At 35.7% G+C, this 144,179-nt stretch overlaps 1 protein-coding gene and 1 long non-coding RNA gene across 2 annotated transcripts; one reads left to right on the top strand and one right to left on the bottom strand.

The window, feature by feature from the left end:
- Positions 1-14,122: 14,122 nt before the first annotated feature.
- LOC147917292 (uncharacterized) lies at positions 14,123-112,824 on the top strand. Its single transcript, XR_015552082.1, has 4 exons — positions 14,123-14,210; positions 17,798-17,856; positions 108,209-108,260; positions 111,931-112,824. It is a non-coding gene; the product is annotated as an uncharacterized LOC147917292 (long non-coding RNA).
- Positions 112,825-124,993: 12,169 nt separating this feature from the next.
- Positions 124,994-125,744, bottom strand: PRR16 (proline rich 16). The gene has a single exon (XM_004420277.3). It carries the CDS (start codon positions 125,696-125,698, stop codon positions 124,994-124,996), a length of 705 nt encoding a protein of 234 aa, XP_004420334.2. The 5' UTR covers positions 125,699-125,744.
- Between the last annotated feature and the right edge of the window lie 18,435 nt (positions 125,745-144,179).

Below are 144,179 nucleotides of genomic sequence, written 5' to 3' on the forward strand. Positions count from 1 at the left end.
GGGAAGAGGGGAAAAGATCTTGACTATATCCCAGCTGGCTGTATTTTAAAGAAACTATAGTTTCTTTAAGAGTTAAATATACACCTATTTTAAGAGCCATAAATTCCAATCCTAGAACTTTATCCAAGAGAAATGAAAATGGGGGCCATCCCCGTGGCGTAGAGGTTAAGTGCATGCACTCTGCTCCTGGTGGCCCAGGTTCGGATCCCAGGCGCGCACCAACGCACTGCTTGTCAGGCCATACTGTGGTGTGGTGTCCCACATAAAGTGGAGGAAGATTGGCATGGATGTTAGCTCAGGGCCAGTCTTCCTCAGCAAAAAAAAACAAAAAAAAGAGGAGGATTGGCATGGATGTTAGCTCAGGGATGATCTTCCTCACCAAAAAAAAAAACAAACAAAAAAAACAAGAGAAATGAAAATGTATGTTCACAAAAAGACTTGAACAAAATATGCATAGATATACAGCTAAAATCTCAAAACAACCCAAATGACCATCAACAGAAAAATGGATAAGCTAATTGATTGCGGTATAGTTGTGTTATGGAATATTACTCAGCAACAAAAAGGAACAAATTACTTATGCATAAAACAACATGGTTGAATCTCACAGACATGCTGAGGAAAAGAAGTTGGACATAGAAGAGTATGTACTTGGTGATTCTATTTATATGAACTTGTAGAAGAGTCAAAACTAATCTATTGTGAAAAAAGTCAGAAAAGTGATCCTTCTTGGGTGAGTGGAGATTGAGTGTTAAGGACACATGGGAATTTCTGGAGTGATGGAAATGTTATATATCTTGACAAGGTTGTACATTTATCACACTCATCAAGTTAAACACTTATGATTTGTGCATTTGTTGCAATCGATGACCTACATTGACACATCACAACCACACAAAGTCCATTAGGTTTCACTCCTGTTGTACATCCTATGGGTTTGGACAAATGTATAATGACATGTATCCATCATCACAGTATCACATAGTGTATTCACTGCCTTAAAATTCCTCTGTGCTCCACCTATTCATTATCGCCCCCCAAACCCTTAACAACTACTGATATTTTTACTGTCTCCATAGTTTTGCCTTTTTCTTTTCTTTTCTTTTTTTTGTGAGGAGGACCAGCCCTGAGCTAACATCTGATGCCAATCCTCCCCTTTTTTCTTGGGGAAGACTGGCCCTGGGCTAGCATCCATTCCCATCTTCCTCTACTTTATATGGGACGCTGCCACAGCATGGCATAATAAGCAGTGCATCGGTGCGCGCCTGGGATCTGAACCTGCGAACTCGGGGCTGCCACAGCGGAGCGTGCACACTTAACTACTGTGCCACCAGGCAGCCCCCTTTTTTTGTTTTTTTGCATGAGACATAAAAGCCCGTTTTTTGCTTGTGGGAATGATTCAAGATAAGAAAAACAAAATAATGATATTGGACAGAGAGGAGATAGTTGCTGGGCTGATATCCTTTAAGTAGATGAGGCAGAATGTACTTAAATGCATAAGTAGAGGAATTAGCTTTAGACATAAGCACAGATGGATCATCTATGATAACAGATGGGAAGGCAGAGTACGTAGGTATAGATACTTATAGTTGTGTAAAACTAGGGGTGGGAGTCTGTGAAAGTTTTCTTCTGGTAGCTTCGATGTTCATAGTGAAGTAGAACTCAAAGTCATCAGCTGAAAATGAGGATGAGAGGAGACATATTAATGATTTGAGGAGAAAGGAGAAGATATAACCTTAGTGGAAGAGTGAAGTAGAGTATGATTTCCAGAAAGCACTAATAACTCATTTGCTCTTGTTCAGGAATTTATAGTGGGATGGAAGAGTACAGTTCTGAGTTCTTTCCAGTCCTATCCAACTTCATGGATATATATGTGAAGTATTTGAAGAGTTAGATTTAACAATAACTGTAGTCGAGCCCAGCTATCTAATGAAGCAAAAGAAGGTCAAGGGAGTTGAGAGTTTATCAAAAGTGGTGCCTGTAATGATTAAAGAAGAAATTTAAGCTATGTAAGATGGGTAAAGAGGTTAAGAGTGTGAATGACTATGATCTCAATTGATTGAAGTAAGTGAATGGGTTGTTGGAATGAGGAAAGGGATACTAAAGGAAGATCCAGAGAAATAGAAGAGATATTCAAAGTGAAATGCAGGAAATGAAGATAATGAATAATGCAGTTTTTGGTAATAATAAGGTCTAGAGTATGGCTAGTGTGGGTGATTAGAATTGGCCACCCCAAAATTTGTCTCTTTGGCTTGATTATTCTTAAGAACAGAAGACCCTGAAAGACTTGGACCTTCCCCCTAACTGCCTAAAAGAATTTAAGATAGAAAGGCCTGTCCCAGAAAGGAGCTATTGCCATAGATAATTCTAGGTGTGATAAACAGAAGGGCACCAGTAAATTCATTTTTATCAAAGTTCTGTCTCTCTGGTCACATTTTCTATAGACAGCCCAGCAAACACTTGTTTAACAAACATTTGCATTTCCATTTCCCTGTAAATTGTCTTCTTCCCCTTTGAAGTCTCAAACCACTACCCCCAACATCCTCCTTTGTCTTTAGCTAAAGATGGTATTTAAGGTGGTAGCTTCAGCCATTCTGGTGAGTTACTCAGTTTTCCTGGGTTTCTCTCATATATACATATTATTAAACTTTGATTTTCTCCTGTTATTCTGTTTCATGTCAATTTAATTCTTAGACCAGCCAAAAGGACCTAGAGCGTAAAGGAATTGTATTCCTTCTCTATACTAGGGAATAGCTAGGAAAGATGGAGGTCAAGAGGAGAGGTGCTCAAAAAATTGAGGGGGCCAGGTACTGGAAGATTCGTCTATGTGAATACTTACATTGCCACAAAGTAAGACAGGGAAGGTGTTGAAGATAATGACAAAGAGCTGGGAGCTAAAATCCCTGAAAAATGAAGAGAGAATGACCAAGACATAGGCAAATGGCAGAAACAATGAGAGGTAGTGGGTAATTAATCATGAGATTCAAATCTAGGTGGTGGGGGTACTTAGGGGCACAAGAGAATGGTGTGAAATGGTCTGAAAACAACCACGAAGAGTTTAGATGACAACAACTTTACCTTAAAGCCTAGTGATAAGACAGTTAGGGATGAAAAAGCAGGGGAAGGAAAGCTGCAGGGGAAGGAAAATCTTTAAGGAAGAGCCTAGATTTTTTAAGAGCTAGAAAGTGAAGTCATGTTCAGATAAGAGTTTGGGGATGCGTTGTATTGTGCTGATAATGGATTGTGAGTTCCAGAGAACACTGCAGAAGGGTTTTGGAAGTTAAGAAAAAGTTTGAGAAAGGGATAGAATAGCAGGTGGAAAGGATGATTAGAGTGAGTGGGGTGACAATGACCGGGAAGCCTGAGGTTCCTGGTGGTAACTATATAAAGGGGACTAGAGGGTTTAATGAAATGACTTGTTCTGGATTTAAGCCAAATAGAGACAGCCAGGCTGTGAATGTAGGGAAGTAAGGAGGGGTGGGTGTCTGGTTCACCATCTTGACCTCTGTTGATTGAGGAAAGGAGGCCTGGAAATGCAGGACTTACTGTGTGAAGACTTCTTTATGGCTGGAATGATAGGCATAGAAGGCCTGAAGAGGTGTGGTCTTAGACCAGTGTATGGGTTTACCCTTGACTTCTATTAACAAAAGGATATTTTACACCAAGTTTAGTCCAACTTAAATTTTTCTATATTTTGTAAAAAATATTTACACATTTTTAGCTAATATGTATTAAGCACTTAGAACATGCCAGACAATGTAGTCTAAGTGTGTACATGTCTTAACTGAATTAATTCAAATAACATAAACTACATGTAATTATCATGCCTATTTTACAGATGATAAAACTGAAGGTTAAATATCTTGCCCAAGATCACAAAACTAGCAAGTGATTAAAGCCAGGATTTCATCCCAGGCAATCCAGCTCTATAAACCACGTATTAAGCTAAATGCGAATAAATAAGAATACAGTGGGTTTTTTGTGGTCTGTCGTAGTAGAGGTTCATTTTCATATGTTAAAAGCTCACCCAGAGAACTTCCAAAATGAGAAAATTACGTTGATCTGTTTTCATTCTTAGCCTTTAACAGACCTCCTGTATATATCACCTTTATATTTGACAGTAAAAATGATGCGTTTAATGGATTCAATTATTTCCTCTTTGCAGATTTTAAGTGTTGAACTACTAAAAACATTCATTTTTACCTGTTAATTACAACTGTTAGGCAAAATAGAAACACTTTCCACCTCAGAAATAGAAATTTAAGAAGTATTTTTGACAACAACGTTCCCAAGACCATTCCTTGTATTTGGTTAGTGCACGATCATCAAAGATACACACGTGGGCTGTGAAAGCAGCACAGAAGTGGAAGCATCACTAGAAAAACCTGAGAATAGCTCCTCAAGGAACAAGGCGATGGAAAGGTCAATTATTTGGAAAACCATTAGACAAGAGCCTATTATTTTCATGCCCAAAACTCTGCATTTGGGATTCCAGGGTGATGAGTTTGGTCAAATATTATTTTAAGAGGCAGCCAGAGGGATGCTCAAATTGTGTGCTTTGGCTCCAACTAGTTTTCATGATAGATTTTGTGATATTTTCTACACTTAGCAGGTACCTCACTGTCTATAAAATTCAAATTGATGACTAGCCAGCGGTCATCAAACCAGCCATAACATTGTCTTGGATTAAAATTTTCTACAAATTGAATATTATTTTGAAAATTTACTTAATTATAAAATCAATACCCAATTTTGAAAATTTAAAATTTGTTCTGTTAATTTTTGGAGTTTTTTGGGAGTCACACACATGAACATTCTTTCTATTTTATCAGATTTTATTTTTCCTTGCTATGCTTATTATTAATGTAATCACTCTGAACAGGAACAGAACATAAATGTCCACAACTGATCCTCCTATTTCTAGATGGGAGAAACCACACGGAAAAAGAATCCATGCAAGACTGAAGAAAAATCAATAGACCAATGTTTAGTACAGTACATACCACTGGGAAGATTTTTCCTTTTTTCAAAAATCTATTTAATAAAGCTTAATTATGCCAATTTCTTTTTACTTTGTCCCTCATGGAAACTAACTCTTCAATAGTCTTTTTTGTAAGGATTATTCACACATCTGAAAATTATTTGTCGATTTGTCTCTAACCTGTTCCTTCTCTAAATTAAATCGTGTGCAATTCTTTTTGTATTGGTTTTGCTATCTAACCCTTTAATCATCTCCATATGTCTTTGCTATATGATTAACAATATCTGTAATGTTCTTCTGTGAGATTTTAACGTAAGAAGAAACTTGAACTACGAGTTCAAAAAACTAAATAGAAAGATGGGAAATACATTAACCTCTTCCATTATCTATCATCCTGACGATGGTCCCACGATTATCTCCCAATTCTTGAAATGTAATTAATACCAGATGCATTTCCCATATGAATATAGTGTTCTCAGTACTCAAGACTCAGAATATTTCCTTATTGCTTACCAGTAGTGACGGTAAAGTTAAACCAAACAAACTTATTTCCTTGCAGTCTCCCTTGAGATCAGTAGTAAGCATTGCTGAGAGAGCTGGAGGGAATCCTGGAACCACGGACACTTACATTTGGAAGTGTATTCTTCTTTCTCAGTAACTTCATGGCTTTCTGCTGCTCATATCCTAGATAATTCCCTATGCAGTACTCAGAACAGCAGTCTTACTCAATACTTCCAATCTCACCAATTGTAGGGAAGCAGGAGGAAGATTTGACCATGCCTGAACCAGCTGAGCACTGCCCTAACCAGCCTGACACCTAGAAGTTTTGTATAGGAAAAAAGGGGACTAACTGGGATAGAAAGATGGGCTCAGGAAAGGCAGCACTATATATAGGGCCTGGAAGGAGAATGAGCACCAAAGCAGCGTGGTTGAGTTCCTCAAGGTTGTTCCAACAAAGAAGCTTGATTGATCCTTATCAATCCCACCCTGGTAAAGGATCCTTACAACCCACTCCATTCACATACTGTCCTCAAGTTTTTACCCAAATCAATCAGACAACTCTTCATTTGAGGCCCTAAGCTCTGAACCTGACACTCCACTTTTACTAATTTTATCAATTACTCCTAAGCTTTCCCGCTGTGCAGATGAGTACCACAAACATCAACCCAGCAAAGAGGACTTTGGTCTCTGGGCAGCATCACCCCAACCATCAATTACTGGGTGCTTTTTTTTTGTTCCTTCCTACTTTGCCTTTTATAATAAATCATGTTTGGTTGCTTCTTTTAAGTTGAATGATAGAGTCTCTGCTTCAGATTTAACAGCAATATGGGCAAACTGGATGTCTGCCTTTTACTCTTCCAACATAAGTATAATGTGACTCAGAATCGAGTATCTCATAAATATCACTTGAATTGAATTGGTTGGGGTTTGGTGAAGCTGAGGAATTTTAAAATGATTACTTACTAGATCATAGTCCCAGTCCAGCATCACTATTCCACAGGCATATGGAATAAGGGCCATCATGATTACCACATGTAGTCTATTCTTGTGGTCTTACCTATGAGAAGCTAACTTCCTCCTAACACACAAGTGAGCATACAGGATATAAGTAGATAGCCTTTTTTTTTTTTTTTTTGTGAGGAAGACCAGCCCTGAGCTAACATCTGATGCCAATCCTCCTCTTTTTTGCTGAGGAAGACTGGCCCTGGGCTAACATCCGTGCTCTACTTTATATGGGATGTCACCACAGCATGGCTTAACAAGTGGTGCGTTGGTGCGTGCCCGGGATCCGAACCAGCGAACCCCAGGCCGCCACAGCAGAGAGCGCGCACTTAACCATTTGTGCCACTGGGCCTGCCCCAGTAGATAGCCTTTTGATTGGCCACTATGCTTTTTTTCTGGAATGAGTAGAGTCATCTTCATGTCATTTGGGATTTGACCTCTTAAAATATACTTCTTTGTCATTTTTCACTTCTCTTAATATTCTTCTATTTTACTAGCCCAACCTTTACATATTTCTTTGTTGTTTCTTCCTCATTTTCTTGACTTCTAGATACTGGAGTGCCCAGTGCTCCATCTTTGAACTGCTCTATTTATACTCCCTCCCTAGATGATCTCATCCTCTGTATTACGATGACTCACAAATGTATATCCCCATCCTAGATCTTGGAACTCTAGCTGCCTCTCTTGACATATCCACTAGGATATCTATTATGCATCTCAGTCTTAACATATCCTAAACCAAATCCTGATTCCCCCTTTCAAACCTGCTGTTCCTTCTACTTCAGTCTTACCTACCTGAATAAATAGCAATTTCATTATTCCGTTTGCTCAGAACCCCAAAAAACAAATACTTGGAGTTAATCTTGACACCTCTATTTTTCTCATAACCCATATCTATCAATCTGCAAGCAAATGCTATTGGCTAAACTTTCAAAATATATCCCAACACTGAGTACTTCTCACCACCTCTGCTGCGATCAACCTTGGCACAAGACAATGTCTTCTCTCTTCAGGATTACTCCAGTAGTCTACCAAACTGTCTCTTGGCTTCGAACTGTGTCCCAAGAGTCATCTGCATATCCATATGTCAGAGTGATCTTTTAAAAAGATAAATCATCTTGCTCCTTAGATTTTGCCACTTCTCAGATATAATCCCTACATTTTTTAATTTTTTGTTTATTGCAGTAACATTGGCTTATAACATTGTATAAATTTCAGTTGTACATCATTATACTTCTATTTCTACATGGATGACATCATGTTCTCATGTTCACCATCCAAAGACTAATTACAATCCATCACCACCCACATGTGCCTAATTATCCCTTTTGCCCTCCTCCCTCCCCGCTTCCCCTCTGGTAACCACCAATCCAATCTCTGTCTCTACGTGTTTGTTTGTTGTTGTTATTGTCTACTACTTAATGAGTGAGATGATACGGTATTTGATTTTCTCCTTCTGACTTATTTCACTTTGCATAATACCCTCAATGTCCATCCGTGTTGTCACAAGTGGCTGGATTTCATCTTTTCTTATGGCTGAGTAGTAGTCCATTGTGTATATATACCACATCTTCTTTATCCATTCGTCCCTTGATGGACACCTAGGTTGCTTCCAAGTCTTGGCTATTGTGAATAACGCTGCAATGAACACAGGGGTGCATGTATCTTTACACATTGGTGTTTTCATATTCTTTGGATAAATACCCAGCAGTGGAATAGCTGGATCGTATGGTAGTTCTATCCTTAATTTTTTGAGGAATCTCCATACTGTTTTCCATATTGGCTGCACCAGTTTGCACTCCCGCCAGCAGTGCATGACAGTTCTCTTCTCTCCACATCCTCTCCAACACTTGTTGTTTCCTGTCTTGTTAATTATAGCCATTCTCACGGGCATGAGGTGATATCTCATTGTAGTTTTGATTTGCATTTCTCTGCTAGTTAATGATGTTGAACATCTTTTCATGTGCCTGTTGGCCACCTGTATATCTTCTTTGGAGAAAAGTCTGTTCAGGTCTTTTGCCCATTTTGTAATTGGCTTGTTAGTTTTTTTGTTGTTGAGATGCATGAGTTCTTTATATATTTTGGAGATTAACCCCTTATCAGATGTATGGTTTGCAAATATCTTCTCCCAATTGTTAGGTTGTCTTTTCGTTTTGTTGATGGTTTCCTTTGCTGTGCAGAAGCTTTTTAGTTTGATGTAGTCCCATTTGTTTATTTTTTCTATTGTTTCTCTTGCCTGGTCAAACATGGTGCTTGAAAATATGTTGCTAAGACTGATGTTGAAGAGCTTACTGCCTATGTTTCTTCTAGAAGTTTCATAGTTTCAGGTCTTACATTCAAGTCTTTAATCCATTTGGAGTTCATTTTTGTGTATGGTGTAAGGTAATGTTCTACTTTCATTTTTTTGCATGTAGCTGTCCAGTTCTCCCATCACCGTTTGTTGAAGACACTTTCCTTTCTCCACTGTATGCTCTTGGTCCTTTGTCGAAGATTAGCTGTCTATAGATGTGTGGGTTTATTTCTGGGCTTTCGATTCTATTCCATTGATCTGTGTGTCTGTTTTTGTGCCAGTACCATGCTGTTTTGGTTACTATAGCTTTGTAGTATATTTTGAAATCAGGGAGTGTGATACCTCCAGCTTTGTTCTTTTTTCTCAGGATTCCTTTAGCTATTTGGGGTCTTTTGTTGTTCCATATAAATTTTAGGATTCTTTGTTCTATTTCTATGAAAAAATGTTGTTGGAAATTTGATAGGGATTGCATTGAATCTATAGATTGCTTTAGGAAGTATGGACATCTTAACTATGTTAATTCTTCTAATCCAAGACCACGGAATATCTTTCCATTTGTTTGTGTCTTCTTCAATTTCTTTCAGCAATAGTTTTATAGTTTTCAGTGTACAGATCTTTCACCTCTTTGGTTAAGTTTATTCCTAGGTATTTTATTCTTTTTGTTGCAATTGTAAATGGGATTGTATTCTTAATTTCTCTTTCTGCTACTTCCTTGTTAGTGTATGGAAATGCAACTTATTTTTGTATGTTGATTTTGTATCCTGCAACTTTATTGTATTCGTTTATTGCTTGTAAAAGTTTTTTGGTGGATTCTTTAGAGTTTTCTACATATAAAATCATGTCATCTGCAAAGAGTGACAGTTTCACTTCTTCCTTTCCAATTTGGATCCCTTTTATTTCTTTTTCTTGCCTGATTGCTCTGACTAGGACTTCCAATACTATGTTAAATGGAGTGGTGAGAGTGGGCATCCTTGTCTGGTTCCTGTTCTTAGAGGTATAGCTTTCAGTTTTTCACCATTGAGGATGATATTAGCTGTGGGTTTTTCATATATGGCCTTTATTATGTTGAGGTACTTTTCTTCTATACCCATTTTATTCAGAGTTTTTATCCAATGGATGCTGTGTCTCGTCAAATGTTTTCTCTGCATCTATTGAGATGATTATATGATTTTTATTCTTCATTTTATTAATGTGGTGTATCACGTTGATTGATTTGCAGCTGTTGAACCATCCCTGCATGCCTGGAATAAATCCCGCCTGATCATGGTGTATAATCTTTTTAATGTATTGTTGTATGTGATTTGCTAGTATTTTCTTGAGGATTTTTGCATTGATGTTCATCAGTGATATTAGCTTATAATTTTCTTTTTTTGTGCTGTCCTTGTCCGGTTTTGGTATCACGGTAATGTCGGCTTTGTAGAATGAGTTAGGGAGCTTCCCCCAGTCCTCAATTTTTTGGAAGAGTTTGAGAAGGATAGGTATTAAGTCTTCTTTGAATGTTTGGTAGAATTCACCAGGGCAGCTGTCTGGTCCTGGACTGTTACTTTTGGGCAGGTTTTTGATTACTGTTTCGATCTCCTTACTGGTGATTGGTCTATTCAAATTCTCTATTTCTTCTTATCCAGTTTTGGAAGGTTGTATGATTCTAAGAATTTATCCATTTCTTCCAGATTGTCGAATTTGTTGGCATATAGCTTTTCATAGTATTCTTTTAAAATCTTTTGCTTTTCTGAGGTGTCCATTGTAATTTCTCCTCTTTCATTTCTGATTTTACTTATTTAAGACTTCTCTCTTTTTTTCTTGGTGAGTCTAGCTAAAGGTTTGTCAATTTTGTTTATCTTTTCAAAGAACGAGCTCTTGGTTTTATTAATTTTTTCTATTGTGTTTTTAGTCTCTATTTCATTTATTTCTGCTCTGATTTTTATTATTTCCCTTCTTCTACTGATTTTGGGCTTTGTTTGTTCTTCTTTTTCCTGTTAGTTTAGGTGCACTGTTGGATTGTTTATTTGAGATTTTTCTTGTTTTTTGAGATAGGCCTGTATTGCTATAAACTTCCCTCTTAGAACCCCTTTTGCTGTATCCCATAAATTCTTGCCTGTTGTATTTTCATTTTCATTTGTCTCCAGGTATTTTTTGATTTCTTTTTTGATTTCTTCATTGACCCAGTCATTGTTCAGTAGCATTTTGTTTAATCTCCACGTATTTGTGGCTTTTCTGATTTTCTTTCTATAGTTGATTTCTAGTTTCATACCATTGTGGTCAGAAAAGATGCTTGGTATTATTTCAATCTTCTTAAATTTATGGAGACTTGTTTTGTGGCCTAATATGTGATCAATCCTGGAGAATGTTCCATGTGGCATGTTGTATTTTTGTTTTCATTTGTCTCTAGGTATTTTTTTATTTCTCCTTTGATTTCTTCTTTGACCCAATTGTTGTTCAGTAGCATTTTGTTTAATGTCTGCTATATTTGTGGCTTTTCTGATTTTCTTCCTATAGTTGATTTCTAGTTTCACACTGCTGTGGTCAGAAAAGATGCTTGGAATTATTTCAGTCTTCTTACATTTATGGAGACTTGTTTTGTGGCCTAATATGTGATCAGTCCTGCAGAATGTTCCATGTGCATTTGAAAAGAACGTGTATTCTTTGGTTTTTGGGTGGAATGTTCTGTATATATCTACTAGGTCCATCTGTTCTAGTGTGTCATTTAAGGTCACTGTTTCCTTATTGATCTTCTGTTTGGATGATCTATCCACTGGTGTAACTGGGGTGTTAAAGTCCCCTAGTATTATTGTGTTACTGACTATTTCTCTTTTTATGTCTGTTAATAATTGCTTTATATATTTAGGTGCTCCTACGTTGGATGCATAGATATTTACAAGTGTTATTATCCTCTTGTTGGATTACCCCTTGATCGTTATGTAATGCCCTTCTTTGTCTGTTTTTACAGTTTTTGTTTTAAAGTCTATTTTGTCTCCTATGAGTATTGCTACCCCTGCTTTCTTTTCATTGCCATTTGCATGGAGTATCTTTTTCAGTCCCTTCACTTTCAGTGTGTGAGTGTCATTAGATCTGAAGTGTGTCTCTTGTATGCAGCATGTATGTGGGTCTTGTTTTTTTATCCAGTCAACCACCCTATGCCTTTTAATTGGAGCATTTAGTCCATTGAGGTTTAAAGCAGCTATCGATAAGTATGTACTTACTGCCATTTTTTAACTTTTTTCCCCCGATGTTTTAGTAGTCCTTCTCTGTACCTCCCTTCTTCTCTTGCTCTCTTCCCTTGTGATTTGATGGCTTTCTTTAGTATTATGTTTGGGTTCCTTTCTCTTAATGTTTTGTGTATTTAGTATAGGTTTCTGGTTTGTGATTACCATGGGGTCCATATACAGTAACTTACGTATATAGGAATCTATATTGTTGATGGTCTCTTTAGTTTGTCCTCTGTCTGAAAGCTCTACTCTTTAACTCCCCTCCTCAGACATTTTATGTTTTCAATATCATCTCTAACCTTTTTTGTGTGCATTTGTATCCATTACCTTCTTATCATGGAAATAGATAATTTTTCCTATTTGTGGTCTTGTCTTTTCCCCTTAAATAAGTCCCTTTAGGATTTCTTGTAATACTGGTTTCTTGGTGACAAATGTCTTTAATTTTTGCTTGTCAGGGAAACTTTTTATCTCTCCTTCCATTTTGAATGATAACCTTGCTGGGTAGAGTATTCTTGGCTGTAGGTTTTTTTCCTTTTAGCACTTTAAATATATCATGCCACTCTCTTCTAGCCTCTAAGGTTTCTGCTGAGAAATCAGCCGATAGCCTTATGGTGTTTCCTTTGTATGTAACTTCTCTTTCTCTTGCAGCTTTTAGGATTCTCTCTTTATCTTTAATTCTGGACATTTAATCATGATGTGTCTTGGTGTGGGCCTCTTTGGGTTTATCTTGTTAGGTGCTTTCTGTGCTTCCTGTACCTGGATGTCTGTTTCCTCCTTTAGGTTAGGGAAGTTTTCATCTATTATTTCTTCAAATAGAAATAAGCAGAGAATTATGCTTCGTCTTGCTCTCCTCCTTCTTAGACACCTATAACACAGATGTTAGTGCACTTGATGTTGTCCCAGAGGTCCCTTAGACTGTCCTGACTCTTTTTAATTCTTTTTTCTTTTACCTGTTCAGCTTGGGTGATTTCTTCTAGTCTTTTCTCCAGCTCACAGATCTGTTCTGTATCCTCTACTCTGCTTTTGAGTCACTCTAGTGAATTTTTCATTTCCAGTATTGTATTCTTCATTTCTGATTGGTTCTTTTTTATATCTTCCATTTCTTTGTTGACAGTCTCACTGAGTTCATGCATTCTTCTCCCAAGATCAGTTAGCATCCTTAACACTCTTTGTTTGAACTCTCTGTTGGTTAGGTTGCTCATTTCTGTTTCACTTAATTCCTTTTCTGGGTTTTGTCCTGTTCCCTTACTTGGAATGTATTCCTTTGCCTCCTCATTTTGCCTCTTAACCTATGTCTATGTATTACGTAGGTCAGCTATGTCTCCTGGTCTCGGAGAGGTGACCTCATATAAGTGATGCCTTATGAAGCACACAGTGTGCTTCCCTCAGTTCTGAATGTTCCAGGAGCGACCCCTATGTGGGTTACGTGTGTCCTTCTGTTGTGGCATGGTTGCTCTCCCTGCAGGTGCCCAGGGAGGCTGAGCTATGCTCCTGGCCAGCTGTTGCAATGCTCAGTTGCTTGTAGTTGTTATGGGCCCTTCAGTCTCTTTATTCGGTGTGGGGAGCCCCAGCACAGTTGACTGCAAGTTCTAATAGCACATTTGTGTTTCAGTATTTCTTTTAAGTGAGTAGGCCCCCAGTGTGGCTGGTTGTTAGGCTCAAGGGCTTAAAATTGCTATAAGCCTCCAGCCTTTAAGTCTCTTGTCAGTTCTCTGAGGATTGCAGCTGTGTGGTGCTGGCCTCAGGCATTGGAGCACCCAATTGTTTCAGGCTTTGGAAGGTGGGGCAAACCCCCTATGTGGGTCTTTGAGAAGCACAAGTCTTCTGCAGCTGACAAGCCCTGCCGCCCAGAGGTCCACACATACAGTCAACACAGTCCTGCCCCATGTGTGCACCCCAACCTCCTGAAGTGGACCCCATCTCTCCAAGGTGGGAGCCCCACACACTGAACCACTGCCCCACACTCTCCACCTGGCAGCTGACTTAGCAGGCCCACAAGTTGCCTGAGGGCTTGTTGTTGGGTGGGGCCAGTCCCTGGCTGAGCTGGATTAAATCGGAGCTCTAGTGGGTGGGGCAAACCCTGGGCTAGCAGGCCCCAGGGAGAACTCCAATGGCGTCTGCCAGCGTCTGTGTCAGCACACCCACACCAGGCCACAACAATGGCCACTGCCAATGTCGCAGTCCCTGGAGAGGTCTCACCTCTCACCAAGATGCACCCAGAACCTATCAGGTGAGTCTCTTTTCACCAAAGCACTGTGCACCTTTCTTTCTGGTGATTTTAGGTTGCTTTCTAAAATGGGTGAATTTGTGTGTGTGCCCTTTAAGAGCCAGTTTTAATTTCTTTGTGAACCAGCTTTTCTGGGGGTACGCCCCAATGTTTTAATAGCAGGCAAAGTCAGATATTATGGCACTTGTCTCAATTGTGCTGGATCCAAAAAATGCCTACAGTGGGGATGCTCCCCAGCTCAGGGCCCTGCTCCACTGGGAGGGCTGTGGACCTTCGGGCTGCTCCCCGGTGGCAGTGAAGCACTGCGGCTTGTGAAGGTGGCATTTTTTTCTCTCTAGAAGGGAATTTCTGCCTCTTCCACCTCAATTAGGATTGTTGTTTGTTGCAGGAGTTCCTCTTATCCAGTTTTCAGTTCTGTCTCAGGGGTAATTTTTCCATGAGTAGTTGTAAATTTGCTGTGTCCGTGAGAGGAGGTAAGTTCATTCAGAGTCTGCCTACGCCGCCATCTTGACTTCTCCTCCCAATATAATCCCTATAATAATGTCTCATTTTACTCAGAGTAAAATCCAAAGTCCTAAAATCACAATAAGAGTCTACCAAACCTGACAAACCCCTACTACATCTTTACCTCATCTCTCATCACTCATCCCTCACTCACTCCCTAAGCTAAATGACTTTTCCTCAGACACTTGACGCATCTTCCTGATCCAGGGCCTTCATTCATTCTCTTCCCCTTCCTGAAATGCTCTTCTCACAGATTACACAAGGGTGGCTCCCAAAGTCCCTTTGGGTCTCTGTTCAAATGTCACCTTATCAAAGAAGCCTTGTCCAACTGCTGTATATAAAAGAGCATTTTCACAACCTGGACTTTCCCAACCTCCATCATTTCCTATTCCCCTTACATTGCTATATTTTTCTCTAAATTTCTTATTGACATTAGACATATTCTATATTTATTGTTAAATTTGTGTTTACTTATCATCTGCCTACTCACATTAGAATGCAAGGACTGTTGCTTTCTATGCATTATGGTATCCCAGTTCTTAGAATGGTGCCTTGGCCTAGTAGACACTGATTAAATATTTGTTGAATCCGTTAGTTAATTTTATAGGAATCATAGCATAGATTCTTAGAATTCTAACAGATTTGTTTCTTGTGTAATTAATATACTTCTAATGTAATTGAACATACTGTATTCTCTCAAATGATTTCTGTCCCACCTCATTAACAGAATTGTATAAACATTAGGTTATTGTGTCTTTGTCACTCCCAGTAAACATCATAATTTAAGCTATTAATATGACCAGAATAGACCACAGATCTTCAATACATTTTTTTCATCAAATAAAACACAGGAATAAAAAGCAAAAAACAAAAACAAGGTTAATCATCTCACCACAAGAGGGCATAAATTCATTCATAAAAATTTATTTAGAAGAGTGCTGATGTAATAGGAGGAAAACAAAACACACAAACAAAACCTCGACAACAAAATCATCACTTCTCTTCCCACCACTTCTGAGTAGTTTTTTTGAACAAGTGAAAATAAATATTTCTACTGCCATCCTACCAGGTGCCTAAGAATTTCATTGGGTTAACAAGCACAGTCTTAATTTCTAGCCTTTAGTGGGAAGCTTAGTATAGATGGGTATTTATTGAAGAAAATATCTCAAATAGTTTTCTTGGCTTTGCAAAAGGAAGTCTTAACGGTAAACTGCTCTGCATAAGAAAATGACAGTAATTGTTGATTGAAGGCAGCTAGAAAGGGAGCCTAATGGTCCTGAAGCGGGATCTGCTGAGGAGATGGCTGTAATTTGAAAAGGGGGGTAAAGAGGAGAAGAGAACTGGGATGTAACCAAAGAGAAATCCCCATTGTATAATACAAAACGTGAAATTTGAGGTTAATTTTATCTAATATACAAATTAAAATGAGTGCTGGCACTTGAGCTAGACTATAATCCTCCACTGCTACTCCTTAGTTGCAGTAAAATGTGCTAGACTTGGAAAAGCCTTATGTTGTTTGTGCTTTGGCAAGAAGAGAATGGGGGTGGTGCTCATCCTGAGGAGAAACGGTACAGAGGAGGACATCAGGTTCAGTGGGCAAGATGCAGAATGAAGAGATCAGTGGAAACAGGCAAGTGGAGCAGCTGGGAGCCCAGAGAAAGAGACACTCCGCAGAGACTGTGGGAAGGAGCTGGTTTATCCCACAATGCGTAGGTGTAAAGAGTGAGGTTATTTAGGGTGAGAAAAAAAATCTAGAGGATTTGGGAACTCCCAAGCAACACAAATTTGGCTTATACAGAAGATTGGCTTTCACATCCAGTCTTCTAGTTATTCCAAATTTTGGTCTTGGAAAAATAAGAAACAAACAGACTTTACTAGCTTACTAACTCACAAAACGTCTTTCACTGAAATGCACAGTATTTCACTGTTAAGCTCCTGGATTTTATTTAATTTCTCAACAATTTGTCCTCTTTCTAACGAGGTATACAACTCGATATTTTTCAGTTTTGCCCTGACTTCCAGAAAGCTCCAAGTTAAATTTTATGCTTAAGCAGTGCAAATTTGGAATATAATATCCACTCAATATTTGTTGAATGAGTAATGAAGAATAGTCCATAGCAAGACATTAATTGGATCTATCCTAAATTCAAGGGTTATGAGTTTGCATTAAAAATTACCGGCAGCCTGAAAGTTTTGAATTATATGGAGACTTGTAGGGAAGTTGAAGTTTCCATCAGGCTGGGGTAACCCGCCTCCAGAAAAGACTAAGAGGGAATACTTTAGGGTGTCCTTTGGTAATTTAATACAGTATCTAGGTTATCTCGGCCAGTATTCCCAGCAGGTAATGTCGATAGATCTTTTCTGCTTTGAAAGATTTAAATCTAAAAGAGCTTCCTCACAAAAAGGGAGACTGCTTCTTAAATCTCGACTGAAAACAACCTTTTTACTCCTTCTCTCTTTTGCTTTTTACTTTGCTAATTTTCTCATTAAAATGACATTATTTTACTCAGGAAAGCATTTGAGTGTCCAGTTTATATCACACATGCTGAAGAAAATACATATGCAAAAGAAAATCTGTGGGCAGAAGCCATTTCTACTTCAGCATGCTTCTTAGTCTCCCCTCAAATGCTTTGAAGTAGCAGTTTAGAGGTTTACTTTTCCTTTTTTTTTCGTGGGGGGGAGAGATTAGTGTGAATTTTTGTCTGAGAAAATTAGATGGTTTTAATTTCTCAACCATTTGTTAATTATTCATGATAATATAATGATAGCATGATAATATAATAAAATATGTAGTCATTATTTGGGAGAACATTAGTATTTTAAATGTACAAATAGAATCTTCTGGCATTTTAAATTCAAATAGATATATATTTTCATTTAAAAGAAGTGTTAGGCTACCTAAGTGGATAGGTTTGTTTGTTTTTCATTAATTACTATGTACATTCTCCTGTTGAAAACGATGATTTCTAAGGGAGGCAATTTTGTGACTACAACAGAGTGATCATAAATTGTCTCACAGAACACATCTCACATTTTAGACTATAATCGAACAACTGTTGTATCTCAAAAGCATGATTTCATTCCAGAAAAGAGAATCTTGATGGCATATTTAAAAGGAAGCCCCAACGTTAACTGCAACCCCACAGTAAGTACTATTTAACAAATATAGCAGTTTCCAATGTTTTGTAAGCATAATTAAGGAGCATTTTTTGCTTTTTGAAATATATTTATCTTCTATCCTCATGTTTCCTAAACTAATGCCTATGCCTGTACTTTTGGAAAATAATAATTACCTTCCCAAATGGCACTTCTCCAGTGAAATCTCCTATTACTTCCCAAATCTAGGTTCTACTTTGTTCTTAGTTTCATTTCCTCTTAACTGAGTAGAATTTCCTGATATGAAAAAGAGATTTTTCACACGCCGCTACTACTAGTACCAAATAATAATAAAATTTAAAAATCTGTAGCTTTTCTAAATGCTATAACGTTGGCCTTGTGTATTATAAAAAAAGAATTGATCTCCATTTCCACCTTAGAGGGTACACATGTACACAGGAAATCACCCATACTGGTGCTGCACACAGTATTGATTGTATGAGCAAAAAAGAAATAACCTAAACATCCAATAACTAAGAAATGAGTCGTTAAAGTCTATAGAGAATTACCATGAGATACAATAACAATGTGGAAAGATCTCCAAGATTTATTCTTGAGTAGAACAAATTCAGATGGTAGAACATTGTATATATTATGATGCCACTAAATATAAAGCACATATATACTCATATACATAGACACACCAATAATATATTTTTCTATTGGTATTTATATCTATATCAAAAGTTATGGTATGGTATACACCCTCTTTGGAGAAGGGTTGGGGTGACAAATAGTGATAAATGAGGACTTTGTCTTATGTGTATTATTTTTATTTTTATAATTTATAATTTTTATTTTTATAAAAATAAATTTATAATAATGAATTAAACATATACTTTAAAATAAAGTGAAAACTTGAATTTAAGGTAATGTAATATGCTGTATACCTTCCTCATTGCATGCTCCAAGTTCCTTTCCCTAGATTTCTAAGTATTCTAAGTCAAAATATTAAGAATACTTCTTTGGATTATGGTAAAATATTGCATATTTCCTTCTTGCTAATCTTTCAAAGGAATTGTTGTCAATGCACTAAATGTTATTCACTTATGCAGCCTCATTTTCATGTTTCATAAAAAAAATTTACTCCATATTTTATTTGCATCCATTATAGAAACATAGAAAATATTCAGAGAATATATCCAGTTAGCAAAGTGCAGATTCAATCTGCACGTTGGATAATAAAGAATAAACACTTTTGAAATATTTAGATACTTCCCTAGAGAAATTAAAAGAGAGCTTATGGAGCATATGTTCCCATGCTATAGGAAGCTCATCTGGTTAAATTAGTCCTTCATGGATTAACTGTATTTTATGATTAAAAAGACTGAACTGTCTTGAAAAGTGTGGACTACTCTCGCCCTGATGGACCACACTGCATGCCATAATGTATGCTATTTTTCACTTCTAAATCTCAAATATGTTTAGCTGTTATTGGCACAGGACCAAAGAAACCACTGAGTGTGGTTAGGTAAGTGCAAGTAATTGTGAGGAACTGCATTTTCTATGGGAGACCATAAATCTACTTGCTTACATATTTATTTTTTAATTTTATGTATTTTGTGTATGGTTTCCTCTATCAAAGCCTCTGGAATACCTGGATCTTGTCACCACTCCCAGTGAACAATCCTCTCTTAGCTATGCCCAAACCAAAAAAATGTAAAGGATGCTTTCACAGAATCAGCATAAGATATTCCCCCAAACTTGGGTTGAGTAAAAAGACGTTAGACAATTCCAATACTCCTTTTTTCCCCAAAAACAATTGATAAAACACCCTACTAAAATGTGCCCAAGTGAGTCATTGATAAATTGTATTTACCAATACATTAGAATATCGTAATGATGAGGTATGAAAGCCCATAGAGTCAAACCGTCCTGTGAAAATTCCCTATATCATCTATAAAATGTAGTAGAATCCATAAAACGTTAAATGTTCACATGATATGACTTCACTGTATTATTTTGCTCTTGAAATTACAAGTTGGAAATTTTATTCCCTCAGGTTTCCGTATAATTTAGTGTCTAAAATCCTCAATAATCAATCCAGGTCATGACGAATTGGTACTACATTTTTAAAGTCTTGTGGCAGAATGATACAGGTATGTATGCCATCATTCATTCTTCTCATCCTCTTTCGTGTCAGAATACCAAGTTTATTCAGTGAGGCAATGTGCCCAGGCAAAGGACTACATTCGTGAATCCTCCTTATGCTGATGTGGCCAGTTTGAACAATGAAAAATATACCAAAATGTTGTGTGAACATTTTTCAGTAAGTTCCCTTAAAAAAGGAGGAGGAGAGCTCTCTCCTCATCCTGCTGCCTGGAACGTGCCTGTGATGTCTGGAGTTCTATTTGCACCACGATGACAAAGGTCATATTCTAAGGATGTCAGAGCAGATCCCTGAGGATTTCAGGGAGTTGCCATGCCGTATTTAAACAGCCTCTTATTTGTTACTTTGTTTTCTGAAACATATAGGCAAACCTGGCTTTACAGAAATTGGTTTCAACATATTTCTAAATGTTTGTTTTTAGCCTACTTGTAATTGCTCAAGTCTTTATGAATTCACAGATGCCTACTGAATGCATTTTTTGTATCTTCATTGAGAAATATACCTTATATCAATAAAAAAATGCTCCCAATGCAATTTTTTATTTGTAATTCCGCTCTCTTTGATATTCATTTTGACCCCTTTTTCCTTATAGTTTGAATTCAGTCAGGTATGCTTTAACCCACTGTTTTGTTGCATAACTGTCTGCATTACTTTGGGAGTGGAAGTAAATCCTTTGTGGGATGGGGGAAGAGTGAGGGGAGGCTGATCTTAGTCTTTTCAGGAATTAAGCCTACTTACATTTGTTACACCAAATAGGCTTGCTATTACATCTGTTATTTCTGTATACTTACTGTTTTTACTCCTCATAGCTGTTTGTTTTGTTTTCTGCTTTACCTAAGATATAGATTAGGTAAGATCCGGCTTCCATCTCACCAGTTTTCTCTGTGCTACCCTCTTTACTCTGCTCCAATCTAATTAGCCCTGTTTTCAGGTCTTCTGATATCCTATTCTCTTTCCCCTTTACACTGCTTTGCACATGGTTTTGCCCCATTTACCTACTAGTGACCCTTTAGATCTCAGCTCAAAGTTTACTTCCTCCACTGAGTTAGATCCACTGGATATATGGTCTCAGCACACCATATACCTTTCTTCATAGAAATAGCACCGTTGTAATTTTTTCTTACTAGTGAAATTACATGTTTAATGTATTTCTCTCCAACTAGATTTTAAATTCCATCAAAATAGGACCTGTGTCTTTTTTTCTCACCCATTTCTTCCCAGTGCCCAGCACAGTTCATGTTCCAGAGTGGGCACTCAGTAAATAAAGAGAATCATCTTACCCATGTAGATAAACCTGATAATTATGTGAACAGGGGCCAGCAAGGAGAGAGTTGGAGTTGCATATAAAGGTAATATACCTGCTCTCTAAAAGCAAATGTCAGGAAGCAGAGATTACCTACATTGGCATTCTCAATTCCAAAACTCTGTAAGTAGTACTTCCCAATGGGAACTGAAGATTGTTTAACAGATTTTGTAAAAGTATCTTGAATCATGAAGATAGCAAAGGGTAAGTTTAAAATCTGAGGAGGACAAAAGAAGATAAAGTGATGGGCAAGTGAAATAATTTAGAAAGTAAATGTAATTAAAGTTGAAGAGAGTAAACTAAATTCAAGGAAAATTTTAGATTTTTTTTTCTGGTTTGCACCCCTCTCCACCAGCCTCACTCTAGTTCACTTTACAAATTACTACCAGAGTTATCCTGCTGAAGAGCAGGCCTGATAATGTCACATCCTTGCAAAATCTTATAGGGGCTCTCCATAGACAACAGCAGATATAGTACTGCTTATTGATGAGTACATTCAAAAAAATGAAAAACTATAATTTTTTATCATTTATTCTTGATGGATTTTATTGTTAGATGTTTGGGGAAAAGTTGACTTTCCTATTTATGATTTCAAATAATTCACAGCTTGAGGCAATCAGCAAGGATTTTAAAAGAATTTGACTAAGTCCAGGCAAGCATACTTCAATGCCTAACATCTCACAGGACCTGGCAATTTGATTCCTAGCTGGATTATTTTCATGTATAATGTCTTAGTTTTCAGGAGTTCAAATTATGCGTGACAAACTAATTTTCTACATTATGTTATAGGATACTCTAAGTACTACCAAGAGAGATTGCAGAAAGTAAATCAATTTAAGTGTGCAGAACAGTATAACGGGAATTTGGTTTCAAATCATAGTCTGGGAATAAACCTAACCACCTACCCTTTTAATTGTTAAAAATAATTTGTTTGAGGTTGTTGGGGGTTTCTGTTCAAGATAGTGAGGTAGGAGAATCCTGGGTTCACCTCCTCCCATGGACACACTGAATCTGCAGCTACATATAGAACAACTTTCTCCGATAAAAACTAAAAACTGAGCAACTCCTAGGCAGCAGGCTAACAAGAGAAGGCTTACATCCTAAGGGTAGGAGAGACTGGGACACAATCTCACCGTAAACCGCTCTCCCTGTGTGGTGAACAACAGTGGGGAGGGAACTCAACTCTGAGCTTCTCCTTGAGCAGTGAAAGGCTTGAACCCCACATTGGGCACTCCAACTTTTAAGACCTGCACCTGAGAAACAACCCCTCAAAACATCTAGCTTTGAAAACCAATGTCCACAAGACCTTCAAGACTATAATGAACTGAGGAACAGTTCTTCAAGGGCTGACCCACAGGCCCACCTGGTCCAGGGCTGAGCGCCAAGAGAGTCGATCCAGAAACACCCAGACTTTATGTGACTGAGGCTCATTTGCCAATCTTAAAGCGTCAGCCTGAGAGGCAGGCATCTAATTTAGAAGGCATCTAGGGGCCTGCTGGCTGGTGGGCACCATCTTTGGCCCTCCCTCTGCCTCCTTCTAGCCAACAGGCGCCATCTGTTTTTTTAAACACTAGGCCTTTTTTTTCCTTTTTCTTCCCGGAGGGTGCCATCTGTATGCTCTCCCTCTGCCACACTCTAGAGTGCTGGTATCTCCCAGTGGGGAGCTTTTACATGTGCCTGGTGCCCTGGTTTTTGTGGCTGCCACCCAGGGGATGTCCCTTGATCACCTAGCTCTGGAGGTCAGGGGGACTTGAGATCCTGGGTCCCAGAGGACTGTGACAATCTGAGAGACAGTTCTTGGCAGACTACCACCCCCAGAGTGGTGCAGAGACAGCAGACTGAAACACACATCCAGTCTTTCTGAGAAAGAGGCCTATTTTCTTGTTGGGGCAGGTTTCTGGTCTGGCACACAACTAGGGGCTATGGAGGGGAATGGAGGCCGGTGGTCTCAATCTTTGCACTTGCCCTCTGCCTTGCTGCAGTTTGTCCGTATGTCCTAGGAGAGAGCTTATACCCTTGTTTGGCACCCCAATTTTTGCGGCTGCCACCCAGGGATGCCTCTACATGGCCTGGCTCTGGTGGCCAGTGGAGCTTACTCCCATGGGTCCCATAGGCCTGTAACCAAGGGAGAAACAGTTCTGAAACAGCTACCACCCTTGGGGCACAGCAAGAGGCAACAGACCCAGAGCTCAGTCTTTCTGTAAAAGAGGCCTATTAGCCTAGCATCATAGCTGCACCTGAAGGGCAGGCTTCTAATTAAACACACATCCAAGGGCTGATTGTTATCCTTTCCAGAGACCTCGGAGAGCTAACACCATCTTTGTGCTCTCCCCGGTGGCACTCCAGAGGGTCACGGGCCCTACAACTATAGTTAATAATATTGTATTGTATGTTTGAAAGTAGCTAGGAGAGTGGGTCTTGAAACTTCTCATCACAAGAAAAAAAATTTATAGCTATGTCTGGTGACAGATGTTAACTGGATTTATTGTGGTGATCATTTTGCAATATCTACAAATATCAAATCATTCCGTTGTACACCTGAAACTAACATAATGTTATGTCAATTATACCTTAATAAAAAAGGAAAAAAATAACTTGTTTAAGCTTCAAACTACTTATTGGTGGTAGCAACAATCATAAATACTGACTCCAGCTGATGAGCCTCGAGTAAGGATCAACTTTGTAGGCACTCACTAAGCCCTTGTTGACTGAGAGTTCCATTTTTGCTGCAGTATGATCGCCTAGTCATTTTTATATACATTGATGGTTGTTCTCAGCAGACCTCTGGGTGGGGCTAATAAGGACTCATTAGGTATGATTAATGGCCTAAGAACATCTATTTAATTTTCATCTCCTTCTGGAGCAGATTTCTAGGAAGAGAACTCAGGGAAAATCCTTACTGATACAATATATAAACTTTCTGTTTTCCAGCAATGTCCCCCCATATTAAAACTAACTTCATATAGTTAGTATAACTACAATATTAAAATAACCCTTGACAAGAAAATCATGGTGAAAAATATATCATTTCTCCTTCAGAGTTTAGGAAATAGAAAGCACAATTTTATACCACAAAAATATTTGAAATTTCAGTCTTCCATTAGTTCTGAATTAATATGACAACAGCTTGCCTATGAACCATAGGAAACCTATCTTCCAGGAAATGAGAACAAAATAAGCGACTACAAATAATACAAACAACACATTTATTTAGAAAAATAAACTGAAAATGCTGTTTGTTTGTCTGGTACATTTTCCCATGAAGCATAGATAAATGGCTATAAAAAAGGTTATATGTCAAATACAAATTACAAATGATTTTTTTAATTAAGAGAACAAATAAATGTTCAACACAAATGTTTAGTGTACAGTTCACTCTGACTTCTTGACTGTTAATGATATAAAATGATCTTCATTAAAAAACTATTGATCCCTTTTTCATTGATTTGACCACACTGATGCTTTTTCATTATTATTCCATAGTTGTTTTTTAAATCTGAGACAGGTCCATTTTTTATTAGATAACTGATTTTTATAGAAGAATGAGAAACCGATGTTAGAGAATTCTTAAATGTTTCCTTTTTGGATTCCTGTAAGAAACTGCTTGTTGTGGTCTCAAAACTCGTGGGACCATCTGTGCAAATAACAGCACACATCGTTACCCTGAATGGAAGTGACAGTGCAAATATTAGAAGTGCATTGAGAAGTAATCAGTAAGAACTGACCTCCCCCCTTGCTCAACCAATATGGGGTGAAGGATTGAATGCAGAAACTTTTCAAGCGACTGATGACAATGCTGTTACTCCATTATGGCTTTGAGGGTGTACACAAGATGGCAAACGTCCTCTCTTTCTGCAAACAGCAACATTCTGTCCTGATACTGTTCGTTGCTGCAATGCTCCTCTGGTTGTTCAGTTTTCTTTTTGTCTACGTATTTTGAAATGCTGAGTAATTCTGGCTAGACATACCTCCTATCTCTATACTTTCACCTTCCCAAATGATAAATCAATTTATAATTTACTAGCTTAATTGCTGAATATTTTCTTGGGTTCACATATGGGAATATTTGTTTCCATGATGAAATAAGATGGGTTTTGTTTGTTTTTTGTTTTTTTGTTGTTGTTGTTGGCTTGCTTTAGTCCTTTTCATCAATTTTTTTTTCATCTTCTTGGTAATTTCTGAGTGAAGAGATTTAAGGCTGTGGCTTTTTTTGCCCCCCAGGCTCTACTCATGGCTGTCAGACTAGAGGCAGATGATTTTATGCAGACCATATTAGTGATCATTTGTGCTCCAAAGTTGAGAGATGGGCAGGTTCATGGTTACATCAAAATTGGATCTGGCCTCAAGAAGTCATAATGATGAATCTGAAGTGAGAAAAATGAGCTGGCGTGCCCCCAAATAAAGATATTCCTTCCAACCTGAAGCAGCTGTCAGAAAAATGAAAACAAAAGACAAAAGATCAGTTCAAGTAGTAAGTATAGTTTAACAAAAACACATAAAAATTACTAAGAATGAGGAAATCATTTGTTAATAGTATGCATAATTTAAAATTCTTTGACTTATCAAGGATTTAATTTTGATTGTCTAAACATATGTTCCATTTAAATTTCATATAAAAAAACAATATTTGATAACTTAGTCATGAAATTTAGTAGTAGCATGCTTATATTTCGATTAAAAGATCTTCTCTTATCTCTAAGTTTTTAAAACTTTAGATAAATTTGTCCACTTGTAAATGTACCAAGTTCTCAAGATATTTTATAAATTTTAAGACTATAAACTTTTTTATATATGTCACCCTCAAAAAATAGTTAAAGAAATCATTTTTATGAGAGCCTTCATTTAAAACAACAAAAAAAGTATTTTCAAAACACTTTGCATAATGTAATCTTGCATTGCAATCTATAGTCTAAATGTATTATATTGTCAAAAAGATATCCTTTTTCTTGATGCAGCAGAGCTGCCAAAGAACTAGTCTTCCTTTACTGTGTGAATAACTGCATTAGTTTTAAATTAACTCCTTAAAATAATTTATACCCATATTCATAATTAATGAATATATTTGTTAGAAAACAAAAAGAAATGAAATCTAGCCATAATTTTTAGCCTGCCCACCCAACATCAAACATGCTTAGCACCACTTAATGTGGCATGTATGTATGGTCTTATCTTTAAGTTATGATGTGATAGAGAATATTTATGCAATGACTTATTATAAAAGGTTCAGAAAGTTACCAAAATAAATCTGACATCATAATTAGTTGATTAGTAAATTATTAGAAAAGTCAGAGACAGAGTAATGGCTTTAGGTTTATTTTTAATCCCTTAAAGTCCATCTGAGACCACCTGTTTTAACACTTTCATTTGGGAGTAGGTGAATCCCAAATGCATAGTGCTTTCTCCAATACAGGCACCAACATACACACAGACAACAGAGTAAATCATTTAGTCCTTCTGTGACAAACCCAGTCATTACTGTTCTATTACTTCGAATTATTAATTAGAATTATTTTTCATTATGTTACTCTCAACTATCAAGACAAAGTCCTAGCATTAAATAATTTTAAAAAACAATCAATCAAAACCAAAAAATAATCCTCTCTCAACTCTAAGAATAAAACTACTTGGGGTCTGCCCGGTGGCATAGCAGTTAAGTTCGCATGCTCTGCTTCAGCGCCCGGGGTTTGCGGGTTTGGATCTCGGGCATGGACCTATGCACCGCTTAGCAAGCCATGCTGTGGCGGCGTCCCACATAAAGTGGAGGAAGATGGGCATGGATGTTAGCCCAGGGTCAATCTTCCTCAGCAAAAAGGGGGAGGATTGGCAACAGATGTTAGCTCGGGGCTAATCTTCCTCAAAAAAAAAAAACTAGAAAAGTCAACAAACACAATTAGTCAATGTGTGTCCAGGCCTTCCTCCAGCTCATCATTAAAGATGTTCTGTGAAAGATACAGAAGTAGTAGAAGACAATCTTTCATTGTGGAGTTGCTTAAGGAGATGCAAGAGCATATTAGTACAGAGGAGTGGAGGAGGCTGCACTGAACTGGCCTCAGCTGCAATTACTACAACAGCAGTACTTGCATTTGCCTGTTTCTGCCATTTTTGTATCATCTAGAAATATAAGCCTCCAGGTATGTAAAAGAGATCACCACTCAAGCTGTTACTAATGTATCAGCAACAGTCCTGCAATAATTAATATTTTGGTTTTACTATTCAATTTAGAAAGTATGAAAAACCATAAAAACATGACTTTCTATAAGTATATAGGAACATAATTCATGTACTTAGGGCAAAGATAATTAAATGTGCCAAATATGGTTTCATATATATATCACTCTGTGATATAGGAGTCTTTAGCAATCTATATCATTATTTACTACACCCTTCTTAAAACTGGTAAAACAATCTATCGTTCATTCAAAAATATATATTCAGTCCCTACTGTATACCAGATACTCTGAACCATGTTTAGAAAAATATCGTCTCCTGCCCTCCGAGGAGATTAGTACTAAGAAGGTAAGGAGATACACAAATTTTCACAGTAAAAGATTTGAGCCATAATATATGTAAGTACGAAATAAAGAATGAGCATAGGAGTAGAAGCCTCCAGAAGATGGCATTTGAATTGAGACTTGAGGGATGGGTTGGAGTTTACAAAGTTAATACATTATCCGTTATAAAATAAGGGTATTTCAAACAGAGGGAAATGCATGGGCAAAGGGATAGAAGCAGGGGAGAGCATGGTACCTTCAACGTGTGTAACATAAAATTAAAGGGAGAAAATATAATTGTGTCTGGAGAGGCAGGCAGGGGCCAAGGTGTCCTTTTGTACGATGCAAAGAAATTTAGATTTTTATCCTAAAGGTAACGAGAGTTATTGAAGAATCCTGAGGAGGAGAGTGGCTGGAGGAAGCATAGGAAGTACGACAGAGAGGGAGACGCAGATATATGGCGGACTTGCACAGCAAACGAACCGCAAAGCCATCAGCTGAAAGCGGTAACTAATAACTCCCGTTGCAGATGCTTTCTTAGTGGCAAATTGAGGAGAGAAAAATAACCCATTCCTTTCTACTAAATTAAGAGCGAGTTTCATTCAATTGCCATCGATTCAAGATAAGAGCAAACATTATTTATGAAGCTTTTCCTGTTCCACCAGTTTTTTTAGATATCTCATGGAAGCAGATATTCATTCACCTCTCAGCCCTCAGTGACCATACATTAGAAGCAGAGAATAATATCTTCTGACTAGAAGACATGTATTCCACCGATTGGATTCTAAGATTGGGTATTAAAGGAATACATTTAAGTCTTACTGACTTTTGAAGGTTTGTTACAGATATCAAGTCTTCTTCCTGTATGCTATCAGATATCATGTTCCGTCTATTAACTTCAGGCTCCAATACTTTTTCCCACTAAAGAAAAGCCCCAAATAACTTTTCATGGATAATTTGCCAATTTAAAAATTTCATGAACTTCCATTATTATAGATTTTAAAATACAAACATTTTTAAACCTCTACATTCTCTTTTTTTTTTATATATTTGCTTCAACTATGAAGATGTTATACCCCATCACAGTTATAGAAGTTCCTCAGCATTGAAATAATGAAACATAAATTTCATACACCAAGATCTTGCACAACCAGCAATGAGTTGAAATGCTCGTGGAAATGCTTTCTGACCCATTCTTCAGATCAATGGGTTAATTGCTTCATTCTGTTGGAAAAGGCTTTGCTTAAAGCTAATGAAGATTTTCCTCACTTTTGGGTGGAATAGGTCAACCTTTTCAAGCACTTCAAGGGTCATTTTTTCATTTTTGTAAATTTTTCCAGATCAAAATATGATATGCAAAATATGAGTGATACTACATGATTTTTAGACTTTGAGTCATTAAATGTCAAGTTAATTATTTTATATAAGTAACAACTTAAGTGACTGAGAGCATTTCTACACAATAAGGGCAGCATGATTTGAAAATGTCACAGACAGCAAACAAAGCTAAGGAAAAGCTAAAAATATTAAAAAAATTTTGTCCAAACAAAAGTGTCTCATAATTCTAGATTTATTTGGACCTTGGCATACTTTGTATAATTCTTTTCTTTATATTTATATATTTTTAAAGTATAAATATATTAATTTGTATATATGAGTTACACGTTGTTATAAAATATGCATTTTATAAAACAAATAAATGCTTATAAAGAAATATATATTATATATCAGTATATATAATTTTAAAATAATATAATTTGAAATATTGAATAAAAATCTGTCTTATTTCCCCTAAATGTTAAACTAATAGCAGCAACTGTTCACTTAATTCAGTTAAGTGAAAATGTATGAAATACCTAATATAAGTCAGGCACAATACCAAGCATGGAAAGTGTAAGGATAAAAAGTTAAATTTCTACTACATCTATACGTGGAGCTAAATATTTCACATTTTATTTAATTGTCATATCAAGCTGTAAGTAGATATTCTTACTATTTTCCAATTAAGGAAATTCTGGCTCAGTGAGATTAACTCAAGGTCAACACTACTACCGGCAAGCCAAATTTGCTACCCCTACGCCATCCATTTGGCGTTACAACTGCAGAGATGAATATTTGTGACAGCGATACCATGGCCCACATGAGACTAAAACATTTAGTATTTGGCCTGTTACAGAAAAAGTTTGTCAATCCTGGTTTAATCTATCTAATTAACTTGTTTGTTACAACATTACTTATAAATCCTTTATTTTTTTCCAAATGGATTGCCAATTATTTTAACAGCATTTATTGAATTATCTCTATTTTGGTGTATTTTGATATGCTATTCTTATCAGGTAACAATTCACATACATACATGCTTGTATTTCTGGACTCAAGTCACTCATTTCCTCTCCAGTATACATTTCAGAGTCAGGATTTTTTAAAAAAATTTAAAAATTATTTGGGATATCATTGAATTTATAGAATAATTGGGGTAGAATTGACATTCGTACAATGTTAAGTATTCATATCAAAAACATGGCGAATATCACATTTATTTAGATCTTCATTTTACATCTGTCAGTAGTTTTGTTTCTTCGTAGACATCTTTCATATTTCTTGTTTGATTTATTCCTAGATAATTTATAGCTTTTATTGCTCTTTGGATGAAATATTTTTTAATTACATTTTTTAAGTTTTTGCTGCTGATACAAAGGAATTTATTGAATTTTAAAATATTCTTATATCTAGCTAATTTACTCCTCTTTCTTATTGATTCTAATAGGTTTTTGTCAGTTCTGTTGGATGATCTAGATCAGCAATCATATTGTCTATAAATATTGATAGTTTCATCTTTCTTTTTCAAAATCTAAACACTATGTGATTTTTGCCTTTGTCTTATTTCATTGTTCAGTACCTCTAGTTGAACGGTACCAGTGATCAGAAACGGCCCATAAAATCATCTCATTATGATGCCTCATCTTAGGGGGAAATTCTGACTGCTTTTCATTTTCATCTCTTGGTACTGTTTAAGTGTTTCTTGAAGCAAATTTGGTCATTTATGTTTTTCTATAAAATTAACTATTTTCTCCACACTTAAACATAAAAGTCTCTTAAATGCTCTCCTTTTTTGATTCCTAAAGTTAATCACTTGTTTCTTCTCTATTTTTTTTTCTTAATCTTCGATGGTGCTGTAGATTGAATGTTTGTGTCCCTCCAAAATCCATATTTTGAAACCTAATCCCCAACATGATGGTGTTTGGAGATGGGGTCTTTTGGAAGTGAATAGGTTATCAGGGTGGGACCTTCATAAGTGAGATTAGAACGCTTATAAAAAGAGAAGCCAGAGAGCTCTCTTGCCCTGTCTACCATTTAGGAACAAAGGAGAAGAAGGCTGTCTAGGAACCAGAAAGTGGGCTTTTACCAGACACCAGATCTGCCAGTGCCTAGATCTTGGACCTCCCAGCCTCCAGAACTATAAGATATAAATGTTTGTTGTTTAAGCCACCCAGTCTATGGTGTTTTTGTTATAGCAGCCCAAAGGGACATAGACACATAGCAAAAAATATTTTAAAAAATTTGATTTTGACATTCTTTTCAAAATAAAAGATAATTTTTAAAATCAAATTTTCCCTTTTTTTTAATAGGTTTGATAGTTTTTAGTTTGTTAATTTGTTTTTTATCTTTATTGGTTTTTCTTATCTACTATCTTTGGGAACATTTTGGGTTTTTTTTCAGTTTTTTGAGTTGAATGTATAACTGTCATTTTGAATTTTGTTACATTATAAGTCAGACATTAAGGCTGTTTGGTAATTCAAATTCCCAAATATTTGTGTTTTCTGGTGTGAATAAAAGGATAGCAAAACATCTTCTGTTTCTCTGTGAAAAGAAAAATGACCTTGAGTTAACTTTTGTGCTGTTTCCATGGAAACCTGATACTGGTAGAACGTCAGCTGTATTACTAGGCAACATTGCTTATGATAAAAATAAATTCTCATTTGTAAACTGCGTCTGGTCTGGGAGGACTGTGAATGACTACAAATACCTTGTGGGGTTTCTTGAATGCGATACATTCTTGTAACTGGTCATGTTCTTTGCTTATGGGCTGTTATAAGAGATACTGATTCCTACTTAGAACATGGCAAGTGTTAGCCAGGGTAGGTCTCATACCTACCCATGATCTCAAACTCTCACACCTGAGCTGTCACTTTGAAGGGTTGGAGGAAGATTTTGGCCTTAGACACTTGTGGGAACTCTCATGTTAGAGAATCACCTGATGCTGCCCTACTGGCACGTTTTGTTTATTGTGTTGCATCCTTCTGATGAAACCATTGTCAAGCATGGTCTATTGGAGTCATGTGAGATAATGATTGTCCAGTTGAGCCTTAAACTACTAAGAGTGGGTGTTATACATATGGAGACTCTTTTTCATTTATGCATTTCTCAAAATGTTATCTGCGTCATATCCTGTGATGTGCAGGGGACTAAGTGTGGTCAGGGGCAGGTACGGGGGAAGACTGTGCAGTGCCTGCTACTCATTATATAGCCTGAAGATGTAACTCACACCTGAGTCCCCTCTGAATGGTGTCACTGATAGTCCCGTCTTGGTCACGATATGCCTACAAAAAGGAAGTTCCATGAGAGAGAGAATTTTGAATAGGAGGCTTAGTACCACTCCTTTAGAAAAAATTAACAAAAATAAAGTAAATGTCGTAGTGAGAGAAGTTGGGAAGAGTTTCCTCAAGACATGTAAAAAAAAGTTTCAAAAAGCTTCAATGATAAAAATTGCATTTAATCTGGTTCTTAAAAGATAGGCAATGTGTCACCAGTTTGAAAAAGAATGTAGGTGAAGAATTCTAGGTAGACAAATAAAAAGACCTAGGTACATTTTTAAGAAGTTCCAAGCGGCCGGCCCCCCTGGCTTAGCAGTTAAGTGCGTGCGTTCCACTGCTGGCTGCCCGGGTTTGGATCCTGGGCGTGCACCGATGCACCGCTTCTCCGGCCATGCTGAGGCCGTGTCCCACATACAGCAACTAGAAAGATGTGCAGCTATGACATACAACTATCTACTGGGGCTTTGGGGAAAAAAAAAAAGGAGGAGGATTGGCAATAGATGTTAGCTCAGAGCCGCTCTTCCTCAGCAAAAAGAGGAGGATTAGCACGGATGTTAGCTCAGGGCTGATCTTCCTTACACACACACAAAAAAAAGAAGTTCCAAGTTCCGAGTTATAAGAAGTTTAATTGTTTTAGTTGTTATATGGATATGGATGTATAGAATTCAACACATATGATTAAATTAGAAAAAAGCCAGTTATGGTTGCAATTCATTGTGATCTTTAAGTTCTATAAACATCTAGCTACTTTGGAAAAACATTTCATTTCATGTTCCACAAACTATGAATATTGAGGAAATACCTTGAAAATAATTATTTCAATACGAGGAAAATGACATTGCTAATTCTAGCATTGTGTTCTAAATTGACACAACTAATTTCTTCTCATGAATTACCTATGACATTTTCTAAAATATTTAAGTGCAATTCGCTGCTAGCTGCCCTGCTTTCCTGAGCCCCACAGGAGTGCAGGTCTGGCCTAGGGAATCTGTTCATCCACAAGCAAGACACACTGAACAAACCTGTAGGTAGTGCTTGACATATGAGGATGTTTAGTAAGTGTACATGTGCCTGACAGAGCGACAGTTTAGAGAAATGATATTTAAGTCTTTAAGGCCAGATGGTCATTTTCTAAAATAAGTACTTGATACCCTGAAATATCACGCATCTCAGAATTGCTCTTCTGAACTGAGCTAGTGCATCAGACAATGACATTCAGAAACACAGGTTCCAAATTACCAGGGCCAGCGCCAAAATTTACAGGGTCCAGTGAAAAGCGCAATGTAAGACCCTTGTTCGAAAGGCAGGAAAAATGCTTTGTCCTTTCCTACACAGTCGCTCTGGTTTTTATTTGCTATTTAATGCCATGCTCCTTCTGGCACAGGTTGAGTGAAGACGCCCACAGCCCCTGGGGCTTTGCCTTGCAGCTTAGAGCACATCACATCGCTGCTGGTGCTTCGGCCCCACTGAGACTGAGGGTGGCAGTGATCTCTGGATGTGGCAGGGGAAGAGGGCGGGAATGTGGAACCACGCCTGAGGTGAAGCTGCAAACCCCCAGTGCATTCTCCGTGATCCCTTCACTTATAAAACACAAATTCAAAATAAAAACCTCAAGACAGTGACTGCAGAGCATTAAACCCCCAGTGTAGGGGGATGTGGGTATGGTGGGGGTGCTCCTGAAGACAGGGCCCTGTGCAACTGCAATGGTTACAAGCCCATTAAGCTGACGCTGCAAGTCTGCCCCAAAATGACTCTTACATCTGTCCCACTCCATACCTTTACATTGAAATGCAAAGTAACGCCAACCATATGTCCAGTTTTGCCCAATACTATGCTCTATTGTGTTTGGTTTTTCATTCGAAGGAAACTACAGAAGACCAATGCACGTGAAATATAAGGAGTGACATAAAAATCCATTTAAGGAATGTCTTAAAATATTTAGATACCAAATCAATATTTTTATTCATTTTTAGAATTAAATCCTAAGTGTCCATTTGTTAAGATTTGGACACTTTTATGTAGAAAAATGGAATATTTATCTAGTGTGTAAACTGACTCTGCAAACTTTACCCTCTAAAATAAGAACAGAGTTTGTAAAGTCCATCTATGATACATGAATACTTGATGAATTTGGTGAAATTCTCTAAGAAAATTAGTTATAGATATAAACAAAATATAATTCTCTTGTCCGTGGAAATCTGAGTTTACGCACCAAAAAACTGCTCATTATTATCTTAAACTATATCTTTCTTTCTTATTACATACGTACGTCCTTGTGTAGAATCACATCAGTTTGAAAAAGGGTATTTTTCAATCATTTTGCCAATTAATTTAATTCAACTGTAATCAGTTTGGTGATATAATTTTTAATAATGATGGAAATCATGTTTTATGAAGGATGTTATAACAGTTAAGTTACTATGATGTGGTAATGTTTTAAGATATTAATAATATATTTATAATTATTTCAATATATGTGTATCATAAAACACTATTAAAAAGCATATCTTAGAAGCCTAGCTCAGACCTGTTTGGGGATATTTTGTCAGCTTTCTGAAAAAATTTTGTTATTGATATATAAATGTTATGATTAAATATCACAAAGTTTTCCATAGAAAAACAGTAAATGATGTTTTTAAAAAAGTAATTTTTTTCATCCTTTTAGATTCCAAATTGAAAATATTACCTTGAAGAATACTTTTTAGAAATTTTTCTCTACTGCTCATTGGGGGCATAAATGAACCACTAAATTAGTCAAGACCACCAACAACTTCTTATGAATTAAGTGCAAATTCTAATCACTTGCAAAATATTCCTTCCACAGGATACATGCAATATATGCTTGCTTGCTTCAATCGTTCCTTCCTTCATCCATTTATCTAAATTATGTGCAATCTTGTGTTATTTCCTTACTATTGGCTAATGCTGAACTCTCTATATGGATTGATCAATTAGCAAATTCTTGCAAATTCTAAATATAGTGCCTGGTTATGATATCATGGTTTTGGAGTCTGGGGCTCAAAATTAAGTTCCATCTCACAGTAGTTATAAGGGCCTAAACAAGATAGTTTTTGAGACTCAGTTTCCTCATCTGTAAACAAAAAAAAAAGGGGGATAGACATTAATATCTGCTTCCCAGGGTTGATGAAGAAAGTAAACGAGAACATAGGTAAAAACGATTTTGCAATGTTCATGTATTTCCTTTTTACAAAAGGACAGAAATATTGAACAAACATTTTTTTTTTTTTTCTGGTAGATAATTCTACAGTAATGCTGAACAAGTTACCTGAGAATCTGATTCTTAAAAAAGATCCCATCATTATATTTCGGCTTCTATATAGACTACATTGTGTTCACCACCAATAGTCTAGCTTCCATCCGTCACCACACATGTGTGCCCCTTTTCCCTTTTGTCCTTCCTTCGCTCCCTCTCCCTCTGGTAACCACCAATCTATTCTCCGTATCTGTGTGTTTATCTTCTGCATGTGAGTGAAATCATATGGTATTTGTCTTTCTCTGTTTGACTTATTTCACTTAGCATAATACCCTCAAGGGCCATCCATGGAACCTCAATACAATAATTAAAAAAAAAAAAAAAAGGTTCCAAGGCCACTTGGTGCACCTCAACCGAACTGCTGTCATCCTCTGTCCCATCTCCCACAACTGAAGGAGTCCACAGCAGTAGATTTGCCAAGAAATAAAACCAGAATCAAAATAACTGTCTTGCCCTCTTCCTTCTGCTGTTATTAACAATGTCAGCACTGGCCATTTTTGCGACCAAAGAGTTATAAATATTTTCTGTTATTTGATTACTTTAGCACAATACAGTACATAGGATAAAAAGCACCAAAGTGTAAATGCTACAGGAACCAATTTAGAAAAACAGTCACTAAGATACTTCATCTTTTTCATGAACAGAGAAAAGCACACTAAATGAGGATATTTATTTCATAATCTGAGGAAGTGGGGGGATTCGGCTACATAAAACGTGGATGTTTACTTACCCTGGCTCCTCTTGATCCTCACTAATAGTGTTCCCAGGACAGTTTTTGTTTTTGTTTTGTTTTGTTTTCTGAAAAATCTCTGCTTTCAGGATGTTTGCATTAACTGAAGCCAAGCAGGAATTTTACTCATGCAAATGATTGTGAATTGTTTTCTCTAAAGCCAAAAATATTTTTGAAAACCCCTTCTTCCTAAATCCCTTGTTTCCCGCCCCTCCTTTTAATTACCTTTTTATTCACCAGTGTGCTGCTCAGAGAAACAGTTGCAGCCAGATTGGAGAGCACTGTGAAATGAATGGCTGTGATATTTATCCTCCTTTTGGCAAAACTCCTTTGTGTAACTGCATTGCAGCCTGCTGAATCTAATGTTAACATGTGCACATTCTACTGAGTTCCACTGGAAATGAGGCATGCTGGAAAAATGGCATTATTTTTTCATGTTGGAATAAGAGTAGCTTCAATCAAAACAAAATTAAAATGGTTGTTTAAACATTTCTGACACACCACATTCATTTTAGGTTTTTAATTTATTACATGCAACAAGTGATAACCATACTTTCCCCTCTGATATCCACTGATGTTTTTCAATGATTAAATTCTGTAGACAAGCAATAAAATGCTTCTCTCATCTTTATGAAATGGCATGTCTTTCTTTCTCTGGCTTTTAAACAAATAATAGAATGCCTTTTGTGAATCAGCAGCTGGACTTTATAGGTTGCCTTTTTGTTAACCTAATACAATCAGGTTAACTAGTCTTCCCTCTCCAAGCACAGGCAGGGTCAGAAGTATTGGCCAGGGAGGTCAGCCATGACGAATAAACTGAATAAGGTCATGTCATGTTTGAAAAGAAATCAAGGATTCTCTTGTGTTAAGGTCTCTGAAGCTACTGGACCTGGAAAAACATATAGTTGCCTATGCCAAGAGATCATCTCTATTCTCCATTTCCTTTTTTAAAACATTGTACTCAAAAAAAATTAGAAACAAAGTAAAATAAAATAGATTCTACTTAAATTTTATTTTTCTTTTTCCAAAATGCTTTGCATTTTAGGCATACATAACTGAATACTGTAAGCTCAAGGATAGGAAAAATGTCTTGCACTAACTATAATAGAGTGTTATTTCTGGAAAGTCCTTCTAAAATGCAACATATAGAAGGTATCTTAAACTGGTTCTCTTTTACTTGAGGGGAGTAAGATAATGCTACAGGTTTAATTAGCAGATGTCTAGGATATTTTTCACTTGACCTTAGAGTGGGTCAACTTCTTACCACCTTTCCACCGCCATGAACTAGAAAATGCGAGTATTCATATGTATACACCCACATTGCCAATAGAAGGCAAATTATCCTTGTAAATCAGACCAATAACTGAATGATGAGCAGTCTTTCCTGTCACTAAACTTGGAATTAATCAGAGGGAGGTCCCAGGTACCTGAACAATATTTGCCAAGATGCTTCTCAAATACAATTCAATGACATAGCACTTTAACTCCAGAAGAAGTAAACTACACTCTTAAAGTAGCACTATTGTATTATATTCAGAATTCAGTAACTTCAATAATGGCTAAATGAAAAATAGTCTCAGTGTTTGGCTCTCAAGGCGCTTTTGGTTTAGGTGGAGTCTAATGTATTCTACTTTAATATTTCCGCTTTTACTTCCATGAACAATATATAAACACACACCACCTATGATTTCTACATTTTCAACTTCACATTATCAGCGGACTTCTGACTTTAATAGAGCCCCAGAAGTCAGTGTGCTGCTGGATATAATGGATTCAGGGGGGCATAATCTTAACAAGGCATTGCAGTATGTAAAATAAAAACCTAGAGGCTTGGGGCCATTGAGTGTAAAAAAAAACAATGCCTTATGTTTCAATAACCTCTAGGTGAATCTCTTTATTAGAATATAGGGCAATGTTTCTCACCCTTGGCAGTGTGTACTTACATTTTGATCCAGATAGTTCTTTCTTGGGGTGCATTGTAGGATATTTAGCAGCATTCCCAGACTCAGGGTCATTTAATGTTTTAAACAAAAATTTGAATGGTGTTACTTTTTTCATTCATTCAACCTAAAACTTGTGAACTCTAAAATTATCTGCAATGCAGCTACTGCATGTACCTTTCATTAATAGTAATAAGAAGTAAAGCCTGCAGAATCTAATGTTATAGATTATATTATTTGTATATATATTTATATAATATATATATTATTTATATATTTATATTATATCTATTATTTAGCCTGACCAACAAAGACAATGTTTGTCCATAATGGTCCAGCCCTGAGCAAAGTGTTGAATCTACATAGTGTTGTCAGTCCAATTACAGAAACGTTTATTGGAATTGTATATAGCCGCACGAACTGCTCAAGGCACTTGGAAACCAAAGGTGAATAAGATATTAAAGGAAGTTCCAAATGATTTTGAGCAGAAAGAAGAGAATAATAAACTCTGCCTGAGGGAAATGGAGAAGACTTTGAAACCAGCTTCCTTATGAAGGATGAATAGGATTTCAGCAAAAGAGGGAAAATCATTCAAGCAAAGCAGGGATGAAGTCAGAAAAGCACATATCCAGGGATGGTAAGAAATCAATTCACTTAGAGCCTGGCCTCCAGAGGGGGTGGCAGTAGCAGGAGGTAAGGCCAGAAAGTGGGGGTGTTAGCATATAGGTAACAGGGAGAGCTTCAATGTTTTTCACTGGAAAGTAACTGGTCAGATTTGCAGTGTAGGCAGATGGCTCTGCAGGTATGTGAAGAATGAAATGAGAAAGAGCAGACCTGGAATCAGGGATAGCAGTTAGGAGTCTATTAATGCCATATCTCAATTGAAAGAGAATGAGATATTGAACTGAAAAAAATAGCATCAGGGATTGAGAAGAGGGAAGAGACTTGGGTGGTGTTTAGAATGTAGAATGGATAGAATATGAAAAATAATTGGTGTTGAAAGTGAAGAGATGAGGAAGATTTCCTTCTATTGTTTCTGGTGTGGTGACCTGGATGGATAGTAATGTCATTTCCCAAGATAGGACAAGAGGCAAAGAGCAGGTGGGGAAATACATTAACTGTAGAGTATACGCTATTATCCTAAACACCAAAGGGACACGTATCATGAAGAATATTTAATTTATTCAAGTGTAAATTATAGAGATGTTGGTTAAAGTGGGAAACCTGGTTTCTTAAATCACAAGCTCTCCAAAAGGAACTTTACTTGTCTATATTATTTCTATTAAGTAAAAGAAGATTCAATTGGGAATCTTTAAACTTCATTTCCGTGAGTGTCATGGCCTTAATACAGTAAGGTTAGAGAATGTGCAGAGAAATAATGCCTGAAAGAGTAGCTTGGCTCATTAGAGGGAAGATAATGGCTGATTAATACACTAGAATTGTTTGCCATTCTAAATAAATTCAGTGGCTGGCTTCGTGAGGTCATAAATCCATTAGAGAATCAAATAAAAGCAATGGACTTAAAAATAGGCAGATTTACATATACATAACAATTTGCTTGTGATTTCAATAACCATGGACACTCTTGCATTGCATGGAACTCAACTTAAGAGCTCTTGGTTTAGAGTTAGACAAGTTTAATCATAGATAGGTATTATTTAAAAAATCAAACATAAAGTTAAAGGCATCTCTTTAGCATTAATAGAGAGTATTCTCTTTTCCAGATAAACTCACAGAGATCAGGATTTTACAACTCAATATTATAGACATTTGGGTTCTGGGTCTGATAATTCTTTGTTGGGGGCAGAGAAGGGGAAACTAGCTGGTGCACTGTAGAATGGTTAGCATCATCTTTGGCTTCTACCCACTAGGTGCCATTAGCAACCCCCAGTTGTGACAACCACAAATGTCTCCAGACATTGTCAAATGTTGCCTGGGAGGCAAAATTCCTCCATTTGAGAACCATCAATATAGGAAATGACTTTTACTTTTATAAAACTCCCACATAAGAAAAAAAGTTAGGTGTTATCATTTTTTATGAATAAAAATATTTTCGTGGAAAAATTTTCTAGAACAAAATCACAAAATCATAAACAGCTAAGGACAATGTTTGGATCTCCTGTTTTTTGGAGACAACTCAATCTTTTCTCCTATATCCCTATTCTCATTGTAGGATTGAAAATTATCTCCTCTCCATAGATGGCTGAGAATTACACAATAAAGTTGTCATATCATGGCAGCTGCCTTTTACCTGTTTTCCTCTTTATTTTTATAAAATTAACTTTCTCTTTAAGAAATTAAATTCTCAAACTTAAATGATGGAGAAACTGATATTTTCATAGCAGTAGGAAATCCATCAACTCAAAAATATATATTTGTATATATACATAATATTTTTGTGTGTGTGAGGAAGATCAGCCCTGAGGTAACATCCGTGCTAATCCTCCTCTTTTTGCTGAGGCAGACTGGCTCTGAGCTAACATCTATTGCCAATCCTCCTCCTTTTTTTTCCCCAAAGCCCCAGTAGATAGTTGTATGTCATAGATGCACTTCCTTCTAGTTGCTGTATGTGGGACGCAGCCTCAGCATGGCTGGAGAAGCAGTGCGCCGGTGCGTGCCCAGGATCCGAACCAGGGCTCCTAATAGCGGAGCATGAGCACTTAACCACTAAGCCATGGGGCCAGGCCCCATCAACTCAAAAATAAACATTTTAAAAGCTAGTTAGTAATTGAATATACAACCATCTGTGGTATAAGTCTGTGTTCTTACAGAAAACGTTAACTTTATTTAGTTCTGTTATGGGAGATCTGCTAGTTATAGGTAAGCTATAGGATATATTGGCATTAGATACAACATTCTTCTAATACCCATACATTCAGATACTGAAAATTCAATATAAAGCCTGTTTCACCCCTCTGTGCCATTACTTTGTACCCAATATTGCTCTTTAAAACTATACATTTTGTCTCTCTTTATCATCATTCATATTTCTTCTTATTCTTATTTTTCAGTGTACTAGACATTTGTGTTTGTTCGTATTCATTGCATTGTCTCCTGATAATATTCTCCATTTTTTATTCTGGGGGACATTCCCTCCCTAACTCATAGCCAGTGTGTTTAAGGTAGTCTGATAGAGAGAGCTTTTTTTCCTTAAAAATAGAATCTAATTTTAGCAAAGAAGTTGGTCATAAAGAATAAATACTATCTTCGAGGAATTTGTGACCATGTAACCAAGTTGGAAAAGGATGGAAATGAAAGTATTGAGTGGCAGCTTCTGAATTTTTTTTTTGTTTTTTTTAAAACTGGTCCATACCCTTGGAAGAAATTTTTCTTCCTTTCTTCCAACCTGCTGTCTGGAATGTAGATTTGATGGCTGGAGCTCTGGCTGCCAGTTTATACAATTAGTATGAACCTGCTATGTCAGAGATGGCCAAGAGGAAAGCTTAAAGGAAACTCAGTCTTTGAGGGCTTTGTAGACCAGATCTGTCATAGCAGCCCTGATTTGCCTCAAGACTTGTATGTAAGAAATAAACTTCATTTTATTTTTTTAAAGTCATTGTGATTTGGGGACTCTGCTATTCACAAAGGAACTTAATCTTAACTGACAGGTGAGAATCCATTCTTAACAGCTGATCACATTCTTCTGTTTTAGTAGGAGGTACTCACTATACCAATAATACCTTGTATAAAATGGCACACTTATAGCTACCTCAAGACCTTTACTTTGCCATAAATTTTGATAAATAAGGTACAACGATACTGTCATTCTGACAAAATCTCTAAGTATATTTTGGTTTAAATATCAAAATCCATATGAGCTTGGGGCAAAGTAAACCTTCATCGGAGGGATGTATATGGTTTGAAGGGATGGCGCTGAATGACCTCAGGGTTATTCAATTAAAACAAATATTTAGGGAACGATGGAAATTTTTTGCAGGCATTGAAAACAGTAATTAAGATAGCCTGATGTGAGTTTAACACATTCTGGGATTTGTGATTTGCAGAAAATCGTGGTATCTAGTGTGTAACTGCATCATGCATTTTGTGACAAAGCGTTATCCAGCAAGCTAAACAATCTTCACCCACCCATTCCAACCACTCCTTCTGGGTTCACTGCACAAATACCACTATCAGAATGTCTTCTGACCAGTTGGTGAGAAACAGAATAACGAAGTAGGTAGTTTATAAAGCATGACAAAATAAAAAATACTAATGATTGACAGGAAATATTGGGTTCACTAACAACAATCTTCAATTCTCAATCATTAAACATAATTCAAATAGAATTTAGTGAGCACTGGAAGTACTACTTAAAACACACATGCCACATCTTACCAGTATATTTCAATAATTATTACCAATGGCCACAAGGACATTGGACCAATATTGAATTGTGCATGCTATATATAGTCAGGCACTATTGTATATATTCCAGATACAGTAGCAAACAAAAGAGACAGAAGTCTTTACCCTTATGGAACTTACATTTTAGTGATGAGATCACGTGTGAAAGGGAGCTAAGTCGGATTTTAGGGCAACTTTGGGGCATGGGTGAGGAGTGGAGGAGGCAGAAACATGCTTCTCAGAAGAGAAGAAACCTGATCTCGGCAGTTTTGACAAGTTAAATGGGAGGAAGAAGAAACAGTGCTCTCATTGCTTCAAAAGGTGAGAGAATATCACATTTTGGGTGAAATTAGATGGTGCAGTTGGACTGGAGCTTCAGATCTGCGATTGGGGCCAGAACTAAGCACAAGGGGCAGAGGGCAGACCACAGTGTCCGTTTTCCATCTTGTTTAAATCTGAAAATATTTATCCACTTGGCAAATCCCAGAGATAAGATATGGCAAATATAAGATGTTTTTATGCTGGTTTTTCCTTATTAACATATTCTTTAATTTTGAAATAATGCATGAAAATCCTTGGAAAATATGAATAGCATAAAGAAAGAGTAAGAGATCACTTTTTCTGACACTCAGAGGCATCCAATATTACAGTTTTGTCATATTTTATTCCAGTTTTAAAATTTTTTTCTTAGTTGAACTAATTTTCAGTGTAAAATGTTTTTATAACATGATATCAAAAATTATTGTAACATTATTTAATGGCTATATAATATTTTAAGATAAAGCTATGTTCCAAGTCATTTTTTAAATTAATGTAGATAATTCCTTAATACAGATATCTTGGACATAGGATTTCAAACCAAAGTAAGTGTACTTAGAGGCTTCACAAAGCGTGCTCTCTCTACATTAGTCCCAGGACAAGCTTTGAAAGAATAAAAGAAGTGTACCACAAACAAATAAATTTGTGAAATTCTGCATTAATTTTTTTCCTGTTGGAGAGCCTTAATACACAGTAGCATTGAGATTTCGATAATCATGCTTTAAAGAAAACTAGTTGGATTTTCTTTGCATTTCCCCAAATTATTATATGACAAAACCCTTTTTGCATATTCCCTATTTACATAAGTGTTACATATTCTGGGAAAGACTATACTATATTAAAGAATCAAAAACACAGCATGTTAGAGTGAGGTAAAATTACTTAGTATATTTCAAATATCCCAATAAAAGTATATTCCATATACTTAAAATATCTTTTAGAAATAACACATGCTAATACTAAAAAATGCAAACAAGACAAAGAAGCAATCAAAAATCTATTTCCTCAACATACTCTAAATTCTCTCTTAAGAAATCACCATTATTAACATGTGACAAACACCATTCTAGGCATCTCTCAAACCACATATGCAAATACAAGGACAGATAGGTAAGTAAGTAGATAAATAAACATCAGTAGATTAATAGATAAGTAGAAGGCATTTAAATTTTGCATTATGCTGTATTCTATATTTAAGGTCTAGTCTAATAAAATTAACTTGTATCTAGCAGAAGCAATATAAACTTGTGTACTCTGAAAAAATTGGTAAGTTGCAAGTAAATTTTTCTTCATCAGATAAAATATTATTTTATAAATAATCCCTGTATAGGTAAGGTCAAATTTTGATAAATAGTAAGAGTTTCCAGTCATTTTTAAACTACACAATTAGACTTCAGACAACATACATTTACTTCTTGCAATAACAGATGAAGACGCTAGTTCACTTAGATTCTTTCCGCTTCCACTAGACTCAAAAGTATTAGCGTGAATATTTCTTGAGACCCAGTGTGGTCTTTCAAGGTGCAGATTATAGTCCTTAGTTCAGGGAAGTTTTCCTCCTTACACCTTTGCATATTTTTGTGTTCTGCATATTCTTCAAAACTCCAAGGCTTCATTTTACTTTCTTTGACTATTTTCCGCATATAGTTATTTTCATATCTTTATTGCTTTCTCTTTCTTTTAAGTGATTTCCTCAAGCCTATACCTTACATCTCTGGTTAGGTTTTCAATCATTTCTATTATATTTTTTATAATATCTTTATTGTCACTCTCTTTTAAAAGAGAGGACACATTTTTTGTAATTTCTTTGAAACTTGAAGAACTGTTTATCTGAAACCTTGTTTCCCCCAAACAAGTAACTCTTCTATACTGTATGTTAAGTATCTTTTCTTCTTTTTAGTTTCCATTCATAAGACCATGTGTTTTATTCCCCTACTTATGACTTATCTTTGTAAGATGACAGCCTGTATACTAAATACTGTCCAACAGATAGATAATGGAATAAGAAAGGGAATGAGCAACAACTTTGATTTGTATTGTTTTGAGTACCCTGTTACTAAGTCTGCTATTTCCATTTGGCACGAGCCCTCTCCGCCCCCATCTCCACTCCCAAGCATCAGAATTTAAGCAGTGGAAGATTGGTGTAGCTCACGGTAAATCTCCTTGAGACACAAGAACTTTGAGTTGAGATCTGGTGATTGTGGCTTCCCTTCTTTGCGTCACCCATCTTAACATCCAGAACACTCCTTTGCATAGAAGGTTCAATTATGGACAACAAAAATGACTTTAGTGTGGTTTCTCCTTCAGCATTATATTCATTGCCATGTTGTGAGACTGAATTAGGTTTCCACACAGATGTCTACTGATTCTGTAGTGGCCTGTCCTAGAGCTCAAATCCCCTCACTCTACTAAAGGGATGGTGAGATAAATCGCCGTGACCATGACACTTGCTGTGTGTGTTGTGCTGCTTCATCTCTCAAGTTATTCTCTGGCTTGCATCTGGTAGTGGTCAGAGCTACTCATAGGGCTTTGGGTTGTTGCTGATACTTGCATCATTGGGAGTGCTAGCTCGCAATAGATTTTGAAGGAGGAAAATAGGTTTAAAAATTTCTTTATTCTGCCATCCATAACCAGAAAATTGATTTCATCCTTATAATCTTTAAAATATTTCAGGTATATTTAAGGTGTATGCAAAGATAGCTCAGGTATTTTAGAAAGGGTTTGTGTCCACTTGTTTATTGTTAACTTAGTTAGCAAACATCTAACGTACTTAATCTGTACCATGAACTATGTAAGGTACCAGAAATGCAGAAATGAACTCTTTGTTATCTTATGATTGAAGAGCTCACAAATCCAGTAATGAAGATAGACATACAAATAAGCAGAAAAGATGCAGTGTGTATGTGTGTGTGTGTATTTTTCAATGACACAAATACTCCAAAGGAGGTATAGGAACTCAGAGGAGGGAGCAAATGAGTTGTATACCATTGCACAGAGAAGATGATATCTGAATTATGGCTTAAAATATTAGGAATTTACGAGGCAGGGGTGGGCAGGGAGAGGTAGTTAGTGAGAAAAGAGTGTGTGCAAAGAAAGGCATGAAGATATAAGATATCTTCACTTGTTAGGGGACAGTGAGCAGCCTTTTGGTTTTGGAAGATACGGTACAAGTAGGAGGGAGGAGAGTGGGTTTGGATAGATAAGCTTGGGGCAAGATTGTTGAAGACTGAGTTTTACCCATAGAGAAATGAATAGGCGTTAATGGATAATATAGTTTCGAGATTCTAATGAACTAGGAGATGCAAGACTCACTTCATTCTTTTTACAGCTAGTCTTTTTCAAGCACTAGATGCTACTTTGCTAATACTGCAGAGTTTCAGTCTGACATCTCTTGTCATCACAGCTTGAACTCTGTCCCGTCAAGCATAGCTACTCACACAGAACGATCCTATTATATCTTAAAGTTAGTTTTGTTCTCAGATACCATAGTATGAAAGGAGTTCCACTCCATTATTTCATTAACTTCACAGCAATATATAAATAAAGTAAGTATATTCTTTCAAGACCACAGTGGTAGGAAATGTCTGAGCAGGGGAAGGAATTGGTCAAATCTGTTCTTGAATTATTTTGTTACTCTTAAATTAAATTTGCCAAATATGTGTTCCTCTCAAACATTCTTTGAGTTTAATAGACGTCCTAAGAAATGTAACCTGAAACAATTCTTATTGCAACCATTTCATTTCTTCCAAATAATTTTTCAAACGTTTCTTTCCTTGTAGTTCCCTGCTTATAAAACCTCAGGTGTACATGTGAATGAAGTTTATTTCTTTCCTCTGTACCTGTTGAGTATTAACCCAAGATTATGAGTTCTTGAGGGTTAGGGCTTTGCCTCAGCTTCTCCAAATGTTCAATTACAGACAGAGTCAAAAAGTCACTATATTCAATTTATTATATTGAAAAATAACTGACAATTTCCAATGAGTGAGAGTAGAAGAGAACAGTGCCCAGAATATTATAGAGAAATATCAGCAAGGGGAGAACACGAGAAAGTAAAATGAGTAATAATTGATATTAAGGAATTAAGATATCTACCTTTGTTCTTTAAAACATTTTATAGAATGGTATTGTGTTATTTTACTGTTCTGCAAAGACTTATCTATGTTAACTGGAAACCAAAATACGGGAAAATTAACTGTACTAAGATTAAGTGGAGACGACATATTATATGATATGTCCAAATAAGACAATCCATAGAGATCAAAAGTAAATTAGTGGTTGGTTAGGGCTAGGATTGGGGGGATGAAAAGTGACTCTTAATGGGTATGGAGTTTCTTGTTGAGGGGATAAAATATTCTATAATTAGATTGTGGTGATGGTTGCATAATTTGGTGAATACACTAAAAGCCACTGATTGTACACTTCAAAATGGTAATTTTTGCAGTATGTTAATTATATCTCAATAAAGTTGTTTTTTAAAAAGTAGAGTGGCAAGAACTCAATTACTCTAAGTTGTGAATTTTTTTTGCTGAAGAAGATCAGCCCTGAGTTAACATCTGTGGCCAATCTTCCTCTTTTTTTGCTTGAGGAAGATTAGCCCTGAGCTAACATCTGTACCAGTCTTCCGCTATTTTATACATAGGTCACCACCACAGCATGGCTGACAAGTGGTGTAGGTCTGCACCTGGGATCCAAACCCGTGAACCTGGGCTGCTGAAGTGGACTGTGCCAAACGTAACCATTAGGCCATGGCGCTGGCCCCAAAATTGTGAATTTTTTTAATGCAAAAGATATACATAGAAGGGGCAATAAATGGAATTGGGATGAGCTACAGTGGGAACATGGTTTCAAGTCTGTGTTCAAGATGCCATATTTACTGTTACTTTTCCTCTTGTTTTCCTTTCAATAGTAACTTTTGTGGGCAAATTCTATCTGGTGATGTCATAAGTTTTTTAGGCTGTTTTCAACCTCCCTTTGTGATTTGGCTGTAGTGAAATAATACCTCTAAACTCCATGTAATCAAAACAATTTCTGCATAATCAAGGAGGTAAGATTGCTGAATTTAGAACTCAGATGGCAAACATCTTCAAATCTTCAAATTCGAGTTAAGGAGGGTGGACAATGCTGCATCTGCAACTCTTTTCCTTGTGTCCTTTCTGATATTACTCTTCCTGAGTGATGGGGTTTGCATTGCTTTGGTGATTGCAAAGAGTTGTGCTTGAAGAAGTTGTTAAATACACCATTTTATTGAAGAGTAAAATCAGCATAGAACTTTGTGAGAGTTTGCTCTTTGAGCTGTGCAAGAGGGAACCTCGCTTACTCCCATGATGCCATGAGGCATCACTAAGTCTCCCAAGAACCTGCAATTTGGACTGAGATGTGTTGCCTTGGTAATAATAGAGGTGTCATTGCTCCTAAGGATAGGGGTCCCAGCAGTCTAACATAAATAAGTGAATGCTACATTTAATCCTTTTAAATGAGTTGCTGTTAATTTTCACTATGTTCACATCAAAATGTTGTTATCCAATCTTGATCACTTATTCCCAAAATTTGACCAAACATGGGCTGATTAAATTGAGGAATGGTTACATAGACATTCTTGCTTTATCAGTGGCTTTCACATCACATTTTAAAACATTTACTTTCTTTAGCATTCCAATCTCTGGAATAAGGCAATCACTGATATTTTATCTTCATACAGTCACCATTTAGGATAAAAAATAAAACTCAAATGCTTTGAAATGACATGTTTAAACCAAACATTCTACTTGTCAGAATTTATTATAAACCAGAATTACATTAAACTCATTTTTTTACTTACTGGTACAAAAAAAGGTACCATTTGGGGAATTGTCACATATAGCAATATCTTCAAAGTTCATTCATTTCATTAAATATTTAATTAGCATCTATTGTATACCCATCTCTAGAATTGCACTGCTTATAGTCTTGTGGGGAAAGAAGACTTCTGTGCTATATTGAGGATTACAGTTATAAGGAAATCAGTGAAATGGAAGATCAGTGTGAGCTGCTTAGTTTAAGGAAAATTTATGAAAAAGGAGGAGATTGAGCTGAGTATTAAAAATGGGTAGGAAAAAAAAGACATCACTTCGATAATGAAAATGTAACCCATACAGGGAGAAAATATTTGCAATGCATATATCATACAAAAGACTCATCTGGAATATATTAGAACATCTACATGTCAATGAAAAAAGAGAGATAGTAATAGAAAAGTAGAACAAGAGGTGAATAGACATGTCACAAACGAGAAAACCCAAACGGCCCAAAGATGTGTTTTTAAAAATGCTCGTCTTCATCAAGCAGCAGAAAATACAAATAAGAAACGCAATATGATAACAATATATATCTATTAGAATTGATAAAACAAAAGACAGGCAATGCCAAGTTTGGGGAAGGAAGTGGTGCAATCAGAACTCTCATATACTGCTGGTTTAAGTACACGTTTGTACAAATACTTTGTAAAAACTATTTGAAGTATCTATTAAAGCTGAACATATAGATACATAAAACTCGTTAATGCCATTCTTAGGTGTATACTTAATATAGACAGGTTTACCAAATACAGGTACTAGAATGTTTATAGCATCACTGTTTGTAATTACCAAAAACTGCACACTGCACTACTAATGATGCCTATCCACGCTGGAATGGATAAATAAATTGTGATATATTTCCATAATAGCAGTATATGGCAATGAGAATAAAAATCAAAAGCTACAACAATTTGGATGAATCTTTTTTTGTTTTGTTTTGTCTTTCTTTGTGAGGAGATCAGCCCTGTGCTAACATCTGCCAATCCTCCTCTTCTTTGCTGAGGAAGACTGGCCTTGGGCTAACATCCATGCCCATCTTCCTCCACTTTATATGGGACGCCGCCACAGCATGGCTTGCCAGGCAGTGCGTCAGTGCGCGCCCGGGATCCGAACCGGCGAACCCCGGGCCACCGCAGTGGAGCGCGCACACTTAACTGCTTGCGCCACGGGGCCAACCCCTGGATGAATCTTATAATGTCAAGCGAAGGAAGTTATTAGAAACTATGTACTTATTTTCCCATGTATATAAAGTACAAAATAGATAAAACTAATCTGTGGCATTAGAAATCGGGAAAGCAGTTAGCTTGAGTGTGAGAGATAGTGGCTGAAAAGGACCATATGCGGGGCTGTGGAAGTGCTGGTAATGATCTATTTCTGGATCCCAGTGCTGGTTACACAGTATGTTTAGTTTGAGAAAATCCATTGAGCTGTAAACTGATGATGGATAGACATTAATGTATGCATATCATAATTTAATGAGGTAAAAGTTAGAGGTTTAAAAAAAGTACAGAGATTAATTCCTTTATTAAAAGATACTTTTCACAGCCAAATAATTTTCGGAAAAAAATAGTTTCTTAAATAAAAATAAAGATGAAAAGACAGAACTTTAAACACCTAAAAAAATTTCATCAGTGTTGTATTTTTTCACAGTTTATATAATGCAACCTGTTTAAGCTGATCTATTCCAAACAGCCTTTCACCACTGTGACAGTCCAAAATCAACAACTCTTATTTATACATGTAAGGTCTTTCCAGGGGACACTTGAATCATCAAAGACAAAGATGTGTTCAATTTCATTTAAGGCTATTTGGTGAAATCTTTTCTCTTTGAACATCAGTGGAGCCATGTGTGATATTTAAGGGAAAAGATTTCAGATTATTTCCTTAAGTAGATGGTCATGCAAGTGTTATGGCCTATTATTTATATTTTAAAGACTCATTATTTGCTTTTAGAACCATACAATTTTGTTTTCTATTTTCTGTCTTCTTTTTTTTATTTAAAAACTTTTTTGTCTTCCTTATTTCAATTCTATGAATAGTCATAACTAGAACATTCATATTCTGAATCAAAATATGCCAGATTCCATAAAATGGAGGAAATCATTCAAATTTCTGGCAATAAGGTGAAGAGTGGGGAATGCAGGGAGTGTAGTCTACAGTTTTGTGCAGTCGGGGTTATTCCTCAAAAAAGAGAAAGGACCAGGGACCTGGCATTCTGAAAGATGATGCAAATTTGGTTGGAGGATTTACTTTCTCATATCATGAGGAAAGTTAATGAATTTAAGTTTCAAGGGAGAAACTTTAAATGCCAGTGAGTAGCAAGAATTGTTAAAAAATCATCTTATTTTCTTGGTTTTAATAGGCAATGAGATAATTTTGACAGGTAATTGACAATGACCCCTACAAGTAAGAAAAATGTTTAATTAATTTAGTAGACTGACCACTTCTGCACCTAGTTTTGAAAAATATTTTTAAAAATTCTCTTAGTGTTAAGTTTCACATTTTGGAAAGCATGAACATTCATAGCTAGCTAGGTGATACTCTCTTCCAGGATGGATTTCTTTACAGAGGAGAAACTACAAGGGATACAATACAAATATCCAAATTGAGCAGAGCAAGCACAATAGGAGCTAAGGAAAGAGAAGGTACAGGTAAAAGTGGTAAGGAAAATAATTCCTGGAACTTTCATAGGGATACAAGGCCATCAATTTTTAATATTTCACAAAGAAAGCAAAAGAGAGAGATCAAGAATCATAAAGCTTAAATGCTATCTCAGTCCTTCTCTTTGTACTAAAAGTTCAGCTAAACTAATTTCCCATAAAAAGAAGAAGAAAAAAGTTGAGCTTAGAGTAGTTATAAGAAAGAGAGAATAAGAATAGAATAAAATCTTGAAAAAAGAACCCCTCAAATGAATCTATAATACACAGGAAAATTAAAATCTAATCTTTCAAAACAAGCCAATAATTAGCAAAATGATAAAATAAATATACAATATAGATAGAATTAGAAAAATTTAGAAATGAGGTGATAGAAATCAGGGAAGAAGTCGGTAAAATAAAAGGTAATTTCTGATAACTAATATAGAAGAACAAACAAATACAACAAATAATGCTTAAGAAAAATATAAGGTAAAAAGGAGGAAAAGCTAAAAATCAAAAAGAAACGAAAAAACAATGAGATGATCATAATTCAAAGGGACAAATATATATATTACAGGTAAAGAAGATCCAACATACATATAACACATGTCTCTGAAGAAGTAAATTAAAGCAATGGTACCAAACGATCCTAAAAAGGATAATTAAAGGAAACTTTTCTTGAAATTATAGGAGGAGGTGGAATCTAATGCCACATATCCAAAGAGCACACCACACACAGGAAATATCAATCCAGAACTACCAATATACCGATGTATTCTAGTAAAATAACAGGATTTAAAAAAAAAAAAACCTTTTGGTGTTTGGGGAAAAAAAAAAAAGATGGAGTCATTTATAATGGAAAGAGAATCAAAATATTTTTAGAATTTTTGATAGCAATACCTTATGCCAGAAGACAGTGGAATGTTATATTTAAGATACTCAGTGAAAGAAAATATGAGTCAAAAATAGGATTCTACATTCATCCCCAAAATTGATTGCACAAAAAGGAAAATTACAGATCAATACCACATTAACTATCTATGCAAAAAATCTTAAATATTAGCAACCTGAATATAAGAATAAATTTAAAAACATAATTATCAAATAATTTACAAATGTGTTTCAATATTCATTGAATATTCATTCATTCAATATTCTGCCATTGTTGGCAGATTATTAATATTGTTTACCTGAGTCTGTTGTGTGTCTGTTATCTGAGTCTACGTTAACGTGGGATAAAGCAAAAGGCAAAGCGTATATAGTATTTTAATTTTATCATCCTTCGGGTCCTTTGAGAACCAAGATGTCCATGTATGAAAAAGGAGATACAGATATAAGACAGAGGAGGTTAGTTACAAACCTAGTAAAGCTGAATTTCAATTGAAAGTATCAGTATGAACTCATGATGAATTTTTCTTAAAACTAAACAAAACAAATAACGTAGATTTGCTCATTTAAAAAGTATAAAATCAGTGGCCAATCCAGTAGCAATTAGCAACCTAATTGAGACATTATTTGCTCCAAATACCAATTCTCATCAAAAGAACCCTGAGCTCTCTGGGAAATGGCAAATTCCAAGTCTGGGGCAGGAAATGCACCAAATGAGCCTGCAACGACTTCTTGTTCCAGATAGCAAAGGAGCTATTAAACACTATTGGGATTGTATTAAAAGGAATCACTAATATGAAGAATTTCCATTTGGAAAATGATGGGACAATTAGAGTATCAATAAGGATAATGACTGCAATGGATTGAAACACATCAAATATGTTTAAATCCATGAGTTCAGAATAATACTAAAAAAAAAAATCATAATTGTCACTATTTGAGGATACTAAAGAACAAACTAATTTTGTGAAGTGGTTAATAAATAATGGGAAGGAATCAAGTATTTATGCCTTCCCTATATGAACTGTATCCCTGGGGAGTGAAATAGAAGACAAAGTTTCTCTTTATAGAAATATTTCATCTAATTAACGAAAAGGGATTATGGAATCACATTATCAATATTTTGCAATCCCTAACGAACTAATGGATCTAAGTATTTATTCATGGCTGCTAAGAGCACAAAAAAGAGAGAACTAGACATTATGTCCCTCTTGATAGAACACAATACAGTCTATAAGTTAGCTTTGCCAGGAAAAAAAAAAATCAAACTTGAATCTGATCAAGGTTCTAGTTCCAAATATAATTATCTCAGACAGAGGATCTTGTAAAACTATACTTTGGGGATGTAATCAGCATAATCCAGGCTGTGGGAAATCCTAGGTCAAAAAACCCAGTTTTATCAAAAAATACACTACAAGAAATACAAGAAGATATGGAGAGAAACATATATATAGATTAACAGAGACCTAAAATACATATCAAAAAATATATATGAAGGTCTTGATTTTTAAAAACTATAAAACAATATAAAATAAAATAATAACAAATTTCATATGTATGAGACAATTGGAAATGTTAGTACTTGCTGGATATTTGATATCATTAGGGAATTATCACTAATTTCTTCAGAGAATGTGACTTGGTTTGGTCTCCTTCTAAAACAGATTCTGAAACAAGGATTCTCGGGCAAGTAGCTGATTTTGGGATCATCAGGGAAGTGAGGAAGTGAGATAGGGAATGGAGGGAATCCAATAAAAAATGATTATCTATCATCTTTTCCTTGTGCTATTGGAGCTCAATCCTGCTTTAGTGTACGTCACAGTTCAGAGCTGAGGGATGGGAGCTGCAGTATTTATTCATCACCTTCCTATCTGATATTGGTTGAAGGCTGCTCTCAGGGTCGTTAACTTTCCAATACTTCTGACTTGTTAAATACACAGGCCCAATGTATATTTAACACACATGTGTGTTTCCCTGTGGTCGGGAAACAGAAAGCAAAACAACATCAGGCAATGTCTCAGGTGCTGAAGCAAGATGCTTTGGCTTTAGAGGGGAATGCTAAGGAGATATGGAGGAAGCTCCTAGAGCAGTCCCACAGTGGGTTAAAGACGTAGTGCTTATAATGAGTAAAGCAAAGAGTTTCTTGTTTTAGATATACATACTAAAATTATACAGATAAATATGATATCTGGGATCTCCTTTAAAGTAACGTGGGAGGAAGGGAGTAGATGCAAGTATAAATGAGACAAGTTTAGTCAGTAATTGAAAATGATTTAACAGAGGATGGGAATGTGAGGTGTATTACACAATTCTATTTTCAGATATATTTCAATTTTTTTCTCAGATTCCACATATAGATGATACCATGCAGTATCTGTCTCTCTCTGTCTGGCTTACTTTACTTAGCATAATGCCCTCCAAGTTTATGCATATGTTGCAAATGACAGGATTTCCTTCTTTTTAAAGGCTAAATAATATTCAATAGCAATTGCATACATATATATACGTATATATACATATACATATACATACACCACATTTTCTTTATCCATTCATTATTGTCAGCAGACACTTAGGTTGTTTCCATTCCTTGGCTATTGTGAATAACGCTGCTATGAACATAAGAGTGCAGATATCTCTTTCAGATAATGATTTTGTTTCCTTTGGATATACACCCAGAAGTGGGATTGCTAGATTATATGGTAGTTCTATTTTTAATTACTTGAGGAACCTCCATAACATTTTCCATAGTGGCTGTATTAAAACTCTTCATGATACAAAATTTAAAACAAAAGTTAAATTTGTCACATCTCAGTATTTTTTTAAAACTCGCCTCACAAACACTATCTTCTATTTGTTGAATGCAATTAGTATTTGACTAGAAAAGCTGATGTGCCAGAGACAAAAATATTACAGCCAGAGTATCCACAGTGTTTACCTTTCCCACATATCCTAAGTAGGAAACTTAAAAGTTCAGGGAAGTGAAACAATTTGTGGGAATAATGGAGTTAGTGAAGAGTAAAACAGTTGTAAAACAGGTCTGTTTGATTTAAGTGTTAATATTTACTCTATACCATCTCTCCAAAAGAAAGGGAACTGCATATATATGCCAAGGGGTTTTTTGTTCATATCCCACCACAAACCAAGCAAGTTAATATGATACCCTATTCCACTGACAAGAAAACAAGCGCCTGCAATTACCCTAATATGAGTGTCAGAGCCACTATCTGAGCTAAAATCTATTAGACTTAAAGGCCTGCATCTCTCCTCTAACATACTAAGTAGCCTCCTGGGGAGTAGAGGTGACAAAGTAGGATTCCCTCAGAGGAGGTATTTGGAATATATTTGTGTCTGGACTTACCCACATTTATGACAGTCCAGAGTCATACCATCATAGCTATTTTCCTTAAATCAGAAAACCATCAAACTATACAGGACACTAATTACAACGTGTCATTGCTGAAGTTACTTTTTATTGCATATAAAATCACTTAGTGTTTGCCCAACAGAGGAAAAATAAAACAAAGCAAACAAAAAGCAAAAACAACAGAAATAAAAGTTTTCAAAATTTTTTCATTGATAAAAATCAAGTTCTTGGAAACAAGTTTTGATAGAAGTCTATGCCTTCTCCCATTACATATTTCACAACAAAAAAATGTATATCATGATAAATCTAGAAACATTTAAAGACAATCAGGAAACAACAAAAATAAGGTATATAATATGACATAGGAAAATCACAAATCTTTCAACATTATCTATAGATATAGAGTTCCTTTCCCCTTCCTATCAAAAATTAAGAAACATTAATAGTGAATCACATCAAGCCTAAAATTCTACATTTCTAAAGTTAATAGATATGCAAACACATCACTTTGTAAATGTTAAGTTGTAGCTAAAGAACTAACATAAATAAACCAGTATCTTGATAAATGGTTTTCTTTTATTAAATCAATATGATCAAAATCAGAATAAATAAACACAATGAGCTACATGCAGGAAATGAAATATTTAACATTTCAAATATTAAGTGCATCGTTAAAGTTCTTCTGCTTGATAATCTTTTTCCAAAACCAACATTGAAATGTTTCCTTAAGCCAAAGTGAGTCTATGTGCTAACAGACAAAGCAACCCATGTATGATTTTCTTATTGTTTTGAATTTCTATTCTAGCTTTTCTCTTTCCTGTGGAGCTGAGAGAAAAAATCTTAAGTACAAAGAAGTTAAGCAGAGCACATTCTAAGCACAAAAAACACCCACCAGCGTACTTTGACACACAAACTGCCCATAGGAAGTATTTTTAATCATACTTAATTTTGTTGCTTCCTACATTTTCTTTTCTTTATACCCAATGGACAACAAATAAAAATGGAAAGTATAGAAAATAAAATTAGGATTTAGATCATCTAAGTGTTTTGACTGAGAACTTACAGTAAATTATCTGTGAGATAAAATTTGAAGAAATTATTAATACAAATCAGAAAAGTATTTTCAATTAGCAAGAATTTGTACACACTAAATCCCACTTAGATTTCTCTGGAAAATGGACATGATACAGTAAATCTCTGATTACCTATAACCCCAGGTGGAATAATTACATTTTGTTCAAGAAAGTAGTTTCAAAATTAGTCAGTAATTGGTTTTGGCTCTAGGGAAAAAACACACGAGGATATTTATTCTCATCTAAAGAAAAAGCACGGAATATTTTGCTTAAATTTCCCATTTCTGTTATGTTGCTAAACCACTGATGATGGGAATGATGCCTCTGAGCCTTTTCTTACTAAAGGGCCCTATTCATCAGAGGGGATGATGTACAATCTACCATACTGTTGAAATGCTCAACACCATATGCATATTCTGTTTACAAAGCCAGGCTGTAAAGAAAAAGCAACAATTAACTTGCACACATGGAAGAAAATTATCACTTGAAATTTCAATATATAACATATCTCTAAATTAAATTGGATATTAGATAAGTTCTTGAAAACCTGGGTATTATTATATTAATTTTCAGACTCTTTCTCTTATATATATGTATATTATATTATGCACATGCACATACACATACACACATTCATATTTGGAGATAGAATCTTTATAGAGGTAATCAAGTTAAAATGGGGTCGTTAGGGTGGATCCTAATCCAATATGACTAGTGTCCTTACTAAAAGGGGAAACTTGAAGACAGACTTGTACACAGGAAGAACATCATGTGAAGATGAAGGTAGAGACTGGGTTGATGCTAAGCCAAGGAACACAAAAGATTGCCAGTAAACCAGCAGAAGCTAGAAGAGAGTCACGGAGCAGATGCTCTCTCACAGCTCTCAAAACGAACCAACCCTACGAGCACCTTGATCTTGGACTTCTAGCTCCAGAACATTGAGAAAGTAAATTTTTGTTGTTTAAACCACCCAATTTGAGGTACTTTGTTACAGAAGCCCTAGCAGACCAATACATCATACTTTATTCAGATTTTCATGGTTTTACATAATGTCCCTTTTCTGTTCCAAGATCCCACATTACATTTAGTCATCATGTCTCCTCAGGCCGCTCATGGCTGTGGCTGTTTCACAGACTTTCTTTACTTTTTTTTAATTCATTTTTTTAAACTAGAAACAAAAAAAGTTCACCAATTTATCCCCCTTTCATCCCGCCCCCAAGCAATTCTCTGTCTCTATGAATTGTTTTTTCCTTTTTTTTAGATTCCACACATAAAAGAAAGCATACAGTATTTGTCTTTCTCTGTCTGACTTATTTCACCTAGCATAATGCCCTCCAAGTCCATCCATGATGTTGCAAATGGCAAGATTGCATTCTTAATAATGGCTGAATAATATTCCATTGCATATATACCACAATTTCTTTATTTTTTGATGACTTTGACAGTTTTGAGGAATAGTGCTCAGATATTTTGTAGGATGCTTCACTATTGGCATTTGTCTGGTATTTTTCACATGGCTAGAGTGTGGTTACAGGTTTTGGGGAGGAAGACCACAGAAGTAAAGTGCCTTTTTCATTATACCATATCAATGTGAATTTTACATACTATCAACAGGATTTATCACTGTTGATGTTGACCTTGATCACCTGGCTAAAGTTGTTTCTGTCAGGTGTCTCCACTATAATGTCAATCTTTTCTATCCCCCTTTTCATACTATAATCTTTGAAGGAAGTCACTGTGCATCGCTCATATTTCATAAGTCATGTGTTATGCTCCCCCTCTTTGAGGTCATGATATTTACATAAATTATTTGGAATTACTCTGCATGAGAGATTTGCCTCTTCACCCATTTATTGATTTATTCAAACATTTATTTATATTAGTATGAACTCATGGATATGTTCATTTTATACTTTGGGTTAAAATCCAATGCAACTTTATTTCGTGACCCAAATTGTTCTACCTTTTGCCATTGGAGTTCTTTCAGTTGGTTCCTGAGTCCCTTTGGCAGATCTAAAGCAATGTATCATGTTGTGTGTGTGTGTGTGTCTGTGTGTGTGTGTTTTAGTACTTCCTTGTTTTCTGGTACTGCAAGATGCTCCAGGATCATCTTTTATATTCCCTGTCCCAGTCTTAGAATCAGTCATTCTACAAGCATCCCTGGCTTCTTTTATTAGAAACCAATATCTGGGCACTACGTGTGCTCATTACTACTGAGGTGTCATTGTTTTTAGGCTCTCAGCTGACAGTGTAAAGAAATTTTTGCGTATGTATTCTAACCCATACATATTTACATAGCTCTAACTATTTCTATGTATAACATCTATATATATATTAAGCTAAATTTGAGTTCTTATTGATGTCCAACTCCAATCCATTACCACATAGATCATTCTAGCCTCTTCCTCTTGCTAATCTGTAGATTCATTCCAACAGTGAGACACCTGGCTCCTACCATCTACCATTCATTTAGTTAATTGTTCAGTTCCATTATACATGTATAGTAGTATCAGAACTAACTTGTACCATGGTGAGAAACAACTTTAATAACTAGAATGCAGTTTCTTTTGCCTTTAGTCTTAGAAACTCTAGCCATGCCCAGTGTTACTTCGTCAGCACTGTTTACACTCATCCTCTTCAGAGAGACTGTTTCATACATTTGTAATGCAGTGAGATTCCCTTGGCATCCTCTGCATTCCTTCCTGGGATCACCCAACCTCCTAAATGATTTTCTAATTTTGCATATATTAAGGTTCACTCTTTGTGCTATAAAGTTCTATGGGTTTTGACAAAAGTATAGTGTCATGTGTTCACAATTACAATATCATACAGAATATTTTCTTATCCTAAAAAAACCCATGTGTTTCACCTATTCAACCTTCATTCCTCCCCCTGAGCCCCTGGAAATCACTAATATTTTTACAATATTTCTATTTTCATCTTTTCCAGAATGTTATATAATTGGAATCATATAGTATGTAGCCTTCTCAGAACTTTTTGTATTCTTGTGCTGAGTTTTAAGAGTGCTTGGTGATTTTGGCATACAATTCCTTATGAGATAAATGTTTTGGTAAGCCTTTAAAATTATTGAAGTACTATGAATTTTAATGTGTGTTAAATTTTAAGAAATAATGCTATAAAAGAAAGGATTCTTCAATCATTCCAGTTTCTATTTGTAGCAACAATAATGTTTGAAACGAAATATACTCGAAAATAAAAAATGATATAGTTATATCAATAGAGAAAAATATTTTTTAGACTAAATAAAAACAAAATTTCCACTGTCTGTATCTTTTCTCATGCTCTACAATTAAATTAAAAATAACTTTCTAATTCCTTGAAGAGATAGTAGACAAAGCTGATAAATAATAAAATAATCGAATGCACATGAAGCATGTAGCATCGAGCCTAGCAATAGGAAACCTTGATAAATATTTGCTCTTATTATTATTTTCACTTATTATGAGAACTGATATTCATATAAAAATACCACAATTTGATAATATGAAAAAATTTGGTTAACACATTTCATCATAAATATAAACCATTTCCATTATTTTTTGCATCACAATTGATTCCAAATAAGAGTTATTTACCTCAAAGCATAACTATAAATACCCACACCAGAGCAACATGATAATGAAGTTCACAATGAAATTACCAAAAAAGCTATATTAAAATATAGTTTTACATTCTAAGTTTGCATATTATTTCTCCCCCTTCATTTGTCTAGTAAATCTTAGGTTAATGGCAAATTTTACTCCAATGCAGTTGTCAAAGCTTAATAGAATGATTATGAAAATGAAAATTATAGTTTCTTTTTTCCTATTTAAATCCAGAGACTAGAAGTATCATTTTCATTTTGTGTATATGATTCATTAAAATTTCTCGAAATCAAAAGTCTAAGACGCTTACATTTGCAATTAGACATTATCAACTCCCCAAGGCTATGATCTCAGTTTATCTGGTATCATTCTACTATTATTACTTTATTATTTAATCTTAAATGAGAAATATCATGACCTTATATTTTAAGAATATTCATATCAAGAGTTTTTATGATCATTCAAATGATGATAACCAAAAAATTAATTTAAATGATTAAGTTCTTGATTCTAAACACCATTGTTTCTTTTGCACTATATAGCAAAAGAGAAGAGCTAGTGGGTCCAATTTTCACCCACAACTAACTTTCCCTATCCAAGTCATTTGTAATAAACTGTGAGCAAACTGAAATTCAACTGATTTTACCTAAAATTGGCTAATTAATTCTTAGTATTAACAACTCACCTTCAGCCCTTCTAGTTGTCAGAAAAAGACATATGCTTAGAATGCTTTAGTTGACAGAAATGTATTGTAAATTTTACATGGAAATAAGGAAACAGGAAATTAACTCCATAGAGGCAGAGACAGCCCTCAATAGCCCATTATCGTGAAGACTTAATTCCTCTATTTTTGTTTCTTTCTACCTGTTTTAAAATAAAAACAATAATAGTACTACTACAAATTCAATAGCTAATATTTACTGAAGACAAGTGCTGTGCTATCTGCCTTATATTATATCTCATTTAAGACCTTAGAGCAAGCCCATCCAATGCATTTTACAGATGAGAAAACAGAGAGTTAAATAAGTAAAGAAACTCGCCCAATTAACACAGCTAAGAAATAGCAGCCCCAAAATTTCAACCCAGCAGTTTCCCTTCAGAATATACTCTCTATGCTATCCTATTCTCAGTTTTCTACATCATTACCATCTAAAATAGTTTTACTCTCCTTTATACCTCATGGTTTCTGATTACTAAAGCAGGAGGTTTTGACTCATATATTTGTATCCTGCTCTTAGTCTTTTTATCACCAGTACTATAGAATTAGTAATAAATAAGATTAAAGAGATGATATTCCTCTGCTGAGGAAGACAACTCTTTTGATGTTTGCTTGAGTTTTACTTATGTCAGAAAGACTAAAACGTAAGATCACTTCTAAAAATATTCTTAATAATAAACATAAACCTCAAGGTATATCAGAGTACATATAATTAAGTAACTTTTCTACTTAAGTGGGAATAATAATAGTATATACCTCATATGGTAGTTGTGAGAATTAAATGAGATAATGCATATAAAAGCATTTGGCACAGTGATTGGCATATAGTTGTACCACATAAATGTTTCCTAGATCTTCATCATCACCATCATCACCATCATCAGTCTGAATTCTGACCCTAAATTCCAAGTGGAATTTTCAATATTATATTAAAAATTAATATAATATATCACTCACAGTGATTAATATATTACTTACTACTCTTTATCTTGTAAAGTTTCTAAGACTCCATTATTTACTAAAAAATTTCTAAGTTTATCTCAGCAAAGCTAATGCTCTTCTGGCCAGCCTCAACAGAGAAGAACATTTTCTTCCTATTCTTGGTTCAGTTATCTACGTGTTCTTTTTCCTACTTTAATATTAACGTATTACTTCCAGCATATAAGGGAAATTTTAACCTCCTATGGCCTTATTTCCAACCAGATTACTGTACTAGGAGTATACTTGCACAGATGAGTGACCGATGAATTGTCAGATTCAAAGGTCGTTTTATTCCCTACACTTCTGGACTTATTTTGGAGCATTTGATTCATTTGAGTCAATTTTTCTTGAACCTCTTAAGTTTAACCACCTCTAAATTCACCCTGCACACCAGAACGACCTCTTACAAATCTCTCAGACATCACTTTTCTAGTCAAAACCATTAACATTTCCCCATTTATTCATGGAAAAATTAAAAACGCCTTAGTGTTGCATTCTTCATTCTCCACAATATTTCTTTATATATCTTTATAACATTCTCTGAATAAAAGAGACAAAAAGTCTTACTTTGTGATCTGATTTTTTAGCAGCATTTTGCCAGTTTTCTCTCTGAGAAAATATATAATTATCCGATATTAGAACTTCCTCTTTCTCTTTTCCCTTATTTTCTACCTGCTGCTCTCCACTGATGACTTTGAGCTGAAGCAAGTATTTGTGTAATGATTATTTCCCCTACTTGAGCTAAGTTGATCTATAAAAGCCACAAATAAGCAGAAACTTTTAACTATATTGTCATTCTTTAAACTTCTGAACTAGATATAAGAGAAATCACATATTCATGACTTTGGGCAGCTGAGTCAATTCCATCCTACCTGTAATACAGACTAGGAATGTAGAAATTGCTAGGTGTTGGTCTCATAAATTGGTATCATTTCCAATAGGAAATTTTTAGAGGAAATTTTAGTTTCTTTTTTTATTCTGGATATCACTAAGTTAGTTTGATCTAAGCACAAACAAGTCTAGTCAGTGCAAAGATAGATATAGCAAGACAGGAAAACATTTCTGATGCGCAGGTATATAGAAACTCACTGTCCGTCTTTACATTCCAATCAAAAACAAAATACAGGTTATTAAGCAAGATTTTCTGTTAATTCTATGTTATTTCCATTCTTAGATCAGCCCCACATTATTTCCACTGCTCTCTCTTCCCTTGTGTCCTATCATGGCTTTCCAGGTCTAATCTGGAATTAATATATTTATAACTTATTTCACATGAGTCTTATCCTGTCTAATATTTTTCCAGAGTAAGTAGTCCTTCTTAAAAATGATATACTCTCTGGATGGAATCAAATTCCTTTAACGTCTTCATATAGTAACAAAATCCTAAATGATATATGACTGATAACCAGACAGTCTTAAAGAATTAGCATCAATTTCTCTATCTCCATCAAAAGAATGACATTAAAATATTCTAAGCTTCTTCAGGAAGATTCAGTTTTTCCTGACATTGAATAATTTTGAAGATAAAGAGGAAATTCTTAAACTATCTAAATAAAGAAATAACTGGAGTTAAATACCATAAAATACCGAGGAAGCACACTTAAATGAATATTCCACAAGTAAATTGAAAAAAAACAAAAAACAGAAGAAAACAAAGGCCCACCTGGTGAGTCTATATTAAGGTAGGCTACTAAAGCACTCCCACCAACCCCTTAAAAAGAGGATATCCCCATGGCAAAATGAGATTAGTAACTCCATGGCACTGTTCACTTGATCCTATCTGGTTCTTTTTTAAAATGCTGTCATAAACTGATAAGGTTAGAGAGAAAGAGTCTATGTTCATATGTGGAGTAGTCCAAATCAAGAATCTTTTACATTTTCTTGTTTTTATGGATTCTGAGAGGTAAATCTGAAAATACACCAGTACAAAAACGAATTTTAAACTGAAAAATTAATATAAACAAAGTTCTATCAAATATGGTGAGACATTTAAAGTATGGGTAGCCTTGAATCCTATAGAGTTTGTAATTAGGTTTACATTATATCAGAATGAATTAATGATTTGCCTTATCGGGCTTTTATATTAAATTTGAAAAAGTCAAATTGTTGAGGTTGAATATATTTTTCCAAGAAGCTCTTTTGCTACTCAGTTAATAGTTAATTTGTTTCAAATTACCACAAAAATACTTAACAGAAGCATGCTGCTGAATGATTTGTTATATAAAGGTAGCAGATTTTTGACAACAAAATAAATGAAAAAAGATTCAGACTATGAACCATGTTGATCCAGATGCATTTTCTCTGGTTTCAAACATATTCTAATCTTCATTATAACATGGGTTGGGGGAAAGTGGTTAGGTAGGGAAATTTCTCAGTGATCTGTTCTCAACAAAGAGTCTATATAAGTCTATCGAAGAAAATTTGATTTGAAACTTGACCTTGAAAAATTTCAACATGGGAATACTCACTGGTACTTTTCCACTATGTATTTTCCACAACAAAGAATATTCAAAGGAGAAATACTGCATATGCAGTTTCCTTTCTGTAAACACTTTTTGGTGATATCATACAGAGCTCCTAGCTCCCTCTACCTACTCTTGCTGTTTAAAAATAAAACTTCATAACTGAACAACATAAATAACTATGTTCTTTGAAATTAATTATTTTGCATTATAGATGAAATTAGTGGTGTTTTTATCGGCTTTCACTGCAACGATAGGAAATGCTTAATGAGAATTCTAACACACAGCTTGACGATCTAAAATAAACACTTTGATTACATTGACTAGAAATTCCTGAGTGGTTTCATTGTTTTTCTTAATTTTCTACATCTCACCTGTAATAATTCAAATTTACATTCAAATCTTAGGTGAAAACTGATTGAAAGTAGTTTTCTTTTTTTCAAGATAAAAGAAAGTTCTGGTGACAGAGCGAATTGAATATTAATAACAATATGTTATTTCTTGTTATGAATGACTCTGCCACTGGGTAAGAAATCTTTACCTTCTGTGTTTCCATTGCTTCAAATGCCAGAGAGAAAAATATGTGAGAGTATCTTGTTATGAATAATTACCAATGATCCCAATATAAAAAAATTAAAAGACTTGTGTTTGGCTGAGCTAACATCTGATGCCAAGCCTCCTCTTTTTGCTGAGGAAGATTGGCCCTGGGCTAACATGCATGCCCATCTTCCTCTATTTTATATGGGACGCCGCCACAGCATGGCTTGACAAGCCGTGCATCAGTGCGCGCACGGGAAACCTGCAAACCCCGGGCCAGTGAAGCAGAGCATGCACACTTAACCACTATGTCATCAGGTCAGCCCCCGCAAAACACGTATTTGAAAGCTCAAGTAACATCAACAATTTTCCCCTACACAGTTGGAAAAAAATTTATGTGACATAAACAGATAATTCAATCTCCTAATATAAGAATTTTGTCCTATTTAATTTAATTTCAAATTAAATTTTGTGTTTTTCTGCATTTGAATTCTCTATTTAACTTTGTAAATTCTTAATTTTATGTATTTAGGTACAAAGTGTACATATAAGTGTCCATAGATTAGCCAGTATTTAATTGTGAAAAATTTAAATTCACAAACATGAATATAGATATGAGTTTCTTAATGCAGAAAACAATTAATAATGCCTCTAAGAAATATTCTATACTAATAAATACTTGAGCCAAATAAGATACATTTTTATTTGTGTGATTCAAAAAATATTTTGATGTTCTGATGATTTTCTAATTAAACAATATCAGCAATTCATAGCATTGGGTTTCCAGTTTCAGCTCAGAGGTGTAAAAATTTTCAGTTCAGAGCTGGAAAGAGCATTGCTCCCACCACTACAACAAGAGAAAAATTGACACATTGAAAATTAAATACTTTTCTTGAAATCATCAGAGAACTGCAATCACAGGGCAAACAACTACCCCAAAATCGAGAGGGAGACAGGCATCTGCAGGAAGAAACAGTGCATTGCCTAACTGCAAGAGATGCTGCCAAATGAAACATAAGCCAGTAAGAAGATTGAGCTAATAATTTTTTAACAAGTCGCTGACAATTGAGTGTGACTAGCATGAGAGTATGAAGTCCTGGGGCTGCAGACATAGGAAGTTCCAACACTCTAATAGGCTGTTCCTACAGAATGTCACCATGGAACATCAGGAAGATCTGTGCAAGTTCACCCATGGTACTGGCTGGGGGAGGGGAGCAGCAGCCACTGTCAAGTTTACAAAGAAAACTCCAGGCCCAGATGGTTTCACTAGTGAATTCGATCAAATAGCAAAGGAAAAAATACCAATTTTACACAATCTTCTCGCAAAAATAGAAGACATAGGAACACTTCCAAAATCATTTAATGAAGCCTCTTTACCTTAATACCAAAACCAGATAAATGCCTTTGATTTTAGACCCTCTATAAACAAAGACACAGAAATTCTCAACAAAATAGTACCAAATCAAATCTAGTAATATATAAAAATGATAATAAATCATGACCAACTGGGGTTCACCCCAGGAATGTAAGACAGAATCAATATTCAAAAATCAAACAATATTTGCCATGTTAACATACTAAACAAGAAAAGTTATATGAATATCTCAAAAGATGCAGAAAAGTGTCTGACAAAATTCAACATCTGTTTATGATTAAAGAAACTCAGCAAAGTAGAAATAGAAAAAAAATTTCTGAACTTAATAATCTGCATTAACAAAAAAACTACTACTTGTACTTAATGATAAAAAATCCAATACTTTCCCTCTAAAATTGGGAGCAAGGCAAGAATATCTTCTTTTATTGCTCCTATTCAACATTGTACTGGAAGTCCTAGATAGTGCAATAAAAAGTAATAGATAGCATACAAATTAGAAAGAAAGACATAAACCTGTCTCTATGTAAAGATGACGCAAAAGTCTTTGTAGAAAGTTCAAAAGTATCTACACAAAAGCTGCTAATTAGTGAGTTTAGCATGTGTTCAGAATACAAAGTCAATATATAAAACTCCAATAAACAAAAAATAAAAAATAAAATAAAACTCCATCATGTTCCTATATAACAACACTCAATGGTTAAAATTTGAAATTAAAAAAAATTCTGGCAATGACTTCTTAGATATGACACCAAAGGCATGATCCATGAAAGAAATAATTGATAAGCTGGAACTTCATTAAAATTAAAAACATCTGCTCTGTGAAAGATAAAGTCAAGAGGATATGAAAACCAGCCACAAACTGGGAGAAAATACTTGCAAAAGACACATCTGATAAAGGACTCATCTAAAATATACAAACAACTCTTAAAGTTCAACAATAAGAAAACAATACAACTAAAAAATGGGCCAAAGACCTTAACAAACACCTCAACAAAGAAGATATATAGATGGCAAATAAGCACGTGAAAAGACATTCCACATTATATATCATCAGGGAAATGCAAACTAAAACAACAATGAGATATCACTATATACCTATTAGAACGGACAAAACCCGGAAAATGACAGCACTAAATGCTGGCCAGGATGTGGGGCAAGAGGAATTCTCATTCATTGCTAGTGGGGATAGAAAATGGTACAGCCACTTTGGAAGACAGTTTGGTGGTTTCTTACCAAACTAAACATACTCTTGACATACAATCCAGTAATCGTGCTCCTTGGTATTTACTCAAAGTAGTTGAAGACTGATATATACACAAAAACCTGCACATGGATATTTATAGCAGCTTTATTCATAGTTGCCCAAACTTGGGAGCAACCAAGATGTCCTTTAGTAGCTGAACAGATAAATAAACTGTGGTACATCCAGACAACAGAATATTATCCAGCGCTAAAAAGAAATGAGCTACCAAGCCATGAAAAGACATGGGGGGAACTTAAATGCATATTGTTAAGTGAAAGAAGCCAATCTGAAAAGGCTACATACAGTATGATTCCAACTATATGGCATTCTGGAAAAGACAAAACTATGGAGACAGTAAAATAATTAGTGGTGGTCAGTTGTTGAGGAGGAGGAGGGATGAATAGGCAGAGGACAGGGGATTTTTTGGACAATGATAATACTCTGCGTGATACCATAATGATCATTACATGTCATTAGACATTTGTTCAAATCCATAGAACGTACAATACCAAGAGTGAACTCTAAAGTAAACTACGGAATTTGGGGGATTATGATGTGTTAATGTAGGATGATCAATTGTTACAAATGTACTGTTCTGGTACGGGATGTTGATAATGGAAGAGGCTACCCATATGTAGGAGCAGGGAGTATATGGGAAAAATCTCTGTACTTTCCTCTTAATTTTACGTAAAACTGTTCTAAAGAAATAAAGTTTTTTTTTTTTTAAATCTACTTACAAAGTCACCAAAAAAAGTGAAGCTCTTAGGTATAAATCTTACAAAATATGTGCAGGATTTATAGGCTGAAAACTACAAAATATTCCTGAGAGAAATTTTAAAAGGCTTAAATAAATGGAGTAATATACCATTTTCATGAGTTGAAAGACTCAAAGTTGTTTAGATGCCAATTCTCCCCAATTGACCTGTAAACTCAATGCAATCGCAATAAAAATCAAAGCTGGTTTTGTTGGAGAAATTGAAAAACTTATTCTAAAATTCATATAGTAATGCAAAAGATCTAGAATAGCCAAAACGACTTTGGAAAAAAAAAGTACAAAGTAGGAAGACTAACTCTACCTTATTTCAAGACCTATTATAAAGCTACAATAATCAAAATAGTGTAGTATTTGTGTAAAGACAGAAGTAGATCAATAGAATAGAAAAAAGAGTGCAGAAATAGACTTACACATGGACAACTGATTGTCCAGGAAGATGCAAAGGATAGTCTTTTCAAGCAATAGTGGTGGACCATGTGGATATCAAATACAAAAAAAAAAAAAAAGAACTTCAATCCACACAATGCACCACATACAAAAACAACTCAAAATAGATTGTAGATCTAATTGTAAAGCCTAAAACTACAAAACTTCTAGAAGAAAGTATATGATAAAACTTCTGTGGCCTCAGGTTAGACAAAGATTTCTTATATATATACCAAAACCATAATTCATAAAAAATTTATAAATAAGACAATAAAAATTAAAAACTTTTGCTCTTTGGAGACACTATTAAGAGAAGTAAAAGATAAGCCCCAGTCTGGGAGACTTCAACACATCTCTTTCTGAATTGGATGGATACAGTAGGAAAAATATAATGCAAATAGGAAGTGTTTTAATACAAACAAACGTGTGGAGAGAGAGAGAGGGAGAACTTTGTCTCTCAATAAAGTGCATTGTTTTTATGTCTAAAAAAGTTTTACAAAAATATTTCATATAATTTGCCACAAAAAATATTTTAAAAATTTGAAACAGAAACTTGTATATCCCATATTCTCCCATAAATAGAAAATAAAAAATAAAAATTTAGAAATGATCAGTAACAAAAATTAACTTTTCAGAAATTAAGAAGCATACGTACAAAAATTATTTAGCTCAAAGCTGAAATTAAAATAAAATGTACACACTATCTAAAAATCAAGGAAAATCAGAATAATTCACGACAATACTAATAGAGCACAGCAAAATCTGTGCTCAGCAAAAATTTATGGCCACAAAAATCTTTAATTCTAAAAAAGAACAAAATACATGAAAAAATACTCATTGGAAAAAAAAGCAAATAAATAAACCATAAGGAACTTAAATAGGGAGTTAATGAATGAAATAATCTGGGATTAATGAAATAGAAAACCAGATGCATGCACGCGCGCGCACACACACACACATACACACACACAATGTCTAAATCCAAATATTGCTTCTCTTAAAATGCCAGAAAACAGAAAGACATTTGGAGGCTTAAGTTTACAAGATAGACAATAAAACAGTTTATACCTGGAGTAAGAAAAGAAAATTAATTGAAGATTTGCAAGAGATTAAAAGAATTATAGGGGACTAGGACATATAATCCTCTGGTGAGAAAAAGAAAACACTGAGGAAATAGAATATATTTCATATGCATATTTTTCCCCAAATTAGAAAATTTGGTTCAATCAACATAGAAAAAAATTAGAAAGATGATTAAAGATCTATCACTAAAGTGCACCAAAATAGAGAAAAGATTAAGGAGAGAATTGTCAGGAGCCAAAACGATTCCAAGAAAATAGGAGAGAGACAGATGAGCAAAGTCAGATAACTTAGGATCTAAAACTTTCAGCAATGGTCAGTCATAGAACATGGTTTAGCCAAGCAGAGAACACAAAGAGAAGATACTAAGGGCACATTCTTTAAAAAAGCCAAACCAGAGTGGATTGTTTCAGATTTCTTATCTGCAGTCCATTGTATTTGCATATGTCCAATAATCATCCAGGTGACATGTTTAAATTCATGAAGCCAACATCTATGGATCTGACAGAGGGAGAGATGACAGCCTACAGTTCAGAGAATTCTTCACTATTTGGTCTAGGAAATCAATTCAATCTCCTCAAGGTAGTACATTCCACTTATTTTTCTGTGTGACAGGGTCCCCCTGGCCTACAGTTTAAACGTGACTGCTTGTTTGTTGAAGCTGAGATTGATAGAGATAATGTCAGATTTCATGAAATTACTCTGTCTGCTCCTTCGATCATTTCCACAGTTCAGGACGTCACAGATCCAGCCCAGAACAACTGCAGGGCTCTGGAACCAAAGAGAAAGCCTCAGATAAATCAAAATCTCAAAAGCATGTACAGCAAGTAATTACGATGAACTCCATAAAATTTCACAATCAGAAGAAAATATAGCTGGGATTTTTCATCCTGTCAAAATTTTTCTAGTTTCCTTATTCCTCTATCATTTTTTCCTATTATTTTTCTAAATCGAAGAATTTTCTAAATCAGAGAATCACAGGCAGTCTGGACTGAAAGGTATTTTAACAGTGATTTAGTTCAATCACCAATGTGCAGCTTGACACCTGTGTATTAACAGGATTCTGTGATTTTAAACAACAGAAAGCAAATCTGGATAGTTTTGCAATATTATGACTCAATTAGAAAAGCGAGAAGTATCTGTTAGAATAAACATGAAAAGCCACTTCCTGGGAAGGATAGCAACTGGAACAACTCTGACTATCCAGCTAGGGGCCAGTTTCTATTGCATTAATCTCAAGGGATCAATAAACTCCCACCTTCAGAAGCTCAAATTCTAGAGAGATTCTGATTGACTTGGATCAAGTTGCCGACTTGGATCAAGTTGCCACCTTGGTCAGGAGAGGAAAAGACATTCTATTAACAGCCCCTCACTTAGACCTTCTCCATCGAAGTTAGGTTAGTTCCTCAAAGCAAAACTTTACTGCTGTGCAAGTATATGGGGAAATGCCACGCTCCCTATGATTTCCTGATACAGTGCTGTCCATTCTGTTTAACATAATCAGCGCTGGGAATTTGTGACCTCCCAAGGTAGGCTACTTCGTTGTTAGACAGCTCCATTATACGTTTCTCTCAAATTCAGCAGCTTTCTTTCTTTATAGGTTTCCTTTTCAACAAATTCCACCTCATACAACTCTTTTTCTCCCTCTCTCATATCAAATATTTGAAAGTAATTACAAACAATTTCAACCAGTTACTGGTGGATCTAGTAGTCCATATATCCAATGTATGCATCTATACCTTGTCTACAAAGAATTTGAGGAAACGTTACAAAAATGCCTTGAATCTGTATTTCCCTGATAGTGCCAAAGAAAGGAGCTGAAATGGACATGACTTTTTAGAGAATCCTGTCTAGGCCCTAGTGATCACTGATTCCTCTTCTATTTTTTGTTTCCATAAATCATCCATTTAATAGTATTTCCCAGACCTTTGATGCAAGAGACATCAAGAATACAGATGATGAGTTTGTGGATTCCATTTTCCATTTAGATTACAAGAATAACATTTGTCCCTCATGAAGCTTCCAACATCTCGCCCATTCCCCAGAGTCTGTCTTTGAGATGTTTTCACAGTACTCTGAGAATGGAATTTAAACCCAGGAGATAAGTACTCTCTTACGGGTCCCAGCATCAACAAACCTCAAATGTCAGAACTAGAAGAAACTTTAAAAACTGGTTTTAGATCTTTTATAGGTGAAGTGGATAACAGAAGTCATTTGTCCATACTAGTTAATAATTTCGAACAAAATTCAGTTGTCAAATCATGTTATCTCTACAGCCCACAATATTTCAAAGTCATTACCTTAGATGTTGACTTTTTCTTGCCCATACTATTACATCTGTTTTATCCTTCCTTAAATATATTTCCATCTATTTATTTAGACACTGCTGCTAGCTTAATAAATAGTAGGCAATATTTATAGGTATAGTCTTTATTACCTTGCAAACCTTGTTGTACCTGTTTATACATAATAACTCATTAATGCTCACGACAGCAAACCTAGAGCTTAAAAATGACTTGCCTAACATCACACAGCTAGTAAGTGGCAAAGCCAGAATTTAAACCCAGGTGGTCAAATTGTAGATCTTAGATTCATAAATACTGCAAAATACCTTCTCTCGAAGCTCAGCTGTGAGCATATCACTCAGCTGCTGCAAGGATATAACGGGCCACCACTGCCGTATATATATATACATACTCTGGCACATACTATGCCTCTTGCAATCTAACACCAACTTCATTTTCCAAATGGATACTCTTCCTACCCCCACTTTCCTGTCAGCCTTGTCCAAAAATCTCTGATGTGCATAACACCACGCTCTGCAGGTCCCCTAGTTGCATCACCACTTTCTTATAATCTGATGCTCCTCTTATCCAACCTTATTTCATATCACTTTTCGATATGCATCTTTCTTTGGTCAGGGCAGTGTTTTCACTGCTTCCCTCCCCCAGCCCCACACGCTCCTCTCTGATTCTCAACTCTGCCTCAGGACTTCACTCACATTCCTGGTGTGTCCTTCCCCTTTCTCGCTGCCTGCCAAGTCCTACCCAACTCTGCAGACCTATCTCAAGTGTAAAAAACCCATGAGTGTTTCTCAACATATCCATCTTGCTCTCATCTAGACCTTCCCACGGTTTTCATATCTCCATTTTAGTTAGCCTTTAATTATGTCTAATCCTAAAAATCTGTGAGTGTACTTTCCAGACAGATTGCAAGTAAACTGAGGGCAAGAATCCTGATACACTTCTGTTCCACCACCCAACACCATGATAGACTGAAAGAAAGTGCTCAGTGAATGTGTTTGTCAGTTCTTCATGAACACATTTAAGACCAACATAGAGTTGAACCCCAAAATTACCTTTAGTAGGAGAGTACACCATTCAATAAACTTTATAGAAAAATACTACTAGAATTAAAAAAAAAAAAACTCAGCATTTTGTTTTCCAAACCCTACCATGCACTGAGGTCTAGCATATTTTAATCCCCAAACATTAGTTTTTCTTCAGCAATTTCAATAATTGATTGAAAAATTTATTGTTTATCCTGGAGACTATAAATTACATAAGATACATATCAATGGGAGATGTTTTCAGTTTTAGTGTTATGACGAGGAAGTGCAGGAAGAGATTTTGACAACTAAATAGAAAACCAATACAAACTACTAAAACATTTGTGTTCAAATTACTAGGAACGAAATGAGTTATATAATATTTAAACCAATGTATCTTAAAGGTAAATTAGAATGTGTTTATGACAATAATATAAAAGGTATCATATGAAATCTTCAAATTTAAATCTTTAACCATTTTGATTACATTTACTATGTTACTATGCTTAACATATTTAGTTATAATGCATAGATATAAGTATTCTATAAAGTATAAGGAAAATATTCTTACATATATCTATAGTTAAATCTTACTATTTGACCTGTGTGGCTTAGGCTTTGGCACACTATTGTCACTTGGTAGTGGCATACACAACAGAAACACTAGACTTTTTTTAATAGGGGTAAATAAAAATTGTTTAAGCTGTAAAATTAAAAAATCAAATTTAAGCAGTTGCTGACAACAAAATATCACTCTCTGATTCCAATTCTATCACTTCCCTTAAATAAATTTTCATTCTGACGTTTCTAGATTGCTGCATATTCTCTCATAGTCCTAGTTCTTTCCCTTGCTCTCTGCCCACCACCCACATGAGCCTTCTTTGAGCTCCTTTAATTTTCCATGCCTGTTCTCTTTTACCTCAAGGATTTATCACATCTCATTTATCTGCCTGACATGCTACCTATTAAGTGAATTCCTCTTCAGTTCTCAGATCTGAGCTCAAATATCACTTCTTCATATAAGCTTTGCCAGAATTCCTCCTTAGATAACATCTTCCAAATGTTTCGTAAGAACTTATGTTCTTCTCTCATAGCATTATTAAAATTTTAGATTACATATTTGTGTCTTTATTTGATTAATGCCTATTTCTCTCACTATTCCATATTCTCCACGTTGACAGGTACTTTTTTAGCTCACTACTACAGTGTCTGGTATATGCTAGACACATATAAAGTGTTAGGAGAATGAATGAATGCATGAAAGAATGAATTTTACATGGAAGGAAAGCGGTGTAGGAAAAATATGTGATATTTCAGGATTAGTTCTCCAAAACTAAGACAAATACCTTCTTAGGAGAGAATCACCAGTATTTGGCCCAAGGAGGTTAATATTGTTTGATCTTGGCTGCTTTAAAAATGTCAGCTTCACTCCAGTCTGAACATGTGAAATTTACATAATTGATTTAAAAATACGTAAAAGTAGGCAACCCAATTTGTACTTAAATATTTTGCTCTCTTAAGGCAAACATTATTGATTGGTATTTGATGATTCCATCTATCCTAAAAGTTTAATCATTCAATAACATATTTGCCAAAGGTATTCCACATAGAGATTTGATAGTGTGGGAATCATTCACATTTTTGAATTATTGGATAATATATAGAAAATATATGACAGCAACTGATGATAAAACACTTAATTTTGTATAGTTCTAAAAAAATGTAATTTTTAAAATGTGGGGAATATATTGTGCCAAATGTAGATTTTCTCATTTCCTGCAACCAAGTATACTATAATAGCTATATGTTTGTAAAGTCTAATAATCCATGGAGCAGCATAAATTACAAATATCACTTTAAGGAAATGTTTGATAAACTAAATGATTTCTTCTTGCCTGCCTGCCTGCCTTTCTTTTCCTTCCTTCCTTCCTTCCTTCCTTCCTTCCTTCCTTCCTTCCTTCCTTCCTTCCTTCCTCCCTTCCTCTTTTTGTATAACAGAGTAAATTCCCAGGTTCCAAAAACCAGCTGGCTCCGTATGTATTTTACATGCATTTTGCTATATTTCTTGGCTAAGTAATACCTATCAATTCAATATCAGGTTGCATATCTACAGGCATCCATTGTGGGACTAGGTGGCCAGCTTTCTTGGTTCACATGATGCTGCTCCTCTTTTATGGTGACATCTTCCTCTGGCAGTCTTACAAGATATTGAAAATCACTGATCTGATCAGGTCTACCAGGACTGGAACATGTTCTAAAAAGATGAAACTATTCACACTAGACAGAACCTAACTAAAAATTCAGCTCACATATTTGCTTTAGCCTTGTAAATGGCATTGGTTCTCAGCAGAGCAAAAGTTGGACTGTTTAATTTATTGATCAAATTAATTAAAAAAAATTAAATGCGTAGAGCATGCCTAAGAAATTTTCTTGTAGCACAGTAGGTTAACTGGCAAATGTAGATAGACTTCAGACATCTCCCTAGCCTGACACATATGGCCAATCTCTGAGCATAAATCTCTATGTCTTTTGGGTTTTTTTTGAAAAAATGTTTGGAATTTTTAATATACATTTAACTTTGAACTCTTTTTCTCCATAACAATAGTAAGTTTCAAGTAAACTTGAAAGCAAGCTTTCTCTTCAAAAGCCAACGAAGAGACTAATCTTTCAGCAACTCTGCTAAATTACCTCAAATAGAGCTGACTGTAAAAACAAGATTTTAATATTTTCCACCCAAATTTCAAAAGAAATCTTGCTTTTAATACCAGAAGAAAGGTGCTTTATTCAATAACTATGTTGGACAATAGTTTAAATCAATTAATTTCTCTCGTGGCTCCAGTTGAAGGGGAAATAATTTACGTTCATTTATCCTGAACTGTAGTAGTGTTAGCCAGCTTTCCCTTACTGTTACTCCTGAAAGTGGGTATTCCTTCTGACTGATTTTCTATTACAATGGTTCTCAACTCTGGCTGCACATTAAACACCTCCAGGAGCTTTTAAAAAAAATAACTATCAGCGTCCCACCCAAGACAAATGGAAACCAAATTTCTGGCACTATGACCTGGGCTGCTATTGTTTTTAAAACTTCCCAGGTGATTTTAATGCACATGAGGGTTGCAAACCTTTAATCCAGTGTTTCATCTGAAAGAAATTAGTCAAAGGTAAATACTAAGGAGTTAAGGAACAATAGTCAACAAAATTGGGAGGGTCTAGATTTAGCTCCCAGCTGGTTCAAGTCCCGTTAAGATATGCTTCACCAAACAGTATTTCTGAATTGCTGTTGTGGCTCCAAATTTCTTATTTTCCTCAAGATTGGAGGGTACATTTCAGAAAATCAATTATAACTTCAGAGGAGAACTATTTCCTAGGTTTCAAATTATGCTTAACTAGAACAGGACTAGGGCTTGGAGGCAGATCTCATTTGCTTCACTAACATTACCTTCATGCCAAAGTCAATCATAGTTATTGTTGCCTGGGCCATGGGAACCACATTCATCAACATATTTCTGTACTGAACACTATATGGAAATGATCCAAAGGAACAAAAAAGTAATATAATTGAATAGAAGAACAACTACTGTTAGAAAAGACTGAACAAATCTAAACACAAATCTCCAAAGATAATAGAATTATGCTAAATCTTAAAATTTCACTATTTCCAAACCTAAACATATGAGTGCAAAAAGCAAATATGCTAAAAACAAAATAAAACGTACCAACCAAACAGAAAACTTCCAGAAATACAACAGAGGCCATCAAACCAAGAGTTAGTAGTCAGAGAAAGAGAAGGCTTTTAAAAATATTCTACAACGCATGCCTTAGTTTATCTCCAAGCTACTCCTAACAGCCCAAGGAGAAGCATGGGGAAAGAAAGGTAATTTCACAACAGCCTGAAAAGGTCCCACTAAAAATCCATGGTTGGAAAGAGCATAATGAGAAAGCGTGGAGGCAGCTCAAAGAGGACCAAAGACCTCAAAAAAGGAAACACAGTTGACTGTTATAGTTTTGGTTTTCTTGGTAGGAGAAAAGCAGAGAGAAAAAGTAGAAACATTTCAAACACCCAGACGTAAGATCTCATTCCTCGATAAAGAATTTAGATAAACATAAGAAAAGAGAAAAAGAAAGAAGAGATTTATGGGGTAGTAAGAAGTGGCAGAACCTGCTAAAATATCTCTGACCCACTCTAGACTCAACACAGGGGCTAAAATCAAATTGCCAATCTCATTATCCACTTATGCTTGTGGAGGATTTGAAAAGACTTTTGGGGAAGTCAGGGTGAAATAGGGTTAAAAGCCACTTAGGCAGTTGCTCTCTGATAAATGCCAAGTCTAAGATTCTGCCCTGAATTCACAGGTGCTATATGAAGACTTAAGATATGGCATGGATTAGGATACATCTTCTGTAAAGTGAATTGAGGTACAGGACATTGATAAACAAGGTACAATTCAATTTTTCTGATTAGGTTTATAAGGAGTCCCAGCTGATTTCCACTCCAGCCCTATTTGTAATTCCCTTCTCTCAAATATACACAGAATACTCATAGAGACTAGCTGTAGCTTTGAGAAAAGATAAATAGAAGTCAGATAAGGGGAGAAAGCAAGCATTTATAATAGTTATACAAACAATATCAGTGCAGAGAGAAAGTGTGGGCCAAATTGTCCATGTTAAAAATGAGCCAGGTGAAAAATATCATAAGCTCTATTTTAGAAGAAAATGAATGGGTAATTTGCATTTAAAATCTTTATAGAAAACATGATCCTAATAAATCAATATCTCAAAGATAAAATCATTAAACAACAGAAAGAGATGAAAAAGGAGTTTGAAGTGTAAGGAAACAAACATAAGACCAATGTTGCACTATTACTGAATTAGTAAATATATTAGATGCGGAAAAGAAAAGAATAGAGAGGTGAAAAATGTTTTATTGACAACTAGAAAAAATTAATATATTCTGAATGAAAGCAAAGGATAAAACAAAGTGACTAAAGCAAATAATGAAAAGATTATGGGTATGGAAGGTAGTGAAAAATGACCATCCCAAAGATAACTGGTGTCCCTGAAGGAGCAAATCTATGAATAAAATGTAAATGCTTTCAGAGACAGGAGAAATTTTCCTGAAATACAGGAACAATCAAGAATGAATATGAAAGCACATAACATTTTCTAAGGAAAAAATTTGATACAAAACCATCAACTATGAAATATATCTGATTAAGTACCTGAAGTTCAAGGATGAAAAAATTTTGCAAAGTCACAATTGGAAAAAGATCAGGCTATCTTCAGACTTCTCCACTAAACACATTGGAGCAATAACTGAAATTTTAAAGGAAAAAAAATTTGACCCAATACTGTTCTACAAACCAAGCTGACATTCACAATAAAAGCTAGAGCCTACATCCTCAAACACAAAACAATCACTTGGGAAAGATAGCACTAGTGAGACATTCTTGGAGGAAACAATCAAACAAAAACTTCTCAAAATTGAATTCTACTAATTAAGATATAAAAGAAAGACTGAATTTACTTAAATAAAAGGTGAGGTGGATCATCTGGGTAAACAGGATTACAGGAGGCTGTTATTTTGAAACCTTGGAGTTTCCCAAGTGAAATTTGAAACGAGTTCCCCTCATGCCGGGGGCAAGGAAGAAAGAGAAGAAAGAGGCAGACCACTCCCGATGGCTAGGTGTTTCAATAAGCAAGGGAACTGACATACGAGGCTTGTCTTGAGCGGCTGCAAGATGAGTATATCTCCTTATCCGCCTGCCAGAATTTTAAAAGTTTATGTAGAGGCCTTAACTGGGTTTAGCCACATATATTGACCGGATGGTCTCAACAACACATTGGTCTCTCAAGGCTGCATCCTTGAAAACGGCTCCCACTATGGAAATGGTGGGCAGAAAGTAGCTTCCAAGGACTGGAGAGGGGGTGAGGAGCCTCCGCTTGCCTGAGTCTAGCTTGCAGGTCAACCAGCAGTCTCGTCCTCTCTATGACCTCCTCCAACAGAGGTAAATGTTTGAAAATAAACTGTATAAAAATATTTGCAAAGAAAATAGTAAAGGAAGAAAAAAGGAAAGATGGTGTGGTAGAAAGAATAATGCCACCTTCCCCCTGAAGATTGTCTATGTTCTAATCCTAGGAATTTATAAATATGTTACATTACATGACAACAGATAGAACAGGGGATTCCCGGATTTGATTAAATTAAGGGTCTTGAGATAAGGAGATTAGCCTGGGTATCCAAGTGGGTTCAATGTAATCACAAGAGTCCGTATAAGAGGAAGGTAATGGTAAAGGAGTTGTAATGATGGAAACAAGGGCTGAAGTGATGCAATTGCTGGCTGGAAGGGGGTTATGAGCTAAGGAATCTGGGCAGCCTCTAGAAGCTGAAAAAGGCAAGGAAATGGAATCTCCCCTAGATTCCAGATTCCCCAGGGGAAACCTGTCCTTCTGACACCTTGACTTTAGCTCGGTAAGACTGATTTTGGACTTCTGGACCCCAGGGCTGTAAGATAAATTTGCGCTGTGCCCACATACAGATGCACACACACACATATATCTAAACTATAAAAGACAGACATGGGAAAAATAAAACAAAAATAAAATATTGAAACTAGAAGAAGCATTAAAAAGAGAGCAAACAACATAACAGAATCACAAACTAATATATGCATTGCATCAATAAATGTAAATTAATTCATTCATTGGTTAAAAGAAAAAATCATGTAGTGTATGAAAAATAATCAAACTTTATATGTTGTTTGAAAGAAATGCCTTGAAACACAATGATTGAGAAAACTTAAATGTGAATGAATGAATGAATGAAAACATAACAGCAAGTGCTAATATAATGGAAGAAAATATTATCTCAATAGATGCAGAAAATGCACTTAGAAAAATGTGACACTCGTTAATGAAAACAAACAAACACTCAGCCATAAAAAAGGAAGAGAACAGAATTTTCTAATTCTGATAAAAATCTACAAAAACCCCACAGAGAACATCAAACTTAATGGTGAAACACTGAATACTTTCCCTCTGAGATCTGGAAGAAGGCAGAAGTATTTGCTAGCACCACTGTTATTCAACATTGTTCTGAAGAGCCAAACTTTTGCAATAAATGAAGAAGAAATAAAAGTCATAAGGAAGAAACAAAACTTTCATTATTCACAGATGATATGATTCACAGATGATGTGATTCACAGATGATGTGTAAAAAATATGAAAGAATCTACATAAAAATTATTAGAATTAATAAGTGAACTTAGCAAAATCACTGAACTTGTCAACATAGGAAATGATTGTATTTCTATATATAAGAAATAAACAGGGGCCAGCCCAGTGGTGTAGCGGTTAAGTTCACTCATTCCGCTTCAGTGGCCCAGGGTCTGCCAGTTCCAATCCTGGGTGTGCACCTACTCACAGCTCATCAAGCCATGATGAGGGGGCGTCCCACATACAAGAGCTACAACTCTACAACTATGATACACAACTATGTACTGGGGCTTTGGGGAGAAAAAGAAAGAAGAGGAAGATTGGCAACAGATGTCAGCACAGGGGCCATCTTCCTCAAAAAAAAAATTTAAAAAAGAAATAAATAAGAAATGAAATTAATAAACAAAATATACCCTTTATATTAGTACCATAATATATCAGACATGGTGGAATATATTTAAAGAAATATCTTCAAGGCTTCTATATAGAATATACCATACTTCTATATAGAATATCATACAATATTATGAGAGAAATTAAAGAACAATTAAATAAATAAAGGGATTATTGTGTTTTGGATTGGAAAACTACATATTAACAATGTCAGTTTTCCTTACATTGACCTATATATTGAAGGAAATTGCCCCAAACCCCAGGAGTCATTTTTGAGGAAATGGGAAAACTGATTCTAAAATTTATATAGAAATGAAAAAGGTTAAGAACAGCCAAGGCAAGAGAAGAACAGAAGCCAAGGACTTACGCTACAATATAGCAACACAATTTACAGAGCTGTTGCAATTCAGACAGTGTGGTATTGGTAGAGGAATACAAAATAGACCAAAGGAACAGAATCAAGAGGCCAGAAATAGACCCTCACTCTTATAGTCAATTGACTCATGACAAAGGTGGCAGTGCAGTACAGTAGGAAATGTGTGGTCTTTTCCAATAAAAAATTTAATTGTAAAAATATGAACACAAAAATTTCCAGAAGAAGGTCTATGTTAACTTCTTTATAATCTTTAAATGGAAGTAGTCTTTGTCAAAGATTAGCTGTCCATAGATGTGTGGGTTTATTTCTGGGCTTTCGATTCTATTCCATTGATCTGTGTGTCTGTTTTTGTGCCAGTACCATGCTGTTTTGGTGACTATAGCTTTGTAGTATATTTTGAAATCAGGGAGTGTGATACCTCCAGCTTTGTTCTTTTTTCTCAGGATTCCTTTAGCTATTCGGGGTCTTTTGTTGTTCCATATGAATTTTAGGATTCTTTGTTCTATTTCTGTGAAAAATGTTGTTGGAACTTTGATAGGGATTGCATTGAATCTATAGATGGCTTTAGGAAGTATGGACATCTTAACTATGTTAATTCTTCCAATCCAAGAGCACGGAATATCTTTCCATTTCTTTGTGTCTTCTTCAATTTCTTTCAGAAATGTTTTATAGTTTTCGGTGTACAGATCTTTCACCTCTTTGGTTAAGTTTATTCCTAGGTATTTTATTCTTTTTGTTGCAATTGTAAATGGGATGGTATTCTTAATTTCGCCTTCTGCTACTTCGTTGTTAGTGTGCAGAAATGCAACTGATTTTTGTATGTTGATTTTGTATCCTGCAACTTTCCCATATTCGTTTATTACTTCTAAAAGTTTTCTGGTGGATTCTTTAGGGTTTTCTATATATAAAATCATGTCATCTGCAAATAGTGACAGTTTCACTTCTTCCTTTCCAATTTGGATCCCTTTTATTTCTTTCTCTTGCCTGATTGCTCTGGCTAGGACTTCCAATACTATGTTAAATAGGAGTGGTGACAGTGGGCATCCTTGTCTGGTTCCTGTTCTTAGAGGGATAGCTTTCAGTTTTTCACCATTGAGGATGATATTAGCTGTGGGTTTCTCATATTGGCTCCTTTGACAAAGGAGCCAAGAACATACAATGGGGAAAAGAAAGTCTCTTCAACAAATGGTGTTGGGAAAACTGGATAGCCATATGCAAAAAAATGAAAGCAGATCCTTACCTTACACCATACACAAAAATTAACTCCAAATGGATTAAAGACTTGAATGTAAGACCTGAAACTGTGAAAGTTCTAGAAGAAAACATAGGCAGTACGCTCTTCGACATCGGTCTTAGCAACATCTTTTCAAACACCACATCTGACCGGGCAAGAGAAACAATAGAAAAAATAAACAAATGGGACTACATCAAACTAAAAAGCTTCTGCACAGCAAAGGAAACCATCAACAAAACGAAAAGACAACCTAACAATTGGGAGAAGATATTTGCAAACCATACATCTGATAAGGGCTTAATCTCCAAAATATATAAAGAACTCATGCATCTCAACAACAAAAGAACTACCAACCCAATTAAAAAATGGGCAAAAGACCTGAACAGACATTTCTCCAAAGAAGATATACAGATGGCCAACAGACACATGAAAAGATGTTCAAAATCACTAACTATCAGGGAAATGCAAATCAAAACTACAATGAGATATCACCTCACGCCCGTCAGAATGGCTATAATTAACAAGACAGGAAACAACATGTGTTGGAGAGGATGTGGAGAGAAGGGAACTCTCATACACTGCTGGTGGGAGTGCAAACTGGTGCAGCCACTATGGAAAACAGTATGGAGATTCCTCAAAAAATCAACGATAGAACTACCATATGATCCAGCTATTCCACTGTTGGGTATTTATCCAAAGAACTTGAAAACACCAATTTGCAAAGGTACATGCACCCCTGTGTTCATTGCAGCCTTATTCACGATAGCCAAGACTTGGAAGCAACCTAAGTGCCCATCAAGGGATGAATGGATAAAGAAGATGTGGTATATATACACAATGGAATACTACTCAGCCATAAGAAACGACGAAATCCAGCCATTTGTGACAACATGGATGGACATTGAGGGTATAATGCAAAGTGAAATAAGTCAGAGGGAGAAGGCCAAATACCGTATGATTTCCTTCATTAAGTAGTAGATAATAACAACAATAAACAAACACATAGGGACAGAGATTGGATTGGTGGTTACCAGAGGGCAAGGGGGGAGGGAGGAGGGTGAAAGGGATAATTCGGTACAAAAAAATAAAAATAAAAAAAAAAATAAATGGAAGTAGTCTTTTTAATCAGGACACAAAATACAAAAGCCATAAAGGACAAATTAGATAAATTTGAAGTCTATTAATTCCCAAGAAAATAATCATAACTTTACAGTGGAGAAAACTGACAGACATCATATAGCTACACAAAATACCCAGAGAATGGGCCACTAAGAGAAGATAGTGAGAATGAATCAGGGCACAATTTCTGCTTATGCTCAAACGGACACAACATCTCATCTGATGATAAATGAAGACCTAGCCCCCTAAGTATTCAATGACATTGTCACTATTTTGGGAGTATAATCACTAAGTGATTAGGCTATCATTCAATAAGCTGAAACTTCAAATACTGAATATTATTCTAGAATCCTATAAATTATAATATGGCCATTTAAGCATGTGAGTTTATTTGCCACAAAACAATTTAGTAGCTCAAGAGTGCCATTTCCAATTTTATTTGTTTATTACATAGATTTAAAAATATGTTTTAGTTTTTCTAGTAATATATTTGAGGCTTACTGAAAATTCACTTGCAGAATACTACTTTCTCAAAATTGATAGGAATTGCAGAATTTCTAGAAGGTTGAAAACATGAAACATTCATGTACCTCTAAACATATTTAAGATACTACTGTCTTATTAAATTACCAACTTCTTATAATAATTTGCTGTTTTCCTAATAAGAGGAGAGACAAAGAAACTTCTATGGCCAAAAGAGAATACAGAAAAGATTTCTTAGAAAGTATTCCCACTGATAGGCTTAAACTTATGGCATTTATGCTGTATGTATAATATAAAATAGATCAATTTGGTGAAATAATCTAAATAGATTTTCAGTGACTTATTGACTTGGTTTTGGCCCCTACTTCAATGTACTGTTTTAAGACGTTGATTTTTATGTATACAACTCAGACATGACAAACTGTATTTTTTAACTTGCTCTCAGAGTTAAGTTGGACAAAGAAACATAATCCATTCTCTTCTCCTATAACTGTGTAAGGGCTCATAATCTGCAACTTCAGTCTTGCCTTTTGTTAGCAACACAAGCCTTGATGATGTATATTTAGATACATGTAACTTTGGGAGAGCAGGTCAATATTCATATTTCAACATCACAAATTTTTATAAAGGTGTCTAACAACTCACAACAAAGAGAACATGTTTCCTATAAGCACACTACTAAAAGTATTGTTCTTCTTGATGCACACTTAGGATAGAAACTTTAGCTTTCAATGTCTTTTACTAATTTCTTCTGTGAGGGTGGCTTAGCAAAATTGTATCTGCCCAATTATACTACTTGCTACTGCTCATCTCTATTTGTTTCTATTTATATTTATGTTCCCTGAGGACATGAGCCATGTCTTATTAGTCTTTTTATTCTTTTCCAGTGCCCAGTTCTTGTAGTTCCAGTGTTCTTGTAGTATGTAAATAACATTTTTATATGGAGGAATTAATGAAGTTGCACCAATATTCCAGGAACCAGATCTCCTCTGCAAAGATTAGTATTTGATGCAGTCAGTGCCTTTTACTTGATCTTGGCTTGTCTCAGTAGGTGGCCCTGTCTGTTTGCTCATAGCTGTTGCTAAATAGCCTCTTACAGGAAGGAAGTTCCTGCTAAAAGCTGTAATTACTGACACTGAACACAGATCAGTCAGTCACCCGCTGATGAGGTCAAATCAAGTTAGTACACAGATGCAGCTACCAAGATCACAGGCCAAGTTCTGAGCTCTGTGCTTAAGAGGTAAAATCTAAGAGAAGCTGCAAACCCATCAATTTTTAAAATAGTTTGGTTTAGGTTCAGGTATAAAATGTCACTACTAGTTTGAAAGGGCTTTCTAAAATATGCAAAATCATTTCCTTGCTTTTAGTCATAATGATGATGTGGTCAAACATATTAGGCGGCCAAAGTTGGGGAGCACTCATGTCAGTATTATGACTTGAAAAGTCAAAAGCAAACTTCTGAGGTTTAAAGAAAATAATTTGTGAAAAAACAATGTTAAATCAGTTAATTTCAAAATATATTTAAAAATATTGTGAGGATATCATATCTAGGTTAGAAAATCTAGAGACCAGGCTGGCCAGTTCACACTCATTTTTATACCCACCCTCCATCTTGATGGCAGAGTTAACTTTGGTCTATTAAATTAAAGAGAAGACCAGCACACAGCTATACCCAGGAGTCCCCATAGATGTACTGCTGATATGCTCGATGCTTTAAATGAGGTCAGTAATTCTTCACTCTACTTACTATGAAAGATGGCTTTTTTTATACTGACAAGGATTTTTTTCTTCTTTCCAGTCATTTCTTCTTCTCTGTGATTCTCTGTACTTCCCTAATATCCAGTTCCTACATTTTTTGCCCCAAAAGGCATTTTCTTAGGCTGTCTTTCTTTCATATATTTCCTAATTCCTGAGTCAATCTCCAATAGTTCTTCTTAAAATTTTTTTTAGAATATATTGCTCAATATCAGTATTGAGTTAGTATACATGTATATAATATCGTTATTTGCCTAGATAGTCTGAGGATTAAACTTTTAAAATACACATTAGATTTATCCTAGGTATTCAAAACTGCCTGATTAAACTAAATACTTTCTAAAGTAAGGTTTATCTTTTGAGATGTAAGCATGTAACCATCAGAAGCCAGACAAAGGCATGACCCATCAGCACTTACTCAAGTTGCCCCAAATAATTTGGTTGAATGTATTTTAATCATTTAAAAATTCTGGCTTTCAAAGGAAATAAAACACAGTGTTAACTGTTGTTAGACTGCTTTCTCTTCTTTTTCTAAACTACTTTAAATCATGGAGCTCTGCATTATGCCCTATATAACTAGGCTAAAGCACGCAAGGATAGCTTGAAACATGAGAGGTTTTTAAAGCATAAAAATAGAACAAGGGGCCAGCCCAGTGACATAGTGGTTAAGTTCATGTGCTCCGCTTCCGGTGACCTGGGGTTCACAGGTTCGGATCCCAGGTGCAGACCTACGCACCGTTTATCAAGCCATGCTGTGGCAGGTGTCCCACATATAGAGGAAGATGGGCACGGATGTTAGGCCAGGGCCAATCTTCCTCAGCAAAGAGGAGGATTGGCAACAGATGTCAGCTCAGGGCTAATGTTCCTCACCAAAAACAAACCAAAACAAGACAGAACAATATTAAAATGCAGTGAATGTTAATTATTCCATCTTCAAAGTGTAGGAGAGGCCTTTTTTGGTTATTTTTTCCTTTGCATGTGTCTCAGAATCTAAACAAACACATAATTCTTTTCCAAGTTTATGTGATTTAGTCTATGATTATGATTTAGCCACAAAATAACTGTCAAGAAATAGCTAATTTGAGAAAATATTCTTAGTTTCCTCAAATAACTAATTTTTTAAAATACTAATTGCCCCCAATAAGTAGTCAGTTAGCATTCTAAGATTCAGTATACTTGTGTTTGGAATATTCTAAACTCAAACATTTAACACTTTTTAAAGGAGAGTAAATTTATAAATGGGGAAACTGAGGCACAAATGGTTCCAAGGAAAATAAAATCTTTTTGAGTTGAAAATGTAAGAGTAAAGTTATTTAGTGGCTACATATTACTAAGAGGTTCCCAAAAAGAGCTCTAAATAAAAATAAGTAATTGCAAAATACACCACGAGGCGATCGCAAGATAGGATATCAGTCAGACAGTTTTATTAATGAATTAGTAGAATCTATCCCCCCTACACACACCCATAATTTTAAATAAGGGATGATATAAGTTGAAATAAAATAAATGTAACTTTTAAGTATACTTTAATGTATTCAAAATATAGTGAAAACACTCTACTTGGTAAAGGGCTCTCTATTTTTTTTCCAAACCAAGGGACACATTGAAAATATTATAAAATAAAAAGAGAGAAAGAAAGAAAACAATCGATAACAACGACTTGATAGAGCCCTTTTAACCAATTCAGGAAAACTGGGAAGGCTGGATAATCAGACTGGATACAAAAGGTTCTGTGGTAATTACAGTTTGAAAGCTATAGATGCTTCCCAGTTGCATAATGACAAAGTTACTAAGGAGATAATTTGTGAGCGAGCTGAAGATAGGTTTAATCTTGTTCATGATTATAGGCCTTCTTGAGCTACTATGAGAAATTTCAATAATTTTCAGTTATACAGGCAAAATTTAGCACAAGTTCTATAATGAAAAGAATAGTTTAGTGGAATGGTGGGATCAAAGGTGATTAGGAACCTGTACAGGTTAATATGGTGCAGTATTTTGAATGGGTGGGCATTCAAACAGAATCCAGTCTACTCTTCATGGCATAATGTGCTTTCATTTCCAGCCTTGCCTTGCTGTGGAAATTAAGAATGTACACACTTGCCCTATGCAATTGTGTTTCAGGGCACTAGGGCATAAAAAGAGCCCTACTAAAGGAGCAGATAAATGCCAATTGCACTTACTTATCTCTTCTGTCAGTGATGCAACTCTAGTGACATGCTAGTAACATTTTAGCAACTAGCTCTTCAGAAAAATAGAAGAAAAAAAAAGTGCTGATTTGTGGTTTTTGCTAAGTTCTATGGGGTAAATACTCCCACCACGGCCAATATCAACGTGACATCACTGAATGTGGAATTGAGAAAAGGTGTGCACAATTGGCTTTTATGAGTTGGAGTGAACCAGATCCAGCACACCATTGTAACGACAGCATCCCCCAAATTTCATAAGAACAGCAGTTCAAATCATTACATTAAGGACTTCTTGTACATCTTAAGCACATTTGAAGAACATTTATGAAGATTACTACTCCACCATTCTTGGTCTCTGTATTCAGAATTTAAACACATTTTGACCTACAGTACACTTTTAAACGCAAATATCTACCACCCACATAGATCTCTATCTTTTCAAGATCTCTATCTTTTCATTCTATCAGATACACACACAGAAATTCTTGTTAAGTTCTCAGACCTCTTGAATTATAAAGCATGTCTTTTATCTCAACTTTACCGCAAATGTTGTGAAACCTAAGTGTCACACATTAAACGTTTGGCTAAAGGGCTCACATTTAACACCATGATGTCCTAGTGTATAATTTATGCTTTAATGAGATCCCCACACCCTCAAAGAAGATAAAAGGATTAACTCTAATCCCCAAATGAACAGTATTCCGTCTAAGTAAGGATATGGATAAGTGAGTCTGGAGAAAATAATAGGAACAAAAGATCCTCTGCTAAGCATGATGATAAGTCAAATTTAGATGACATACTAGCGCTAGAAAAAGCATCTCAGGGTAAATAATAATTTTACTTTCTATATGTATGAATTATAATTTTGACTCCCTATTTGATAAATCCACCAGACTTCTTACATTTCACACTCACTCATCCCTTCTTAAACCCAACATGTTCATGGCTTCCATTGCCCTCCAACTGTCCTAGATTTGTTTGTACTTTGGTTACAATTTCTTCTCTAGCTCCTTGCTGGGCTTCTTATCCTGCTCTGGTCTCTGAAAAGCCAATCATGCCCAAGGATCCATCCGTGGTCCACTGGTCTTCTCTTTGTGAACCCTCGCTGGTTAATTTTTATCTGTTCTTACAATTTGGACTTTGTGCAAATGACACTCAAATCTATGTCTCTAGCCCAGCAATTCCCCCAAGCTTCAGATTCATCAACCTAACTTTTAGTTGGACACCTACTGCTGAATATTCCACAAGGCTTTCAAGGTCTGTTGCATATCTTCACACTAAAATCTATTTGTGCCTCTTGTGTTTTCTACCTGGGTTGTACCACGATTAAACTCTACCTACCTTAAAAGCCTGAAAATGCACCCTTTAGAGAGCTACTGAACAAAAATACAAAGGTTTCCTACCATTCTCCTGCACCAAATATTTCATTGTTGCCATTAAAGCAATATTTTTCAATCTATTGTAAAAGTAGTAAAATAATTTCTAAAAATAAATCATTACTCAGACTCCTAAAATATTACTCAAAATATGTTAGGGAAATAAAAACAACTCTGGTTGACACCTTACACTGGGGTTATGGAAGACAAATGGGGGTTGTAGGATAAAGCCCCACCCATATGGCTTCCCCTTCAGATCCTTGGCAGTTTGGAGGTCCTTTGAGAAGCTCATTTAGGTCCACATAGCAGAGGTTGAGAGCCACTGAACTACAGAATAAAGTTCATTTCTTGGCACAGCATGCAAAGCCCTCCATGACATACTGCTCCTCTCCACCTTACCCTGCACATCCCAGCAATATCAAACCCAGGGCAGTTTCTCCAGATGCCATGTTGTTTCTCATTTCCTGTCTTTACTTCGTGAAAAACACTCTTGGAGCCTCTCCACTCATATCATGTAGCCATTTCCTATGCAGCTTTAAGATTTAAATTGGATAACATTTTACTCATTTATTTATTCAGTCAAGTATCCATGTGTGGACAATATAAGATACTTGTTCTTATGGAGCTTATCATTTTGTGGAGGGGCAACAGACAATAAGCAAACAAATATGCAAACCCCAGTAAATGGAGAACTGCTTGAATCATTTGTTATTAGTGCTGTGGTGGCCACGTACTAGACACTCAAAAAACCATTAGTGAGCATCTTCTCACTTGTTGTGCACAGTGCTAACTGCTTTCATATGTCTGCTCATTTTAATTTTCAAAATTATGTTAAAAAATAAGTTCTGCACTTATCTGCCAGTAAGAAATATTCTGCCACTTTGGTAGATAAGACAAGGGCTCTGAGAGGTTTACAAATTTACCTATGGTCACATAGCTAGAAAGCATCAGAATCTGAATACAAAGCCAGAGATGTCCAGTTTCAGAAGCCATCCATGTTCATGATAAGATTGGCTTTCTGGTGCTATAAAAAAATAAAGGGTCCATTCTTATCTGAAGTCAATTCACATGTTCAAATCTCTCAGTCTTAGATGCATTTCTCTAAATTCTAGGAAGCTTACAGGCAGTTTTACATTGTAGCACTTTAGAATTCAAAAGGATTTAATTATGAGCAGTGAATCTGCAAAGTATGCTGTCAGAGCCCCATTGATTTCAGCAATATGAAAGAACAGTCTCCTGCAGCATCTGTTAAAATGAAATGGCTTAGAGGAGATACAGGAAAAGCATAAATGGTGTACAGAATACCTGGTATTTAAGGCATTCTTTGCTATATAAGCACCAAATTAAAGCTTCAGTTATTTATTCTGAAAATGCTTATAGTTTTGCAATAAGATTCTCACATAATAGACACAGGCTTCAAACATAATCACTAACAAATGATTCAATAGTAATATATGGTTGCTACAACAATATACGGAGAATAAACACAGTAAACAATGTTAAAAATAAGGCACTTGAGCTTCCGGACTGCAGGTACTGCTGCCCAGATGTGGAAAAACACTCCATTCAGTTTGACAGACAGATAAAGAGTTTCCCTGTCGAGTCCGAATAAATGCTCTTCTTGAACCTGCCAACATGAATTCCCAAGAGAAAACAAAACCAGCCAAACTCAAGTTCATAGTTGATTCCAAATACCCCCTGTCATTTATTGCTTAAATAGGAAGACCACATGAGAATTCAGTATAATCTGGACAGGTATGATTTGCCATCAATGGAGAAATATTCCTTTAAGATCGTTCCCAATTGTTGCATTAAAACTTAACAACTTAAAAACTGCCTTCTTGCTGGACAACAGAGGAAAAATCATTTGCTGTTTTTGTGTCTCATTTTTCTATAGGCAAAATGCTTCCAGGCTCTTGCGTAAAAAATATATTTTGAAAAAAATAAGATTTTTATTGTTACTATCTCAAAATATTGTAGCTTACATATTTATACTTGTCTTTCAGATCAGAGACTGCTGCTTTACCAGTTTGATTTGATTTTCTAAATTATAAAAGCAAATTATAATAAGTAGTATTTAAAAAGTTAGTTTAGCTTCCATACATAGATACAATATGTATTTTGAAACTTATTTTTATGCAATGCTCTTTTTATGCATAATTTGACCAAACGATATATGTAATTCTATATCATAATTTCTTCATGTGAAGTTAAATTATAAACACTGACCCAGCACTCTTAATGGATGCCTAATTTCTCATTGAATAGATATTCTATAGTTTACTTAATCAATCTTGTTTTTGGCCAATTAAATAATTTTCAGGTTTTTTCCTGTATTGTTATTACGTGTTTGCCTAATCTTTAAGAGACTTCATGCATTTTATGTATTTAAAAGTTTTCTTAACGATTATAAAAATAAACTATGGAAAACTCTCCTAGTCAACTTACTTTTTTCTGTGTCTCTATATTTTAACATGAATTGACATCTGAAGTCTTAGTTTTATTTGGATACATGAAACATATAACAATAATTATTTTTAAAACAATGCCATTTGTCAAATCCACTACGTATCTTCACAGCAAGTCTGCAAGGCAAATATCATTCTTATTTTACAGATAAAGAAACTATTCAAAAGTGTTTGAGCAATATTCTCATGGCTTGTTACAAGGGAGTTGGTTTGGGTGAGAGGTTATCAAAGAAAAATAACAGGACAGGTTTGCAGAGAGGAGAATGAATTCTGTTTTGGACACATTGGGTTTATGTTGCCTGCATTATAACCAAATGCAATTATATAGTAGGAAGGTGCACACACTTTTGGAAATTTGAAGAGAGTATTCTGAAGACACCAATTTGGAAGTCCTCAGCTTGTAAATGAACTTGAAGCCATGGAACTGAAAGAAATTATCACGGTAAAGTACGCAACATGTAAGGCAAAGGGAGGTAAGCACATAATCTTGTAGGAACAGATACACTGGGAAAGAAGAAAGGAAATTCAGGAAAGAAAGAAGGAAAAAAAAGTGAAGAAATAGTGAGTGAAGTCTTAGAAATCAAGGAAGGAGACAATTTTAAGCACAGGTCATTGATCATTCAGCAATAGAGGTGCCATCGGTGATCTTGGTTAAGGGAAATTTCAGTGGTGTTCTGGGGCTGAAGAGGGATTTTAGTGGGTTGATGAGCAGCTGTGTTATTTAATATGAAGAATTATTTTAGAGGACAAATGTGGAAAATGGGAAAGACATTTTGCTGCTCTCCTATAAACTATGGTAACAAAGCTCCTTCACAGATGGGTAGAAGAACTAGAGAGCTTCCCATGGAGACTCTTAAAGGGGCCCTCTGAGTATGTACAGCAGTGGATTCGGTTCTATTTATGGGAACTTGGCACAGAAAGTTTCCTCCTCATAAAGACTGGACACGTCCATTAGAAAGGGCAACAGATATGACCTCTCCAGTAGACTACATCCCAAATGACTAAAACCAACAGCAAGTACTCCTTTATTGGCTACCCTATCCAAGCCATTGTTAACTATTAAAATATTGAACTATGAACTATTAAACATATTAAAATAAGAACTATTAAGACATATACAAATCAAAAAAGTAACTTATGACCACGAGAGCTGCCTTAGGCCACTGGCGTGACATTTCTGTTTGCCAAGAGCCAGGAGAGAATGGCAGGACTCTGGTCTTGAGCAGTTGGAAATTTTTGTTAACTTATATCATTCTTATATATCATTTTAAAAAATCAATAAATTGTAGAGTGCTGAGGAAGGTTGTGCAGACATTACTGTTCCCCCCCATGGCATGACCTTTAAACAGCTAAGCCTGTATGTTCACTCCAGCTGTACTGCCATGGAAGGCTTACAGACGAGAAGTGCAACTGTGATTTCTCGACACCCACAGATAATTACTGTTACTATTTGAATGCAAAGAGATAATTCTTTGTTCTGACTTCCTTTTGTTTAGTGAAAAAGAACTATTTACATCTCAACTTATGTTTTATATTCCAAGCATTATCAGCACTATCGAGATCACATGAAGCCCAGGACATTCTCTTATTCACTATATTCAATACCGAACTGTGTAAAAATACTTTTAATTACATAAAATGGACAAATTTAGTGCCAAGCACAAAGACATGTGTTTAGCATAATAATCCTCCCTTCTTTCCCAAGACATTGTTGGTATTATTAGATCTCACTCACAGCTCTGGAGTCTCACAGAGGCTGGATTAAGTATATGCTGCAGGTGGGGCTCGTTGATTCCCTCCCTTAGATGACAGATGTTCCTCTGCCTTCTTACTGTAGTATTCATTCACTCCTTCATTCACAAAAAATAATTGAACATAAATTTTTGCCCATGGTTTTTTTTTAGGAACTTGAGCACTCATAAAAGCAAAAATAATTCCTGCCATGAAGGAGCTCACAGTCCATTAGGAGAAGGTGATCACCAGAGCCTGAGAACCCCACAGTAAAGACAGAAAGTGCTTACTACCTAGAGAGCTGGTGATGGGCACATGGGAGTGTCAGAGGGGGCTGCCAGACGGCCTGATGTGAGACTGGGGCTGGACTTTGCTGCAGTTACTGTCTTAAGAGATTTTTGATTATCAAGTTATTAAATATAACATTCTGCCATCAAGATACAAGTCCAGCCAAAGGGAAAAGATAAAAAGTAACATTCCCCCTCAAAGTTATAAAAGGCATTCACTAATATCCCACACAGATTGATGAGGAGAAATATATATGTCTAGACCTATACATATATGCAGAAAATCAATGATGATATAAAATAAATTGATACTGAAAAATATGAATAACAATGTTACAAATATAAGCTTTTTTTCCCTTTATGAGAGGATAAATTCTCAATTGATGTAAATTTTAAAGTGGCTATATATGTCCCTAGTTTTTAACAATATTGATGGTTTTGAAATGTAAGTATATTTGTGTTAAATATTAAAATAATATTTCTTTAAAAGTAGCCTCTGAAGGGCAGCAACCATATCATAATTTGTTTTTGTTTCTCTGGGGAATGCACAGTGCCTGATACACAGTAGGTCAGGCTGTAAATTGATCTGATTAATGTTTGTTGAAAGGCTGTGAGATCATTGTAACCAGTGGAAGTCTGAGGCAACTAAATGTCCAGTATTTTGTATATATAATAAATTTCCAGGGTATTGTATATTCCCCTTAATTGCATGATGAAAGACAAAGAATATCGTGCTCTTAGGTACAAGAGATGCTATATCCACTCATTAGTGACATGATGACATTAAAAAAGCATAATATTGGCCATTTTAATTTCATGGCTCCTTGTTTTCATTTCACAGCAATGTGAAATAGAGCACAGTAACATCATAATTTTGTAGAGATGACCTAGACGTCAAGACAAATTCCCCAGAAGGGAGACATTTGGCATAAGTAGAAGGGACTTATTTAACAAACCCATCAGAATACTTGCAACTAAATGCTCATTATATGATATTATACTAGCCTAGGGAATCAAGTGATGTTTTAATAGAGGTTGCTGATGAAAATCACCCTCTTTAGCAATAAAATGATTTGATCCTTTTTACATACCTTGAAAAATTGAGAACATTACACTGGGGTTTTGATTTTCATTATCATTAATGCAACATGTCTTAATTCATTTTTTTTGGATATTTTCCCATCTTTTGGTGCCATAAATCCTTGAGTGAACTTGGGATTTTTGTATCATCTTGTTTCACGGACAATATGGCAAAGATAGCAGTTACCTCCATTCATTTCTCTGCTAAGATTCTTCACTGCAATTATCTGTTTACTCCCACGGAAAACTGAGAGGAAATTATATACCACTTCAATCACTCAGTTCTTTTTTTCCTTTTCTTCAGCCTGTAATGTGCACCTAATAAAATGTGCTGATATGTAAAATCTTAAACAAATATTTAATGAAGAATTATATGTGCAAATCATCATACCAGAGGAAACGTACGACAGAGTGATATAATACACAGTGATTTTCCTACTTGTTTAAACCTGGTCGACCAGACATACAAGTAACAATTCAAACAATGAATGATAATATTGTTCCCTATCCACAGAATTTGATCTCTCTGCTCTGATGCCAATGCCAGTGAATGGCCTCACTGTCATCACGTCCCTAGGCAGAAAACTGGGTGCTACATGGACAAAAGAAAATTAATAGCCTCAAATAATTTCACTCTGAAAGAGAGAATATTTTGAACATTGACAAATGATAACTTAATACAAAGACAAAGTGCTAACCAAATAAATGTATACTGCACAGGGGCAAAACAAATGAGGAATCATGTGACCTAGAATATCATGTAATTCAAAAGCACAGGGAAATTTACCAATCTGGAGTATTGTGATTAAACACTTGACTAATTTCTAGAGTATGAATTTCAAGTGATGTGAAAATAAAGAGTCTTATTACTTTCTCCACAAATATTCATATAAATGACTTGTATGGACAAACACAAGTGCTGTCACGTTTGCTTTATTGAATATATAAAACATTATTTGCAATCAGAACATTGTATGCCAGTTATGCTGTTAAAGTTATTAAAATGTTTCTATTTGTAATTATCCTCTTGAAACCTTGTTTACATTATTAATTTACTTAGGAAAACTATTTCTCATAGAGAATACAAGGGTTTACTCCATCTCTTCCTTGCTGGAATTACTAATCGAAGGCATAGAAATTAGTCCAATTTTATGTCTCATAAAAGGTGCTTTAATTGATAATAATGGCACAAATCAAGTTGTAAAGAGGTTACTCAGAGAATCAACAAATATAAATTGAGTGCCTAATACCCGCCAAGTACTGAGCTGGGTGCTAGGCATTACCATCTAATCAATTACTCTGAGCCCTACATTAAATAGAACATTGTATCAAAAATTATAGATTATTTTTAGGGGCTGGCCCGGTGGTGCAGGCGGTTAAGTGTGCGCGATCCGCTGTGGCGGCCCGGGGTTTGCCAGTTTGGATCCCAGGGGCACGCTGACGAACTGCTTGTCAAGCCATGCTGTGGTGGCGTCCCATATAAAGTGGAGGAAGATCGGCATGGATGTTAGCCCAAGGCCAATCTTCCTCGGCAAAAAGAGGAGGATTGGCAGATGTTAGCTCAGGGCCGATCTTCCTCACACACACAAAAAAAAGTAAAAAAAAAAAATTATAGAATATTTTTAGCTTCTGTGTCCTTAGATCATTATATAACACTATGAAAACTCTTGTGCAGGGTGAACTATAACAAGGGATGTTGTTGCAAAAAGGAATGTGACTATTCAAAGTGTGTTCTATATAGAATCTTAAATTGTATCCCATGCTTTACCTTGATATAACCATATTAAACATTTTTAATATTTCTTTAAATGTCATTTTTTGTAAAACTTTATAGCTAATAGCAACTATCTATAGCTATATCTACTTATAACTAATAGTACTATATGTCAGGCACTATTCTTGACGTGTGTGTGTGTCTGTGGATAGATAGATAGATAGATAGATAGATAGATAGATAGATAGATAGATAGATTGATAGATAGATATTGAGAAAGAAAGATTGAGAGAGAATTTCCACAAAACTGTGGGTGCTGTTGTTACCCATAATTTATAGGTAAGAAAAAGCTTAGAGAAAGAGTGATTAAATAACTTGCTCCAGTTCTCATAGCCAGTATGTGGTAGAGACAGATATGGTGATGGAACAGTTTGGCTCTAGAGTTCCTCATCTTAACCATCTTGAAATATTGCCACAGATCAGTGCAAATTTGAGCTGTCTAAGCAATCTAGATATGTGGACTTTTCTTTAGCTCATTTATCAGAATTTTAGTGATTTCACAGTTCTTTACATTGGAATTTTCCATTAGCTTGAGATAGAAAAAAATAGAACCCTCAAACATTTTAAATGACTAAAAGATATAATGCAAGCTAACAGCATTTCCTACAAAGGTTGGACTTTAGAAAGCATTCAATAGGGCCGGCCCCGTGGCTTGGTGGTTAAGTGAGCGCGCTCCAGTGCTGGCGACCCGGGTTCGGATCCCGGGCTCGCACCGACGTGCTGCTTCTCCGGCCATGCTGAGACCGCGTCCCACATACAGCAACTAGAAGGATGTGCAGCTATGACATACAACTATCTACTGGGGCTTTGGGGAAAAAAATAAATAAATAAAATCTTTAAAAAAAAAAAAAAAAAAAAAAAGAAAGCATTCAATAAATGTTAACCATTGTTTTTATGGCCACTGATGTTGCTCCTCCTATAATATATTAAAGTCCAACGTAACACATCTTTCCAGGAGCTTACCCCATTTTCATCTTCCCGTGTTGTTCACACAGAGAATGCTTAACCCTGAAATATACAGAACTGATAGCGTCAGAAGCTTCTCTTTATTTCTCACAGCCTAGGAAATCATAGCCCTACCAGAATTCTAACACCTTTTATCACTTCCAATGCTACCACTTGTTTTTTATCTGGACATCTGCAATGTCTGAACATCTCACTGCTCTTTCATCTCATACTCTTGCTCTCTATAGTATATTCTCAACCCAGCAGCCAGAGTAATAATTTTTAAATGTAAGTCAGATCATGTCAGTCTTCTGCTCAGACTTTACAATGCCTTAGAAAGTCCCATATGATCTGGCTTCTTGTCACTGACTTGCTCTCACCAATTTGGCCACATTGAGCTCTTCGTTACGCCTTAAACACTCCAGGGGCATGCTCTCTTTAGTGATTCCACACTTGCTTTTCCCTCCAACTCCAAAGATCTTAATGCATATAACTGCATGGCTTAGTCTCTCACTTACTTCAAGGTTTAGCTTGAAAATATCATCTTCTCACTGAGGTCAACCATAACAGCCCTATTTAAAATTGTAAACTATACTCCCTCTCTTCCTAACCTGTCATTTTAGATCCCTCTTACCCTGGCTTATATTTCTTTTTTCTATAACATCTATCACCTCAGAACATGTTACATAATGTAATTGTTTAATATGTTTAGAGGATATTGTCTGTGTTCCCTCTCTGGGAATATAAGCTTCAACAAGGGCAGGAATCTGTATCTGTTTTGTTCACTGATATATCCCGAGGCCTTAGAAAAATCTCTAGAACATAATAGTCACTTAATAAAGTCTCATTTAAAAAATGGATGGGTGAGCGGCCGGCTTGATGATGTAGTGGTTAACTTTTGGCGCTCCGCTTCAGCGGCCCGGGGTTCACAGGTTCAGATCCCTGGGGCGGACTGACACACTGCTTGTCAAGCCACGCTGTGGTGGCGTCCCATATAAAGTAGAGGAAGATGGACAGAGATGTTAGCCCAGGGCCAATCTTCCTCAGCAAAAAGAAGAGGATTGGCAATGCATGTTAGCTCAGGGCTAATTTTCCTCACACACAAAAAATAAATAAAATTTAAAAATAAAATTAAAAAATCAATGGGTGGATGGATACATGAATTCCATAAATTTTTATTAAACAACTATTTATTGAGTACCCACTTACATTTATATTGAGAAAAGAAATTACGAGTTTTATAAAGAAGTGCATGGACTATAAAGTTTCCATGTGAAGATGGTTACGAACATAAACTTTTTCAGTGAATGATGGTTTGAATGATGGATGATGGAATGGGATAATACATTTATTACCAATTGAAGATTACTGTAGTTCTCTGAGAGAGGGAAACTTCCTCTTCCATATTGATGAAGTCTGAAGAATAGCATATTTGGATATTCCATCTCTCTTAACTACAAAAAGGCCACTTGCAGTTCATTTAAGTAAAAGGATGATACAGAAAAAATATGAAAAATCAATTGCAAAACTATTCAAGACACACTTTAGGAAAACATTTTCCCTAAATATAAAAGAACAAATATAAAAAAACAATAAAATTGTGCATAATTTCTGTCATTTGGAGTCGATTATTCAGGACCCTTATTTCTTATTTTCCAAATTTTCATTGTTTGGTAACTCCTTGATCAAAAAGTGAAAAAGAGAAATGAGAGCAGATTATCCTCCTTTCTCCAAAATATTATTTCTACTGCAAGTTGATAAAACCAGAAAAAATCTGGCAGAGATTGAGACCATTATGTAAAACCAGTTGCATGATGTTAGAACCACTGCTAGTGTGTCTATGTGTGAGGACTGTATTATCCTCTCACATATGCACGTGAGAATCTTGGGAGAATTTAATTTCCTACATGTGTAGAAGAAAGATACATGATTTTTTCATTTGGAAGAGATAAAGAAGATGGTAAAGGGTAAAAAGGAAATTTAATAAACTATAATTTGGGGTAGGAAAATGACAGAATAAAGATGAAAAAAGAAAAGAAGAATGGTGGAAATGAAAAAGAGAGGAAGAAAATGTAAAAGGAGTAGAGACATAAAACTAGAGAACATGCTGAATCCAGAGTCTGGGGTGACATATTCAGAGGCAATCAAATCCCATTTAGTAAATTAGGAGTGAGGAGGCAGGAGTATTATTCTTATGGCTATAAATAATTACTTCATTTTTGCCCCAGCTGGCAAAATGAAATATCAATAAAATAAAATACGTAATAAATATCCTCTCTTTGGGGCCACTATCTAAGCAATTAACTGATAAAACCTTTTACTATATATAGGGCTTTGTACAGGGATTTTTACTTTTTAGTCAGTATATGCCACGACTCCTTCCAAATTAAGACCAGATGGTAAATTCTACATTTTACATGAATTTCATACAATCTCCAGGGATTTCAAAGCAATTAGAAAGCAAGTATGTCATTCTCACCTAACATAAATTCACATGGGAGATCAAGATAAAATAATTTTTAAACGAACTTGACTGAATTTGTGTCACTAATTTCTGTTATTAGAACATATCCACAAATAGAAAATTGAAACTATGTAAATTTTTTCTCTTATAACTGTCATGCTATTTTCCTAGTCTCACATAGAATTGGGATTATGCATTTCATGAGACAATAACTGTTTTTTTCATTGCTGTTGTATAATATGTCTCAAATCATACTACTACTTGTAAATGGATTTAATGAGCATAAAAAATGTTCCCATCAGCTACAAATCCAAAATGTCATCATATCTACTCTCTCTCTCCTTTTATGATTATAATTATAACAGAAGACTTGAGAAAGGTAACAATGCTTTTTCTATTTATGTGATAGCATAATTGACAATTACATACCGTGATGGAGTTCATTTATTATGTAATGCTTAATTTTTGTATTCCAATACAAAAAAGCTTAGAATAAAATATTTCCTACAATCCTTCTGGCATCACATATAGTCAAACTAACAGTGCCATCACCTCTATCTATAACATCATGGTCATCTGTCATCATTGCCATTAGGACACTGGTCACTCCCCAGGTCTGAGATAATGAAATCTAAAGCTATAGCGAAGCTTCAGATTTCACCTACTTGTAAACACATAGTCCAAGAAAAGTATACAACAATGATACTTCATTTGAAAATTAAAACCACAACACAACTGAAGCAACAACAAAAATCTTTAAAAGATACCTTTCACAATTTGTCAAAACTTGATGCACTGAAAGATTGAAATCCATGACATAGTCCCTAAACTGCAATCATAATCACATAGCATTAATATTTGTCCTCTGGTGTTTTCCTCAGCTGTAGTATCTCCATTTTCTCCTCTCAATCTAAAATCATCTATCCGTTCTCACTTCTTCTCTTCATAACCTCAGTAACATGCCATACACACTTCTATTAGTGGTACACTTTGTGGTACTGTTTACAATCCTTTATTGTCTTATTAGTTTCCCACACTAGACTGTAAAATCTTTCAGGGCCAGGACATAGTTTAATTTGTCAGGTAATATTTGTGTCCTACCAAAAGCTTAATCTCTATAATTTCTTGATTTCTGAGTCCTGATTATATGATAGGTGGATCTCCACACACTATGCAATCCAGGGAAGGGTGATGTGTCTCCCGGTCCCAGGTAAACCATGGATTGTAGCTAAACATTGTAACTCCCTTCTATTTCCAGTGATTGGTTTAGGCATAGGTGTTATACACAATGCTGTCCAATGAGAGGTGAGGGGAAGCCTTTGGGTGGCTTCCAGAAAAGGTTTATTAAGCTTTTAAAAAAGAATCAAGAAGGAGTTGACCACTCCCCTTCTTTGGAGACTTTTGAGTCTGCATGTGATGTCTATAACTGTGGAAATGATTTAGCACCATGAAGGGAGTTTGCCAGAGACACTGATGACAAATAACTAGTTTCTTGCTTATATTATTTAGCTGCTAAACTACCATCCCTGGAGTCATGTGTCTTCTTGGTATGAAAGATAATTGATTTTTTTGATTGTTAAAGCCTGAATGGTTAGAGTTTCTAATGAGTCAAAGTCTCCTATGCAACATAGATTTTTGCACTTTACTGAGTAAGCCCTCTAATATGTTAAATGAATAATAAACTCTGGTTTCAATGCAGAATGTGAACATTAGACAAGAAAAGTTTAGAAAAAATATTATTTTACGCATCAGAGAACTACTTTATAGAATTTCTGAAATAGCACCTGCAATATAAACTTCCAATGATCAACGTTCTAGAAAGTGTAATGTATTACAAAAATAATGTGTTGAATCCACAGGACATTCATCTTTTGTCTTATTAACAACAGATTTCTAGATTGGGGAAGGAAAAAAGCAGAATATTCAATTTCTGTTACTTCAAATTTGCAGTATTGAACGTGAGGCACAAATTAAATGAAAAAAGCAATTCTCACTTAGTATTTCTATCTTGATTTGGATACTAAAGGATAAAACAGTAAAAGTTGTTTATAAAGTTTCCTTTCTGACATTCAAATTTAACGAATACTCTCTTGATTCTAAATAGGGTGGTTCATTTTTCAGATAAAGAGCCCAGAGTCATGGAGAGAACCAGATGAGGAAGGATATTACAAGTTCTTCACAAAGGAAATACTGCACACTGCTCATATCAGGCCCATTTCTTTTGAAGTCAAATGTCATCATCTGTCTAGATTATTACTAAGCAAGAAGAAAGAGCTTACATATGTGACAGACGGCATTGAAATTTTGTCTGCAGCCAGTGGCTAAGTAGAAAATTGAAAATACACAGGTGTAAGAAACAGCTTTGTGATTTCTATGCAAATCTGTCCTACATGAGTTTATTAATTGAATCATTATTTTTGTCAAGTTACACATGAGCTTCCTCAGAAGTTTTCAAAAACAAATGATCAAAGATAACCAGAAAAAAAATCAGGAAAAATGATTTGACCAAAAATAAAATATACATGACTATAATATTTCCCTTAAAAACGCATCTTTCCTCTAGCTAAAAACATTAATGAGAATCTGTCAATAGTTACAGCTCCCTTATTTTACGTGAAACGTGAAGGAGCTAATGAATAATTAAAGCTTAAAGTGTTCATACCTTTTGACCCATTGATTCTACCACAGGAAAGCTATTCTAAATTATTAGGGCAGAAAAACCATTTTTTAGTAAGATGTTCAACATTGCATTATATTAAAACACTTTAACGTTAAAATAATTGTCAAACAATGGGTGAAATGGTTACAGATATTATTATTAGGCTGTAAATTTGCTGAGCAAATGAACTACGTCCATCTTTCTCACCTTCAGCTCTCAGCACATTTCCTGGGACAGAGAAAATTCACAGGAATCATGATTCATTCACTCACTCATGCATTCTACTTATTCATCCAACAACCAGGTATTAAGCCTTACATTCATTCCAGGAATTATGCCAGCCACTGGTGACACAAGGAAGAATAAGAGGGAGTTTGGTCTTTAAGGGGTTATAGTTGGTGATGCAATTGGGGAAGGAAGGAAGAACAACACATAAATTCCTATGATAAAGTGCTAATGCTCTGCAGGTGTCTGATGGTAGTTTATGGAGGAGATAGTTGAAACCATGTTTTTTTTTCCCCCCCAATGGACGTATACAGAAGAGTAATAAGAGTTAAAGACAAAAGTGGTGGCATTCACTTAGATTCAAAGAACAAGATGTGACTGGTCGGTCACATAGGTGGGAAGACAGATCTCTGCTGGTCACAAAGTCAGGGAAGGTGAGGGATTTAGAATGGAGCTGGACAAAGAAAGGGCCCAACAAATATTTGTTGAATGAATGTAGCAAGAACGTGGGAGAAGATAATGACTATGAAAAGGCTTCTAGACTTTTCCATTTGTGATTGATATTTCTTCATGTTGGAATATTTCTGGAGATGCTTTTTCTTTTACATTTGTGATAGAGATGCAGATGAGAGGTATTGGAGGCTGACTAATCCCTGCTGCTGCTGAGACCTGGAGCCAGTTCCATGTTCAGTCCTCCATGCAGGGCAGTGGTCCTCCTGGTGCACAGCTGGTTGGAGGGGAGCAGAGATGGCTTCAGGGTCTACTCTCCAGAGAGGCCTATGTGAATAAAGCAGCAACACTTTAGAAACACCTCCCTGTATTCTTTCTATTTACTCTTCAATATGAAAAGAGTTTGGAAGGGGTGACAGGAACAAACTTCAAAAAATAGTGCATTTTCTGGAATGTTCACACATAAAGAATAAAAAAAGGAAAAATATCAAGCAGTTTAATTTATTTTGATTTTCCAACACATCACCACTACTTTCACTTGTGTTGCTTTGTTTTTAACATGGTAAGAAGAATATGATAGTGCAAAATGATGTAGTACTAGCTCAGAAAGGAAACTGCAGATCATGTCGATAAGGGTTTGTTAATATACAGTATTCCTCAACAGAAATTATACTAAATATTATATGAAGTATTACCATAAATAAGAATATTTTCATTTAATTTTAACTTACGAATGCATCTGGGAAACATTCATTTATAGCTTACTTATTACCCAATTATGTCACGTGTGTGGGTGTTTATGTATTTTTCATTGAGTCACAAAGGATATAAATATGAAACAATGAAATCAAAGCAGCTTTGAGGGCTCTTCCTTAGTGCTTTGGGCACTCATAATAAAGTCCTATAATTTATTATAAAGGCAAGGCATGCAGAGCTCAAAAGTTTAACAAGGTTGCTGCTTACAGAAGATCAGACATAGGAAACCAATATAATTGCCATACCCCTCAACCCAAGTCAATTCTGGAAAAAAGCAAGTAATTTTTACTATAACACTTTCTTTCTCAGAAGACTAAATTAGTTCCAATTACATATTTTACATTCTGTACTTCTATGTATGACTTTAATAAAAATTCTAACAAGTTGCTCAATATTAATAGTTGAATATAATAATAACACATGCCATTTACTTCTTTGGCCATTTCTTTCAGTGGACTTAATATTGCTATTTAATATAATATTATAGACATATTTAGCACAAAGAAGAAACTGATTACCTGAGAAAGTAAGGCATTAAGTCAGAGAATTGTTCTTTATAATTATCTTCTAATATAATATATGTAAACCAAATTCTTGGGGCACTAGGAAGATTCATGGATCTTGGAAATATATCCAACTTTTGGCCAAATGGCAGTTTTCTCAGATAACCTGGGCTTTAAAATAGGCGAACTGCTTGGAAAAGGATTATTTACTAAAGTCACAATGTATTCAACTGCTTTTATATCACTCTAAATATATTCCGATTTGTTAATTATAGTATTATATACTTAAATGTTACAATTTTCATACTATTCACATCCTATGAATTCAATCAATTATTGTGAAACATTATCAAAATTATACCACATGCATAAAAAAAAAGGATGCACTAGGGGTCAGCCTGGTGGTATAGTGGTTAGGTGAGCGTGCTCTGCTTCGGTGGCCCAGGGTTCACAGGTTCGGATCCCTGGCGTGCAACAATGTGCCGCTTGTCAGGCCATGCTGTGGCGGCCTCCCATATAAAAGTAGAGGAAGATGGGCACGGATGTTAGCCCAGGGCCAATCTTCCTCATCAAAAAGAGGAGGATTGGCATCGGATGTTAGCTCAGGGCTAGTCTTCCTCAAAAAAAAAAAAAAAGGATGCACTATAAAACAGACAGTTAAAGAGGGAAAAGTACTGAATAGAAAGCCCAGGTTCTAGCTCTGACCCACCACGGAGCTGTGGGAACTTGGGCAAGCCACTTAATGCCTTTTGGACTCAGATTTTTCATCCATAATATCAATGGTTTAGCTATACGGGTTTAAGTTCAAAAATTCAAAGATTTTCCAAGATTCCGAATTCCCATTTCTACTTACATATTATCACTGAGTTAAGAGTCCAATAGGAGGAAACACATAGAAACAAGTAAATAAATAAGTAAAATAATTGCAGTTGTGATAGGCAGAATAACAGCTCCCTAAAGATATCCACATCCTAATCCCAGGAATATATTATTATATTATATTGTATTATATTATAATTAAATTACGTATTATTGATTTTACCATTTATTAAATGGAGAGCTACAAAGATCATGAAAACAATGCTGAGTCATTTTATATTTAAGATTTCTTGTGTATACTTGAAAGCATTTCTAGATTGGTCAGGATATTTTTTTCTAGCCCATGAAAGGAAAGTTATAAGCATGGCGTATGTATAGACTGTAGGTACAGTATGTTACATTTATGTAACTAGATTAAAGAATATATTTTCAAGAGTCTGAAAATAGCCCAGGCAGTAGTAATCTATGGAGCACTAACATAGAGCCGGAAGCTCATCAATAAGAAAAAAGAAAAAGACTGCACATGTGGTTGAATGAGGGCTGATAACTTAGAGCCTTTCCTCTCACCTCAAACATCCACGGGAGGGACTCCATAGAATAACACTCCTGGCCTCTCTCTGCCAACCCCTCACTCTTTCCTGTGAGAAGCAGCATGAGTTATGTAATTGGTGAATTTGGAAGAATAAGGGATGATCATGCTTGGCTCAACTCCCTACTCTTTGTAGATCTCTCTGCCCGCAGAGCAGGTATTCTCATGGATTATCTCCTGACACTACAAGGGTTGTACCTGTGGCAGAAGCAGGCTTTTGTCCAGCACAGCTTCAGACTTGATGGCTGACTGTTTCCAATCCAAGAGGACTATCTGCAGGAGTGTATGGCCTAGATCTGCATAGAGATCTAGCTCTCATCACTAATAAAGGTGACATATTGATATCCTTATGCTGGACCTTTGTGTAAATCTCAAATGGTTCCTAACATAGGTATGAGGTGTAGTACTAATTGTGTACCCTAAAATCATAACAAACAGCACGTTAGATACTTTATACTTTTCCATTCATTTATTCAGTCTTCATTCAACCAATATTTGAGCACTAGCAAGCGAAAGAGACAGACATGATTACCACTCTCACTGAGGTAATATTCCAGTGGGAGGAAACAGTTAAAAACAAATAAACAAAAAAGTAAAACAATTCTAGTTGTGGTAGGCAGAATAATGGCTCTCCAAAGATGTCCACAACCTAATCCCGGGAATCCATGAATACGTTAGGTTACATTGGAAAAGGAGAATTAGGTTGCAGATGAAATAACAGTTGCTAATAAACTGACCTTGAGATGAGAAATCATTCTGGACTATTCAGGTGAATCCAATATAATCACAAGAGTCCATTAAATGTGGAAGAGGGAGGCAGAAGAGCAAGTATCAAAGTAGGACCATGTGAGAAAGACTCAACTGGCCATTGCTGGCTTTGAAGATGGAGGAAGCGGCTGTGAGCCAAGGAATGCAGGCTGCTTCTAGAAGCTGGAAAAGGCAAAGGAGGCTCCTACTCTAGAGCCTCCAGAAAGGAACACAGCCTTACTGACTCCTTAATTTTAGTCCAGTGAAACTCATTTTAGGTTTTGGATCACTAGAGCTAGAAGATAATACATTTGTGTTGTTTTAAGCCACTAAGTTTGTGGTGATATGTTACAGCTTCAATAGGAAACTAACACAGTAGTCATAAGTGCTGTGAAGACTTCTGTACTCATAATGAGATTGGGCATACCTGGGGTAAGGTGAGTGAGCTATCAGGCACATGGTAGTTCAGCCTACCTGGCAGAGTAGTTTTAAATATTTCTCATATTAATGCTTTTAGGAAGGCCATGTGCTTTCCTGCTGGTCACATGCCTCCATGATGAGTATTTTTTTTCCATTGGATATATGGCAGAGTAAATAGGGCCTATGAGATTTTCAGTAACCAACAATAATTTTGAGACTCCCTTAATTCCCCCAAAATGATATATTTAAAAAAAATCCTTTGTTGGGGCCGGCCCCATGGCAGAGCAGTTGAGTGCGCGTGCTCCGCTGCTGGCAGCCCGGGTGCGGATCCCGGGCACGCAGCAACGCACCACTTGTCAGGTCATGCTGTGGCGGCGTCCCACATAAAATGGAGGAAGATCAGCACTGATGTTAGCTCAGGGCCAGTCTTCCTCAGCAGGAAAAAAAAAAAAAGAGGAGGATTGGCATGGATGTTAGCTCAGGGCTGATCTTCCTCACACACACACACACACACGCACACACACACACGCACAAAAAAACCCTTTACAAAATAAAGGCAATGAACTTAATTACATGCTTACAAAATGTACCATTATGCTAATTTAATTCATCTTAATTTATTATATATATAAAATTTATTACACTTGAAAACAGTTTTCTCACTTGGCAAAAATTCCTACATTTTTTTTCTTTTTTTTTTTAAAGATTTTATTTATTCTGATTATGAAGTCCGTATGATTATGAAGACATTACAGACAACTGTCAATCAAATCCATTATTTGTAGCCAAATAACTTCAAAAAGAAATTCTAAATATCCATCTAAACGTTTAACTGCAAATTCTATTTCATGTAGGATGTGGGAGTACTTTAACCTATGTGATGTCACGTGGGAAGGATTTCTGAAGGTAAGATTGTCTATGGTCCCTGAGAGTCTTCAAAGGGCCCTGCTCACCACTCCCTATTGCCTTTCTCTTGCACAAACATCCAACTTCTTTTGCATTATCAGCTTGTTCCCTGATTACAACTGGGGTTTGGACTCCTTGTCCAGCCACCGATTGACAAGCTTGGAAATGAGAAAAGGAATTTGACTTGCCTTCACTTTGCACTGAGGAATCAGTGAGTACACCCGAACCACTTCTATACCGGCCCTCCAACATACGTCACATCAAATTTCATATATGACTTACTTTCCACTTTTGGAATAATAAGGAAAAGCAGCTATACTGCAATAACCCACTTAACCAGAACTTAAGAGTCCTGGCTTCGGTTCTTCATGTTTAATGGAGAATTTGGCCCAAATAATCTCTAAGTTCTAAAACATCTATTTCTATGCCTTCTAGGGTCACAATAACACTGGGTCTTGCTTAATAATTTGGGCTATCAGAAATCCTCACCTTTAAGACTTCCTATAGCTCCAACTTTTCCAGGACACATCAAAACTGCCTGGGATTAGGAGGCAGACGGGCTAGTAAGGATTAAACTGATCATCGTGTCCAAATAAGTGATATCGCAGTGTCCCATCCCCTCTACAAGTCATCAAGGTGTAGTCTGTTTACTTTTGTAAAGTTTATTCTTCCTGAAAATTTAGAAATTCTGTAGTCCATTTAAGGGAATCACCTGAAAGAACAAAGCTGTACAAGGAAATGTAAATTTTAAGTCTTCCTTTCAAAACATTGATTGGAAAAACTTCATTGGAAAGATCTTGTTATTTGTAGGGTTATGTCTGGAAGGACCTATAATTCAGACGCCACTATCACGAGAGAAACAGTAATCCTTATTTCAAGATAGCTGTGATACTTCTAAATTGGTATTTGCTTCTAGAAGGACAAACATTTTATAAATTCAAAGCCCTTAAATATATCACCTTGTAGCAAACCACTGTGAATTTGAAAACAAACCACCACCAAAAGAAATGCTGTTTAAGTCAGGCCATTGTCCTGGTTTTGAAATATCAAGCTAAGATCAAAGGGTTTTATTCAGGTTTTTTATGTTAATAAAAATTGTGTCTTTTCAGTATAAGTTTTTCCAGAAAGAGATTATCATATACAAGATTAGATATAATTATAAGACTTTTTAAAAGAAGTGTCAAAGACTAAAAATAAATGCAAAAGATATTTTGAACAGACAATGATAAAATTTTCCATGCAATCTCACCACAAATATTGGCATCATTTGCAGATATCAGGTAAGAATGGCCTGAGGATACTATTATAACTAAATGCTAATTTACACTAAATGTGTTTGATAATGTCCATGTACCTTCTTTAATTCTGCTTTCTATTTTCTCAAACTCTTAAAAAAATTGAAGCTGTGCATGTACATTTAGTTTAATTCTGGTCTCCTTTTGAAATAGACATGCTTAATACAATCTACAATCTTCCTTCTAGTGTTTATAGTACGTGTTAATGGCTCCTTGTACCTCATAAAATAAAACAAGTGTCTCCTTTACACTTTCCATTTTATTTCCTCAACAATAATAACAGCATTTTTAGTTTTCCTGTCTGAAGTTTACCAGAACATTGGCATATTCAAATAAAGATGTTTTAAGATATTTCCTGCAAGGTATCCTAAGGACATCATTTCCTGACAATTAAAATCCAACCAGGAGCTCATTAATGCTATTACAAAAGAGTGATCCTTTTGGTAGATGAAAAGCAAGTAATCACCATTCTATTGAAAAGTTGAGATAAATAACTGATAGCCATGACTAGAACACTTGACGGGAATTTTCTAAGCTTTTGATGTATTCATTATGCAAAGCAAAGGAGTCTTTTGTCTTTCATACATCCTAAGATTAAAAGCAGGGAAGAATGAGCAACATTGACTACTTTTCTTATAGTAAATGCATGACTGGGAAAAGTGAAGGTATAACTCTGGCAGCTACTAAATTCAAGAAAGGATTTTCCTGGAGGGTAAGAGGTATGTTTTACCGTCATCAGAAATCCTGAAAAAATAGATGGGTGTCATTTGATAAATTAAAAATCAAGACTAATATTATTAAAGTGAAAAATGCTAAATATTTTCATGGATGCTGAGTCTGTGCAGAGAAACTTATATTTTCTTCCATTCTTAGAAGCTAAAAACTTGATCATTAACCAACTGGGAAGAAGACTTCAGTCTCCCTGGGCCATTGGTTTATAGCCCGCCACATGAATCAGCCTGGTGACGCTTCCCCAGCTGCCAAGTCTGATACGCAACAGAATTGCCCCTTATCCTTCAGAGCCCCTGACTTCTTTTTCATACCTTGTTTCTCTTAAGAGTTTAATGAAAGAAACTTTCTTTATAAATAGTTGACGTTATTTTAACTTTCCTTCTTCCCCTTATCAAAAGTGGTGCCTTAACTTCTAAGTACTACAAATGATTTTCATTTAAGAAGGAAAAATGGGCGTTTCCTAAAGCCATTTCACAAATATCCTAAGAGAATCATTTGCAGCCTGTAAGAAGCCTTACTTGAACTAAGGAACATAACAGGCAGCAGATTAGACGGCTCTTACTCTAAAGGTACCCCAGCTGAGCGCGCACACTTAACCGCTTGCCCCGCCAGGTCGGCCTGTGAAACTTACTTTTAACGTGGCCAATGTTCTACCCTCACCTGGATTTTTACAAAACTGAAGTGTATTGGGAAGTTCACAGGTTTTGGAGCAGATCAGAATTGTCGTCAAGTTACAACTCTGTCACTTATTAGTTGGGAGATCCAGGGCAAGTAATCTTAACCTCTCCAAGCCTCAGTCTCTTGGTAACAAGGGGAATAAATATTTACCTTAAATTAGGTGATCAAGATGGCCTTAGTGTTCCCTTCAGCTTGACTAAAGTTTAGACAGATTTCTTCCCGACTATAGGACTCCGGCCTCCCTTTTCTTAAAGCTTTTACTTTAGAAACCTTTCAATTATAAATTCTGTCTCTATCCTTTGAGACGTAAATCTTCTCTCAGCCTCTTGCCAGTTTTACAACCCAGGAATGTCTTTCTCAACCCGGAGCCATCTTTTTGAACGATAATCATCAAGAAAGATGGCACCCCTGCTCCTATCTCCCAATCTCTGAGGGAGGGGAGGAGCCTAACTTCAAAAAGGACCAATCAGCAAAAACAGAGGGCCTAATCTCGTTGACCAACATAACCTCCTCCACTGAAGGTCATTTCCACTAGCTCACCACAGCACTAAAATCTCCCTGTCTTTTGTTTCAGCTGAGTTGAGTTCAGTCTTTCTCCCTCATTGCAGTAATATTGACCCCTATTGCAATAGTCTTAAAGTCATCCCTGCCTATTTAACCTGTCTGGTGCAATTTTTCTTTGACAAGGGTTGTTACAAGGATTAAATAAAATGGCATATGTAAAATACCTAATATGGCATATAATGGTTGCTTGGTAATCTTAGTTTCTCTCCACCTCCCTCTCTTTCAAAGCACACAACTCTTCTCTGGATAGAGATCCCTGAAAATCCCAAATGCCTCTTTTCAAAGATCAGGTATACGATATAGCAATTAAACAACTCAAAAAAAAAAAAAAAACAAAAAACTCTTGTGTTTTTTTATGGAGGAACAGACTCAAGGAATCTAACAGCAAGTTTTATTTCCAGCATCTGAAGAGCCGGCTTGAATGATCTGCACCTTAGCGCCAATAACAATGATGCGGCTTTGACAGCTGCATCTTGGCCAGAGGACACAGAAGGTCTCCAGCCCAAATACAGTATCATCAGCACCAGATTCCAAGCCGAGAAGGCCAATAAATATTATGTTCCCAAAGCCAAACTGCAAGTTTCCTCTTTAGGAACTGATAAAACCATGCAGCGAGACTATCAGAGCGTCATCACATCAGGAGGCATAGAGATGACATGTTCAGCAATATCAAATGTAAAATCTCAAAGTCCATTTTAGTCTAAATGTGCTCCAGAGTTAAACCAAAGAAATCCTCCTGCCAGGTTGCTCTCTGAGTCAGAAAAGAATAAAATGCAAGTCACTCTCAGTTAAATTTTCATAAATGTGAAAATGGTCTCTTCTTTTTATTCTTTAGCGGGATCACTCCTAAGACTGTTTGGAGCCATTTTTATACCCACTTTAATTAGATTACGTTTCTCTGAACTTCGCTGCATGACTGTTAAAGGGGAATGATAAAAGATACAATGTGAATCTGTGAATAAAAGTGCTTCTTCAAAAGTGGCTTTTCTGTTATGCAAGAGGCAATCAATGACATACCAGGATCTTCTCTGCTGCAATACTTGATAATTTTTTTAGATTGGGATGTTTCACAAACTTTTGCTCTCCACATCAACCCATGATAGGCTCTATCTAGTTCAAGTTTATTAACTGGCAATATTTATTTCTAGGAGTAATTACCACAAGATCAGAAAAGTGCACTGTGAATTATTTACATTCTTTGCTATTTTAATATTTAACATATAATTTGAAGACTTTTAATGATTATATGTTCTTATTGTTGGCTTATGTCCTGAATGTCAAAAATTGACTTTTATTTTCTCAGCTAAAGAGCATAAATACAAAGAAATAAAGAAAAATTTGAAGTGTGTTAAAGCTAGTGTGGAAAATATAAGCCAATTATAGAGAATAAACATAATTAATGGAAAATATAATCTAGAGGTTATTTAGAATATCATTTTTCTAAACATTGAAAATTGATTTCTACTTTCTTTGCATAAAAATTAAAAAGATAAAGAAACATAAAGTGTGTCTAAAGTACATGTGGAAAATACCAAGGTACATATGAGCTTATTATAATTAATCAACATGACTTGAGAAAGTAGAATTTGAGGGATGCCATGAAGAATATAAGATTTCTAATAATGCCAGAATATTATATTTGATACTTTAGCTTAAATGCCCTATCAGGAAATCTGAACAACAGCTGACTGATAATGAATTATTGTCCTAAAATTAGAATAACATTCTATATTCATAATTGTTTTAGGATTACTGATACCTGAGCACATTACTGATACTTAAGCAATATTCTTAAAATGCACACTACTCAACTTTTGGTCTTTGACACAGTTTAATATCAAAATTTTACTTTTCACTTTTTAAAATAGACATTGACTCAGCGAATCCTAGAAACTTTCAGTGGTAAAGTAATACATAGAAGACATATATTTCCCACTTTAAATTTACCTTAAATGGATCTCTAGCTCAGGAATTAATTACTTTTATAATGCTGCCTTAACCAAAACAAGATTTTAATACTTTACATAAACTCTTTAAAATATAGATTTCTAAGTACATTCCTGTCTCTTGCTCATATGGGAAAAGAAAGATGTGAATAGACTCCATAAGTACTGATTTCATGCTATTGCAATTAGGATGAAATAATTAATATAAGATGTACTGTTCTCTGTACACTATTATTTAGTGGTTCTTAATCATCCTGATATCCTGGAATCACCTGGGTAATTTTAAAACATACTAATGTTTGGGCCCACCATGAAGAGATTCTGATTTAATTGGTCCAGGATGGGGCTTAAGGTAAAATCTTCCGAGGAGTCTGACAGCATTGAGATCTACACTGGTATATATAGGAAAGCAAAGGAATAGGCTCATGAGATCTAAAATATTCCTCAGCACAGTGGCGCTCTAGTTTCTATACCATACAATGCTAAGAATTTTTAGAACATGTATTCTCAGATTTCTTCATCTCTCCATCTGGAAAATAAAATCAGGTTCTCTTCAGAGCAATTAGCGCCACCCTTTTATAGGAATCTTGCACTCTTTTAGATTTGCAACACATCCCTAGGCCAGGAAAGGAGAGAAAAGAAGAGAACCTTAAACCAATGGAGTCAGTTTCCCACAATCATAGAAATCCTGCCCCCCATCACTGCCCATTTCCAAGATCTAAGATCAGATGGAAATTCTGCCTTCCACAGCACCACATGCTCAGAATCGACAAGTGTCTTTTATTCTTCTCCACCATTTACATAAGTCCAGATGCATCATCAGTATCTAACTCATTATAGAAAAGTTCGGAAGATACCTTAAGGTAGTATATACTGCAAAGTCCAATTCCATTCTTCTGGGCTTTAAAGGGCTAGTGTGCATAATCAGTAGCTATTTACATCAGCCCATAGGGTACAAGAAATCCAGAACTGCTTCCCTCATTTCATGGATTAGGAAATTTATGAGGACCAACATTTATAACTGTAAGCTAAGTAAATGTCACACTTTTTAACTATTAATAAGGAAACTCTCCACACACTGAACCAAAGATAGATAAATAGTCTTTTCAAAGACTTTGGACATTCACTCCAATCTCCCCCAACATTGCAAGGAACAATACATTAAAAAAGAGCAATAGAAAAAACTGTGAGAATAAGAAATGGTAATCAATAAAATACTTTACACTTGGTTGTTCATTCTATGAATTCAGTCAACAAATATATATTGAGATGGCTGCTGTATCTTTACCAAAATGATTTTATCAAACACAACAGAAAGAATGTCCCGTACTCAGTTTACATGATAGGCACTCGGCAGGAAATAAAACAACATGAGGCTTCAGTTCACCAGGCTTAGGAAATAAATCTGACATAAATGCTGAACATAACCATGGAAAAATAATTAGAATTTTCTCAATGGGAAGAAAACTCATAACTTTGTATACTTATTCCAGTGATTGGAGACAGGTTTAGGGAGGTTTCAGGAGAATGCTCTCTGTACAATTCCAGCTACAAATTGTATTTATCTCTTTTATTTTATCTTTGAATCCGGCACTGCAGTTCTTGCCAGCAGAGAGGACTCATTATTGTTCCCATCTACATCATCGTAGTGATTTGGACAGAGCTTAGCATGAGATGGATCTTAAATGCATGCAATTGAAAGACTACACATAAACCTAACTAAAATCCTCATCCTCAGGGGAACATTTATAGGCAGACCTGTCTCTCAGAAATCCCTCTGATCAGCTATATCCTCATCCCTGGGAGGAAAAAGCAGCTTTTTCCCATGTTGCTAGTTAAAGTACAGTGTATCTTCAAATTAAAAAAAAAAAAAAAATAGCAAAAACATAAAATATGAGTGACATGTTACATAATCTTAGTCTAAGTGGTAAAAAAGCACAATTAAAGCCTTACATATTCATTTAAGTGCACAACCTGCATTTTATTCCACTGTATTCAGGTCGATTTTTAAGTACAAGATTTTAATTGCTTATTTCTTTATTTCAATTTTCTGCTCACTTCTCTTCCTTCTTTTTGCCTAGCACTTTTTGCATATGTGACTGCACTTTATATTATTAGCTCGAATTTTCTTGCTTATTTCTTCTTCTCCGCCAAGATTCTTATTCTTACACACCCATTTGTAGCAATCTGTCTTCTATGGGAACTGCTTGTTTTAAGGCAATAGGAATAAATCTTATATCAAGTGAGGAGACTTACATTTCTGTACATGAATTTGCATATAAGTTTATTTGTTCTACTAGGAACCTATTAAGTGAAGGGACTGAATTTAAGCACTGTAAGTTTCTTCTACTCTAATACCCTATGGTTTTTGCCAGTGAAAGTAGATATGGTAAATAACTACCTTTATATAATATTGTTAATTTAAGAGAAGATAGAGACCTAAATTTATATTTATTTAATTACTAGGAGGCTATTTTTCCCATATATATTTTTATGTTTTGTTTTTTTTAATTTTTACCTTTGTTGGACCCATTTTACCACTGTGATGTTTTTTTAAATTATTTTTTTATTGATTGATTGATTAGGAGAGGATTTGGATGAATGGTAGAAATCTACAGAGCAAGATTTACAAAACCATAACAGAAAGGAGAAATTATTTCAGGCTGGGGCCACATGTCCAAGAGAAGGTGCAGCAGTAGGCAATGAGTAAGGCACGTCAGGGGGACAGTAATTTAGACTACGTGGCTGGAGCAGTCTTATCAACGTTGGGCTCCCTCGACTGGGAGGTTATAAAAGAAACCTTGAAAGAGTTTTCGTTAGAACTGCCAAGCCCAGAGTTAAGATTTAAAGAGCAGATTGTCCTGAGCCTTCGAAATTTCTGGATTGAGATGAAATGATGAAAGGAAAATTTCTCTGTTGGATACCTGCAGAATGGTGTGGAAGCTCAGGTAAGAGGTCGAGTGACCAGGCAGGTGGCAAATGTAACGTCAGAACTGAGGGGATAAAAGCCTCTCTGAGGAGAGTGTCATTGGGAATGACATTACAAAAAAAAAGGACTTGGCAAAAAATTCAAATTACTTGGATAAAAGGAATAAAAGAGATGCAGAAGTTAAATACAACTGAAAATTGGAGATTTGATGACCAGAAGATTTATTGGGAAGTCATATGGAGGAGCTGATTTTAATATTAATTCTCTGTAATACTAATTATAGATAGTAAGTCCCCTCAGAAAAAGAAAACTATCAAAAAAAAGGAACATCAGTACTGTATTTCAAATATCAAGCAGAATATAGTCGTGATTTGATATAACCATGAAGTTTTAAAAAGAAGGTAAAATAAATCCAAATATTCTATTTTTCTCCTAAAGAGTTTGACTTTGTAGAAAATAATAGTTTCAGATGATAATCTTGGGCAGTTATCGCTATTAGCAATATTTCTTTACTTATGTATAAGCCATAAACCACTGTAATCAAAGAACTTTAGTTCTTAGTCCCGAAAGGTACTTCACTGAAACATGTACTAAATATATCACAGATTTTGTTTAAAGCAAAACAATAGTTAATGCTTTGTCAGATTTTAATAACATTACTGATAAATGATGTTTTTAACCACAAATGTAGGCATTCTCTTTTTTAAACAAAAGCTTGATGATTTAATCTCTTATTTGAACAAATATTTTAAGATTTATAAAAGCCTAATAGTATTAGACTTTATTTTGACAAATTATATTCTAAATGAATTTACTCATGTGTTATTAAAGATTATCATAAATAATTAAAACTAAGCTATACTTGTCAAAACAGTGTAATAAACTGTGCTTTTCTGTTGTAGTCACCTCAGAATTCTATCGTGTTCGTTTTCTGACTTGCTAATTCACAAAACTTACTAAATCAAACATGAGACTTCTACATATGAACTGGCAAGTTTCTAAGAAAATCATTATGCTGATGATAATAGTAACTACAAAGACATCTAAGTAAAATAATTACTTTATAAATGAGATGAATCATTAGCATTAACCTAGACAAATACAAATCAAACCACCAGATTAGCAAGGAAATTCGGAAAGAAGTATCACAAATTGATGATGATGATTTGCATTTGTTTGAGGCTTTACTATTCGTAAAGTACTTTTACATTCATTACATCATTAGGACCTTATCACAATATGTTGGAAAGTGTTCCCCTTTAGAGGAGAAACCCAGAGAAAAATGTTAGGGAATTGGGTGGTAGTGGGGAATGGTTAAGTTTATCAATGTTACTCTAGTAGAAATAAAATGTGTGAAACCAGGTAATTTGGGTAACAAGTATAGGACGAAGACCTTGTGAAGGAATAGACAAACTAAAGCAAGGGGAATGCACATTATTTCTATTTTTTGTGACCGCTGAAAGACAGGAGCTGAAAAGGAGTTGGAGTTTGAGCAACTAAACAAAGCAGAAGATTGACTGAGCTGCACTATGTGTGTAACCCACTCTGTGTCAGCTTTTATCCCACACAAATAACACAATCGAATTTAAAACAAAACCTAGAGTAAACGGAAATCAGCTATGCTGCCATACCTTGTCTACTAAGCTCCAACCTAGAGGATGCTCTGAGGAAGAGTTTGGGAGGTGTTTCTGACATATGCAAAGAATGAGGTGGAATAATTTGGTGATTCTGCCTATTCAATAGCTTTGAAGGCTGCAGACTTGTTGAATCTCCTGAAGTTGCCTATCCATGTTGCCTCATCCATTTTACCTTTCAGCACTGCTGCCTGGGAAAGAGCTGAATCTTATAGTCCTTATGCCTTCAAAGTTCATTTGAGGTTTGGGCAATTGCAACATCCTTCTGTTGATAGTACTCTCCTTGCCCCTTACATGTAGAGGAGAATTGAGTGAGCCCAGAATATACAAGGGGAGGATGATAATGACCCAAGGGCCCTACTAGGTAGGAAAGAGTGGCACCTTTATCTTCATTTTAAAATAAGCCTCAGACTTGGTTAAGCAATTTGACCAGGAATACTTGCGAGCTGAGGAAATTGAGACTAAAATCAAGGTGAGTAAATTTCAGTGTCAAATTTACACTTTTATCCTAATATACTGCCCTCTAAATTAATATTGTAAATACACGTCATAATTTACATCATCAGTGACCTAAATTTCTATAGTAGATTTTCATATTTCTTTGGCTATTCTGGATAAATAAGTGTGTGTCTTCAAATTAGGTTTATCTATTCTTATGGGGATAATTATTCATATAGTAAACTAATTTACTGAAAAACATCTTTATTTATGATGAAAACTTAGTATGCAACACTAAAATGTTGAACTATAAAGTGTAGGGTAGTATGTATCCTCAGATGGAACAAAAATATGGTAGGTAAAGGCTGTAATAAAACTCATCCTTCATCTTAGTAAATGTTGTCAATTCCCTCCACCAAGTTGTTAGCAGGGCTGTTGTTAGATTCACTTCTTTCCTCTCCATCTTTGTTTAAATAAGATGGCATCCTAATTTATGATGGGATTAAATGAACATCAGGTAAAATGAAAAGGAAAGGAAAGGAGGTCTATAATAGTTTATAACATATTCAAATTATACACATATCAAAAAATTACCCCTTTAAAAACAGTGATGGCATGACTGGCACTCACCCATAAGGTGATCTCCTTTCCTTTCTGGGCATAAGGGGACTATCTGCAGGGCCACGTGACTAGTTTTGGCCAATGTGCATAGAGGGGCCGAGGTACAAACACAGCAAGGAGTCTGCAGTCGCTCCTTCCTCTGTTGTGGTGGTCGGGAAAAGGATGATTGACCAGATGGCGGTTCCACACAGTCAGTGCAGCCTGTATTGCTGAATGACTTCCTGAGGGACTCCCGCCCTGGAGAGTCTCCTGGACTCAGGGTGACCTTTAAGTGAGTGAGAAATAACTCAGATGCCTCTGAGATACTGGAGTTATTTGCTACTGAGGCATGGACTAGTCTATCTTGACATACAACAATACCCTTATTTTTCTCTTATTTTATATCCTCCAACAACTTCTTCAGGCAAGTTCCAGTGAAATGATGACTTTCAGCTCTACAGATGACCTATACACAATGCAGGGGCCGTGCTTTAGGCAGTTCTGAAAGGCGGTGAAGAACTTGGACTGTGGAGGCTGACTGCCTGCCTTACAATTCCGGCTTGACCACTTCCTGGCTATACGACCTTGGGCAGCAGGTCTCCAGTTCCATAGTTTCTTTGTTTGTACAATGTAGATAACGATAGTGTCTAAGATATTGGGTTGTTATGAAGGAAAATGATGTTATGAGGAAAAAAATAATACATACAAAACATGTACAAGAGTGTTTGGCATAAAATAAGCCCTTGTTAAGGCTTGGGTATCACATGTCTTGTCAACATCAACCCTAACCCACTTGAGGGCACATGTTATTTTATTTAGCTGGTCCAAAATTCCCCTTGGTGGTTAGGAGAATTGACAACTACATTATCAAATAGTGGAAAATCATGTCTATATTCTAATAACAAAAAGATGGAAATTATTAGCTCTCTCTAATAAAAATTAGAGAGAGCTCGAATGTATTGGTTTGTTAGAGGTTCCACAGAGTGGATCTAATGCTATTTTTAGCTCTAGGTCAATGTTAAATATGAAATTCACAAATGAAATCTCAGTAATGAAAGTAACACATTCAGCGCCAATGGCATTAATACTATGAAATCAGAACTTCTTAGGGAAAGAAACCAAAATAACAGACAGCCTTTGAACTTAGAGAAAAAAAACCTGAAAGGTGAAGTTGCTGGTATAATACATGAGAAAATGAGTCTTGCATTATTCAGCAGCTCATTCATTTTAGAATGTGAATTGCCTGAAATCTCTTTTCATATTCTGCAAAGACCAAACATATTAAGAACGTCAAAACAACATTAGGTAACCCCTTTCAAGTGTCACAATAACTGCTCAGAATAAAGGAAAGATTTGCAAAGTTCAGGGCTATGAAGAACACAATTATATGGTGATGTTGTGGGGAAAAAATTATGGAGTGTAATGCTGGCACTAAAATGCCAGCCCAGTCACTTACTACAGAGTAGATTTTGGCAAAATACTGAAACTGAGGTCCTGGATTTCTTCACTTGTAAATCAGGATAATAATAACTATTTTACATACTCATGCGAGACTTAGAGAAACTCCAATGTATGTAAAGTTTCAGAAAGCAGTTAATATTAGCTTACCTATCTTTGATCAGTCTAGAAGTCATAAATTATAAGTGATATTTCCTCTTTATTTTCCCTTGGCTTTTACAGAATTCTGTACCCCACAGTGATTTAACTACATTTTAAAGAGAGGGTTCTTTGCAAAGCTTCTTTATGTTCCACTTTAGTTTTTTCCAAAAATACCAGAATGACAAATATAAGCAATTCTAAGGAAATGACACCCTACATAATTGCTACTCCATAAGATGTGGCTAACTGCAGTTTTATGTTCAACACTGCCGTGTGCCCTAATGGTGATATCACATCTGTCATTATTTCAACTTGAAGGATTCTAAAACTTCAAAACGTTTAGTCTAAAATTTATATACAGTGTCACAGTTACAAATTGATCCAAAAAACATCATGTGATTTTGTGATAGTGTCTAGTAATCGTCAGATTCTGTGCACTTGACCTAATTATGTGATATGGATTTTTTTTCTTTTCTATCATATGGATTTTTATGGAACTTTATTGTTCATAAATCATTTTATCACTTAGAAGTCATCAGTATGTACCAAAGTACACTACAGTGCAATCTTTTGCTACAAATTTGAGTGTACAGTATAGCAAAATGTGCTAACAACAGAGAATCAGGAAAAAGAAACTGAACAGGACAATTCCAATACTTGACATTACGTTATCACATATATTCCATGGGGAAAAATTCAGTCAAGGCAGTGATTCATGACTTGATTACACCATACCCAGTGCAATTACATGTGGAACTACTCGGGCTTTTCTTCACGGATCATCCAAAAAGAGCTATAAATAGAACCTGTAGATGAAAGGTCTTGTGTCATTCCAGAGACTGTGTGTAGCTGCTGCTCTTGGTCCTACTAAAAGCAGCTACTGATCTGTCCAAAGAAAGCCATATAATACTGCACATTATTCCCCTATTTATTAAATAATTAGATGCAGGCATAATTCAAACACAAGATTTTCTAGGTTAATTAAACCACTTCGGTTACTAACAGGCTCATTTTTTTCTAGAATATTATTAAACTAATCAGGGGAGGTATGAATATAATAACATTGAATTGGAAGAGACGGGAATTTCTCATTTTGCATGATCTGTATTTTTGAGCAAATATTTTATGTTTAGCTTAAGCATCACCTAAGAAGTATATATAGTTTTACTTCCTTTTATAACTGCTGTAACTACTGGGAGATGGAAGAGAACTTTGGTCAATTTTTATTTTCTTTCTGCTTTTCATCGGTAGAGATACAATAACCTCCCATCACAAAAATGGGACAGCCTTTGTTTAAATTAACAAGAGAAACCCTTCCTATTCTAGTTTAGTTAATGGATACTCCATTTTTTGAAATATGTGTTCTCCCTTTCACTATGAATGGACGTTGTCATAAGCAGTATCACCGTTTTACATTTTTTAGGAACAACACCTTCAAAGGAGTATGGAGGCTAGCTCTGTGGTACACTACTCTATGTGTGAATAAAAATGTTAAAATGCATATTGTGAAAAAAGAATCTGCCCTTGAGGATTTGAGGAAAGCATGTCTGCTTTGGGATCTTCAGGAAGAGGAAACATATACCATGTTTTATGACAATTTAATGGATAATGTGCAGAGCTTGCACTCCAGAATTTAAATTTTGAAAGCAATGTTGGCTGATTACAAAAGTGCACTGCCACTTATAACCCTTCAATTACAAGTTTCCAGGCAAATATTATGACGGTTTATGTCAATTGCTTTCCATGTTTTACAAGTTTATAAGTTTCAGTGAACGTTGCAAAATTATCAGTTGGGCAAAAAAACCTATTGGCCCAATATATTCCATACACTAATGAAAAAAAAAATAAAGTACCACGGAGCAAATAAACTCAAAAGAAAGTCCCAACACAGCTGTAATCTATCATTTAATGTTGAGTATATAACAAACTGTAATAAGAGAAGGTCAATAACTATAACTTTTTCTGGTTGAGATTTAACTCAGCTTTCTAGGCCAATAGTTACTTATGAATGTGTTGAATAAAAACAGGTGCTGTGGTTTTGGCATATGTCACTAATAAAACTTAAAAAGATGGTCTCTCATAAGGTAGCCTATACTTTGAGGAAGAGAAATGGAATTGAACCTCAGAGGTTGTGTCTAGGCATCTGGCTCAATGTCCTTATTCAACCAGCTTGATTATTCAACTTATTCAACTTGTTTTATTGCAAATAAGTTATCCACTGTGTGGGTGATTTGCGGTTGCTAGGAAGCTCTAGCTCAAGATATAGATTGTTTCCCAGACATCTATAGGGGTCAGTGTCTCAAACTATAAGGTAATTATTAGGTCACGGTAACTGGCTATGGAAGGAAGATGGGCTGAAGGGAGAAAACCGTATGTCTTCTAAGACTATTTATAATATCAATAAAGGTCTAACACTGGATGGATATTTGAAAGGAAATAATTATTTAGATCTAGAAAGATGAAATTCTGGGTTTATTTACATCAAACCTAAATGGATGTATTAAAGAGTTAAGAAGATATTATTTTGGTATTCAATAAGTCAATTGTTTGTTTACCTGGCTCATATTTATTAAACGTACTGACAATACAGTTAATAAATTTTAGATTATGGCTTTTCTTGATTATTGGTCTTAAGCTTTTTAACTTTCTGAAAAGCTGGATTTATTCTGCTAGCATTATCTTCACGTCCAACATACAGAACAAAAATCATGCTGAGTAAATTTTTAACGTGACTTCTCTATTTTATACTCATTTGATTGTTCTTTTAAAAAATAAAGCGTGTTTTCTTTCTGTTATTCTGCCTAAAATATATTATCACCTCTTAACAGGAAGTAGTTTAAAAACAATATTCCAAATTACTATGATACAGTTTGAAAAAGGCAACAAAAAATATGATTGAAGACTACCTCCCTGTAGCAGAGAAAATTAAAGTTTTGAGATCAAAAGCCAAATAGTCAAGACGATTACAGTACCGTTTATTAAGTTGCACAACAAACAAATTTCCACCAAAGATGACTCCTCTGCTCTCACCACTTAATGGACCGATTTTGCTTAGGCATGCACCTGTCACTGTGATTCTAGGGGAGATATACTCATTTCTAGCTCCAGGGCAAGACATCTGATCAGTCCAAATCATGGTGGTTGGGAAGTGAACTTGGTCCATAGGTGGGTCAGTGACCTAAGTTGGCAAATTAGACTGAAGAGGACTTCCATTTGATGTTAGGAAGAAAGGAGTCCTCTCTTTCTTCTATAGAATAACAAAGAACCCTGACATATTTCAACACTGAGGGGAATCAGTTTAGGCTAATGCTATATCCTATTGCGAAGCATCTTTATTTTCCTCTATGATTCTCCTTTAATGGGGATTCTCTCAGAGAAGCAGACAGCCTGCTGATGCAGGAGGCAAAACATTCCACCACTTCAATATACTGGTTTATGGTGTGTCCTGGAGGAATGCTGAGGGTGAGGAGGGTCTAAAGGGGTTGGCAATGTAGGAGGCGTTCAACAGATGGTCCTTGAGGTAACCAAAATAGAGGTATATAATATGAAACGTATAAAGTTCTATTTATGACCTGGATTACGATATTTAATTTAGAAAATTCTGCCATACACTCACTGGGATCTTCTGCAAACTCTGTCAGACTTGCTACACATTTTGATGAATACTAATATGGGATTAAATGAACCACTGCTTCATTTTACTTCTGAGAAACGTTTGGTTTTGTCATTATTTACTATCGTTTATTGACATATGATATTTCCACAGACCAAAATATTTCATTACATATATAGCTGAACATATAATTGTTAATTGTATAGTATAGAAAATAAACTTTTTGCTGTTGTCCTCAGCATTTAATAATTCAAAAGTAGTGACAAACATCTTTAGAAAAAATAATAAAATAGTCCTTCAGTATTAAAATTTCTTATTAAAAAGCATTAGGTCAAAGTTAAGAGGATGATATTGTTAATGCATAGATGAGTTAGGCATGAATAAAATGAATCTAATCCCACCTCTTATAGTAAATCAGAATATTTGAAATCTACAGGTCACAATTTGTCATAGGTCAACTGAAAAAAACAATATATTCAGCTTTCTCATTATTCTGTGGTTTTTGACGATGTAACTTTTTAAATAATGTATATCCAGGATATAAACAACGTACCGCATACTTACCAGGTGATTTTTATGCCACTTTGCTGAACGTAGGATTAATATATTTGGGCTTTTTATTGCTTGAGTAGAAAGTGCTCATTACTTATTATTTTATGTTTATAATATAGAAATTAAAAAAAAAGTGTTTTTAAATGGCATACATCACACTGTTGTAGTGGTTGATTTCCTCAAGATCGTCTTCTGTGGTTTTGGTGCAGTGGGAGGAGGCACAGTTACAGGTCTGAGAGGGGGGAAGCTGTTACTGTGGTTGATTCCCAGTCCCCCATTTTCTAGTGGAAAAGGGGGGAGATGGGGTGGAGTGGAGAGGGGAGGGCCTTGGTGAGGAAGCTTTCCTGGTGGGTGGACAGGTTCACTGTGTAAGTGGACCTCTCTGTTTTTTATGTTATACCGGTTGTCACAGTCAGGACAATAGCCATGATACTGCACTTTTTCATTAAACCGAACTCGTTCCCGAGGTCCTGCCTGGGGACACCTGTCTTTTTCAGGTCTATGCATCAGAGGCTGCACTGGAGCCTTGTCCAAGTTACTACTGGGGATGAAGCAGACGTCTCCATTTGGAATTTTGTTGGGTGCCCCTGGTAAGCCTCCATTTCGCAGTAGGGTGCCATTGGTCTTTACAGGATTGGCAGTTGGCACCACTCTTTGGGGGTTTTCACACTTTACAGGTGTCAACCGTGGAGGAGGTGGTGGAGGGTTTGGCTTTCTCAGGACCGTGAGGATAGCAGAAGGGTGCGCTGGGGGTTTAATGAGAGGCGCGTTGGCCTGCACTTTGATCTTCTCTATGCTGGAGGCTGTGGTGCCGCTGGAGCTGCTATTCAGGGTGTCCGTTTTGGAGCTGTCAGTCATCTCATCCTCCAGCTGTAGGTCAGAGGTCAGGGTATCAATCTGGTCAACCACCTAGTGGAAAGGACAAGGTAATTGTGTTGAAGAACGACCCAAGGCAAAATATGCTAGAAACAATATCTTCCTGTCTAGCTGTAATCTACAGTGGGAGCCCTGGCTAATAATGAATTGTGTATTCCATTGCTGCTTAATGTTTGCATTCAATAAATTTGCAGAATAGCTACCATAAGAGTGCCAACTGTTTGATAACCTAACAATGTCACATGCCTAGAATATAATATACTATTTATGTATAAGTTCTATTCCTGACTCTGTTATACCCATCAAAGATAAAATCCTGATGCAGAAACATAATAAATTTTTAAAAGAAAGAGGAGGGTACTTTGCATAGCATGTAAAAAGCTACAATAGAACATTAATCTCATGCTAAACATGAGAAAAAGCCAGATAATCTGCAAAAGTCATAACTTTTCCTGAGACCCTCGGAGAACTGTCACAAGGTAACCAAATAAACTGAACTGCAAAGAGGTTCAAGCCCTCTGAGTTCAGACAGGACACATGGACTGTTTCATCTTTGGCCAATCACAGAGAAAGAGGTAGCCTTCACCAAAGAGAGAAAAGAAAATGGCTAAAACTTTAATGATTAATTAAAGGTGGAGTATGTGCTGTCGTGACAATTCAGAATCCCCAGGAGCCGAGACACAATGTAGACTGTCCTCACTCATGGCTGCTTTTCCACGGGCCTCTTGTGTGAGAGACTGAGCAGAGGGCAGAGACTGGAAAGAGTCCCTCCTGGGCACAAGGCGCAAAATTCCACCCACTCCCTAGATCCTTCTCTCTTACAAAACAGAAACCTAAAGCACGAGGGGAATGGCAAGAAACCCTCTAACCTCTAAGACACAATGATCTCCTGCTTCTGGGAAAGGGCAGAAGCAAAAGCTGTCTGACCTTCGGAAAGGGGGCCGAAAATTCCCTTGGATCCAGCAACTTACACTATATATGTCTGCTATCACTTGGGGGAGAGACCCAAGTCACACCACTCAAGACCTGCCACAGACACAAGGCAGAGGCAGGAAATCGAATCAGGCTGGCAGGGCCGTCAGACCATAATGTAGGTCTGACCTCAAATGAAGCAGAGTGCTTGTGAAGACAGGAAAATTGGGTGGAAGCGTCTTAGGCAATGCAGTTCTAAGGAAAGTTTGGGAAGGCCACTGGGGAGTCCTGGAGTTGAAGCTGCCCATCAAAGGAATCTGGCATCACCCATAACAGGCTTGTCTCTGTCCTGCACAGTCATTGTCTGGGGGCCGCTTGTGGGAAGCATGGCCTCGGCTCAAATGCTGGATTTCAGAGCACAGTAGTTGGGCCCTCAGTCACTTACACTCCTTGCAGACAGAGATCTTGGAGGCCATTATCATGGCTGCCATACATGCACTATTACACACATATGAAAGTGGAATAGTTATGAATTCCGTTACAAATGATTTATTTTTGTATGGAGATAGTGCTCTTCATTTCACGTTTCCACATGTAGATTTTTCCCTCCTCTCTTACTCAGGCCTGTTTGTTCAACTGTGAAGCTGGCTCTTTGACACATGGTGGCAGGATTGGGCTCAAAATGAAAACATCGTAAGCATCTAGAAGTCAAGGAAGATATAGAGATTTTACTTCCTCCCGAGGAGGATCTTAAGTGACTGGCTCATGCTAACGCCACCAGAGCTCAGCCTTCTATTTTAGCTCCAATATATCTTAAATCCATTCACTTTTCTCCATTTTCATTTCTTTGATCCTAGTCTGAGCCACAATTATTTACCATATGGGCCACTCAGAGTCACCCTGCTTCCCCTCTCATTTCTGTAGTCTTAGTGATCTTTTTAAAATAGAAATGTGCTCTTGCCAACTCTCTGCCTAAAACCTTTTCATGCCTGCTCATTTCTCCTGTGATCAAGACAATTCTTAATACTGTCTCAAAGGTTCTGTATAGTCTCATTCAGTGGTGTGCTGGTAAGTGTTTAACAACTGGTTCCTAGGGGTACAAAGGAGTCCTGATTTGAAGAGTTTGCCAATTTCCATGGTGTAAACTCCCACCATGGTTGATTTCAAGTTAATAAATGCAATTCACTCAGCGTGAGGTTGGGAAGAAATGTGCAGTAGCACACCATTATAAAGTGTTTCCACCATACCAATAGAATAGACATAAACTCAGGAGCACAAATAGCAGTAAAATAATTAAAAATGACTAGGAATAATTAGAAAACCTTTATTTTTAGTGTAATTTATTTAATTATAAGTTTATATAGTTTTGTTTTTAATAATAGTTGTTTAATAACTGGCTCACAAAATTCTGAAAATATAATAATTGGCCCTTTTTAGCCAATACAAGCTAGCACAGCACTGTCTCTCACTCTTAAATAACTCTGCATCCTCAACTATAATAAGTTTCCCTTTCCCTTTCTGTTCTCAAACCTCTTTGGTCTTGTTTTAGACCCTCATAATTGTTAGTCTGCTTCCTGCCATAGGACATTTGCACAAACCAATTTTTGTTCTTCAAATACTCTGACCTCTCCTCTTTGTCTAATTAACTCCTACTCATCTTTAAACTCTTAGCTCAGGAGTCAATCATGAAGTAAGCCTTCCCCATTCTACTCCAATTTCCCTGATAGGTCAAGTTAACTTGTTAAATATTCACAGGAACTTTATTTCTTTCATTCAAAGCACTCACATAATATGTGATTGTATTTTTAGTAGCAATGTGAGCATTGGAATAATAATTCCTCTCTAGACTCTAATCTCAGTGAGATCAGGGACCTTGTTTTTACTATTGCATCCTAAAGGCCTAATGTTATGAATAAAACCCAATAGGAGCTTAATACATTAAATAAATGTATTAAGAGTTATTTCTTTGGATCAAATGTTAGCAAAAGCACATTTTTCCTAGTTGATTTTTTAAGGTGTTGTTACTTTAAAAAGTCATAATTGCTCAGTTATTCTAGAATAAAATGGGGGAAAAAGATTTATTCATAAATAATCCACAGAGCTGGTGGCACGTTCTCTAGCTCCAGGCCAGATATCATCGAAATTAAAGTGGGAGAAAATCTAAAGAATGTGAGAGACGGACAGTCTTGGCTCATGGGTACTATTTAACCTGGAGAGGTTACCTACTCTAAGCCTTTTATCATATTAAATATCTGCAGCAAAGGAAAGAAAGCTGGTCTACTGCGAGGAGAGAGAAGCTGATTTTCAGAGATGACTGAGTACGGCCTGGGTCCCTGATGGTTCGACAGTACCTGGGGGGTTTCAGTCTCTACATTGTTATTTCCTGACTACCTACAAAATTCCAGCAGAATAAAAACCAAAATACTACCTCATGGAGCAGGGATCTAGCGGAAGAGCCTGACAGTAATTCGATACTCTAACAAATAACTGTAAAAGTACAACTGCTCCAGGTGCTCTGAACGAGAAACACAAGATGCTATAAGAGGAGAATAAGACCCCAGCAGAAAAGTCCGTGAAGCATTCCTGAAGGATGAGTTGCAGTCAACGGGCAGAAGAGGAGTGATTCTCAAGTCCACTCAGGAAAGATCCTGATAAAGGTCCTTTGGTAGAAGAGAGCACCAGAGAGTAAGCAATTTAAAAAGACTCTTTTGGCTGAAGGGCACTGTGAGAGATGAGGTTGGAGAGGCAGGGAGCAGCTTGGCTGTGAAAGACCTTGTTATGTTGTGATAAAGTACCACATATTTTTAAAGAGTTCCAGAAGTGAGAGAAGCAATTTTCAGAGATGATGAATTCAGTTTTTCAGAACTGAAGCATCATCTAATTAAAGAAGTATGCAGAGTTTCAAATAGGAAAATATTAACAAACCCACACCCAGATATACCATAGTGAAAATATAGAACACTGAAAATGATAAATTTTAGAACAATAAAAAAAGGAACACCCAATATTTATACACTAACAAAAATTAGGCTGACAGGAGATTTTCACACAAGCAGTAGAAGCCTGAAGAAAATTTAGAAATATGTTTCATACCGAAAGTAATTAGAAATGTAATATAGTTTAACTGTTCTGTAAAACTGAGAGTGAAATAGACATTGTCAGACAATAAAGACTGAGATAGTATACTTCTTACAACTCAGTGTTGAAAGTACTGATAAATGACAATTTAGAAAAAAGTAAAAAAAATCAGAAGAAAGGACTGGAATACAAGAAGTATAGGTGGACCAAGAAATTGTTAATAAGTAAATCAAAATGTGCATTGATTATGAAATAATAATATACTAATGACTAATTTGGGAAAGGGTTAGAAAAATGTGAAACTATAATATTAGGGAAAAGAACATTTCTGGGAGAACAATCAGAGTTAAAACATTTTAAGGTCACTGCATTTGTGTGTGAGGAATCAGTATCTGATACTGATTAAATCTAGGCTTTATTAAATCAAGAATGCATGTGAAAAATTTTAAGGCAACTACTGAAATAATAGACAAACATAACTTCCAAAATAATATAAGGATTAAAAAGTAAGGAAAATTTGGCAAATTTAAAAAAGACAGAATATAAGAAAACTTAAAAAGCATAGTAAATAGAAAAAATTGCATAAGACAGTAAAAAAATAACTTCAAATATATTAGTAATCATAACAAGCATAAATAGATTAAAATAATTTATTCAAAAAGAAACACAGAAAGGTTGAATATAAAGTGATAGAAATAAGAGATAGCAGGCAAATAACCAAATAAAACGACGCAGCTAGTTTAATACTAAGCCAAATTGCTTAACCGAAATCTTTCTTAATCAAAACAGTATTGTATCGGGCCCGGCCCGGTGGCGCAAGCGGTTAAGTGTGCAAGCTCCACTGCAGTGGCCCGGGGTTCACTGGTTCGTATCCCGGGCGCGCACCAACGCACTGCTTGTCGAGCCATGCCGTGGCGGCATCCCATATAAAGTAGAGGAAGATGGACATGGATGTTAGCCCAGGGCCAGTCTTCCTCAGAAAAAAGAGGATTGGCATCAGATGTTAGCTCAGGGCTGATCTTCCTCACACACACACACATACACACACACACACACACACACAAAACCAGTATTATATCAATACTAACTTAGGGGAAAAAAATGAATGAAACAAAATTGAGATTTCATGTATACACACACATGGAAGAAAAATTATAAAGAAGTAATTCATGTAAGTTGAACACCATATCTCCAAAAACCATGAAAATACACTCAATCTCACCAGTAATCAAGGTAGTGTAAACTGAAGAAAAATGAGATAGCATTTCATATTCATTGGTCTAGAAAAACAAAACAGTTTGATAATTTCAATTGCTGGTGATGATGTAGACAAATGAGAATTTTGTACATTGCCAATGCAAATGTAAATTCAGTGAGTGGGGAAACTTTTTGACAATGTCCTATAAATTGGAGAAGGCACATACCCTATGGTACAGGTCTTTTAGGAACAAAGCCTAGACTACTCTAGAAACCCTAACAGACGGGTACAGGGTTGAAAAAGCACAAGTACATTCTTTGCAGGTTTTTTGTTTGTTTTATCAGAACAAAAAACTGGAAACAATCTAAATATCTATTAGTAAGTGTTTGAGTAAGTAAATATAAAGTAGTTCAAATGAAGTAACTAGAGCTATATGTATCTGCAGGAATAAATCTCAAATACCTAAAGTTGAATGTAAAAAAATATATTCAGTATGTATATATTGTTGATATATAGAAGCAGAGGTAGTGTAGTTTATACAATGTGAAAATAATACACGTCAAGTTTAGGCAAGGAGGAAGACGACTGGATGTTGGGAGGCACCAGCAATATAGCTGAAATATTATATTTCTTTTAAAACTAGATATAAAGTAATTATGATAAAGTGTTAACATCTGTTAAGTCTGGATTATATCTGTTACATTAATTTATTTATTTTCTGTCATGTGTGAAATATTTTATAATTTGAAAATAACATAAATATTTAACACTAGTTAAATAAAGTTATAAATAAAAGAAGTAATTCTTACAGCTGCCATGTGGAGAACATATTGAAGGGTGATGCAGTTTATTTACTTGGCTAGTTAGATGCTATTGCAGCCAAGTGAGAGATGAATAAATTAACCAGACAAGGAATATACTGTATCCTTATAATTACACTTCCATATTTTCCTGAAACTATTTCAAAGTATCATATTGCAACTAAAGGAATCATAACCACAGCCATGATGGAATTAAAGGGAAAACAAAATGAAAGAAAGTAGGACCAGAGGGGCAGATAGTTTGCAGATCTTTGGAGGTGAGAAGACAGCACGACGTTAATCGTAAGACTAAGAACATCCAGACCTAAACATCAGGTGCAAAGGAGAAATGTGTATCCCCAGCTTGAAATGGAGTCATCTGGCCAAGCAATTATGGCCACTCAGGTCTATGGAGGAATTGGCTAATGGACTGAAACAGAGAGATTTAAAGAAAGGATATGGCAGGTGTTGTGTTCGCTGATTCCAGGAGGTATTTCTTAAACTCACATACAAGGAAACTATGGTTAGATAGTGGAATAATTATGAATACTAATAATTGTGACTTTGGAAATGCATAAGCTCAAGGTTTTCACATCGGGGAAAATATCCCTAAATATTTTCATAAAAGAGAAGCAGATTTGGAAGAAAATAAGTGACTATACGATCTAAGTTATTTGTGGGAAAACAAAATTCAGCTTATGTTACTTCTAATAAATAAATAAGTAAATATTAAGCCACAAAGAATAAAAATTAAGACATTGTAGGGCTGTCATTAGAGTTAAATTCAGGATAAACAGATTTACTTAAAAATAAAATAAAATAAAAAACCCTTTAGGAGGCCCTCTTCCTATGCTCCCACTGGACTTTGTCCTTTTATTATTACAATTGCCTCTATATTGAAATTATCTACTTATGTATATTCTTCTCAGACCATGTAAGCATGTATTTCCACCTTTGTGTCCCTGGCAGAAAGCACAGTGATTGTACATAGTAGACATTCAATAATAATATGCTGAGTGAAGGAAGTAGATTAATGGAGACTGAGAGAAAAGTCATTTTGTGCCTGTACTTACATCCCTCCCCAGCTTTCCTAGCTTAGGTCTGATTTTCAAGGTCTTCAACACCATCAAATCCAGATGGTCCAGAAAGGCACATAGGAGAATGGATTAGGTAGAGAAAAAGGAAGGCAGAAACAAAGAGTTGGTGAGACATGGAGAATTCTTTTCCTGTGTTATCTGACTCTTACAGCTTGGCATAGAGAATGTTTCACTCTCCAAAACAATTAAGATAGTTAAGTATATATTTATCTTTAAATATTTGTCTAACTAGCTCTAGATGTATTTAGAACTTTCCTATAATCCTACTTAACTTGTTTAATTAAAAACTACATAAAATATAGTTCAGTTGCCTTAAAAACAAAGAAAACCCTCTTCTGATTTGAGTGAATCTTTCTCTAGGGCCTCCTCAGTAACAATTCTGTGACTACAAGAATTTCAGTTATAAACTTAACGAAAGGAAAGGAAGAATTTAACCCCAACTTAAATCTGTACAAGAAAATTTATGAATTCTTCTAAGATCCTTAATATTGGTGTATGAAAAGAACCACATTTTAAATTTGTGGCATCAGCAGCATAGAACTAAAAGAGAAATGAATGGGAGCCATAGGAATTTCTACCAAGAGAAAGAGAGAGGTGAAAACACTTCCTGGCCGTAACTATTAGACCACACTCAATGGCTAAACCCAAATGCAGGCTGACCCAAGAGCTTTGCCCAACAGAGCCACAATACACAGGACAGCAGCTGGCAGACGCAGTCAGGTTCTTCCCCGGGGGAGATGAAGCAGGATGAAACGCAGTCGCCAGTGGGGCTATTCCAGCATGGAGACAAGAGGACCAATTTCTCTGGCCTCATATTAGTAACTCATATACTTCATTTTCATTTTGACGTTGTATAAAATTTAAAAAATCTATATTTATATCTATATATGTACCTATTATCTGTCTGTCTGTCTCTGTATCTATCTATGCCACTGATCTATTGACAGGATTAAAATAAGTAGTTTATCATACAGCATACAACTTTGTGTTCTATTGCTAGATCACGGTATTTGTTATGTACTGCATATGAATTAATATGTATGAATAATTCCTGTAATTATTTTATGAATTATATTACATGATTACATTATATTAAATTGTACTTGTGTTAAAAACAATTTAATAAATAGAAACATTTAAATTATTCCACAATTTGGCTAACTCTGCTTCGGCATTTATTTATGTAAAAGAATCTATAAGGACTTTAAAAAGTAGGAGTGACTCAGGTTATCTTGACCAGGTGGTAAATACTAATTGCTTGCTTCTAAAAGAATGACTAGAATTGCCTTGGGTTCCCAAAGCTATCATTGGATTTCTACAATAACCATTATTTTCTTAACAATATTATTTTTTCTTAAAGACTTGGCCAATCAGCTGCTGAGATAGTTACCACAACATCTCAAACAGCGTAATACTATAGTTCTATTATCTAATGCTTCTTTATTCTTCTCGTCCTTGGCCTATTTGATAGCGTATATAATGTAGATAATGGAGGTAATCCAGGGCAAATAAGGTGGTATCTTGAAGTCGTCAGAGACTCAGGCTCTGTCTAACTTTCTGCTCTGCTCTCCCTAGGGTGTGGCCTCCATTTTCATGTCCAAGTTCATAGCTGGAGCTCCAGCCCTCACATATACAATTCAAGGGGCAGGATGGACAAGGGTGAGGAAGGCACACTACTCCTGTTTATGGGAATGTTTCACGAGTAATACATTTTTATTTGCTTACATCTCATAGGTCAAAATTAAGTCACCTAGATGCAAGGAGGCTGGAAAATGTAGATTTTATCTGGGGTTTAAGGTGCCCGGTGAAAAGCTATGGTTCTTCTACAAAATAAGAAAGGAGAAACGATATCCCAAGGCAACTCACATACTCTGAAACAGTTACTAAAACACACATACATCATACATACAAAACCATAGACATCTAGTCATCCTTGTTGGGAAGTAAATATGAGGGATATAAACTTAAAAATTTTTGCTGAAAAAATTTTTGATACATTTTTTTGAGACAATACAGTATATTTTTGGGAGGTTTAGTGTTGTTTGCTTTTGTAATATTCATAAAGTGGCAGTTTCATACCCTGTTCTCTGGAAGTAAACTAGATTTAAAAATAAACAAACAACAACCATCATTCATAGTAAAGCCTGATGAATAAAAGAGCAAGATAAAGCTATAATGTAATTTGCCATATTTTTCTTTTTCTTTTTTTTTTGTGAGGAGATCAGCCCTGAGCTAACATCTGCCAATCCTCCTCTTTTTTTTTTTTTTTTTGCTGAGGAAGACTGGCCCTGGGCTAACATCTGTGCCCATCTTCCTCCACTTTATATGGGATGCCGCCACAGCATGGCTTGCCAAGCAGTGAGTCGGTGAGCGCCAGGGATCTGAACTGGCGAACCCTGGGCCGCTGCAGCGGAGCCACGCACTTAATCACTTGCACCACCGGGCCAGACTCTGTCATATTTTTCTGTGTGTTCAATTGGGTTCAACAAATATTTATTGTGCAAATACTATTAATTTGTTATTGTATGAGACACTGAAGATTAAAAAAATGAGGTTCTAGTTTAATAGTGACTGATCATACGTACTTAGTGTCTTCCTCCCCAAATCATATTAAATGAGAATAAAGAAATAAAATAGTAATAAATTCAAAAACTTTTCTCAGAGTGGTATATAAATTGACCAGAGGGCCGGCCCTGTGGCTTGGTGGTTAAGTGCGCGCGCTCCGATGCTGGTGGCCCGGGTTCGGATCCCGGGCGCGCACCGAGGCGCCACTTCTCCGTCCATCCTGAGGCCGAGTCCCACATACAGCAACTAGAAGGATGTGCAGCTATGACATGCAACTATCTGCTGGGGCTTTGAGGGGAAAAATAAATAAATAAAATCTTTAAATTGACCAGAGATTTTTATAAACACGTGGGTGAATTAATAAAAAGGTGGGAAAAGCACTGATGGAGTCCCAGAAGGATCCCAAACTCGAAAGTGTTATGTAGAGAGAATGGGAGTGAGAAGTAATGCAAAGATTAAGAGTGTGAAACTGTTGAGTGACTGTATTTCACAAAAGGAAAAAATTGTGTCAAATGGCCCCACACTTTTAAGTACAGCAAGACTGACAACATGTTAATAGCTTCTACCCTAAAGAAAAACTGAGATTCTTGCTGAAAAGGAACTGGACAATATCTCTAGATAAGAAGGCGGCTGTGCGTGTGGTTAGTAGCAACTCAGAGTAAAGCTCTTCTCCTTTATTTTCTCCATTGAGAAGGTGGTATAAATGGGGTAAGACCAGCTAGCCTGTCTGCTCCTAAAGGATTGCATGCCCATCTGACATAATCAGAACCTTCAATGAGCATCCTCCCTTGTCCTATATATAGGAAAGGCTGTAAACCATCTATATAATATGAATATATGCCTGAGGATCATGAGATATTTGATAGTAAACAACAACACAAAATAGAAGGACCAAGGTGAATGAACAGATCAATATTGAAGATGAAGCTGCCATTATCAGTGAACTAAAGAGAGATTTGTAGTAAACCTAATTAATGTATTTAGAGAGGTTTGAGAATGCATTGCAGCTATATTATAAGAACACTCTATTACAAAAAAAGAAGCAGATACAAAATAAGAAAATATTTGGAATATAAAACATAAATATTAATTTAAAAAGATTAATAGAAAGGCTGAAAGAAAATCTAACAAATATTTCCAACCATAAAGCAAAAAGATTTTTTTAAAAAGGAAAATAAGAAAAAAGTTAAAAAACAGAGAGAGCAAGAACATCAATCCCAAAGCTTCAGCAGCTGATTGAGAAGTTCTAGAAAAAGAAAAAAAGAAAAAAGATATGAGATGGCAATAATGAAAGAAATAATAAAAGAAAAAATTCCAGAGTTGACAATACAAACGGAGCTTCAGATGGAAAGAGCCAATTGAGTGCTAATCAAGATGAATGAAAAAGAAAACAAAATCAATCACTTACCAAGCAAACACAGGACACTCAGAAAGATTAAAAAATCAAATAATCATCATAGTTTCTTCAGGTTGAATGGATGATGAAAGACATTTTACCAGTAACTTCAAAAGTTCTGGGACAAAATAATTTCAACACCAATTCTACACCTGGCTAAAGTAACAATTCATTGTAAGGGGAAATTAAAATATTTTTAGATATTAAGGACAAAGATCGTTCACTTTCCTTGCATCTGTCCTTTAAAAGTTAAGGATATACTGTAGCACAGTAAAGTAGAATCCAAGAAAGGAGGAATGCACAGGATCCAAGAAACATAACTCATACAGAAGTGTGAAAACAAAAGAATTTAAGAATGGCAGCTATACCACAGTCCTAAAAAGCAATTATTCTAAACTAAAACAGGAAATCAGCAGGCTCCAAGAAAAAATAATAATGAATTACATTCAACATATCATAGAAGTGGCAAGCTGTCACACATTAGTGATACGGAGAAGAAGTGAACTACTGCAGCGTGGGTGATGAGAATAATGGTGCGTAAGAAGAGAATCCATTTAAATCTTGAATTGAATTCCCTTTTGAGAGGTTCAGGTTTAGAAACAGGTTTAAATTTATTCCTTTATGAGTTCATTAACAGCATTTCATTCTACTTTTACTACTGAGATGCTGGTTATAGATTTTTCTCTTCAACATATGGCAAAAGCAAAAAAAGACTAATTCCTCATCTTCCATAAAGATGAGTCAGATGACATGGTTTGAAGTTAAAAAAAGTGTTTGAGCATATTATTTAGATAGTTGACTATCTGGAAAACAAAGATAAATAGTTAAAAGTGGCCATCTCTTGGAACGGGGCTATATATAGAATGGAGATGATGAAGAAGGTGAATTTTACTTATACATCCTTATGCAGAACTTGATTTGGTGATGGGGATGCATTTGCATATTTTAGCCTGATAATAGTTAAAATCAGACCCAAGAAAATCAAAGAAAAAGGATGAACTAGACACAGTCCTTCTCCGTGCAAACTAATAATTACCATACAATGTGACCTGTACAGTGGTGAAAGGATTTGCAAGTATAAGAGAGCAGAAAAAGGGGTGATTTACTCTTTCCAAGCAGGGCAGGAGGTGACATTGACAGAGACGGTTTCAAACCAGGTGATGTCTGAGAGATGTCTTGCATGATAAAATGAAATCTGGAGGAAAAGGCATTTCTTGACAAAGGCAATAGCATGTACAGTGATATGAAGGTATGAAGTCTAATTTTTTGTGCTGGTAAAGAATAAAGTAGAAGATGGTACATGAATAAGAGAGAAGGCTGAACTTAACACCTTAAATTGCAGTTTTAAAGATCAGTCCCCAAAAGGTTTGGACTTGTGGCACATGCAAAGGAATGCACAAAGTTAGTACTTTGACAGAGAATGCAGATGGACACACACATTTCTGTAGGTTCATTTCTTTAAAAGGCTAATTATTTCATAGACATAGCATGGACAGTATATAGATGGCACAGGTTTAAACACAAAATTCAACTCCTGTCATGATTTGTCCAAAAATGTAAATGGATCCTTGCAGCCTTAGAAAATTACACAAGTTTCAAAAGTTTATGTTACTAGAAGCAATGAATGATCCAAAATTTTTAACTCTACAATTTGCAAAACCAAGATGTTTAACTTTTTTAAAAACTCGTAACACAAAAGTACCTAGTTTCATTTAAATCATTTCCTCACAGAAATGTAAGCATTTTTTAAATTGAGGTAACAATGGTTTATAACATTATATAAATTTAAGGTGTACATCATTATATTTTGACTTCTGTATAGACTACATAGTGTTCACCACCAAAAATATAGTTGCCATCTGTCACTGTCACCCTTAACTCTTTTTGCCATCCTTGCATCCTTCCTTCCCTCTGGTAACCACCAATCTGTTCTCTGTATCTATGCGTTTGTTTATCTTCCATATATGACTTATTTCGTTTAGCATAATAACCTCAAGGTCCATCCATGTTGCTGCAAATGGCAAGATTTCATCTTTTTTATGGCTGAGTAGTATTCCATTGTATATATATATACCACATCTTCTTTATTCATTCATCTGTTGATGGGCACTTAGGTTGTTTCCAAGTCTTGGCTATTGTGAGTAATGCTGCAATGAACATAGAGATGCATATATCTTTTCAAATTAGGATTTTCATGTTCTTTGGATAAATAACCAGCAGTGGAATAGCTGGATCATGTGGTATTTCTATTTTTAATTTTTTGAGGAATCTCCATACTGTTTTCCATAGTGACTGCACCAGTTTACATTCCCACCAGCAGTGTACAAGTGCTCCCTTTTCTCCACATCCTCTCCAACACTTGTTATTTATTGTCTTTTTAATATAGCCATTCTGATGAGCATTAGGTGATATCTCATTGTGGTTTTGATTTGCATTTCCCTAATAATTTGTCATGTTGAACGCCTTTTCACGTACCTGTTGGCCATCCATATATCTTCTGTGGAAAAATATCTATTCAGATCCTCTGCCTATTTCTTAATCAGGCTGATTTTTTTGTTGTTGTTGAGTTATATGAGTTCTTTATATATTTTGGATATTAACCTCTTATCAGATATATGATTTGCAAATATCTTCTCCCAATTGGTATTTGTCCTTTTGTTTTGTTGATGGTTTCCTTTGCTTGCAGAAGCTTTTTAGTTTGATGTAGTCTCATTTGTTTATGTTTTGTTTTGTTTCCCTTGCCTGAGGAGACATCCAAAAAGATATTGCTAAGACCAATGTCAAAGAGCGTACTGCCACTGTTTTCTTCTAGGAGTTTTATGGTTTCAAGTCTACATTCAAGTCTTTAATCTGTTTTGAGTTAATTTTTGCGTATGGTGTAAGACAAAGGTCTACTTTCATTCTTTTGCATGTGGCTGTCCAGTTTTCCTAACACTATTTATTGAAGAGAGTTTCCTTTCTCCATTGTACGTTCTTGGCTCCTTTGTCAAAAATTAGCTGTCCATAAATGTGTGAGTTTATTTCTGGGTTCTCAGTTCTGTTCTATTGATCTGTGTGTCTGCTCTTCTGCCAGTACCACGCTATTTTCATTACTATGGCTTTGCAGTATACCTTGAAATCAATGAGTGTGATACCTCCAACTTTGTTCTTTTTTCTCAGGATAGCTTTGGCTATTCAGAGTCTTTTGTTGTTCCATATAAATTTTAGGATTTTTTTTTCTACTTCCATTAAAAACATCTTTGGGATTTTGGTAGGGATTGCATTGAATCTGTAGATTGTTTTAGGTAGTATGGATATTTTAACTATGTTAATTCTTCCAATCCATGAACATGGAATATCTTTCCATTTCTTTGTGTCTTCTTCAATGTCTTTCAACAATGTCTTATAGATTTCAGTGTATAGGTTTTTCACCTACTCGGTTAAATTTATTCCTAGGTATTTTGTTCTTTCTGTTGGGATTGTAAATGGGATTGTATTCTTGACTTCTCTTTCTGCTGTTTGTTATTAGTGTACAGAAATGCAACTGATTTTTGTATGTTGATTTTGTATCCTGCAACTTTATTGTATTTGTTGATTATTTCTAATAGTTTTTTGGCGGATTCTTTAGAGTTTTCTATGTATAGAATCATGTCATCTGCAAATAGTGACAGTTTTACTTCTTTCTTTCCAATCTGGATACCTTTGCTTTCTTTTTCTTGCCTAATTCCTCTGGCTAGGATCTCCAATACTATGTTGAATAAGAGTGGCAAGAGTGGGAATTGTTTTGTTCCTTTCCTTAGAGGAATAGCTTCCAGTTTTTCACTCTTGAGTATGATGTTACTTGTGGGTTTGTCATATACGGCCTTTATTATGCTGAGGTACTTTCCTTCTATACCAATTTTACCGAGAGTTTTTATCATAAATGGATGCTGAACCTTCTCAAATGCTTTCTCTGCACCTATTGAGATGATCATGTGATTTTTATTCTTCATTTCATTAATGTGATGTATCACATTGATTGATTTGCAGATGTTGAACCATCCTGGCATCCCTGGAATAATTCCCACTCAATCGTGATTTATGATCCTTTTATTGTTGTATTCGATTTGTTAATATTTTGGGGATTGAGGATTTTTGCATATATGTTCATTAGTGATATTGGCATGTAATTTTTTTGTTGTTGTCTTTGCCTGGTTTTGGTATCAGGGTAATGTTGGCCTCATAAAATGAGTTTAGGACGTGCCCCCTCCTCTTCAATTTTTTGGGAGAGTTTGACAAGGATAGGTATTAAATCTTCTTTCAATGTTTGGTAGAATTCACCAGAGAAGCTCTCTGGTCCTGGACTTGTGTTTTTTTGGAGGTTTTTGATTATTGTTTCATTCTCCTTATTAGTGGTAGGTCTATTCAGATTCTCTATTTCCTCTTGATTCAGTTTTGAAAGGTTGTATGATTTAAAAAATTTATCAATTTCTTCTAGGTTATCCAATTTGTTGGCATATAGTTTTTCATAGTATCCTCCTACAATTCTTTGTATTTCTGTAGTATCCATTGTCATTTCTGACTTTATCTATTTGAGCCTTCTCTCTTTTTTTCTTAGTGAGTCTAGCTAAAGGTTTGTCAACCTTTGTTTACTTATTCAAAGAACCAGCTCCTAATTTCATTGATCTTTTCTACTGCCTTTTTGGTTCCTTTTCATTTATTTCTGCTCTGATTTTTATTGTTTTCTTCCTTCTACTGACATTGGGCTTTGTTTTTTCTTCTCTTTCTAGTTCCTTTAGGTGTAATGTTAGATTGTTTATTTGAGATTTTTCTTTTTTCTTCATATAAGCCTTTATTGCTATATACTTCCCTCTTAGTACTGTTTTTGCTGCATCCCTTAGATTTTGGTATGTTTTGTTTTCATTTTCATTTGTCTTCAGGTATTTTTTAATTTCTCCTTTGATTTCTTCATTGATCCAATAGTTGTTCAGTAGCATGTTGTTTAGTCTCCACATATATGTGACTTTTCCAGCTTTTTTCTTGTAGTTGATTTCCAGTTTCATGCCATTGTGGTTGGAAAAGATGCCTGATTTGATTTAAATCTTCTTAAATTTATTGAGACTTGTTTTCTTTCCCAACATATGATCTAACTTTGAAAATGTTCCATGTGCACTTGAGAAGAATATATATTTTTCTGCTTTTGGATGAAATAGAACTGTAAGCATTTTCAAGTTGCTCTTGAAGGAAGTAGAAATACCCTAAATTACTATATACAGTTTCTAATGGTCACATGCCGAAATGCTTACTGTTTAGAATAAATAAACATTAAACAATTAAGTACTAAGGGAGAAAGTGCTATTAAAGCACAGCTTAGGGGCCGGCCCCGTGGCGCAAGCGGTTAAGTGCGCACACTCCGCTGTGGCAGCCTGGGGTTTGCAGGCTCGGATCCTGGGCACGCACTGACACACTGCTTGGCAAGCCATGCTGTGGTGGCGTCCTGTATAAAGTGGAGGAAGATGGGCACGGATGTTACCCCAGGGCTGGTCTTCCTCAGCAAAAAAAGAGGAGGGTTGGCAGATGTTAGCACAGGGCTGATCTCCTCACACACACACACAAAACAAACAAACAAACAAAAAAACAGCACAGCTTAGCCCCATATAGTTAAAATGAACTACATGTGATAATCACTTCATGTAAATCCCACATTTACTTGCTTTAGTAAGTGAGGTATTTACGACTTTTCTTTCCCCTGTAACAAACATTACCCACAGATTATAACGGCTGAAATACCATTGCTAACTATAATTTCTGTTTTCATAAGATATCTTTTAAGAGGCAACATTCTTCTCCTGAGGCTGCCTATAAAGTGTGGAAAAGGAAACATCCCTTATCATAATTGCTTTGGTTACTTAATAGATGTAAAAGACTCATCTACTTACATTTTGTGAGTCTGCACTTTAAAATGATTCCATTATGTTAATAATGTTCAGAAGAAGGCTGTAACTCATGATAATGGGATCGTAAACTTGAACGCAAGCTTACAGCTCTCAATCTCTGTATTTTTTTGCATTTGTAAAAGTGCAAATAAAACAAACATCATGTTGTGTATTATATTCCTTATTGATGTTACACAAGCTCAATAAAAAATATTCCATAGCATTATGAGTAAGAATGTAAGAACAAAATTCCTCTCTATTCAGTCCACTCTTTCTTTCATTTAATCAATTGTCTGCATTGCAGTCAGAAAGAGCTTTCTTTAAATATGTATATATTTCTTATGTTTATTTATATAATATAAATCATTAAACCTTAAGAGGTTTCCTATTGCTCTTAAGAAAAAGACCTAATACTTAATAAGGTCACAATACTCCTTGGATCTGGGTTCTGCTTTCTACACCAGCATGCTCCTGTGCCACACGTCCTCATTCTGTGCTCTTTTCATTTCTTCCAGTGCTTAGAAGATGCTAAGCTCCTGTGTCTGGATCTCTGTATAAGTCATTCTCTACCTAGACTAGTTACTCCTCACAACACACACACACACACACACACACATATACACACTTTGCCTATCCTTCAAAAATTATCCCACATATCTCTTCAAAGAAATCTTCCAGATTGCCCTGAGTTCCCATAACACAACTCTAGAGCTCCTGATGCCTGTGTTTCACAGAACATATCACACCAACACAGTGATTAATTGTGTGTTTAGCTCTTCAATGTCTGTCTTCTTGGTGACAATACAAGCTCCCAGAGGGCAGGGTATCCTGTGCCTGTATGTCTGAAGCAGACATATATATTGAATGAATAAATAATAAACATAAATAAATTAAAGGGAAATACTGTAAAAAGTATTATTATTATTTTTTTTGGTGAGGAAGATCAGCTCTGAGCTAACATTCAGGCCAATCCTCCTCTTTTTTTGCTGAGGAAGACTGGCCCTGAGCTAACATCTATTGCCAATCTTCCTCTGTTTTTTTTCCCTTTTTCTCCCCAAAGCCCCAGTAGATAGTTGTATGTCATAGTTGCACATCCTTCTAGTTGCTGTATGTGGGACGGGGCCTCAGCATGGCCGGAGAAGTGGTGTGTCAGTGCGCGCCCAGGATCTGAACCTGGGCCGCCAAGAGCAGAGCTCACATACTTAATCGCTAAGCCACGGGGCTGGCCCTTGTAAAAAGTATTTTTACATTAGGTATCTATTGCTTACAGTTCAGTGTATGTTTATAAACTTTTGAGGTGATGAATTTGGGTTGTAAAAAACTATGCTCATGAGATTTCTAATCTCTCTAATATATGTATTTATACACATATATCTTAAAAACAGAAGATACTTTCGGAAATAGCTCTGTTGGAGGGAAGACATTGAAATGATATATTAAAACAAACTTGCAAGATTACTAAAGCATTTTCTTTATCAATATCTCTAAAGAAATATTTACATATACATTAAAATGACATTTAG

This window comes from Ceratotherium simum, chromosome 4 (assembly GCF_057802395.1).
Source record: "Ceratotherium simum simum isolate JZ-2026a chromosome 4, ASM5780239v1, whole genome shotgun sequence".
Classification (NCBI taxonomy): domain Eukaryota; kingdom Metazoa; phylum Chordata; class Mammalia; order Perissodactyla; family Rhinocerotidae; genus Ceratotherium; species Ceratotherium simum.

Bases quoted from the DNA above. Each gene is read 5' to 3' on its own strand.
- PRR16 (XM_004420277.3), bottom strand. From the start codon at position 125,698: ATGACTGACAGCTCCAAAACGGACACCCTGAATAGCAGCTCCAGCGGC.